Genomic DNA, 144,179 nt, shown 5'->3' with positions numbered 1-144,179 from the left:
CGACTGAGGTGAATCAATTAGCTATGCTAGCTAGTAGCTACCACAGCCAGATCAGCTCTAGCCTCCAGCTATCTGTCAGATAGCGATATGATGTGGCTATTATTACTATCTAACAGCAGTTGTTTGTATGGAAATATTTGTAGCCTTTGTTTTGTCCCGTTTCAACAGAAGTAAGTGTACTTGGCTAGCTTTCTCCAGTTGATGTACCGTTAGAGAGAGAGAGCTGGCCAAAAGTTGGCTAACGCTACCTATTCTTTTTGCCTCAATCACACTAGACCTGAATCAAACGATGAAACCATCAGCCAAACGATTGAAGATTGATATTCTGACATTATTTCAATGCAATGTGAGTTTTTATTATTCAGTATGGCAATGTAACGTTATTGATCTGTCAGTTTATCTAGCTAATTTCCTACTTTTCACACTGACAGTAATAAACAGCTCTAATGTTACAGGCTTCACTGTCATGGTGCACAGCAGAGATCTGCGCCAGACCAATTTCTTCATCCAGCTCCTGCCCCGCACCTGCAGCTTTTCATACTGCACTCACATTTTTTTTGTGATCCAATTGACATTTTAGTCATTTAGCAGATGCTCTTATCCAGAGCGACTTACAATTAGTGAGTGCATACATTGTTCATACTGGCCCCCCGCACCTGCTGGCTTTCTGTCCAACTCCCACGTGCTACTGCAAGAACTGGTCCCAAACCCAACCGCTGTACCGCAGCTCACTTACCAGCCATGGTCCCAGCAATTTAGCGCCCTATAGGAAATATGAAATGCGCAAAAATAACTTAATAGTTTCAATTACCAGAGATTCTCACATGGCCCTTACATTAGGCTCTCTGTATAACTGGGCTATATCAGCCAATATGCTAGATGTAGTTTGAAGAGAGCAGAGTAGGAGAGACTTGCACTTTCTGTTGAGCTATTCTTATAGCCTACCTTTTAGGAGTGGGAAGATTTTCAGACCAAGAAATATGGGTGATCAATATTTAGGCCTATTTCTAGGCAATGTAGTAAACTATTTAGGAAGTACATTTCCTTGGAAAGATAACTGCCCCGTGCTTCTCCGTCCATGCATAGGCTATAGCCTACTCTATTTAATTGAGACATTTACATTTATATCATTTAGCAGACGTTCTTATCTAGAGCGACTTACAAATTGGTGCATTCAACTTATGATAGCCAGTGGGACAACCACTTATTTTTTTATTTTTTTATTTTTGGGGGAGGGAGGGGTAGAAGGATTACTTTTATACTATTCCAGGTATTCCTTAAAGAGGTAGGGTTTCAAGTGTCTCCGGAAGGTGGTCAGTGACTCCACTGTCCTGGCGTAGTGGGGGAGCTTGTTCCACCATTGGGGTGCCAGAGCAGCGAATAGCTTTGACTGGGCTGAGCGGGAACTGTGCTTCCGTAGAGGTAGGGGGTGCTAGCAGGCCAGAGGTGGATGAACGTAGTGCCCTCGTTTGGGAGTAGGATCAGAGCCTGAAGATAAGGAGGTGCCGTTCCCCTCACAGCTCCGTAGGCAAGCACCATGGTCTTGTAGTAGATGTGAGCCTCAACTGGAAGCCAGTGAAGTGTGCAGAGGAGCGGGGTGACATGAGAGAACTTGGGAAGGTTGAACACCAGACGGGCTGCAGCGTTCTGGATAAGTTGTAGGGGTTTAATGGCACAGGCAGGGAGCCCAGCCAACAGCGAGTTGCAGTAATCAAGTGCCTGGATTAGGACCTGTGCCGCTTTCTGTGTGAGGTAGGGTCGTACTCTGCGAATGTTGTAGAGCATGAACCTGGAGGATCGGGTCACCGCTTTGATGTTAGCGGAGAATGACAGAGTGTTGTCCAGGGTCACGCTAAGGTTCTTTGCACTCTGGGAGGAGGACACAATGGAGTTGTCAACCGTGATGGCGAGATCATGGAGCTGGCAGTCCTTCCCCGGGAGGAAGAGCAGCTCCGTCTTGCCGAGGCTCAGCTTGAGGTGGGTGATTCGACATCCACACTGACCCTGCCAGACATGCAGAGATGCAATTCGCCACCTGGTTATCAGAAGGGGGAAAGGAGAAAATTAATTGTATGTCGTCTGCGTAGCAATGATAGGAGAGACCATGTGAGGATATGACAGAGCCAAGTGACTTGTTGTATAGAGAGAATAGGAGAGGGCCTAGAACTGAGCCCTGGGGGACACCAGTGGTGAGAGCACGTGGTGAGGAGACAGATTCTCGCCACGCCACCTGGTAGGAGCGACCTGTCAGGTAGGACGCAATCTAAGAGTGAGCAACGCTGGAGATGCCCAACTCGGAGAGGGTGGAGAGGAGGATCTGATGGTTCACTGTATCAAAGGCAGCAGATAGGTCTAGAAGGATGAGAGCAGAGGAGAGAGAGTTAGCTTTAGCAGTGCGGAGAGCCTCCGTGACACAGAGAAGAGCAGTCTCAGTTGAATGACCAGTCTTGAAACCTGACTGGTTTGGATCAAGAAGGTCATTCTGAGAGAGATAGCAGGAGAGTTGGCTAGAGACGGCACGCTCAAGAGTTTTGGAGAGAAAAGAAAGAAAGGATACTGGTCGGTAGTTGTTGACATCGGAGGGATCGAGTGTAGGTTTTTTGAGGAGGGGTGCAACTTTCGCTCTCTTGAAGACGGAAGGGACATGGCCAGCGGTCAAGGATGAGTTGATGAGCGAGGTGAGGTAAGAGAGAAGGTCTCCGGAAATGGTCTGGAGAAGAGAGGAGGGGATAGGGTCAAGCGGGCAGGTTGTTGGGCGGCCGGCCGTCACAAGTCGCAAGAATTCATCTGGAGAGAGAGGGGAGAAAGAAGTCAAAGCATAGGGTAGGGCAGTGTGAGCAGGACCAGCGGTGTCATTTGACTTAATAAATGAGGATCGAATGTCGTCAACCTTCTTTTCAAAATGGTTGACGAAGTCATCCACAGAGAGGGAGGAGGGAGGGGGAGGAGGAGGAGGATTCAGCAGAGACCACACACACACCGGATCTCACAGGTTTGGCTACTGAACTGGAAGCAGCAAGAATGATGACAGCAACCCTTGCTACGTTTTGCATAGGCCTATAGGATATAGCCTACCTTTTAGGAAGACAATTTGCAGGCAGAGACAAATAAATGGGTAATCATTACTTATTGAAAATGAAAAGGCGCCTTTTCCTTTTCAATGATGATAAAAATTTTGGATTGCACTTCGACTCATGTTGGTTGAGCACCCTCCATTTCTTTCCATTATCAATATTTATTTACAGACACTGTAGTAAACTACAGTCTAATCATATTTAAGTTAATTTCATATTTAAGTTAACTGCCACGTGATTCTCCGCCCCTGTAGGCAGCCTACTGTATTTCAATGAGACCACACATACTAGGCGTACTTGTACTCTCATGCCCAACTAGGATAGGTAGGCTACTGAAGTCGAAGCAGCGAATTCTGCGTGTGAATAATGCGTAATATGTGCTTTTAATACAATAAGATAACGCATACAAAGCAAAAATAGGATCGTTTCCAAATAATCTGTGGGACAACAAAATTATTTTCATCCCAAATTTGTTTTTCTGACCGCCTGCAGCATGAAAAATTCTGACCGCTCCGCAATGATCTCTGTCAGGACCTGCAGGCATCCCACGGGAATGCAGCCCTCTAGTGCACAGTCAGTACCCAACACTGCTTATCATATTTTAGCAGGATCAGATGGTGACAGGAGTCCCAGCAGGGTCAGACAGCCAGGGAAGACCAGTCTACGGAGCTCAGGTGAAAGTTGCAGTATATTAACAATAACAGTGAATGATACAAAGTTCCATCTTGAATTGATGGGTAGACCTATAGTAGCTACAGGACAGCAGCTTAAGCTTAAAGCTACAGTCTGGGATCTGGGAATAACGGTCATTTCAATTAATGATTATTATTCTTGTATAATATAATGTATAAATGTACCTCAAGGTAATTCTTTGTCATGCTTTATCTAAGGAGGATCAGATGGTGACAGGGGTCTCAGCAAGGTCAGGCAGCCAGAGAAGACCGGTCTGTGACAGAGCTGAGGTGAATTTTTGCAGATACTTTATTCTCTCTGTGCAGCACACACTGGACAAGCCAGATCCTATTTTAAGGCTGTCTGACAAACCTCCAAAGTTAATTTCCAAACTGTATCAAGGGTTGATAGAGGCTTTTCCCGATGACACAAAACATGTAAAACAAAAATGTGAAGAAGACCTGGTAGAAGCTATTGATGATGTTGAATGGATACCGTGAAACTGAATTACATGCACTCAGAAATGTCATTCCTCTGCTTGAGATGTAAAACACAAAAGGGGACATATTTGCATGTGTTATGGTCTTGTGAAAGCTGTCTGAATTCTGGCAAAGAGTATGTTCTTTTATCTCAGCATGTCTACAGATTCTCCCTTCTCCCTGTTTTTGTTTGCTTGGAAATGTTGATACTGGAGACTGTTATCTGAAGAAACTGTATAGTGGCTAAGAAATGCATTGGCGTTAATTGGAGGGTTTGTTATCCTCCCACAATGTCAAGTTGTGTATCAGTAGATTTTATTTATTACAAGATTAAGGGTATACTGGGCAACATTCATAAGGTCTGGATGCCTTATATGGAATACAGTATGACTAAAGGAGTCTGTATTGAAAACATGGCCATGTCAGGGGAGATACCTATTTAGGCAATCCCTAGCTGCTGGGCTGCTCAGTCTTGGCCCTGGGGGTCTGCCGTCCTGTGGGTTGTCACTCTGGCCTTGGCCTGACACACCCAAAACCAATAAATAAATGTTTCACTAAGATCCTGAAGCTGAGTGGGGTGTGTTGGATTGGGGCGCTGCAGGGTGGTGGACCCCTAAGGGACAGGACGGGTCGACCCAGCTATATTGTGTGCAAGTAAAAAGAGCTCTTCAGTACTATTAGGCCTAAAATATTAATTATATGGAGGATTTGCTGTTTTTGTGTGTTCATGTATATTTGAGGTGTATGTGTTTTTTGTGTATTTTTTATCCTTTCCTTTGGGAATTACAAAAATTGAAGGTGGGAACTGGGAATGAAATTGTGTTGGGAGAGAGTTGAGTTATTGTCTAGACTGGTGGGAGTCGGGTGTACAGGCAGGCTCAGGCTGGCTGAATTTGATATAGAGGATGTCTTAATAAAGACAATCAAAAGTCATTGTATTTTTTCAAGAGTTGTTCATTTGTTAGGCTATTGGTTAAAGGTGCAACACAATATTTAGTATTGAATTACCTTTGATCTAGTTTGGTCTTATTAATCACTTAAACATATTTATTAAGGATCTCTTACCTAGCTTGATGACTGTGGGCATTTTTGCTTACTTTTTGTTCTAAATGGAAACGGCAAATATGAATTGTGTAAAAATTCAAAAAATGAGCTTTAGATACCCCAAGAAATTCTGGGGGAGGACCACCAGATCCCCTGCCAGGTTATGTGTCCCCCACTTCTAAAACCGAAGTGGCGCCCCTGAGAAAATACATTGTGAAATGATTGCACATTTTATCTAGTGGATTGCAATCTTAACATGGTGTGAGAGAACTGTTGTCCATGAGGCAAGCTATGCTCATACAATTGAGGAATCCACTGGGTCTGGTGTTATCAAAGACTGTGCATGGATCTTCAACCAATTTATTTAAGTCACTGATCTGGCTCTGATTGGGATATGTCCAGGTTATTAACAAAGTAATCAAGCTCAAGGTGACGTATGAGAAAGCAGGTATTTTAATGAAATCTGTCGCTTTGAAGCCACATTGTGTAACTTAATGGGGCAGTGCCATCAAAAACATGATTTTCCTGTGTTTTATATATATTTCCACAATATGTGGTTGGACTAACTATGTGGTTGGACTGAAATTGTGAAAATTATAATAAGGCTCTTTTAGTGTGTAAGATCTGTTTGAAAAGACCACATGAAATTTCAGCTTGTTTGGCTGGGTGTTTAAAAAATATGTTTTGTGATGTCAGCAGGAGGTATAAGTTGATAGCAAAGAGAATTTGCCCTCCTTTCTGCCAATAACAGCTAGTTTTCAGGTTACACAACCTCAAATTAGGTTGCTAAGAAGCTATCTTTGTTTAGTTTTTTACCATTTTAATTGAAAACAATGACAGTAAGGTACTTATTGTTACCCAGAAATGATTTGATATTGAGATAAAAACAGCTGCATTGGACATGTAACTGAAGTAAAGCTTAATCTAGCTTTTCCCTGTGGAATACAAATGGGATGAGCCCACATAGCGTGAAATAAACCAGATACATCTGACTATAGCAGAACAGACAGAACCAGAGCCTTCAATTGGAGAGTAAAGGAAAGCACAAAGTCAAATCCAAGCTTAAAGCCAGTGGTTTGGCAGGGTCTGAATTGCTGTGTATCATTTAGTAATTTTCCTTTCTAAACTGCCAAAACATTTGCTGCAGAAGCCCTAGATACAGTAGTTATCTTACTTGTACAGTATGCTGCCAGGGGGGAATTTAACACTGGGAGAAACTGATGTGCTTTCATGCACCTGACATGTTTAAGTACCTTGACAGCAGAGTATAAGATAAAAACAGTGACGAGCTGATTGGAGACCAATGGTGGACAGCTGTCATCTCACAGGCACATCTTGACATTAAATTGGACTACAGTATCTTCTGTCAGCAGGGCCTCGAGTCAAGAGTGCTGGGAGCGTCACTTATGCAACAACAGAGGAGGGTTAGTGAAATGGTCTTTTACACAAGATACATCTATGCTCCAATCTCAAAAGTTCACCTTATCAAAAGTGACTTCCCTCTCTCAATGGGGTGATGAAGTTATGTTGCTCTGTCTAAAGAAATGAAATACATTGTGTAAACTTCACTTTCCAAGGTTGGCCACATAGGTCAATTTGAAATGGAAGGGTATTTGACAGGTTATTCTGCCGAATGCGTTCAGAAGACGACAGGAACACACAGTACCCACCTATGCTTTTGCCAAAATGTTGGAGGTCAAAGTTGTCCTAACACTCTTGCTTTAAGGAACCTGTAGCAGCTATATTAAAATGTTTGTGCTTCGGTCTATGTCTGCATCAAAGATCAAATTATGTTGCCCTCAGCTTCTTGATTTAAGTCAGGGATGGGCAACTCCAGTCCTCGTGGGCCTGATTATTGTCACACTTTTGCCCCAGCCCCAGCTAACACACCTGACTCCAATAATCAACTAATCATGATCTTCAGTTTAGAATGCAAATAGTTTAATCAGCTGTGTTTGCTAGGGATGGGGGAAAAGTGTGACACCACTCCGGCTCCCGAGGACAGGAGTTGCCCATCCCTGATTTAAGTGGATGCTGACTCACAAGACGTGTCTTTCTACCCAAGGCCTGTTCACCTGTTCTTTGCAATCCCCTGCTTTGCCAATGATAAGAGCATCATAGGGAAAGGACAGACAATGTTTTTAAAGGAACAACACCGTACAGTAGCCAATTGTGTAAGTACTGTATATGAATGAATAGTGACACACTGCAGCCAAAATAGGACATTCAATATTCAGTTATTGTTAATGGTGCGGTAGTGTATCTCTACAGTAGTGTAAAACAAACCCAAAAGTCCATCATGTGAATATCTAAAAAGTGTATGGCACCCCGCATGCTCTGGGTACTAGACCAAAATAAATAAATAAATCTTAGGAATGCATATTTTAAAAATGATGAGTCTTCAGGATGTCATTTAATCGAAGTTCAACAACTTCCAAGCTAATAACTCTCAAAAAGTTCCCACCCTTGGTAAAACTGCCTTACTGTGTGAACTATACTGAACACAAATATAAACGCAACATGTAAAGTATTGGTTTCATGAGCTGAAATAAAAGATCCCAGAAATATTCCATACACACAAAAAACATATCTCTCAAATTTTGTGCACAAATTTCTTTACTTCCCTGTTAGTGAGAATTTCTCCTTTGCCAAGATAATCCATCCACCTGACAGGTGTGGCATATCAAGAAGCTGATTAAACAGCATGATCATTACACAGGTCCACCTTGTGCTGGGGACAATAAAGGCCACTGTAAAAGGCAAATCTGCTGTTTTGTCACACAACACAATGCCACAGATGTCTCAAGTGTTGAGGGAGCGTGCAATTGGCATGCTGACTGCAGGAATGTCCACCAGAGCTGTTGCCAGAGAATGTAATGTTCATTTCTCTACCATAAGCCGCCTCCAACAACTTTTTAGAGAGTTTGGCAGTACGTCCTAACAAACGCAGCCCAGAACCTCCATATCCGGCTTCTTTACCTGCGGGATCATCTGAGATCAGCCACCTGGACAGCTGATGAAACTGTGGGTTTGCACAACCGAAGAATTTCTGCACAAACTTTCGGAAACCGTCTCAGGGAAGATCATCTGCGTGCTCGTCATCCTCACCAGGGTCTTGACCTGATTGCAGTTCAGCGTCGTAACCGACTTCAGTGGGTAAATGCTCACCTTCGAGTCTGACATTTTTACGTGGAAATTACACACTTTTGAAGCATTTTGAAACCTTGAATACACCACAAGTTAGCAACAACAGGGTGATCAAATGATGATCCAAATCTGTATAGAGATTAATTTATTATAAAAAACAGACCTAAGGGGGTCTGGTTGGTAAAGCCAACCTAATGCCATGCCCTGAATCAGCCTTGTAGGTTCACTTTTTATGTTTCACTCTAAAAAACTATTGATGTTTTCAATTTGTTCCATGGTGAATGTTTGTGAGGATTTGTCTAGTGTTGGCATGCCTGATGCCATACTTTTGAATATCCTTGTTTTGATGTATTGTTCTATCTGTTCTTGATTCAGTAAGGAAAATAACATCAGTAAGGGAAGTAATCCCAGCCATAAGAACAGTTGAATTGAATGCTATAGTGTCTGTATTTCAAATTATCTTCGAGGGGTTATACACTTGGGTTACATAATTGATGCAACATGTCAGCATGTGGGAGTCTGAGGTGGTGAATGTCATCTAAAGTATTTAACTTTCATTCTATTGCTGTCTTCAAACCAATGTCCCACTGAGACAAATCTGCCCTCCAGCTGGTGTCAGGAATAATATATATATATCCTTCACCGAGAGAGACGAAGAACAAGAGCCTATTCAATGCTCATACATACCAAATGGAACTCTAATATAATAATAATATATGCCATTTATCAGATGCTGTTAACCAAAGCAACTTACAGTCATGTGTGCAAACATTTTATTTATGGGTGGTCCCGGTAATCGAACGCACTATCCTGGCATTGCAAGCGCCAAAGCCATGCTCTACCAACTGAGGTACAGAGGACCACTACAGAGGAACTTTCAAAGCATACCTCTTATACAATGCTCAAAATGTGTTGTTTTTACAATAATGTACTGTTCTGATACTTCTAGATGGAGAGAAATCCCAAAGCCTGTAGCACTACCCATCATCCCATTGTAGAGATTCTTAGAATGAAAAACAACTCTCACCATGTTGCGAATGTCCCTTGGATTTATGTACTGACACATTGTTTTCACATTTCTTCAAGTTTCTGCCAGCTTCTGTGAGCTATAACAACAATAAAAAATAAAAGCCATCAAAATGCCCAGAGATGATAAGCCATTACTTATCAGAGGCCCAGGAGGGGGATCTTGTGACATTGTCATTATATGCTGTGACAAACCTGCACAGGTTGACGTTTATTGGGATGAATCTTGTCCTGGAGGCAGAGCTGAGCGATTTCCACATTTTACATTTACATTTTAGTCATTTAGCAGACGCTCTTATCCAGAGCGACTTACAGTTAGTGCATACATTATTTTTTTATCGAACCCACAACCCTGGCGTTGCAAACGCCATGCTCTACCAACTGAGCTACATCCCCTGCCGGCCATTCCCTCCCCTACCCTGGATGACGCTGGACCAATTGTGCGCGCCACCCCATGGGTCTCCCGGTCGCGGCCGGCTACGACAGAGCCTGGATACGAACCAGGATCTCTAGTGGCACAGCTAGCACTGCGATGCAGTGCCTTAGACCACTGCGCCACTCGGGCCAGCTGCAAAGTCAAAATTTAAAGCAAATGTTTGCTTTTTGGTCTTATTTTAAGGTTAGAGTTAGGCATAAGGTTAGCAATGTGGTTAAGGTTGAGGTTAGGGTTAGGTTTAAAATAAGATTTTATGACATTGTGGCTGTGCCAGCTCGTGACACCCTGCAGAGCTGTCTCCAGTACATGAGTCATCCCAATAAATGCCAACATGCAGGTCTGTAGGTCTCTCCATGACAGAGACGGATTACTTAGTCAGTCTGATCATAGCAAATGAAGCACAACTAAATCATGAGATGGTTGTAAACAATGCCCCACTTTTGAACACAGTGACAGCTCAGTTCACAACAGTTCACGCTGACACTACACATCCAAGTATATCTGACCAAATTACGAAAGACAAGCATTGTAATTTTGAATTCCGTAAAGTAAGTGTGGAAGAGGGGAAAAAAGTATTATTGTCGATCAACAATGACAAGCCACTGGGGTCTGACAACTTGGATGGAAAGTTACTGTGGATAATAGCGGACGATATTGCCACTCCTATTTGCCATATCTTCAATGTAAGCCTACTAGAGTGTGCCCTCAGGCCTGGAGGGAAGCAAAAGTTATTCCCCTACCTAAGAATAGTAAAGCCCCCTTAACTGACTCAAATAGCCGACCAATCAGCCTAACAACCCTTAGTAAACTTTTTGGGGAAAATGGTGTTTGACCAGATAAAATGCTATTTTACAGTAAACAAATTGTCAACAGACTTTCAGCACACTTATAGGGAAGGACATTCAACAAGCACAGCACTTACACAAATGACTGATGATTGGCTGAGAGAAATTTATGATAAAAAAATTGTGGGGGCTATTTTGTTAGACTTCAGTGTGGCTTTTGACTTTATTGATCATAGTCTGTTGCTGGAAAAACATATGTGTTATGGCTTTACACCCCCTGCTATATTGTGGATAAATAGTTACCTGTCTAACAGAACACAGAGGGTGTTCTTTAATGGAAGCCTCTCCAACAAAAATTCCCCAGGGCAGCTGTCTAGAACCCTTACTTTTTTCAATCTTTACTAACGACATGCCACTGGCTTTGAGTAAAGCCAGTGTGTCTATGTATGCGGATGGCTCAACACTATACAGGTCAGCTACCACAGCGACTGAAATGAAAGCAACACTTAACAAAGAGCTGCAGTTAGTTTCAGAATAGGTGGCAAAGAATAAGTTAGTCCTAAATATTTCAAAAACTAAAAGCATTGTATTTGAGACAAATCATTCACTAAACCCTAAACCTCAACTAAATATTGTAATGAATAATGTGGAAATTGAGCAATTTGAGGAGACTAAATTGCTTGGAGTAACCCTGGATTGTAAACTGTCAAAGTGTCTCCGACCACTACTTTGTTTCCTTTTCTCTCTCGCTCTCCTCCCACACTACTCACTCTGCCCCTACACAGATGGTAATGCGCCGCCGCAACCTTCGCTCTCTCTCTCCCACTACTCTCTCCTCTTCCATCCTATCATCTCTTCCCTCTGCTCAATCCTTCTCCCTCCAATCTCCTGATTCTGCCTCCTCAACCCTCCTCTCCTCCCTTTCTGCATCCTTTGACTCTCTGTGTCCCCTATCCTCCCGGCCGGCTCGGTCCTCCCCTCCAGCTCCGTGGCTTGATGACTCATTGCGAGCTCACAGAACAGAGCTCCGGGCAGCGGAGCGGAAATGGAAGAAAACTAAACTCCCTGCCGACCTGGCATCTTTTCACTCCCTCCTCTCTACATTTTCTTCATCTGTTTCCGCTGCTAAGGCCACTTTCTACCACTCTAAATTCCAAGCATCTGCCTCTAACCCTAGGAAGCTCTTTGCCACATTTTCCTCCCTCCTGAATCCTCCCCCCCCTGCCCCCCCCCTCCTCTCTCTCTGTGGATGACTTCGTCAACCACTTTGAAAAGAAGGTTGACGACATTCGATCCTCGTTTGTTAAGTCTAATGACACTGCTGGTCCTACTCACACTGCCCTACCCTATGCTTTGACTTCTTTCTCCCCTCTCTCTCCAGATAAAATCCTGCGACTTGTGACTGCAGGCCGCCCAACAACCTGCCCGCTTGACCCCATCCCCTCCTCTCTTCTCCAGACCATCTCCGGTGACCTTCTCCCCTACCTCACCTCGCTGATCAACTCATCCTTGACCGCTGGCCATGTCCCTTCCGTCTTCAAGAGAGCGAGAGTTGCTCCCCTTCTCAAGAAACCAACACTCGATCCCACTGATGTCAACAACTACAGACCAGTATCCCTTCTTTCTTTTCTTTCCAAAACTATTGAGCGTGCCGTCTTTAGCCAACTCTCTTGCTATCTCTCTCAGAATGACCTTCTTGATCCAAACCAGTCAGGTTTCAGGACTGGTCATTCAACTGAGACTGCTCTTCTATGTGTCACAGAGGCTCTCCGCACTGCTAAAGCTAACTCTCTCTCCTCTGCTCTTGTCCTTCTAGACCTGTCTGCTGCCTTTGATACTGTGAACCATCAGATCCTCCTCTCCACCCTCTCCGAGCTGGGCATCTCCGGCGCGGCTCACTCCTGGATTGCGTCCTACCTGACCGGTCGCTCCTACCAAGTGGCGTGGCGAGAAGCTGTCTCCGCACCACGTGCTCTCACCACCGGTGTCCCCCAGGGCTCAGTTCTAGGCCCTCTCCTTTTCTCCCTATACACCAAGTCACTTGGCTCTGTCATATCCTCACATGGCCTCTCCTATCATTGCTACGCTGACGATACACAACTAATCTTCTCCTTTCCCCCTTCTGATAACCAGGTGGCGAATCGCATCTCTGCATGTCTGGCAGACATATCAGTATGGATGACGGATCACCACCTCAAGCTGAACCCTGGCAAGACGGAGCTGCTCTTCCTCCCGGGGAAGGACTGCCCGTTCCATGATCTCGCCATCACGGTTGACAACTCCGCTGTGTCCTCCTCCCAGAGTGCGAAGAGCCTAGGCGTGACCCTGGACAACACCCTGTCGTTCTCCGCCAACATCAAGGCGGTGACCCGCTCCTGCAGGTTCATGCTCTACAACATTCGGAGAGTACGACCCTGCCTTACACAGGAAGCGGCACAGGTCCTAATCCAGGCACTTGTCATCTCCCGTCTGGACTACTGCAACTCGCTGTTGGCTGGCCTCCCTGCCTGTGCCATTAAACCCCTACAACTCATCCAGAATGCCGCAGCCCGTCTGGTGTTCAACCTTCCCAAGTTCTCTCACGTCACCCCCCTCCTCCGCACACTCCACTGGCTTCCAGTTGAAGCTCGCATCCGCTACAAGACCATGGTGCTTGCCTATGGAGCAGTGAGGGGAACGGCACCTCTGTACCTTCGGGCTCTGATCAGTCCCTACACCCAAACGAGGGCATTGCGTTCATCCACCTCTGGCCTGCTGGCTCCCCTTCCTCTGCGGAAGCATAGTTCCCGCTCAGCCCAGTCAAAACTGTTCGCTGCTCTGGCACCCCAATGGTGGAACAAGCTCCCTCACGACGCCAGGACAGCGGAGTCACTCACCACCTTCCGGAGGCATTTGAAACCCCACCTCTTTAAGGAATACCTGGGATAGGATAAAGTAATCCTTCTACCCCCCCCCCCCCCCCCCCCCCCCCAAAATTGTAAAGTGGTTATCCCACTGGCTATAGGGTGAACGCACCAATTGGTGAGTCGCTCTGGATAAGAGCGTCTGCTAAATGACGTAAATGTGCCCTTGAGCAAGGCACCTAACCCTAATTGCTCCTGTAAGTCGCTCTGGATAAGAGCGTCTGCTAAATGACTAAAATGTAAATGTAAATGTAATATTGATACAACAGTAGCTAGGATGGGGAGAAGTCTGTCTATAATAAAGCGTTGCTCTGCATTCTTAACAGCACTATGAACAAGGCAGATCCTACAGCCCCTAGTTTTGTCGCACCTGGACTACTGTTCAGTCGTGTGGTCAGGTGCCACAAAGAGGGACTTAGGAAAATTGCAATTGGCTCAGAACAGGGCAGCACGGCTGGCCCTTGGATGTACACATAGAGCTAACATTAATAATATGCATGTCAATCTCTCCTGGCTCAAAGTGGAGGAGAGATTGACTTCATCACTCCCTGTATTTGTGAGAGGTATTGACATGTTGACACCCATGCATACCCCACAAGAAATGCCACCAGAGGTCTCTTCACAGTCCCCAAGTCCAGAACAGATTATGGGAGGCGCACAGTACTACATAGAGCCATGTCTACATGGAACTCTATTCCACATCAAGTAACTCATGCCAGCAGTAAAATGTGATTTAAAAAACAGATAGAAATAAACCTTATGGAACAGTGGGGACTGTGAAGCAACACAAACATAGACACATGCATACAAACATATGATAACATATGCACTATACACACATGTACACATTAATTTTGTGATATAGATATGTGGTAGTAGAGTAAAGGCCTGAGGGCACATACTTAATATGTTGTGAAATCTGTATGTATGTATTGTAATGTTTTTAAAATGTATGCCTTAATTTTGCTGGACCCTAGCATCTAATGGGGATCCATAATAAATACAAATACAAATACAAATACCCATACCAAAAACCTAGACCTGAATTTATATGCAGGGAAATGTAGGGAGATGTTGCACACTAAGGCCTAGATTCAATCAGATCAAGCGTTAACCGGCGATAGGCGACACCTGCATAGCTGATGTTTTGGCGGTGTCAGAGGTGTAACTGTGTTGGAGCTGTGTGTGGATCTGATATAATCTAGCCCTTAAAGTATTAAACAAAAGTTCCAATAATGTAGTCTTAAAGTTATTTTACTTCAATAAGTAAACTCTGACTATACAAATACAAAGCAAATACTAAATTAATCAGTTACGACAAGTTGTTAGACTGTTTTTACTTGAGTGAATACCGTATTACTACACAGGTATAAGAGAAACTTGAGGTGTTACCTAACACCAGGTCTTACCTAATTCACTGACATACCACACACCCCCGCAAGGGGTAAAATAATTTAAATAATTTCCCCTACAAAGCCTTTCTTTTATATATTCTTCAACAAAAAGCAAAGCCTTGAAAGCAAGCCAATACTGATTACAGTATATGGCAGGAAACTTCATTTGATTGGGTACTGTGTGTGCACTGTCAAAGCTCAAAAGCCATTACGTCTGTCATGTTCAGTTGTCTGTATAGCTGCTGTGTGGAAATACAGTGTTGAGATATTAGGTTGGCACGGTGAGCGCTTTGAGCACAATGTATGAAAAGTTATCATTATCATCCTAGATTACCCTAATAAAATCCTACAGTGCCTTCAGAAAGTATTCACACCCCTTGACTTTTTCCACATGTTGTTGTGTTATAGCCTGAACTTAAAATGGATTCATTTGAGTTTTTTTTGTCACTGGCCTACACACAATACCCCCATTATTCTTGAAAATTTTACAAATTAATACAAAATGAAAAGCTGAAATGTCCAAAACATGCATCCTGTTTGCAACAAGGCACTAAAGTAATACTGCAAAAAATGTGGCAAAGAAATTAACTTTCTGTCCTGAATACAAAGTCTTATTTTTGGGGCAAATTCAATACAACGCATTACTGAGTACCACTCTTCATATTTTCAAGCATGGTGGTGGCTGCATCATGTTATGGGTATGCTTGTCGTCTGCAAAGGAGTTTTTCAGCATAAAAATTAATGGAATAGAGATAAGCACAGGTAAAATCCTAGAGGAAAACCTGGTTCAGTCTTCTTTCCAACAGACACTGGGAGACAAATTCACATTTCAGCAGGACAATGACCTAAAACACAAGGCCAAACATACGCTGGAGTTGCTTACAAAGACAACATTGATTGTTCCTGAGTGGCCTAGTTACAGTTTTGACTTAAATCGGTGTCACGCTCGTTGAGAGATGGGTCAGACCAAGGTGCAGCGTGGTATGCAAACATGTTTATTAAACTTCATAAACATAAACAAAACAAGAGACAACGTAACGTGAAGTCCTCAGGCTATACACATACAAGCCTAACACGGAACAAGATCCCACAAACATAGTAGGCAACTGGGCAACCTAAGTATGATCCCCTATCAGAGACAACGAGCGACAGCTGCCTCTGATTGGGAGCCATACCCGGCCAAGCATAGAAATCTCAATCCTAGATCGTGAACATAGAAATAATAACATAGAACTTCCACACCCTGACTCAACTAACAAGAGTTCTATACGTCAGGGCGTGACAGTACCCCCCCCCCCAAAGGTGCGGACTCCGACCGCACAAACCTGACATAACAGGGTAGGGTCCGGGTGGGCACTCCGCCTCGGAGGCGGATCCGGCTCCGGGCGTGACGACCTCTTCCTCTCAGCCTCCCCGTTGCGCCCCTGGTCTGGTCTGGACCTCGGCACGATGCTTCCCCTCTCCTTCCTCCCACGATGCACCAAGCCCTGTCTGGACCCTGGTGTGGGAGACCCCGAACCTGGAGAGGGGCTGACGTCTGGACCTGGATCGGCAATCCTCCCGCGATGCACCAAGCCCAGTCTGGACCCTGGTGTGGGAGGCCCCGACCCTGGAGAGGGGCGGACTTCTGGGTCTGGAGTGGAGCCGCTGACCGGAGCTGAACAGGTCCCCGGAGGAGCGGACTACTCTGGCTCCGGAGTGGATCCGCTGACCGGAGCTGGACTGGGCACTGGTGGAGCGGACTGCTCTGGCTCTGGAGTGGAGCCGCTGACCGGAGCTGGACTGGGCACCGGTGGAGCGGACTGCTCTGGCTCCGGAGTGGAGCTGCTGACCGGAGCTGGACTGGGCACCGGTGGAGCGGACTGCTCTGACTCTGGAGTGGAGCAGCTGACCAGTGCTGGCCCAGGCACCGGTGGAACGGGCACGGGCCATGCCAGGCTGGGAACACGCACCACTGGCTTGGTGCGAGGAGCACGCACGGGCCGGGCCGGACTGGGAACACGCACCACTGGTCTGGTGCGAGGAGCAGGAACGGGCCGGGCCGGACTGGAGACACGCACCACAGGTCTGGTGCGAGGTGCAGGAACGGGCCGGGCCGGACTGGGGACACGCACCACTGGCTTGGTGCGGGGAGCAGGTACGGGGCGTACCGGGCAGGCGACACGCACCACTGGTTTAGTGCGAGGAGCAGGGACGGGCCGTACTGGACTGGGGACACGCACCACTGGCTTGGTGCGGGGAGCAGGTACAGGGCGTACTGGGCAGGCGACACGCACCACTGGTTTAGTGCGATGAGCAGGGACGGGCCGTACTGGACTGGGAACACGCACCACTGGCTTGGTGCGGGGAGCAGGTATGGGGCGTACCGGACTGTGGAGGCGCACTGGAGGTCTGGAGCGTAGAGCTGGCACAACCCGTCCTGGCTCGATGCCCACTTCCGCACAGTACGTGTGTGGCGTGAGCACCGGACGCACTGGGCTGTTCACGCGCACTGGCGATACAGTACGTAGAACCGGCGCAGGATATGCTGGACCGAGGAGGCGTACTGGAGACCAGGAGCGTTGAGCCGGCACAACCCGTCCTGGCTGGATGCCCATTTTTGCACGGCACGTGCGTGGCGCTAGCACAGGACGCACTGGACTGTGCCGGCGCACTGGCGCCAGTGCGTAGCTCCGCATAACACAGAGCCTGCACGGTCACAAGCTACCTAGCGTGAGTACAGGGAGTTGGCTCTGCTCTGAACCCTGGCTCCACCAACCACCCCGTGTGCCCCCCCCAAAAAAATTATTTGGGCTGCTTCTCGGGCTTTCTTCGTGACCGCGTCCACTTTGGTCGCCGTTTCTCCTCTCCTGCCTGGGCTTCCGCCTTCGCCCAAGGTCCTCTATCGGCTACTCTCTCCTTCTCCACCCTCATCCCTTTCAGGGCCTCCATCTGCTTGGCCAGATCCTCTCTTATCTCCCCCCAAGTCCATGATCTCTGCTCCACTACCTGTGTCCAGGGTGTCTGCTGCTCCTGGGCACGCTGCTTGGTCCGTGTTTGGTGGGATCTTCTGTCACGCTCGTTGAGAGATGGGTCAGACCAAGGTGCAGCGTGGTATGCGAACATGTTTATTAAACTTCATAAACAAAACAAGAAACACCGTAACGTGAAGTCCTCAGGCTATACACATACAAGACTAATACGGAACAAGATCCCACAAACATAGTAGGCAACTGGGCTACCTAAGTATGATCCCCAATCAGAGACAACGAGTGACAGCTGCCTCTGATTGGGAACCATACCTGGCCAAGCATAGAAATCTCAATCCTAGATCGTGAACATAGAAATAATAACATAGAACTTCCACACCCTGACTCAACTAACAAGAGTTCTATATGTCAGGGCGTGACAATCGGCTTGACAATCTATGGCAATATTTGAAAATGGCTGTCTAGCAATGATCAACAACCAACTTGACAGAGCTTGAAGAATTTAAAAAAATAACTAGAAAAGTACATTTCCTGAAGAAAATGTGGTTTGCTTGCTAGCTTGTTTTAAAGTATTTATTGTGAAAATTGTGATGTTGTTTTAGTGCTTGTAGCTGAAATGGTTAAAGTGTGGTAGCATTTAAAATGTATATCACTGTGCTCTTATATCTGGCATTAAATCCGTGAAGTTTTATGCTAATGGTATAGTTTCTATAGGTTTTAAAGGATTTGAAGTTAGGACAGCCTGAACATATCTCTAGCTTGAACAGTTCAAGAGTTGCTGTTGGTGGCTTATATTATGCAAAATGATGCAAAATGATGCTAATGTTTATAAACTCAGCAAAAAAAGAAACATCCTCTCACTGTCAACTACGTTTATTTTCAGCAAACATAACATGTCAATATTTGTATAAACATAACAAGATTCAACAACTGAGACATAAACTGAACAAGTTCCACAGACATGTGACTAACAGAAATTGAATAATGTGTCACTGAACAAAGGGAGGGGGGGGGGGTCAAAATCAAAAGTAACAATCAGTATCTGGTGTGGCCACCAGCTGCATTAAGTACTGCAGTGCATCTCCTCCTCATGGACTGCACCAGATTTGTCAGTTCTTGCTGTGAGATGTTACCACACTCTTCCACCAAGGCACCTGCAAGTTCACAGACATTTCTGGAGGGATCCGGGCCCTTCGCTGGCCATGGCAGAACACTGACATTCCTGTCTTGCAGGAAATCACGCACAGAATGAGCAGTATGGCTGGTGGCATTGTCATGCTGGAGGGTCATGTCAGGATGGGCCTGCAGGAAGGGTACCACATGAGGGAGGAGGATGTCTTCCCTGTAACGCACAGTGTTGAGATTGCCTGCAATGACAGCAAGCTCATTCCGATGATGCTGTGACACACCGCCCCAGACCATGACGGACCCTCCACCTCCAAATTGATCCCGCTACAGAGTACAGGCCTCGTTGTAATGCTCTTTCCTTTGACGATAAACGTGAATCCGACCATCACCCCTGGTGAGACAAAACCGCGACTCGTCAGTGAAGAGCACTTTTTGCCAGTCCTGTCTGGTCCAGCGATGGTGGGTTTGTGCCCATAGGCTACGTTTTTGTCGGTGATGTCTGGTGAGGACCTGCCTTACAACAGGCCTACAAGCCCTCAGTCCAGCCTCTCTCAGCCTATTGTGGACAGTCTGAGCACTGATGGAGGGATTGTGCGTTCCTGGTGTAACTCGGGCAGTTGTTGTTGCCATCCTGTACCTGTCCCGCAGGTGTGATGTTCGGATGTACCGATCATGTGCAGGTGTTGTTACACGTGGTCTGCCACTGCGAGGACGATCAGCTGTCCGTCCTGTCTCCCTGTAGCGCTGTCTTAGGCATCTCACAGTACGGACATTGCAATTTATTGCCCTGGCCACATATGCAGTCCTCATGCCTCCTTGCAGCATTCCTAAGCCACGTTCACGCAGATGAGCAGGGACCCTGGGCATCTTTCTTTTGGTGTTTTTCAGAGACAGTTAGAAAGGCCTCTTTAGTGTCCTAAGTTTTCATAACTGTGACCTTAATTGCCTACCGTCTATAAGCTGTTAGTGTCTTAATGACCATTCCACAGCTGCATGTTCATTAATTGTTTATGGTTCATTGAACAAGCATGGGAAACAGTGTTTAACCCTTTACAATGAAGATCTGTGAAGTTATTTGGATTTTTAAGAATTATCTTTGAAAGACAGGGTCCTGAAAAAGGGACATTTCTTATTTTGCTGAGTTTAGTTATACTTGATAAAAGTTTTAAAGAATTTGAAGTTAGGATAGCCTGAGTATGTAACAATTGGTTTGGTGTCTCTAGCTTGAACGGTTCAAGAGGTATATTATGCTAATTTATATAGTTATAGTCTATAAAAGTTTTTAAGAATTTGAAGATAGGATAGCCTGAACATGAGAAAGTTGGTTTGGTGTCTCTAGCTTGAACGGTTAAATAATTACTGTTGGTGAGTTGTATTTTGCAAATGTATGCACATTTGTCAATGGTGATTCTAACATTTATTGACTCAGGGGTGTGAATACTTATGTAAATGAGATATTTCTGTATTTCATTTTCAATAAAACATTTTAAAATTTAAATAACATGTTTTCACTTTGTCATTATGTGGTATTGTGTGTAGATGGGTGAGAGAGAAAAAATATATTTAATCAATTTTGAATTCAGGCTGTAACACAAAAAAATTGGAATAAGTCAAGGGGTATGCATACTTTCTGAAGGCACTGTATATACTGTATAAAGACAACCAATCTCCTCCATTCACTCCCATACCTCTCACCTGTTACTGTAGCCTATGTTTCAATCTCTAAAGATTGCACTCTCATATTCGGAAGGCTTTCCTATCAAAACTAATGGCCATACAGAACCCATCTTACACAGGGCTTGACAATCTCCTGGCATATGATAAACGTAGCATCCCACAGACTGATAGTTTCCTGGATCACCGCTGTGTGCTGCATCCATTCGGGTCATTATTACACGTTCAGGTTTAAGCTTGGCAGGAGCAGTCAATATTACTTGTGGCTCTAGGCCTTATAATTAAGGGCTCTATTCAATCTGTATCGCTGAAGTGTTACAGATTGTGCAATATAAATGTAAAGGTAATTTCCGATTGAGCCGACATATGCAGCGTTTACCGTGAACGCAGTCTCCGCAGTCTCCGCAAACACGGGAACATTGCCTTTATATTTAAATTGTGCTTTGGCGCTGAACTTCCACACACAGAAAATAAAATATGTATGCTGCCACAACAATACTTCAAAATACAGAGGATCAACAACATTGCATTCACTCCACATTACTGGCCTGTATAACAGTGAAAAGAAGAAAGCCTGCGTAAACAAATCCACTCCAAATCATCTATTATGTTTGCAACAAGGCCGTTAAGTAATACTGTAAGGCAACACGGCAAAGAAATAACGTTTTTGGCCTAAATTAAAAACTACAGGCTTGGGTCAAATCCAACAAAACACAACAGAGTGAAACCCTTCGTATTTTCAAGTATTGTGGTGGCAGCATCATGTTATAGCATGCTTGTCACCAGCAGGGACTGTGGAGTTTGTCAGGATCAAAATAAATATGAAAGGAGCAAAGCCCAGGTAAAACGTTAGAGAAAAATTGTAATGTCAAAGACACACGAGCATGGCTTTCCAAGAGGTGTTGAGGGTTCCTGAGTGGTCCAGTCTCAGTCCTGACAAAAATTTGCTTGAGAATCAGTGACAAGGGTCGCATATTGCTGTCCATCAATTAATCCCAACCAAATTTACTGAGCTTGAGATTTTTTTACAAAAATAATAGATAAATGTTGCCGTAAGAGTCATGCAAGTTGGTAGAATCTGTCACGATCGTCAGGAACAGATGAGGACCAAGGCGCAGCGTTGCAGGCAAACATACTCTTTATTGAGCGAAACACGATCAAAACAACAAAGACGGTAACGTGACAGTTCACGGTCAAACACAACCAACTTGAAACAAGAACCCACAAAAACCAAAGGAAAAACCGACAGTTTAAATATGGCTCCCAATCAGAGACAACCAGCAAACAGCTGACACTCGTTGCCTCTGATTGGGAGTCACTCAGGCCAACATAGAAATAGAGAACATAGATCTACACACCCTGGCTCAACATAACAGTGTCCCCAGAGCCAGGGCGTGACAGTACCCCCCCCTAAAGGCGCGGACTCCGACCGCGCCAACTAAATACCACAGGGGAGGGACCGGGTGGGCACTCCGCCTTGGCGGCGGATCCGGCTCTGGGCCCGATCCCCACTCCCTCTCCAACCCCCCAAAGTACCCCTGGTCCGGTCTGGCCCCGCTGGCCGGAGCCGGACTGACGACACGCACCCCTGGCTTGGTGCGTGGAGCAGGAACGGACCGGACCGGGCTGACGATGCGCACCCCTGGCTTGGTGCGTGGAGTAGCAACTGGCCGGACCGGGCTGACGATACACACCCCTGGCTTGGTGCGTGGTGTAGCAACTGGCCGGACCGGGCTGACGATACACACCCCTGGCTTGGTGCGTGGAGCAGGAATGGACCGGACCGGGCTGACGATACGCACCCCTTGCTTGGTGCGTGGAGTAGCAACTGGCCGGACCGGGCTGACGATACGCACCCCTGGCTTGGTGCGTGGAGCAGGAATGGACCGGACCGGGCTGACGATGCGCACCCCTGGCTTAGTGCGTGGAGGAGGAACGGGCCGAGCCGGGCTGACGATACGCACCCCTGGCTTGGTGCGGGGAACAGGCACGGGCCGTGCTGGACTGACGACGCACACCACTGGCTTGGTGTGGAGAGCAGGAGCGGGCCGGACAGGGCTGACGAAACGCACCACAGACTTGGTGCGGGGAGCAGGAATGGGCCGGACTGGGCTGGCGACGCGCACCACAGACTTGGTGCGGAGAGCAGGAACGGGCCGGACAGGGCTGACGAAACGCACCACAGACTTGGTGCGGGGAGCAGGAACGGGCCGAGCCGGGCTGACGAGACGCACCACAGACTTGGTGCGGGGAGCAGGAATGGGCCGGACTGGGCTGACGAAGCGTACCACAGGCTCGATGCGGAGAGCAGGAACAGGCCGGACCGGGCTGGCGACGCGCACCACAGGCTCGATGCGAGGAACAGGAACAGACCGGACCGCACTGGGGACACACACCACTGGCCCTACGCAGAGATCAGGAACGGGCCCGACCGGACTGGTAACACACCCCAGTACCTCTCGCCGTGCCTCCACACTTTCCCTCTCCTCTGTGACCAGTGGCCCCCTTAACCTGGCGGCCTCCTCTGCGCACCCGCTGGATCGCTCCATCGCGGCCTCCTGCTGCCCCGTCGTCCACGACGTGAGCCCCCCCCTAAAAATTTTCTGGGGGTCTCTCCTCCCCGTGGACCAGGCCTCCCTAGTTCTCACCAGACTCTCACCCCACTGCAACAAAGTCCAACCTCTCTGCTCTTCACTTGGCTTGGCCCAGTCGAGACTCCTACTCCACTGATCCCAGGTCCATCCTCTCTCCTCCTCACGCTGCTTGGTCCTGTCTTGGTGGGTTCTTCTGTCACGATCGTCGGTGAGAGATGAGGACCAAGGCGCAGCGTTGCAGGCAAACATACTCTTTATTGAGCGAAACACGATCAAAACAACAAAGACGGTAACGTGACAGTTCACGGTCAAACACAACCAACTTGAAACAAGAACCCACAAAAACCAAAGGAAAAACCGACAGTTTAAATATGGCTCCCAATCAGAGACAACCAGCAAACAGCTGACACTCGTTGCCTCTGATTGGGAGTCACTCAGGCCAACATAGAAATAGAGAACATAGATCTACACACCCTGGCTCAACATAACAGTGTCCCCAGAGCCAGGGCGTGACAGAATCTTATTCAGAATTATGCACAGCTGTAATGACTGCCAAAGGTGCCAAGTATTAAGACATATGCAATCAAGACATCTTTGTTTTTTTAGGTTAAATTAATTAGGAATTGTTTTTAAAAATGTTTCTTTCAATTTGAAAATGTGGCGTAGGTTGTGTGGATCGGTAGGAAAAAAACTGCTATTTATTGGCACTTGTTCCACATCAAGCAATGAAATAATAGAAAGTATGATATCTTCAACAACAAAAACATTTGATTAAAGAATAGACATTAAGATGGTAAAGTCTCAATAATAGCATAATTTCTCTCCTGCCTAATGTCATAAATTAATATATAGTGCTCTAAGCCCTTGAAAATGGCACCAAACATGTCAACTCTAGTCTTCCCAAATCCACCATATTTAAAGTAATGTTCATTCAACTGTAAATTACTGTTTTTGCTTAATAAGCTTACAGTATATTTAAATTGGTAGCCTTGCACAGCCTTAGTGTACAGTAGTAGAAGTACAAACATTTCTACAGTGCCTTCAGAAGGTATTGACACCCCTAGTCTTTTCCCACATTTTGTTGTGTTATAGCCTACATTTTCTGTCACTAGCCTACACACAATACCCCATAATGTCAAAGTGGAATTATGTTTTTCGGAATTTTCACAAATTAATAAGAAATTTAAAGCTGGAATGTCTTGAGTCAATAAGTATTCAACCCCTTTGTTATGGCAAGCCTAAATGAGTTCAGGAGTAAAAAAATGCTTAACAAGTCACATAATAAGTTGCATAGACTCACTATGTGTGCAATAATAGTGGTTAACATGATTTTTGAATGACTACCTCATCCCTGTACCCCACACATACAATTATCTGTAAGGTCCCTTAGTCGAACACAGATTCAACCACAAAGACCAGGGAGGTTTTCCAATGCTTCGCAAAGAAGGGCACCTATTGGTAGATGAGTAAAAAAAAAAGACATTGAATATCCCTTTGAGCATGGTGAAGTTATTAATAACACTTTGGATGGGGTATCAATACACCCAGTCACTACAAAGATACAGGCGTCCTTCCTAACTCAGTTGCCGGAGAGGAAGGAAACAGCTCAGGGATTTCACCATGAGGCCAATGGTAACTTTAAAACAGTTACAGAGTTTAATGGCTGTGATAGGAGAAAACTGAGGATGGATCAACAACATTGTAGTTACTCCACAATACTACCCTAACTGACAGAGTGAAAAGAAGAAAGCCTGTACAGAATAAAAATATTCCAAAACATGCATCCTGTTTGCAACAAGGCACTGAAGTAATAATGCAAAAAATGTGGCAAAGCAATTCACTTTTTATCCTGAATACAAAGTGTTATGTTTGGGGCTAATCCAATACAACGTATTACTGAGTACCACTCTCCATATTTTCAAACATAGTGATGGTTGCGTCATGTAATGGGTCTCATATAAATGAGATATTTAGCAAACATTTCTAAAAACATGTTTTTGTCATTATGGGGTATTGGGTGTAGATGGGTGAGAGAAAAAAATATATTTAATCCATTTTGAATTCAGGTAACAAAACAAAATGTTAAATAGGTCAAGGAGTAGGGGCCTCCCGAGTAGCATAGCGGTCTAAGGCACTGCATCGCAGCGCTAGAGGCATCACTACAGATCAGTGTTCGATCCCGGGCTGTGTCGCAGCCGGCCGCGACCAGGAGACCCATGAGGCGGCGCAAAATTAGCCCAGCGTCGTCCGGGTAGAGGAGGGTTTGGCCAGCTGGGATGTCATTGTCGCATCGCGCTCTAGCGACTCCTTGTGGCGGGCCGGGCGCATGCACGCTGACTTCGGTCACCAGCTGTACAGTGTTTCCTCCAACACATTGGTGCGGCTGGTTTCCGTGTTAAGCGAGCAGTGTGTCAAGAAGCAGTGCGGCTTGGCGGGGTCGTGTTTCGGAGGACGCATGGCTCTCGACCTTCGCCTCTCCCGAGTCCGTATGGGAGTTGCAGCGATGGGACAAGACTGTAACTACCAATTGGGGAGAAAAAGGGGTAAAAAGTACCAAAACAAAATAAAAATAAATAATTCAAGGGGTATGAATACTTTCTGAAGGCACTGTATATAAAAGTAAATAAAGGACTTATCATATTGCAGCATATGAGTTGTTCCAGTCATTACAGTATATATTACAGTAAGCCTGATCAAGATCTCATGGATCTCCTGACATCGAACTCAGCATCATAGAAATGATCCAGTTGCATTGAATGACTGTAGGCAGTATTTGTTGCTTATATTCCTTCAAGGGAAAGGAATTAATTTAGTTGCAAAGAACGTGGAATTCAATGAATGCAATGCATGAAGGTTGAATAACTGAAATGTTATCACTAAAAGGAGGATGTTTGATTAAACTATTAAAAATACCTTTAAAGAGTCTTTCCGTTCATGACCTTGCACTTCATGGGGGCTCCTCAGAGGAGGAAGGGGAGGAACATCCTCCTCAGTGAATTTCATTTTTTAAAATAGTGAAACATTAAAAAAGTTATCCTTTTTGGAAAATACTATACAAAATGTATTCACGTCACAAAATAATTTATTAAAACACACTGTTTTGCAATGAAGGTCTACAGTAGCGTCAACAGCACTCTGTAGGGTGCACCATGGTGTAGCCGGAGGACATCTAGCTTCCGTCCTCCTCTGGGTACATTGACTTCAATACAAAACCTAGGAGGCTCATGGTTCTCACCCCCTTCCATAGACTTACACAGTATTTATGACAACTTCCGGAGGACATCCTCCAACCTATCAGAGCTCTTGCAGCATGAACTGACATGTTGTCCACCCAATTAAAGGATCAGAGAATTAATCTAGTACTGAAAGCAGAAGCTACAGCTAGCTAGCACTGCAGTGCATACAATGTGTTGAGTAGTTGACTCAACGGGAGAGAAAGACAATAGTTGAACAGTTTTGAACAAATTAATTTCTTCAAAATGAAGGAGGAGCAAGAGAGAGAGAGAGAGAGATTTTGTCATTTCTTTTCACTATCACTTTCACTTACTTAGCTAGCAAATTAACTAGCTAGTTTAGCCTACTCAAACACCCAGCTAGCTCAAACAGTGGGATGCCATGTTAGCTAGCTGGCTAGGACTATCCAACACTGGAACTCTTCCAAATCAAGGTAAGCTTTTGGTTTTACTAATTTATTCCCACCGGGCTCGCCGGTGTAACTGCTAAACTCCTTACTGGGTGTACACTGTACTGCATGATTGTAGTGGGTTTACTCACGCGTTAGTTCTATTAGCTATGTTGACTATGACGTTACATTAGCTAATATGGTGACAACGACGTAGGCTGTGTGTAGCAGTTATGATATGAAGGTTTGGCCTGGAAAGATTTTTTCGCTTGGTCACAGACAGCTGATGTGTTGTGCTCTGAAGTCCAAAAGCAAAGGGAAAATGTGAGAGGAGGAGAGCGCATAGGAATACAACAAACTGTTTATATGTGGCTATGAAAGTGAACTGTTTGAGTGTGATCAGGGGTGTATTCATTCCGCTGATTCTGTTGGATAAAGTTTCTTAAACGGAAGCAAGCGGAACGAAAAGGGGATAAACATACCTGAATTTCTCCAATAGAAACTCTCGTTTGCAACTGTTGGAATAATGATTACACCCTAGATCAGCTAGATGCAGGCAAGAGTGTGCAAGGCGATATCGAATGTGTCACTGTCTGTCCATGTGTCACTGTCTGTCACCTCAAATCCTTCTCTCGACCTGTGTGCACCTACGTTGTAAACTTTCATACATAGGCTAGGTTGTAGCTACCTCATGATGGATATAGGGAAAATTTGAGTATCATGTAGTAGCCTAAACCTATCGATGTTACATTGAACTGAGTGAATGGAATATGAATGACAGTCATCCAATATGCTGTAATAGAAATAAAGCCATGCTCATAAAAAAAAAATTGTCCTCCCTCATCTTAAACAGCATCGACCGCCACTGACATGGAGGCACTGTACATATTAAGAGTTTCATTCCAAAACACTATATATATCTATTTTCAGAAATGTTGGTATATTAGCTATTATTGTTTAAAGAACTTGAGAATGAGATTGGTGTGTTTTTTCGCTATCTAATCATGGCATGGGGTTGTTCAATTATAGACATGTATTTGATTGAAATCTATCACTTGATGGTTTAATTTCAGAGACACATAATCACGTTTTTTTGAAAAACGCTATATATCCGCCTCACTGTCTGTCACACCCTGGCGCTGGGACTCTATATGTTGAGCCAGGGTGTGTTCATTCTATGTGTTACAGCCCGGCCCGGCCTGTTCCTGCCCCTCGCACCAGGCCTACGGTGCGCATCGCCAGCCCGGCCCGGCCTGTTCCTGCCACTCGCACCAAGCCTACGGTGTGCGTCGCCAGCCCGGCCCGGCCTGTTCCTGCCACTCGCACCAAGCCTACGGTGCGCGTCGCCAGCTCGGCCCGGCCTGTTCCTGCCCCTCGCACCAAGCCTACGGTGTGCGTCGCCAGCCCGGCCCGGCCTGTTCCTGCCCCTCGCACCAAGCCTACGGTGTGCGTCGCCAGCCCGGCCCGGCCTGTTCCTGCCCCTCGCACCAGGCCTACGGTGCGCATCGCCAGCCCGGCCCGGCCTGTTCCTGCCACTCGCACCAAGCCTACGGTGTGCGTCGCCAGCCCGGCCCGGCCTGTTCCTGCCACTCGCACCAAGCCTACGGTGCGCGTCGCCAGCCCGGCCCGGCCTGTTCCTGCCACTCGCACCAAGCCAGGGGTGCGAGTCGTCAGCCTGGTCCAGCCTGTTCCTGCTACTCGCACCAAGCCAGGGGTGCGAGTCGTCAGCCTGGTCCAGCCCGTTCCTGCTACTCGCACCAAGCCAGGGGTGCGAGTCGTCAGTCCGGTGAGGCCCGTTCCGGCTCCACGCACCAAGCCAGGGGTGCGCATCGTCAGCCCGGTCCGGCCCGTTGCTGCTCCACGCGCCAAGCCAGGGGTGCGCATCGTCAGCCCGGTCCGGTCCGTTCCTGCCTCACGCACCAAGCCAGGGGTGCGCGTCGTCAGTCCGGCACAACCCGTGCCTGGGTCACCGGTGCCTAATCAGGTACCGGTCAACTGCTCCACAACGGAGCTGAAGCTAACCGCTCCTGCTACGTCCAGTTCAGCTCCAGCCAGCAGGGCCAGACCGGACCAGGGGCGCTATGGGGGGCTTATTGGAGGGTGGTGGGCAAGCCCGGAGCCAGAACCGCCGCCGAGGAGGAATGCCCACCCAGCCCTCCCCTGTTTTGCTCTGGTTGAGGCGCGGTCGCAGTCCGCGCCTTTAGGGGGGGGTACTGTCACACCCTGGCGCTGGGACTCTATATGTTGAGCCAGGGTGTGTTCATTCTATGTGGTATATTTCTATGTTGGGGGTTCTAGTTGTTCTGTTTCTATGTTGGCCTGAGTGACTCCCAATCAGAGGCAACGAGTGTCAGCTGTGGCTGGTTGTCTCTGATTGGGAGCCATATTTAAACTGTCTGTTTTTCCCTTTGTGTTTGTGGGTTCTTGTTCCGTGTTGGTCTATGTTACCTAGGACGTTACGAGTCGTTTGTTGTTTTTGTTTACTGTCCGTGTTTATCGCTAATGATAAATAAACATGTTCGTTCATCACGCTGCGCCTTGGTCCTCCTCTCTTAACGACGATCGTGACACTGTCAGAGAAATAAGTAGTAATGCAAGGTTTTACACAGTCAAATAAAACAACTTTTTTTTTTTAAACTGTACAAATTATACATTTGTGACATCAATATATATTAAAAAATCAATACAGTAATATGAGATCTGTATGTAAAACATTTATATTTGACATTTTAGTCGGCAGATGCTCTAAACCAGAGCGACTAGTGCATTGATCTTAAGATAGCGAGGTGAGACAATCAACTATCACAGTCAAATATACAGTATACCAACATTCCTTTCCAGCTAAACAATGGATATATGGTGTTTTGCAAAAAAAAATAACATTATACACATCTTAAATCTATTAATAAAAAATCTGTGAACAGTAATATTTTACACACACACGAAGGTAGCCATAAGAAATAATTTATAATGAAAAAACACAAATGTGAAAAATTGGTGGATATAGCATTTTGGAAATGAATCTTCAAATACAGTACCAGTCCAAAGTTTGGACACACCTACTCATTCAAGGGTTTTCTTTATTTTTACTATGTTCTACATTGTAGAATAATAGTGAAGACATCACAAATATGAAATAGTCCTAACAAGCTAATGTTCATTCATTGAGAGAGAGGGAGAGAGAGAGTGATAAGAGACACACAAAGGTTTGAAGAGGAAGAGAGCCCTTTCTGTGTGTGTGTGTGTGTGTGTGTGTGTGGGTGGGTGTGGGTGGGTGTGTGTGTGTTTTACATTTGGGTCTCCGTGAGAATTTACTTTATTTTGGACCCACATAAATAAGACGGATAAAGCAATGAAACATGTTTTTTTCCCCTCAGGGTAAGATGGTGAAGGGAATGGGCATGCAGGTGTAGCAGACATTTTAACATTTACGTCATGTAGCAGACGCTCTTATCCAGGGGGGGTGGGGGAGGGGAGAGGGGGTAGAATGATTACTTTTATACTATTCCAGGTATTCCTTAAAGAGGTAGGGCAGAGCAGTGAATAGCTTTGACTGGGCTGAGCGGGAACTGTGCTTCCGAAGAGGTAGGGGGGCTAGCAGGCCAGAGGTGGATGAACGTAGTGCCCTCGTTTGGGTGTAGGGTCTGATCAGAGCCTGAAGGTAAGGAGGTGCCGTTCCCTCACAGCTCCGTAGGCAAGCACCATGGTCTTGTAGTAGATGCGAGCCTCAACTGGAAGCCAGTGGAGTGTGCGGAAGAGCGGGGTGACATGGCTGCAGCGTTCTGGATAAGTTGTAGGGGTTTAATGGCACAGGCAGGGAGCCCAGCCAACAGCGAGTTGCAGTAATCCAGACGGGAGATGTCAAGTGCCTGGATTAGGTCCTGTGCCGCTTTCTGTGTAAGGTAGGGTCGTACTCGGAGAATGACAGGGTGTTGTCCAGGGTCACGCTAAGGTTCTTTGCACTCTGGGAGGAGGACACAATGGAGTGGTCAACCGTGATGGCGAGATCATGGAACGGGCAGTCCTTCCCCAGGAGGAAGAGCAGCTCCGTCTTGTCGAGGTTCAGCTTGAGGTGGGTGAACCAACATCCACACTGATATGTCTGCCAGACATGCAGAGATGTGATTCGCCACCTGGTTATCAGAAAGGGGAAAGGAGAAAATGAATTGTGTGTCGTCTGCGTAGCAATGATAGGAGAGACCATGTGAGGATATGACAGAGCCAAGTGACTTGGTGTATAAAGAGAATAGGAGAGGGCCTAGAACTGAGCCCTGGGGGACACCAGTGGTGAGAGCATGTGGTGCGGAGACAGATTCTCGCCACGCCACCTGGTAGGAGCGACCTGGCAGGTAGGACGCAATCCAAGAGTGAGCAGCGCCGGAGATGCCCAACTCGGAGAGGGTGGAGAGGAGGATCTGATGGTTCACAGTATCAAAGGCAGCAGATAGGTCTAGAAGGATAAGAGCAGAGGAGAGAGAGTTAGCTTTAGCAGTGCGGAGAGCCTCCGTGACACAGAGAAGAGCAGTCTCAGTTGAATGACCAGTCTTGAAACCTGACTGGTTTGGATCAAGAAAGTCATTCTGAGAGAGATAGCAGGAGAGTTGGCTAGAGACGGCATGCTGAAGAGTTTTGGAGAAAAAAGAAAGAAGGGATACTGGTCTGTAGTTGTTGACATCGCAGGGATCGAGTGTAGGTTTTTTGAGGAGGGGTGCAACTCTCGCTCTCTTGAAGACGGAAGGGACATGGCCAGCGGTCAAGGATGAGTTGATGAGCGAAGTGAGGTAAGAGAGAAGGTCTCCGGAAATGGTCTGGAGAAGAAAGGAGGGGATAGGGTCAAGCGGGCAGGTTGTTGGGCGGCCGGCCGTCACAAGTCGCAAGATTTCATCTGGAGAGAGAGGGGAGAAAGAAGTCAAAGCATAGGGTAGGGCAGTGTGAGCAGGACCAGTGGTGTCATTTGACTTAATAAATGAGGATCGAATGTCGTCAACCTTCTTTTCAAAATGGTTGACGAAGTCATCCACAGAGAGGGAGGAGGGAGGGGGAGGAGGAGGAGGATTCAGCAGGGAGGAGAAGGTGGCAACGAGCTTCCTAGGGTTACAGGCAGAGGCTTGAATTTAGAGTGGTAGAAAGTGGCTTTAGCAGCAGAAACAGAGGAAGAGAATATAGAGAGGAGGGAGTGAAAAGATGACAGGTCCGCAGGGAGTCTAGTTTTCCTCCATTTCCGCTCGGCTGCCCGGAGCCCTGTTCTGTGAGCTCGCAATGAGTCGTCAAGCCACAGAGCAGGAGGGGAGGATAGGGGACATAGAGAGTCAAAAGATGCAGAAAGGGAGGAGAGGAGGGTTGAGGAGGCAGAATCAGGAGATCGGAGGGAGAAGGATCTAGCAGAGGGAAGAGATGATAGGATGGAAGAGGAGAGAGTAGCGGGAGAGAGAGAGCGAAGGTTGCGACGGCACATTACCATCTGAGTAGGGGCAGAGTGAGTAGTGTTGGAGGAGAGCAAGAGAGAAAAGGATACAAAGTAGTGGTCGGAGACTTGGAGGGGAGTTGCAGTGAGATTAGTAGAAGAACAGCATCTAGTAAAGATTAGGTCAAGCGTATTGCCTGCCTTGTGAGTAGGGGGTGGGGGGGGGGGGGGGGGGGGGGTGAGAGGGTGAGGTCAAAAAAGGAAAGGAGTGGAAAGACGGAGGCAGAGAGAAATTAGTCAAAGGCAGATGTAGGGAGGTTAAAGTCACCCAGAACTGTGAGGGGTGAGCCATCCTCAGGAAAGGAACTTATCAAGGCGTCAGGCTCATTGATGTACTCTCCAAGGGAAGCTGGAGGGCGATAAATGATAAGGATGTTAAGCTTGAATGGGCTAGTGACTGTGACAGCATGGAATTCAAATGAGGAGATAAACAGATGGGTCAGGGGGAAAATAGAGAATGTCCACTTGGGAGAGATGAGGATTCCTGTGCCACCACCGCGCTGACCAGATGCTCTCGGGGTATGCGAGAACACATGATCAGACGAGGAAAGAGCAGTAGGAGTAGCAGTATTTTCTGTGGTAATCCATGTTTCCGTCAGTGCCAAGAAGTCGAGGGACTGGAGGGTAGCATAGGCTGAGATTAACTCTGCCTTGTTGGCCGCATAACGGCAGTTCCAGAGGCTGCCGGAAACCTGGAACTCCACGTGGGTCGTGCGCGCAGGGACCACCAGATTAGAGTTGCAGCAGCCACGTGGTGTGAAGCGTTTGTATGGCCTGTGCAGAGAGGAGAGAACAGGGATAGACAGACACATAGCTGATAGGCTATAGAAAAGACTACAATAATGCAAAGGAGATCGGAATGAAATTGATGAAACATCTGGGAAAGCGAGAGAGCGGGGCCTCCCTCACTTATGTTTCACTGAAACACTCAAATATAACTCCCAACTTCCACTTTAGACATTATAATTGTTGTAAACCACAGCGGTTCAATGTTTTCTAGGAATAGACTCTAACTTAGTTTATTCAGCTAGCTAACTTGGTACAGTATTCTTCAGTGAAAACCACCCAGGGCACCGTATCCTATGACGCCATAGCTAACTAGCATGCTAGCTTCCAATAACACGGTTTAGCACCAATACACGGTTACAACAAACTACCAATAGTGTGTTAACATGCTAAACAGATCATTCGTGTCCGTGTCTAACGTTGTGTAAAGTTTTGGGGTTCGTTTTGACAGTTTGAGTGAGTATGTCGTCAACTTATTCAGCCAGTTAGTTAGCTAGCTAGAATAGTTAGCATATTAGCCAGCCATTGCTCTCTGTCAACGAACCAACCCCTCCTCCCACGGTATGAAACACACAGAGAGAGCCAAGCTAACGTTAACTAGTCACCCATGTCTTGAATTCATTTTGAACGACTCTGGTTACCAGTATGTAGAAATAAAATAAAAATAAATGTAGGTTATAACTTACCCTTAGTAGCTACTGTTAGCTAGTTAAGTGTAAAGCTAGCTACTGAATCGATTTAGCCAGTTCGCATCTGTCCAAACGGAGAGAAAGCGTCTCCAAACATTACAGCTAGGTCGTTTCAGCTATTGTTTAGTTAGCTATCCAGGTAGCAACAAGCTAGCTACATTTCGAATACAGTAGCTACTAACTACCTAACGTTAACGCTTCAGATAATGAGGTTAGAAAAACAGCTGAATGGTAGGTAGCTAGCTGGCATAATTACAGGTACTCTTAAGCGTGAAATAACATTGGAAACAACTATCCACAGTTGCTAATAGTTACCAGTAGCTTCCCGCTAGCTAGCTAGCTTTATTGGTCCAGGTAGTGGGTTAGCTAGCCTCGTGCTTCACCGGGCTCAGCCGAATACATGAGTTGGGCATGGTTGCTCATTGTCACGTGATGAGGTAGCCCTGCCTGCAAACTTCAAAATTGGTGTCTGCCCTCAGACCAAGAAGACATTTTATTTTGGTCTTATGGTCTAAGAAATTGGTTGCTCCTGTCGGAGACCAGGTTTGTATCCCATGTGTTACACAGGCTCATGCATCTGGTGGCCAGCGCTGGATCCAAGGTGGTTGTCACCATGGAGCACTCAGCTAAGGTAGAATAAGGCTGTAACGTAACAAAATGTGGAAAGAGTCAAGGGGTCTGAATACTTTCCGAATGCACTGTTTATGGAGACTGTTTAGTGCCAAAAATAAGGGGTTGAATACATGTAACTAAAAATCCTAATCTTTCTTATATCTGTCAGATATAGGACAGACACTTCAGAACAAACTTCCTTTCGATTTTTTGGGGGGCAAATTCAAGGAGCATCCTAAGAGGCTGAAAATGTTCATCTGTACAAATATTTTACAGGACACCTGGAGATTACCATTCCAAACTACAAAAGACTACTCCTTATCTTCTCAAAATAAGAAAAGATATTCGAGAATGTATTTTAAAAATGCACTCAACAATAGACTGGGTTCAAAAATCCATGATATAGTGATATCAGATCATTCTCCTGTATCATGCTTAATTACACCAAGACAAAATACACTTAGCAACAGAACATGGAGAATGAACAGAGTGCATCGTCAAGACCCGAAATGTAATAAATACGTAAACGAAAAAATAAAGACCTTTACCATTACAAATGTAGACATAGAGGACAGAGAAAAGCCAACCACTTACATAATTTGGGATGCTTTTAAGGTGTACATTAGGGGAATTATAATTTCGTACTCTGTAAAAATTAAAATTAAAGAACAATAAATAACTATCTTAGAAAAACCCATAAAAATCATTACAAGGTAAAGAAGAAAATTAAATTTCAGAACTTAAGCAGGAATATGATCTTTTACTTTTGAAGAGAACCAACAACTACAGGTTAAACGCAAGTAAAGAATACTATTTCATTGCAAATAAACCTGGTAAAGACCTCACAGCACTCACAAAACCTATTCACGCCAAACCCTGCCAAGAAGTTTCCTTTTGTTTGAAAGTTTGTTTCTTAAATAATTTGTTGTTGCAATGAATTCGTTACAGACATTTTTTTTCATCATATTTTAAATAACTTGTAGAAAATACACTTTATGACACTGTCATGAAGTATTATGACCATCCTGTGTCAGTTTACTTGAACTAAGAAAATACACTTTATGACACTGTCAAGAAGCATTATGACCATCATAATCATATAAGCCAGATAGGCCTATCACGTACATGCCTTTATATCAGTCATCACTCAAAAAGAGGGTGTCTTGTCCTGCTCCTGAAATCTGCTCCTGCATTCATCCCAGTCATCAGCAAAAGCATGGGGGTAGGTGCATGTCTGATATCAATGTGTGTGCAATTTCAATGATAATTTAATATGGTCAATAAAAAAAAAAATATATATATATATAACATAAACATACTGTTGACATGTAGGCTATGGTGTAATGGAATGTTTTGCCTTGTGTGGTAGGTTTTGTGGGTTTTGACTCTCTTGTGTAGGTGTCAAAACCAGCCATAAAATAACTACAGTGGTAGGTTTTGTGGGTTTTTACACTTTTATGTAGGTGTCATAACCAACCATAAAATAGTGCAATATCTGTCACAACAGGTCTAACAACAGTACCAGTCAAAAGTATGGACACACCTACTCATTCAAGGGTTTTCATTTATTTGTACTATTTTCTACATTGTAGAATAATAATGTAGACATCAAAACTATGAAATAACACCGCCATGTAGTAACTAAAAAAGTGTTAAACAAATCAAAATATATTTTATATTTGTGATTCTTCAAAGTAGCCATCATCTGCCTTGATGACAGCTTTCCACACTCTTGGCATTCTCTCAACCAGCTTCATGAGGTAGTCACCTGGAATGCATTTCAATTAACAGGTGTGCATTGTTAAAAGTAAATTTGTGGAATTTCTTTCCTTCTTAATGTGTTTGAGCCAATCAGTTGTGATGTGACAAGGTAGGGTTGGTATACAGAAGATAGCCATATTATGGCAAAAACAGCTCAAATAAGCAAAGAGAAATGACAGTCCATCATTACTTTAAGACATGAAGGTCAGTCAATCCGTAACATTTCAAGAACTTTGAAAGTTTCTTCAAGTGCAGTCCCAAAAACTATCAAGCGCTATGATTTTACTGGTTCTCATGAGGACTGCAACAGGAAAGGAAGACCCAGAGTTACCTCTGCTGCAGAGGATAAGTTCATTAGAGTTACCAGCCTCAGAAATCGGCAATTAACTGCACCTCAGATTGCAGCCCAATTAAATGCTTCACAGAGGTCAAGTAACAGACACATCTCAACATCAACTGTTCAGAGCAGACTGCGTGAATCAGGCCTTCTTGGTCGAATTGCTGCAAAGAAACCACTACTAAAGGACACCAATAAGAAGAAGAGACTTGATTGGGCCAAGAAACATGAGCAACGGACATTAGACCAGTGGAAATCTGTCCTTTGGTCTGATGAGTCCAAATTTGAGATTTTTGGTTCCAACCTGTCTTTGTGAGATGCAGAGTAGGTGAATGGATGATCTCTGCATGTGTGGTTCCCACCGTCAAGCATGGAGGAGGAGGTGTGATGGTGTGGGGGTGCTTTGCTGGTGACACTGTCTGTGATTTATTTAGAATTCAAGGCACACTTAACCAGCATGGCTACCACAGCATTCTGCAGCGATACGCCATCCCATCTGGCTTAGTGGGACTATCATTTGTTTTTCAACAGGACAATTACCCAACACACCTCTAGGCTGTGTAACGGCTATTTGACCAAGAAGGAGAGTGATGGATTGCTGCATCAGATAACCTGGCCTCCACAATCACCCGACCTCAACCCAATTGAGATGGTTTGGGATGTGTTGGACCGCAGAGTGAAGGAAAAGCAGCCAACAAGTGTTCAGCATATGTGGGAACTCCTTCAAGACTGTTGGAAAAGCATTCCAGGTGACTACCTCATGAAGCTGGTTGAGAGAATGCCAAGAATGTGCAAAGCTGTCATCAAGGCAAAGGGTGGCTACTTTGAAGAATCTCATATATAACATATATTTTGATTTGTTTAACACTTTTTTGGTTACTACATGATTACATATATGTTATTTCATAGTTTTGAAGTCTTCACTATTATTCTACAATGTAGAAAACAGTAAAAAATAAAGAAAAACCTTGAATGAGTAGGTGTGTCCAAACTTTTGACTGGTACTGTATATGTGTCATGACAGTGTTATGACCATATTATAACAGGTTATGACAAGTTATTTCAGCTGTTATGACATGGTTATGACCGTGTCATACCGTGTTATGATGCTGAATGTCAAGTAAAGTGTTACCAAAATAGACACATACAAACAAATACAATAACATATTTCAGTATAACACAAAACGCTAAAAATAAGATGTAGATTTATCAGCAATGGTGTTTAATGCCAAAAAGGCTTTCGACAGTCTTGAATGGCATTTTCTATTCAAAACTTTGGAAGCCTTCAACTTTCCAGCTGAAAGAATACATTTAATTAAAATATTATATAAATATCCTAAAGCAAAAATATACAGAAATAATACATTGTCTGATGAAATTGCTTTAGAAAGGGGCACGAGACAGGGATATCCTCTCTCCCCCCCTCCGGTTTGCACTGGCAGTTGAACCACTTGCAGAAATAATTAAACAGGACCCAAACATAACGGGTATCAGTATTGGTAAACATCAATATAAACTAAACTTATTTGCCGACAATCTCTTGATATAGGTGACTAATATTGAAAACTTGTAAAAAAAAAAATCTGAATACTGTAAAATCTCAGGATTTAAAATTAACATTAAACAACTGAAATGATGGCAATAGGAAAAAGAAAATATTATCTCATGATCTGCAGCAATCGTTTAAGTGGACCACACAAAATATATACTGTAATACTTAGGATGCTTAATAAGTGACAACAAACAACAAATATATAAAGATAACTTTATCTCATTACTCAAGAACATGAAAACAGATCTAATTAAATGGAACAGGTAGAATAAGCCTCTTTAGAATGGCATGGCTCCCAAAGTTTTTATATTTATTTCCGGTAATACCAATTACCCCACCGAAGATATTCTTTAAAAAAGTATACTTGGCCTTAACAGACTTTATATGGGCAAATAAAACTCACATAATAAACAGGAAAGTTTCACATGTTCCTAAGTCTGAGGGGGGTTTTAACCTTCCAGACTTGAAATTGTATCAACTTGCCACCCAAGACTTTTACTTGCGACATATTGTTAAATGCACTAAAGAGGAACAATAGGTACAGTGGGAAAAAAAAGTATTTAGTCAGCCACCAATTGTGCAAGTTCTCCCACTTAAAAAGATGAGAGAGGCCTGTAATTTTCATCATAGGTACACGTCAACTATGACAGACAAATTGAGATTTTTTTTCTCCAGAAAGCCACATTGTAGGATTTTTAATGAATTTATTTGCAAATTATGGTGGAAAATAAGTATTTGGTCACCTACAAACAAGCAAGATTTCTGGCTCTCACAGACCTGTAACTTCTTCTTTAAGAGGCTCCTCTGTCCTCCACTCGTTACCTGTATTAATGGCACCTGTTTGAACTTGTTATCAGTATAAAAGACACGTGTCCACAACCTCAAACAGTCACACTCCAAACTCCACTATGGCCAAGACCAAAGAGCTGTCAAAGGACACCAGAAACAAAATTGTAGACCTGCACCAGGCTGGGAAGACTGAATTTGCAATAGGTAAGCAGCTTGGTTTGAAGAAATAAACTGTGGGAGCAATTATTAGGAAATGGAAGACATACAAGACCACTGATAATCTCCCTCGATCTGGGGCTCCACGCAAGATCTCACCCCGTGGGGTCAAAATGATCACAAGAACGGTGAACACAAATCCCAGAACCACACGGGGGGACCTAGTGAATGACCTGCAGAGAGCTGGGACCAAAGTAACAAAGCCTACCATCAGTAACACACTACGCCGCCAGGGACTCAAATCCTGCAGTGCCAGACGTGTCCCCCTGCTTAAGCCAGTACATGTCCAGGCCCGTCTGAAGTTTGCTAGAGTGCATTTGGATGATCCAGAAGAGGATTGGGAGAATGTCATATGGTCAGATGAAACCAAAATAGAACTTTTTGGTAAAAACTCAACTCGTCGTGTTTGGAGGACAAAGAATGCTGAGTTGCATCCAAAGAACACCATACCTACTGTGAAGCATGGGGGTGGAAACATCATGCTTTGGGGCTGTTTTTCTGCAAAGGGACCAGGACGACTGATCCGTGTAAAGGAAAGAATGAATGGGGCCATGTATCGTGAGATTTTGAGTGAAAACATCCTTCCATCAGCAAGGGCATTGAAGATGAAACGTGGCTGGGTCTTTCAGCATGACAATGATCTCAAACACACCGCCCGGCAACGAAGGAGTGGCTTCGTAAAAAGCATTTCATGGTCCTGGAGTGGCCTAACCAGTCTCCAGATCTCAACCCCATAGAAAATCTTTGGAGGGAGTTGAAAGTCTGTGTTGCCCAGCGACAGCCCCAAAACATCACTGCTCTAGAGGAGATCTGCATGGAGGAATGGGCCAAAATACCAGCAACAGTGTGTGAAAACCTTGTGAAGACTTACAGAAAACGTTTGACCTGTGTCATTGCCAACAAAGGGTATATAACAAAGTATTGAGAAACTTTTGTTATTGACCAAATACTTATTTTCCACCATAATTTGCAAATAAATTCATTAAAAATCCTACAATGTGATTTTCTGGATATTTTTTCTCATTTTGTCTGTCATAGTTGACGTGTACCTATGATGAAAATTACAGGCCTCTCTCATCTTTTTAAGTGGGAGAACTTGCACAATTGGTGGCTGACTAAATACTTTTTTTCCCCACTGTACATAATGAAGATGAACATATTCATCCCCAGAATCTTTTCACGTATCTGTTTACAAAGGATGGAGCTAAGAACATTAACAACTTCATAGTTAAGAACACTGTAACAATATGGAAGAAAATGAAACAGATTCTACAATTACCAATTTCACTCCCTAAAAACACACCCCTATGGAGGTATCCTTGGATAGCTTTTCAGAATTCACTGATAAATTGGTCCACATGGAAAACTAAAGGCATAGAAACCGTAAATGACTCGGTAATAGAAAATAACATTATTTCCATGACAGAATTAAAAAGCCACTTGGACTGACCAATGTAGACATTTTCAAATACATGCAACTTAAACGTTTTATATCACAACATTTCGATCTGAAATCTTTTGGACATCAGAGCAATGTTGAGGGAATTCTATATGAGTCTGAAAAGGATACTCATATGATAGGTAAGACATACAAAACCTTGCAGAAAGCCTATCCAACTGACAATCTCTTAGAAAAAAATATAAACTATTGGAATCAAGGCTTAAAAATAACTGATATAAAATGGAGGGCGTGTTGGAACATAACTAACGAAATTACAGTTAACAGAATTGTACGCTTAATCCAGCACACTAATGCATTATACAAGAGAAAAATGCACACATTTTACATCACAACAGCAGAGTCATGTCTTAAGTGTAAAACTAACAGTGACTCAATGATTCATGCCTTCGGGGAGTGCTATAATATCACAAAGTTATGGGTGGAGTTAGGTTGGCTGTCAGAAGTTTTACAATATAAATGTACTTTTAATCCGTCTACCTGCATATTTCAAGACATGGCATATGAAGGTGCGGTGAGATACCCAGTGGGTTGAACTGTACTTTTTTTCATCAATCATTTTGAATAAAAAAAATGCTTAAAAACTGGAAATCAAATGAATCTCCATCATTAAGACAGTGGATGAATCAAATACACTATTATCTAAGCGACAGGCAGAATAGTGTAGTTTTAAGCTATATGGCGTGAAGTACTGCAAGCACTGGAGATGTCCAGTGAATGAGAAATGAGAAATTGTGAGGGGCAGGATTGGTGAGGTTACAGTGGGAACACGTGGGTCTGAGCAAGTGTGAGGTCATTAATGTTTGTTGAAATGTGTGTATGTAAATGTTGAGTTGTTTGTTTTTGTCTATGCATGTTTTTGTATTGTCATAAAAGTCAAATAAAATGTTATTTAAAAAAAGAGAAGCTCAAAAGCACAGAGAGAATGATTTGTGAGGTGTATACTTTTTATATATACACTGAGTGTACAAAACTGCTCTTTCCATGACATAGACTGACCAGGTGAATCCAGGTGAACGCTATGATCCCTTATTGATGTCACTTGTTAAATCCACTTCAATCAGTGTAGATGAAGGGGAGGAGACAGGTTAAAGAAGGATTTTTAAGCCTTGAGACAATTGAGACATGGATTGTGTATGTGTGCCATTCAGAGGGTGAATAGGCAAGACAAAATATTTAAGTGCCTTTGAACGGGGTATGGTAGTAGGTGCCAGGCGCACCGGTTTGAGTGTGTCAAGAACTACAATGCTGCTGGGTTTTTCACGCTCAACCGTTTCCTGTGTGTATCAAGAATGGTCCACCACCCAAAGGACATCCAGCCACCTTAACACAACTGTGGGAAGCATTGGAGTCAACATGGGCCAGCATCCCTGTGGAACGCTTTCCACACTTTGTAGAGTCCATGCCCTGATGAATTGAGGCTGTTCTGAGGGCAAAAGGGGGTGCAACTCAATATTAGGAAGGTGTTCCTAATGTTGTGTACACTCAGTGTATATCTGAAGCTCAGGTGTCACAGGCTAACTTTAGTGTTTTGTGTCATCAAAGAAGACATTGTACATGTTTGTGTAAAACCAACCAAGATAATGGTTTGCAACAATAACTGAATAAAGTAATATACAAAGTAGAACATCTTTGTATTTTTAGCTTTGCATACCGATGTAACATTCCTTTGTCATACCAGCCATTTTACTAGACACCTACTATAGACTTAATGTATTGTGGGACAGTAAGAGCACTTTCCCCTATCCACAAGCTGTTCAATTCACCATGATTTAGTTATTTTTCTGTAATTATTGTTTGAAATATGGGATAATATGAAAGCAAGTACCCAATAATAAAATTGAGTGAATACAAAAAAGATGATGAAGACAAACGTGTCTGTTAATGAGAGGGTTGATCTTCAGCTTGAAATATTAACAGAGCAGGCCTATAGTACCAGTTGGTTTTGAGTATGATGTCTCTTGTTCCAGCCACAAACAGCCATAACCAAACTTTTGGAGAAACTTCGCAATTCCTGTGACAGTGATAATACACTGACTTAGTCTCCTGAGCATCATTATGGCATACCAGCTGAGCCTAGCCTCAAAAATAGCTTTGTTGGTGCTGTCCTGGGTCCTGCAGCTACTAGTAACAAGCGAATGTGAAAGCTTTTGATCTGAGGGTATGTGAAGGTCATTGAGCTGTCATTGAGCTCAAATCAAATTGTATTTGTCACATGCTTCGTAAACAACAGGTGTAGACCAAAAGTGAAATGCTTGTTAAAAAATAAACAAGAAAGTCTGAAAGTAAGGATGATACTGTAGATGTAATTTGAGTAGTGGAAATCTATGACTGGGATTGCATACACAACCATAACTTCAGCTGTCCTAATGGCCTTTATGTACAATATCCAAGATTTAGGAAATTGTAGTTAGCAATCAAGAATGTTCTAACAGTTTTCATTACATAGTAAAATGTAATTATTGGCTAGTTGGATTGTGGCTCTATCCCATTCATATCTATACCAATGTAGAGCCTTTTAAATTGTGATATTTCCCTTCATTTGCACAATATAATGATGACTAACATTTCACTTGAATTTCAATATTTCCCTCTGGTCCTGCAATTGATCATCACAATGTTCATATTAAGGCAGGAGTAAATGGTTCCAAAAACCGTTGACGAAATTGGTGGAGAAATTAGTAGAGTAGAATTAGGTGAAGAATGAAAATGCCAGACAGACTTCCTTTGGGAGGCATCTGCATTTGCACCCGGTTTGGGGTTAATTCCATTTCAATTCCCGTAAATTCAGAAGGTAAACCAAATACCAATACCAATTCCAAATGTTCCTAATTTAATAGCATTGAAAATAATTGGAATGGGAATTTCAGTGTACTTCCTAAATAGACTGTTATTAAAATGGCTTTGACCCCAACCCTGACTTGCACAGCAAGATGAAACAGTCGTGACTCATATAAGCTTTTTTAAACTAACATACCAACATATTGTGCCTCATAATCAGAAAAGGTGTAGCATCACCAGAATTGTATCCTCATCTCTCTTGCAATTTCTGGCAATGAAACCATGGCCAACTGCCCTCTCTTGAAATGACAGAGAGCCACTATGGCTTTCCCCGGCCATGATGAATATCTTCATGCAGACTGATTAATATATCATTATTACACATCCACACAGAAACCTGTACAGATGGTCCATTAAAGAAGAACATATTATGGCTCAAATTAACTGCTTTAAGATGAAACATGAATTTCAAGTGGATATCATGGATTTACAGTATGAGCTGTAGACTTCACAGATTAGAAAGATATACAAATATTTTCATATTCAAATCAGTATTTACTGTCTGCCTGTTATTTGCAATATATTTCACAATATTAATATACTTCACAATAATATCAATTGATGGCTTATATTAAGGCTAAATGCACAAATTGTTTAGATTTTTAGTGGGGGGATATGTATTTATTGGTGTGCCAGTTAAAGGGTTCAATTATAGACTTATTACTGTAGATTTATTTCATTGATAGAATCCTCACATTTAAATTGACTCTCATGGTCTTGGAATGTAATGCAATAGAACGTATGTACATTTATTTTTTACTTCTTTTTATGCACTGTTTACTTTCATGAGGTAATCTGGGAAAATGGTGAAAAAGCCAAAATGCGCCTGAAAGTCTTATATAATCACTTTCGGGTTGCAATTCCACTGCAATCTATTCCCTATGTTGTTTTGAATTAGAACCATCTGTATTTCTGACAGCAGCAATAACTATAAATTAACATCACACTATCCCCTTAAAGGGCAACTCCACCACTTTTCAACCTCGTTTTCATTATCGCCAGCATAATACCAGTCTCAACACATGTGAAAATGGCCCATTTCTACGTTTTGTAGAGAAAAAATATATACATTAAAAAGTTATATCCGATGACATCGTCAAAGGTTAAAACATTTTAAAAACAATAAATCAAATCAAATCAAATGTTATTTGCCACATGTGCCGAAAACAACAGGTGTAGACATTACAGTGAAATGCTTACTTACAAGCCCTTAACAACAATGCATAAAAAATAAATACAATAGAAAAAGTGTTAAGTAAAAAATAAAAATAGTCCAGGTAGCCATGATTAGCTGTTCAGAAGTCTTATGGCTTGGGGGTAGAAGCTGTTGAGAAGCCTTTTGGACCTAGACTTGGCGCTCCGGTAGCGCTTGCCGTGCGGTAGCAGAGAGAACAGTCTATGACTAGGGTGGCTGGAGTCTTTGACAATTTTGAGGGCCTTCCTCTGACACCGCCTGGTATAGAGGTCCTGGATGGCATGAAGCTTGGCCCCAGTGATGTACTGGGCCGTACGCATTACCCTCTGTAGTGCCATACCAGGCGGTGATGCAACCAGTCAGGATGCTCTTGATGGTGCAGCTGTATAACGTTTTGAGGATCTGAGGACCCATGCCAAATATTTTAAGTCTCCTGTGGGGGAATAGGCTTTGTCGTGCCCTCTTCACGACTGTCTTGGTGTGTTTGGACCATGATAGTTCGTTGGTGATGTGGACACTTGAAGCTCTCAACCTGTTCCACTACAGCCCCGTCGATGAGAATGGGGGCGTGCTCAGTCCGCTTTTTTTTCCCTGTAGTCCACAATCATCTCCTTTGTCTTCATTACGTTGAGGGATACTATAAGAGTCGCGGTGATGTGGGGAGCAGGAAAATACCCTCTTAATCCTACCCTGTAATGTCACAGAGAAGCATTTTTGCAAATAAAAATTTATTTATAAAGCTCTTTTTACATCAGCAGATGTTACAAAGTGCTTATACAGAAACCCAGCCTAAAACAACAAACAGCAAGCAATGCAGATGTAGAGGCACGGTGCTACAAAAAACTCCCTAGAAAGGCAGGAACTTAGGAAGAAACCTAGAGAGGAACAAGGCTCTGAGGGGTGGCCCGTCCTCTTCTGGCTGTGCTGGGTGGAGATTATAAGAGTACAAGGCCATTAAGGCCAGATTGTTCTTCAAGATGTTCAAACGTTCATAGATGACCAGCAGTGTCAAATAATAATCACAGTAGTTATAGAGGGTGCAACAGGTCAGCACCTAAGGAGTAAATGTCAGTTTGCCTTTCATAGCCGAGCATTCAGGGGTCGAGACAGCAGGTGCGGTAGAGAGAGGGAGAGAGAAAGAGAGAGAGAGAGAGAGGGAGAGTCGAAAACAGCAGGTCCGGGACAAGGTAGCACGACCGGTAAACAGGTCAGGGTTCCATAGCCGCAGGCAGAACAGTTTAAACTGGAGCAGCTGCACAACCAGGTGGACTGGAGATAGCCAGGAGTCATCAGGCCAGGTAGTCCTGAGGCATGGTCCTAGGGCTCAGGTCCTCCAGGAGAGGAGGGAGAGAGAATTAGAGGGAGCATACTTAAATTCACACAGGACATCAGATAAGACAGGAGAATTACACCAGATATAACAGACTGACCCTAGCCCCTCGGCACACACTATTGCAGCATAGATACCGGAGGCTGAGACGGGGGGTGTCGGGTGACACTGTGGCCCCGTCCGACGATACCCCCGGACAGGGCCAACCAGACAAGATATAACCCACTTTGCCAAAGCACAGCCCCCACACCACTAGAGGGATATCAACAGACCACCAACTTCCTGTCCGCAAAACCGGACAGGAAGATCACATCACTGAGTTAACCCACTCAAGTGATGCACCCCTCCTAGGGACGGCGTGGAAGAGCACTAGTAAGCCAGTGACTCAGCACCCGTAATCGGGTCAGAGGCAGAGAATCCCATTGGAGAGAGGGGAGCCGGCCAGGCAGAGACAGCAAGGGCGGTTCGTCGCGGTTCGTCGCGGTTCGTCGCTCCAGGTTTTTTAGGACCTTTCTTCTGACCTTTTTAACCACAAATCACAGAAACACGCTGTTTTCATATATGTAGACAGTAGACACTGGTTTGGTGCTGGAGAGGATGAAAATTAGGTTGAAAAGTGGCAGAATAGCCCTTTAAGAGCAACAGACTGGCTTTCTAATGTGGTTTTATCATTGAGTTTTCCTCAGTAAAACCCTGTTTGTAGCCTACACCAGCTGAAGACACAGGCAAACAATAATAATAATTTGTCAACATTTGACAAGAAGAAGATCTCATCTCTGCACAAACTCCTGGTCATTGCGAGTTACGAGTGCCCTTTATACAAAAATGTGTTAAACATATAGTCAACAAGGGGCAATATTGTAACTATTTTCTTACCAATGCCAATGCCATCACTAGGATTTCAGTACAGCTAAAATTTTGATGAGCTGTCTGAGCTGAACTGAAATTCTAGTGAAGAAATTGGCATTGGTAAGAAAATAGTTACAATATTGCCCCCTGTTGATTTAATATTGTAATTACATACACTACTGCACTTTCTAAGCACTCTGAATAACTAACTGTTCACTCAAATAAGAATTTGTTCTTAACTCATCTGCCTAGTTAAATAAAAAATATGGATGAAAGAACCACCCACATGTTTTTATAATTCAATGTTGAATGACCTCCAAGTTCTCTTAGGCGAGTTTTTGAGAAATCAATAGACAGCAAACCAAAATACTGAAAAATTGTTGAGCAATTAATATTGAAGGGAAGGGGAATCTGATATATGGTTTCTAATTTACAAGCTCTAGATAAGTCAGTGAGCACTGGAGATGAGGCTAACTGCATCACATTATAATAGAAATATTCCTTACTCAACCACTAGTGTTGGGGTTGAACAGGGATGTGGAAATTAAACTAGGGTTGTGTTTGAGGCTAGGTTTAGCATTGAACTGGGATCTGGACATTAAGCTATGGTAAAGGTGTAGCGTCAGTATGCATGTGTGCGCATGTTATGTGTGTGTGGGCGTATGTATAGAGTGTGTGAAAGTGTGTGTAAGTGTGTGTTGGGGTGTCAGAAGTACGTGTGAGTATAATGGAGATAATGGCGCCGGAGGAGATGTCTGCCGTTTTACGGGCTCCTAACCAATTGTGCTATTGTGTGTGTTTTATCGCGTTATTTGTAACTTATTTTGTACATAATGTTTCTGCCACCGTCTCTTATGACCAAAAATAGCTTCTGGATATCAGGACAGCGATTACTCACCTTGTACTGGACGAAGATTTTTTCTTTAACGAGTCGGGCGCAAAGGGTTTTCTTCAGACACCAGACAATGCCCAAATCCCCGTCATTCGCAGGAGAAAGAGACAGAGATATTGGGGACGTAGGTCGGGGTGCCTTGTAAGGATCCGGCGGCGAGTGGGTAATCTACCATCAGTCCTATTAGCCAACATACAATCATTGGATAACAAAATAGACAAGCTAAGATCATGAATATCCTACCAATGGGATATTAAAAACTGTAATATCTTATGTTTCACCGAGTCGTGGCTGAACGACGACATGGATAACATACAGGGTTTACGCTGCACTAGAACAGCTGCCTCTGGTAAGACAAGGGGTGGCGGTCTGTGTATATTTGTAAACAACAGCTGGTGCAAGAAATCTAATAATAAGGAAGTCACCAGGTTTTGCTCGCCTGAGGTAGAGTATCTCATGATAAGCTGTAGACCACACTAATTACGATGAGAGTTTTCATCTATATTTTTCGTATCTATCTATTTACCACCACAAACCGATGCTGGCACTAAGACCGCACTCAATAATTGTATAAGGCCATAAGCAAAAAGGAAAACGCTCATCCAGAAGCGGCGCTCCTAGTGGCCGGGGACTTTAATGCAGGGAAACTTAAATCTGTTTTACCTAATTTCTACCAGCATGTTAAATGTGACCACCTTTACTCCACACACAGAGACGCGTACAAAGTTCTCCCTCGCCCTCCATTTGGCAAAGCCGTAATTCTATCCTCCTGATTCCTGCTTACAAGCAAAAACTAAAGCAGGAAGCACTAGTGACTTGGTCAATAAAGAAGTGGTCAGATGACGCAGATGCTAAGCTACAGGACTGTTTTGCTAGCACAGACTGGAATATGTTCCGGGATTCTTCCGATGACATTGAGTAGCACACCACATCAGTCACTGGCTTCATCAATAAGTGCATCGATGACGTCGTCCCCACAGTGACCGTACGTACATACCCCAACCAGAAGCCATGGATCCACACTGAGCTAAAGGGTAGAGCTGCCGCTTTCAAGGAGAGGGATTCTAACCCGGACGCTTATAAGAAATCCCGCTATGACCTCCGACGAACCATCAAACAGTTAAAGCGTAAATACAGGACTAAGATTGAATCGTACTACATCGGCTCCGACGCTCGTCGGATGTGGCAGGGCCTGCAAATCATTACAGACTATAAAGGGAAGGGAAGCACAGCCGCGAGCTGCCCAGTGACACGAGCCTACCAGACGAGCTAAATTATTCTATGCTCGCTTCGAGGCAAGCAACACTGAAGCATGCATGAGAGCATCAGCTGTTCCGGACGACTGTGTGATCACACTCTCCGTAGCCGATGTGAATAAGACCTTTAAACAGGTCAATATTCACAAGGCCACATGGCCAGATGGATTACCAGGACGTGTACTCCGAGCATGCACTGACCAACTGGCAAGTGTCTTCACTGACATTTTAAACCTGTCCCTAACTGAGTCTGTAATACCAACATGTTTCAAGCAGACCACCATTGTCCCTGTGCCCAAGAACACTAAGGTAACCTGCCTAAATGACTACAGACCCGTAGCACTCATGTCTGTAGCCATGAAGTGCTTTGAAGGCTGGTCATGGCTCACATCAACACCATTATCCCAGAAATGCTTGACCCACTCCAATTTGCATACCGCTCCAACAGATCCACAGATGATGCAATCTCTATTGCACTCCACACTGCCCTTTCCCACCTGGACAAAAGGAACACCTATGTGAGAATGCTATTCATTGACAACAGCTCAGCGTTCAACATCATAGTGCCCTCAAAGCTCATCACTAATCTAAGGACCCTGGGACTAAACACCTCCCTCTGCAACTGGATCCTGGACTTCCTGAGGGCCCCCACCACCTAGGTGGTAAGGGTAGGTAACAACACATCTGCCACGCTGATCCTCAACACGGGGGCCCCTCAGGGGTGCGTGCTCAGTCCCCTCCTGTACTGTTCACCCATGACTGCATGGCCAGGCACGACTCCAACACCATCATTAAGTTTGCCAACGACACAACAGTTGTAGGCCTGATCACCGACAACGATGAGACAGCCTATAGGGAGGAGGTCAGAGACCTGGCCGTGTGGTGCCACGATAACAACCTCTCCCTCAACGTGATCAAGACAAAGGAGATGATATTGTGGACTACAGGAAAAGAAGGGCCGAACAGACCCCCATTAACATCGACAGGGCTGTAGTGGAGCAGGTTGAGAGCTTCAAGTTCCTTGGTGTCCACATCACCAACAAACTATTATGGTCCAAACACACCAAGACAGTCGTGAAGAGGGCACGACAAAGCCTATTCCCCCTCAGGAGACTGAAAACATTTGGCATGGGTCCTCAGATCCTCAAAAAGTTATAAAGTTCTACAGCAGTCCAAAAGGCTTCTTAACAGCTTCTACCCCCAAGCCATAAGACTCATGAACAGCTAATCAAATGGCTACCCAAACTATTTGCATTGCCCACCCACCCCCACCCCCAACCCCACCCCCTCTTTTACGCTGCCGCTACTCTCTGTTTATTATCTATGCATAGTCACTTTAACTCTACCTACATGTACATATTACTTCAATTACCTCGACTAAGCTGTGCTACCGCACATTGACTCTGTACCGGTACCCCCTGTATATAGTCTCGCTACTGTTATTTTACTGCTGTTCTTTAATTATTTGTTCTTTATTTTTTATTTTTTACTTATCAATTTTTTACTTAACACTTATTTTTCTTAAAACTGCATTGTTGGTTAAGGGCTTGTAAGTAAGCATTTCACTGTAAGGTACCTGTTGTATTCGGCGCATGTGACAAATAACATTTGATTTGATTTGATTTGGTAGAGTCCAGTGTGTGTGCATAGAGTCAGTGGAAGAGATTTATTGCAAAAAAGGGTCAATGCAGGTAGTCCGGGTGGCCATTTGATTAGCGATTTATCAGTCTTGTTTAGCAGTCTCATAGCTTGGGGGTAGAAGCTGCCTGTGTGTGCCGTTTCTGTGACTTCTGTTGCACAGACAGCTTCTCCCACTCTCGTTTGCGTCAGAATTGATTGAGGAAAGTTTCTTAATGCTATCAAAACAATAGATACTCTTGCGGGCAAAACTCCCCAAAGGCATCATGAAAAGTAGCTGAATTTGTCGCTAGCCTCTTTTACAATAAAAGTTGCTGGAGGGGTCTGAAATCTCGATAACTATAGGGACAAAGTCACTAAATTGTCAACACTGATTGTATTCTTGTCTCCTGCTGGTCATTATCCTTCCTTTTACCGGGACAGTTGTATCTAATTTTAACCCGGTACCTCTTTCGGAGACCACTTCCAGTTGGTGGCATTCTTTTTCACTAACCCTAGCAGTAACACTAACCCTAAACCTTGCTTCATGTCCACATACCATATCCCGGTTCAACCCTAACCCTATCCTCAATCACAACCCTAACCCCTAGCTTCATGTCCACACTCCGGATGAATGAATTCTACAAGGTGTCGAAAGCGTTCCACAGAGATGCTGGCCCATGTTGACTCCAATGCTTCCCACAGCTGTGTCAAGTTGACTGGATGTCCTTTGGGTGGTGGACCATTCTTGATACACACGGGAAACTGTTGAGCGTGAAAAACCCTTCAGATTTGCAGTTCTTGACCAAACCGGTGCGCCTGGCACCTTCTACCACATTTTTCTTGCCCAGTCACGCTCTGAATGGCACACATGTCTCAACTGTCTCAAGGCTTAACAATCCTTCTTTAACCTGTCTCCTTCATCTACACTGATTGAAGTGGATTTAACAAGTGACATCAATAAGGGATCATAGCTTTCTCCTGGATTCACCTGGTCAGGTGTTCTTATTGTTTTGTATACTCAGTGTATATCCCTGGAATTGATATATTATAAATTACTCTCAAAAGATTTTGGTTTATTTCATAGAGCTAGATATACATCTCTAGATTAATATAACCTGTTTTAGCATGGACATTGCTATTGAAGGCTTCCACAATTTTAAAGTAGTCAACTGGGTGGGGATTTCTATGGGTTAGGACTTGAGAGTGATCGGCCAATGATCAGAGTATTGTGAAATTGGGTTGCCTATGTGTTGTAAATGGATTTAAGCTATCAACACCATCTAGTTGGCACAATAGATGATGGCGCTGCCCATGCTGTCACAGAATGGCACAGATACAAATATTAAATCTCCATCCATCTCTATGGTTTATTTATGGTATTGGGATGCCCTCTAGGGTATGTTTATTTACTCACCTTTTATAATTAAAACATTTATACATGTAAATATTAACTACCAGAGTACACACAGTACTCCTACACACACCAATTCAGTCAAGATCCTCACTTAGATCCTGATGGTAAAGGCCAGTTTCACTACCTGTCTGCATGCCTGCCTACCTGCCTTTCTAATTGACTTATCACTGAAGACCCCAGGAGTAGTGTACATGAATTATAGGGTTAGGTCAGTGTACATGAATTGTAGGGTTAGGGTCAATTATGTATTATATAGCTCATTGGTTAGGGTCAGTGTACATGAATTCCAGACAGAGATGTCTCCATCTGCTGGACGCTGGCTTCATTACAACTCCAATAAGGCTGACGGACAGTCTGTTCTTTTGGCATGGTTTGCCTCTTATTTCCACTTGCATTCAATGAATTCCCACATTTTGAGTATAAGATAGGAAACATAAGTAGGACTGAGGCCAGGATTCAATCAGATTGAGCAGTCACCCCTGTTAGCCGACAAACGCATAGCGTTTAATTGCTTTTGTTTAGGCGGTGTCGGAGGTGCAACTGCATTAGAGCTGTCAAATCCACAAGCGGCCCCTGGCGATATCTATCGCATTAGTAGAAAGCCCATGCAGCTGTAACAAGTTTGAACACTGGCATGTGTGATGTAATCTACAGCTTGAGTACAGAGAAAAAGAAAAGTATGAAATGTATGCACTCACTACTGTAAGTCGCTCTGGATAAGAGCGTCAGCTAAATGACTAGAATGTAAATGTAAAATGATTAGGCTGATAAAAAATCCTTATTATGTAATTCTTTCTGTGTGTAATTATTTCTTTAAAGCCTACACTTTCTCTATCTGAACTTCTAATGCGGCTGGGATAAAAGGACGGGTGTGGTTTTGAGACAATGACCGCAAGAGCAGCCGGTCACAGATTTGACAGCTCTAACACAGTTACACCTCCTAAACAAAAGCAATGAAAAGCTTGTTGGCTAACGCGGTTTACCGCTGATCTTAATCCAGGCCTCTATCAGGTAGGGAACCTGTGTAGTGAATTATTATCTGTGTAGTGTATAAAAGGAGACAGACAATAGAGAGGCAGACAGAAATTAACAGCCCATTACAAGCGGTAAATTTTATTATGGGATAACAGCACATAAAGCACATCTAAAATCGATGTGTCCAATGCACTTTTAATAAAGGTAATATTAAAGGTACAGTTTCTAAGTACAATATAACAACATTCATATTAGAATGGAAAGTATTTAAAAGACAACATTACATTTCTTATTTTTCTTTACAGCTGTATTTACAAAATGAATCAAAATACTTATTTCCATATTTAAGAATCAGACAAGAAGGAGCAAGACTAGTTTTGTGAATAGACTACCTGCTAAAGAGAGTTCAAAAGAGCTGGATCAAAGGTACATGATCATCTGTCCCCATTGTAAGATCAGTAGCAAACATGTGACTTAGACATTTGTGACAACCACACACTGGTTTTGTCTTTTTTCCCCCGACAGTTCATACTGCTTTCGCATGAAGCAATATCCCACCCACACTCCACCCTTCATATTAAGTTACCCCAACCCCTTGAGCTCACATTAAACACAGAACATTAAAGAAATTCAGATGTGTTGTATGCATATTTTGCATACACATATGAATAGTTGAAATACAATGCATTAGTCAATTTTCTGTTCTCAATAAAGAAATCAAAATGTTATGATCCTAAAACAAAGTGAAAAACATCAATGTGGATTGTCCATTATTTTGTAAAATCCGGAACCTGGTTCAGCAGGTCATCTTTTATGCAATATTGTCAGCCAGAATGTACATCATCGATTTGACCATTTTACATTACATCCTTCCCAGTTACGCTACTCAGATAAGAGGGAGAAACGTATTTCTATTAACTGTAATATCTATCATGGTGCCTTAAATAAACAAGGAAATTATCTAGTACTTATAATGACAGAATATAAAAAATGTTGAAACACATGAGTGACAGAGTTCACCTACTTGTGCAAATACATTGTCAGTTGAGTTTGTTTGGAAAACAAAACAAATTGTACCATTTATGCATCCTGTAACACTGAGAGGCACAGTGTAGTACATTGTTTATTATTGCAAGCATATACTGGCTGATATTTGCTACAGAGTGAAAAGAAAAAGGTTTAAAAAAAACTTGTAACCTCTAATGGTGATATTTTTCCAGTACATTTTTAATAATAACACTTAACTGTGGTGCCAAAGGTCTAAGCTGGTCTCAAGAAACCACTGTTTCAGGGCAGTCTAACTTTGAAATAAAGAAGCCATAAAATGGCAATGTTAAATGGACAATAGCACAGTACTTTTAAGTAAAGTACTACACAGCTAAAAGAGGTAAATACTCAGCATTTGCAAGTATGACCAGCTACAGCCTCAGCAAGTGGTTTTTACAATCAGAAAAAATAAAAACACAATACTGCTGTTTCAGCCTGAAGAGTTTTTTTTTCTTCAGAAATCAGAAAAGCAACCTTAAATTACCTGTTAATTAGCAGATACTGGATTTGCTAATAATTTTAAAGTGAGAAGGAAATAAGAGCCTTATCCCAGGACTAGCACACTGATACAGGTACTGGCTGGGTATTGAAGTAAATTTACCACTATCATAATCATAATCATAATCATTATCATGATTATTTATTGAGTCCTAATATCAAATAATGCACCAATACTCAATGAAATTAATGGACTAATAGGATTGCCTAGTCTAGGAATCAGGACTTTGCCCACAAGCACCACACATTAGGATAACACAAAATAAATGTTGGCACACCCTACCACTATCAAACTAATCCTAAAGGAGAGAAGCATACTAAAATCAGAGATATTGTACAGCATGGTGTATTTGATAAACAGATACATATTTGCACTGAGTAGGCCTTAGTAGGAGTATTTTCTTCTTACCAATACAGACAGAAGTTACAAAGTTACCTTTATACATGTGATCAATAATAACATTAAATATTGTGGATTAAAAGCCGAGGATGAGGGAGAAAGAGAGAGAAATTAATATATACAGGCCAGGCCATATGTGGTTGTTACCCTCCACCTGGGAACAGAACCAGTCAAATATACAGACGAAACAATAACAACCAGAACAAAAGAACACAAATTAAAACCAAAAGTGATAAATTAGAGGTGTATTTACATGCAGATGTCCAAAGCCTAAGCACAAAATAACAAATAATACACCACATATATTATTGCTTGACATTCGTTTATGGCTAGAAGTTTTTTTTCTAAAACATTTTTGTTCGTTTTTTTTACTATATTCTAAAATGTATTGTTATCTTAAAACTGTATCAGATGTGCTTTGGAAAATGAGAGTATTGTTAAAATGCAATGAAATTGACTGATAGATCTGGGTAACACTTTAAAACTTCAAAAGACAGCACAGTTGTAACCATGACATTACACCTATCATTACAATCTATATTCTATGGCAAATAAATAGGAGTCCCATGCCTCAGGCAGTCAAAGCATCTCAACATAACATGTATGACAAGCAGGAGGGTGAGTTGTTTGTCTCTTTTCATAACAATTATTCTGCACTGAACACATACGACTGAGTGTTTAGTCATTTGCTCCAGTGCGCTTTGAAGGACTATAAATTGTATAGAGGCATTATGTCATGCTTATAACACTTGAGCACTTTACGGGATGGATCAATCTCAGTGTTACCGAAACCTTTCAAATCCAGGGAACGCTAAGCCTTAACAGACTCCTCATCCACATAACCCTGTTCCTCTTAGTTTATTAAAGCCTTGTCTGGGGTTTGTCTTATGCACACAGTGAGTAAACACTTACACACACACACTATTGCTTGTTTACACGAGTGCCACAGAGAGCAGAGACAGAAGGACCATAAGGTGTTATTTACATTGATTGACTAGCAGACAGTGATCCTTTGCTAAACATGTCTCAAATGAAAGCATGCAGGATGACTTATCCCCCACACCATGTGGGTGCAGAGATGTTTGTTGAAACTGTCACAGACAAAGGATCCAATGCCTCTGATTTATCCCCACTGTCTAATCAATACAGCTAACAAACTGTAGTCGGAACCAAGACAAGAAGGACATAACACAGTGAATAGAAAGTGGTAAGAAATGACTGCTTTTTGTTTTGGGTTGATGCTGCAATTGCTTGACAAAGAGACCATTAATTTAGGACTTGTTTGAGCGATATAGAGACAGGGAATGACATCTGTGTTTCAGGAAATGGGATTCCACTCCAGTGGCTACCCGGCAGAAACCCGTAATAGTTACACAAAGCTACCACATAGTTCTTGGCTGAGAATATGCTGCTTCTGCTCTGTCTGTCTGTCTGTGTCTTTTTCTGTCTGTCTGTTAACTCCCTGAGCATCCATATCTCTCTCACTGGGCGACAGGCCAGGCCCGCTGTCACCTGGATTGTCAATCACTGGTTGAGACAGACTGGGTTTCACTGGTTAGTAGTCTGAGGCTACTGGTGATCACATAGGCCAATATATATCAGAATAACATTGGACTATTACACAGATGATTACTTAGGTACAGCATTAATACAGCCTAAAGAATAAATATTTAATATTGCGTAAGTATATTTTGTTTATCTAACAAAGAGGGTAATCATAATCATAGTTGGTGACATTGACCCTGGTGACACCACTTTAGTCCAAATGTAGTATGTTATTATTGGAATTGTATGTAATATAAATAAACTGCATATCAAATAAAACATATTCTGTATGGCCAATGGGAAAACTGACTGTAAACATGAGAAAATAAAGTTTGTGTTTATTATGAGCTTGACTTCTAGGGCATAGTTAGAATTTCTGGTAATTAGCCAACAACTCCTTAAGTACCGTACATCAGCAAAGGGAAATACTACTCAGCAATGAATTTCACGTTCTTCTTAACCACTTATTATCGAACATCCCTGAACAACACATTAACTATACCTAATGAGGACCAACAACACAACAGAAACAATTTCAAACAGAAAGCGTAAAATAACTCTTCCCTGAGGGGTGACAGCACAATCCTTTTTGTCTTGTACAAATTGCACGGCAGAGGAATCATCGTGTGCAAACAGAAAAACAAACCAAACCACTATGGTAAGGGTTGTGTCTAAACTGTAACCATGCTGTGTTGGGTAATCTAAAGGGATATTAGGATTATAATGGGAATTCTATACAAGCCACCAATGAGTTGTTTGGAATGTCAGAACAATCCATTCTATATTATGGACAGGTAGACGGCAAAGCAGGAGCAAAAACTACTGTATGGCACATCCAGGGGGTTTTCTACCACTTCTCTATCACACTGACAAGAAAGACACACTAGAAAAAAAACAGAACCACAACAACGAAGCATTCTGACAATAGCACTTGTTCTACCATTGTAGCCTATGACTAGGAGAGAAACATGACAAACAACAGCTTCTCTAATTATTGCGGGAATATAGTAAGTGCTACCTGACTTCTCTTTCTCTCCCCCTCTCTTTCATGAGTTTCATTCACTATACATGTTACAAAAATAGAAGCTTTACTACCAGACAAGGCTTTGAATATTACACTTCCTTCTTCCCCTTTCCTTTTCTGTCCCATGACAAATGGCATAGCTGGGCTGAGGCCTTTGGGAAGAGACAGTCACAATCACTCCTACACCCTGATAACACAAACATGCTTACGTGTGAGGCTAACAAGATGGATCAACAGCTGGTCAGAGAGGGCTGTGTGTGGACCGCTCTCTAATAGGCATTCTATTTCTGAAGACCTCCATCACCTGGCCTGCTGTGTCGCTACTCTCCACTAGAAGGAGACATTGGACTGAGCACAAACACGCAAACATCTTGAGTTCCAGGTTCATTGTGCATGTGTGCTTTTGTTTGAGAGTGTATGCATGTGTGCCAGAGGTGTTACGCTAATAGGTGATGAAGTGAATGTGACCTGCCTGCCTCTCCAGACCATACCATGCTAGCCATCTCACAGGCAAACCCAACCTAACGAAACTAACCCAACGAAACTAACCCAACCCAAACAAACCAACCCCCACCCAGACCAGCAGTGTCTGCAGCTCTAAGGACTAGCCTCTGTGACCATGGTTCAACTTGTTTTTCTTGTGCACATGCAACACATCACTAGGTAATATACAAGTCTTAAATTAAAGAAAGGTGCAAATAAAAGTGCCTTATCAATTCAACAATTAAGAATAGTCTGAATACTAATGTTATTTAAAATAGAATCTATAAACATTACTTTTTTTTTGTATAGTAGGTACTTCTGACCGTATACCCTGTAGTATATAATAAAACAGGTGGGATGGACTCTTATCGGTGTAGCAGTGCCCTATGTTTCTCCAGGGCACCTGTCCACACAAGGTTTAATAGCAGATGGCCTTCCATGATTTCACTAAGCAACCATGATGGATGGAGTCTTTGACAGCTAAAATCATTGCATTTTGACTAGAATTACCAGAATTCTACTTTTCTTTTTAGACGATTGTCCATAGAGAGGTGCCGTTTACATTGCCACGCAGAAGGAGCCTCTCTCAAAGTCACTGCGAGTTTTCATTCTAAGCACTGCATTCCAAACATACAACTGAACACAGGAGAACAGGGGCTGAACTTGACCAGGACATGAACATTAGCAGCAATTAATTTCCATTTGGAGATTCTAACATAATCTTTACTAAGGATTAATGGATGATACACATGCCCAGACAGCTATCTTCGTTAGGGTATATGATACAGTATAGATTTAATAACAAATAAATATTGACATGGATCTGTTTTCCAATGCAATAAGACATGGGACATTGGAGCTCCAGAGGACAGGTAGAGAGACAGATTGTTGGTTGCTGAGGAGATTTTTAAATTAGGCATGTGCACAACCAAATTCAATATAATTTTCTCAATACAGTAAATTCTGTTTTGTAGAAACAAGTCAAAACAATGAGTGCTAATCAGTGTGAGACATCATGGGACCATGCTGGAATGATGTGCATGAGAGGGTCAAGTTCATCCAGAGAGAAAGCAGTCTCCAACTTCTCTTCATGTCCCTTGGGCTTAGAGTCCCACCTGGGTTCCAAACAGAGACAACTAATCCCAATGAAATAAACGCACAGAATCAAACACCCCCAACCCTCCCCTCAAGAAAAAAAATAAAGAAAGGTGTGCAGCATGCCGGCCGTCCTGGTTTGTGCAGGGCACCGTTAAAGTGTCTTAGATTCATGCTCCCCATGACATTCCCCACGGTGGCCACACTGGCACCTGGCAAGGCTGCTGGTTACCCGTCAACGGGCATGGACTGCTCAAAGTCCGATCCGAAGAGCTCCTTATATAAGGGGGGGAAGTGGGCACGCACAATGTCTGGGTATATTGCTTTGAAAGCTGTCAGCTTCTCTGTATGCCTGCTGCACAGCGCTCGCAGTGTTGACACCTTGCATATCAACTGTGGGGAGAAAAGAAAAGAGACATGCTGTTATTTAGATTCACAGTAAGGCAAGGACATGGAGATACGCTAAAAAAACATCTCTCACAAACTGACCGGTAAATATTGATACAGGCACACACCAGGGGAAATCTTGACGCCTCAGCTTATGGCGCTTGTACACCTTTCTTACATACAGTTTCTGCGTACAGTGAGGGAAAAAAGTATTTGATCCCCTGCTGATTTTGTACATTTGCCCACTGACAAAGACATGATCAGTCTATAATTTTAATGGTAGGTTTATTTGAACAGTGAGAGACAGAATAACAACAAAAATATCCAGAAAAACGCATGTCAAAAATGTTATACATTGATTTGCATTTTTATGAGGGAAATAAGTATTTGACCCCCTCTCAATCAGAAAGATTTCTGGCTCCCAGGTGTCTTTTATACAGGTAACGAGCTGAGATTAGGAGCACACTCTTAAAGGGAGTGCTCCTAATCTCAGCTTGTTACCTGTATAAAATACACCTGTCCACAGAAGCAATCAATCAATCAGATTCCAAACTCTCCACCATGGCCAAGACCAAAGAGCTCTCCAAGGATGTCAGGGACAAGATTGTAGACCTACACAAGGCTGGAATGGGCACCAAGCAGCTTGGTGAGAAGGTGACAACAGTTGGTGCGATTATTCGCAAATGGAAGAAACACAAAAGACCTGTCAATCTCCCTCGGCCTGGGGCTCCATGCAAGATCTCACCTCGTGGAGTTGCAATGATCATGAGAACGGTGAGGAATCAGCCCATAACTACATGGGAGGATCTTGTCAATGATCTCAAGGCAGCTGGGACTATAGTCACCAAGAAAACAATTGGTAACACACTACGCCGTGAAGGACTGAAATCCTGCAGTGCCCGCAAGGTCCCCCTGCTCAAGAAAGAAGTTTGCCATTGAACATCTGAATGATTCAGAGGACAACTGGGTGAAAGTGTTGTGGTCAGATGAGACCAAAATCGAGCTCTTTGGCATCAACTCAACTCGCCGTGTTTGGAGGAGGAGGAGGAATGCTGCCTATGACCCCAAGAACACCATCCCCACCGTCAAACATGGAGGTGGAAACATTATGCTTTGGGGGTGTTTTTCTGCTAAGGGGACAGGACCACTTCACAGCATCAAAGGGACGATGGACGGGGCCATGTACCGTCAAATCTTGGGTGAGAACCTCCTTCCCTCAGCCAGGGCATTGAAAATGGGTCGTGGATGGGTATTCCAGCATGACAATGACCCAAAACACACAGCCAAGGCAACAAAGGAGTGGCTCAAGAAGAAGCACATTAAGGTCCTGGAGTGGCCTAGCCAGTCTCCAGACCTTAATCCCATAGAAAATCTGTGGAGGGAGCTGAAGGTTCGAGTTGCCAAACGTCAGCCTCAAAACCTTAATGACTTGGAGAAGATCTGCAAAGAGGAGTGGGACAAAATCCCTCCTGAGATGTGTGCAAACCTGGTGGCCAACTACAAGAAATGTCTGACCTCTGTGATTGCCAACAAGGGTTTTGCCACCAAGTACTAAGTCATGTTTTGCAGAGGGGTCAAATACTTATTTCCCTCATTAAAATGCAAATCAATTTATAACATTTTTGACATGTGTTTTTCTGGATTTTTTTGTTGTTATTCTGTCTCACTGTTCAAATAAACCTACCATTAAAATTATAGACTGATCATGTCTTTGTCAGTGGGCAAACGTACAAAATCAGCAGGGGATCAAATACTTTTTTTCCCTCACTGTATCTCTGCTCCAAAATATTCACTTAGTTTAGCTTGTGTATGATGCCAACTCTGAAATCTACTACTTGATCTAATATAATGTTTGTTCAATAGTGGATAACTGCATTACTGTACACAATCCTTTTCAGAGTTCAGGAGAGGTTTGGATGCTCCAGTTGAGTTCCGGTCTATATACTGTCCCTCCATGAGATTACAGAAAGATGCAGTGGATGAGAGTGGGTGTGTAGACAGACAGTAGGTGTGAGGTGTACCTTGGTAAGTATGCCGTCCTCTCTGTGGTTCTTCTGCAGGACATGCTGCAGCGCCAGCTGGATCTTCTGCTGGAGTTTCTCCACCTTCACCTTCTCCTGGAGCCAGGACCGGTCTACACAGAGAAGAAACACATCCATTATCATCACTGCAAGGTTTTCTGAATCTACTGTGGAGAAAGGTGTAATACTCAGTAACACAGTAATACTGATGACTGATCTCTGTGTCTAATTGAGGAACATGCTGAATGGATGGTTTTCAATGGAAGTATTTTTAGAGTCGTTTCAGGGCATGAGGTACATAAGAGACCCTGCAGTGTGTATATGCATGTCGTCCCCCCCCCACCGCTTTACTGCCAGTGACACCTACCTGCAGACATCAACACGAATGCGGAGAACAGGGCAATCTCATCCTCAGACAGGTGCATAGAACACAGGTTCTTCCCAAACTCGAAGACGGAGCTGATCAAGTCGTCACAGCCTGCCAGAGCAAAGGACACAGACACAGAGAGAGGCTTGGGGATGAGGATGAGGCAGACCAAAGAGCAAGTCACACTCTTCATCTGTATTGGGAGAGAGGCACACAGGCAGAGAGGTGCAGTGCACTGACAGCACAGGGGAGCGTCTGAGGCGGAACAGGCGATGCTTTTACTGACTTTTCCCTCGCAGACTAGCCACATTCTGGCAGTTGGGTAGCATTACGCAACCCAGAATGAGGTCACTAATGAGTCTTTTAGTTAGATCAATTATTGAGGATTGTGGGAGACAGGCTGATGCCAGCGCAGCTCTGGAGCCCCATCACTCTGCCTCCCCCGTCCCCTGCTCGGGGCCCCGAGGCTCTTCTCTCTCTGGAGCACTGTCTGACTGACTGGCTGGCTGAGGACACTGAGAGGCTTGATAGGGAGGCCACACTCATGACACTGAATAGCACAGCATTGTTACTCTTCAATCTTGCACACACGCACGATTGTGCGCGCGCACACACACACACACCTGTTAGGCTTTCATACTACACTTTCACACTGCCACAAGGACACATTAATATCCTCCAAAGGCATTTGGATGCACAGGAGAATACACTGTGGAGTGTCTTAGTAATGTCATGGCATTCAAAAGCAAATGCTATTTGCTTACACCTGACATATTCTATGGCGCTTTTAATGATGGTTTTGATATAACTCTCCCAAAAGGCACTCAATCTGGCTTGATTTATTCCATTTTAGCAGGAGCCATATGGAGCAGCAGTGACTCAGTAACAACTATATTCTTCCATATGTATCCAATGGGGAGAGGAGAGATCCAGGTGAAGCAAGGATGAGTTCTCAGTGTTAGCTTCCTGGACCTCAGCACTTTGTGGAGGGACATAAAGAGATACGCTAGGTTTGACTGTTATATATAGCAATGCAAGCTTGCGGAAACACACACACGCTCATGCTTGCGCACACACACTTGTGCACACAAATTCACCGCACACACGTGCACAGGATTGAACACTTGGAGCACTTACCTAATGACTTAAACACATCGGGCCCAGCATACTTTCCATCGAAATAGACTGTGTTGTTTTGAGAGTCGAAGGCACGGCACATTCTCACAAACACAACCTCCAAAGAGCCTGCAGAGACAGAAATAACATCATGCTAAATCTGGGTTCTTCTCTTCTACAGATCCAGTTAGAGACGCCAGTCAGGCATCACTATAGGCCCAACACATCATATGCACTATTTTGTGTTTTTTCCTCTGTCATTTGTGTGTTATACCTCCTATTCCGTTTAAACAGAAGCCCATCACATGGAACAAGTAATAGCATTCCATTTATACACATTTGTCTTTACCCTAATAAGAAAGGATGGTGAAACATAATGCTGTATACTGCTGCGCTGTGTGGGACTGGATCAGAGGATAAAAGAGATGTACCGTATTTTCCGCACTATAAGGCGCACTTAAAAGCCTTTAATTTTCTCAAAAAACGACAGTGCGCCTTATAATCCGGAGCGCCTTATATATGGATCAATTGGTTAATTGGTTGATCCATACTGGTTGTACACAGCGCTCAAGGCGCTCTGTCAAAATGTTTCAGTATGAAAAACCAATAAAAACAATTTAATAATAATGAAATGTTTCAGTACGACTGGTAAACTACAAAGCCGCACCGCTTGCAGCATTACGGCTACCGTAGTCAGTAAACACCGGTACTGTGCTTACTCACAGTCCCACACCACTTGTGTGTGTATAAAGACCCCAAAATGGCACCTTTCAAGAGACACGCTTACGACGCAGAGTTCAAGCTCAAGGCTGTCGGTCACGCAGTAGAATATGGGAATAGAGCAGCAGCGAGAGAATTCAACATTAATGAATCAATGGTACGGAAGTGGAGGAAGCAAGAAGATGACCTGCGCCAAGTAAAGAAGACTAAACAGAGTTTCCGAGGGAACAAAGCGAGATGGCCACAGTTAGAGGACAAACTCGAACAGTGGGTTGTTGAACAGAGAGCAGCAAGTAGAAGCGTCTCTACAGTCACTATTCGAATGAAGGCAACAGCGCTAGCACGGGACATGATCATCGATGAATTTCGAGGCGGTCCTTCTTGGTGCTTTCGTTTTATGAAAAGACGTAATCTCTCCATCCGCACACGAACTACCGTATCGCAGCAACTGCCAAAAGATTACCAAGAAAAGCTGGTCACTTTCCGCGCATACTGCAAAAAGAAGATCACTGAAAAGAAGATCCGGCCAGAGCACATCACCAACATGGACGAGGTTCCACTCACCTTTGATATTCCCGTGAACCGCACTGTGGAGAAAACGGGGACCAGTACGGTGTCTGTACGCACCACAGGGAATGAGAAGTCATCCTTCACTGTAGTTCTCGCCTGCCAGGCTAATGGCCAGAAACTTCCACCCATGGTTATTTTCAAGAGGAAGACCTTGCCAAAAGAAAACTTTCAAGCGGGCGTCGTCATCAAAGCTAGCCCGAAGGGATGGATGGATGAGGAAAAGATGAGTGAGTGGCTGAGAGAAATTTACGTCAAGAGACCGGGTGGCTTTTTCCACACAGCTCCGTCCCTATTGATCTATGACTCAATGCGCGCCCATATCACCGATGCTGTCAAAAAACAAGTGAAGCAAACTAATTCGGAGCTTGCCGTCATTCCGGGTGGATTAACTAAAGAACTCCAGCCGCTAGATATTGGTGTCAACAGGGCATTCAAAGCTAGACTGCGAGCTGCGTGGGAGCAGTGGATGACAGAAGGCGAACACACGTTCACCAAGACGGGGAGACAGCGCCGGGCGACTTACGCCACTATCTGCCAATGGATCGTGGATGCTTGGGCTGATATATCAGTCTCAACTGTGGTCAAAGCTTTCACGAAGGCAGGAATAATCTCTGAACTGCCAGGCAACAGCAGCGACACTGACTCGGATAATGACGAGAGGGAGCCGGGCAGGTTGGATGCCGTAGTCGCCCAACTGTTCAATTCGGACACTGAAGAAGAAGAATTCGAGGGATTCGTGGACGGGGAATGAACTGAAAAAGTGAGCTTTACGTGTTATACGTAACTGAATAATGTTGAGTTATGCACTAACGTTTGATTTAGTGGTATCAGACTGTTTCTTTTACTACGTGTTTACTGAATCAGGGAAAAGTTCCCCTCCACGTTTGGGAGAAGAGTGAGCAAGGCTGGGAGATATTGTTAATATGCACATTAACGTTTGAACAACGTTACCATGGGAGTGAACGGAGTTGTCAGAACGCTTAATAAAGTTTGACTTTATCTGACTGTTTTGTTGACATTCCCTTTAGCACAGCTCCATCTAGTGGATGCATAACGCAACCCCAGTCAAACGTTTGACTGCAGTATCTTCTATTCTATGCGCCTTATAATCCGGTGCGCCCTATATATGAAAACAGTTCTAAAATAGGTCATTCATTGAAGGTGTGCCTTATAATCCGGTGCACCTTATAGTGCGGAAAATACGGTAATAGAAGCCGTTATTGTGCTTTATGATATGGCACTGGTTTAAAATGTCACGGTAGACAAGGGATCTCTGTCACCATTTCCGGAAAACGTTTGACCTGTGTCATTGCCAACAAAGGGTATATAACAAAGTATTGAGAAACTTTTGTTATTGACCAAATCCTTATTTTCCACCATAATTTGCAAATAAATTCATTAAAAATCCTACAATGTGATTTTCTGGATTTTTTTTCTCATTTTGTCTGTCATAGTTGACGTGTACCTATGATGAAAATTACAGGCCTCTCTCATCTTTTTAAGTGGGAGAACTTGCACAATTGGTGGCTGACTAAATACTTTTTCCCCCACTGTAAAACACCAGCAAATCAGCTCCAAGTGATTTTAATTCTGGAAATCAGTTCCAAAGTATTCCCACGTATAATAGAGAGATATACAGTACAGTGGGGAAAAAAAGTATTTCATTTTTGCTGAATCTAGTTGATTATCCCTGCTCTAACCCCCCCCCCCCCCCCCCCCCCCCCCCCCCCCCCCCCCCCTTGCAGGAGTCACCCTTCTTCCATATGTTTGGGGAGTCTCCCACATGGCTTTTGGCGAACACCACTCTTCCGTAAAGCCCAGCTCTGTCGAGTGTACGGCTTAAAGTGGTCCTATGGACAGATACTCCAATCTCCGCTGTGGAGCTTTGCAGCTCCTTCAGGGTTATCTTTGGTCTCTTTGTTGCCTCTCTGATTAATGCACTCCTTGCCTGGTCCGTGAGTTTTGGTGGGCGGCCCTCTCTTGGCAGGTTTGTTGTTGTGCCATATTCGTTACATTTTTTAATAATGGATTTAATGGTGCTCCGTGGGATGTTCAAAGTTTCAAATATTTTTTTATAACCCAACCCTGATCTGTACTTCTCCACAAGTTTGTCCCTGACCTGTTTGGAGAGCTCCTTGGTCTTCATGGTGCCGCTTGCTTGGTGGTGCCCCTTGCTTAGTGGTGTTGCAGACTCTGGGGCCTTTCAGAGTAGGTGTATATATACTGAGATCATGTGACAGATCATGTGACACTTAAATAAAGTCCACCTGTGTGCAATCTAACTAATTATGTGACTTCTGAAGGTAATTGGTTGCACCAGATCTTATTTAGGGGCTTCATAGCAAAGGGGGTGAATACATATGCACGCACCACTTTTCCGTTATTAACTTTTTTGAATTTTTTGAAACTAGTTATTTTTTTCATTTCACTTCACCAATTTGGACTATTTTGTATATGTCCATTACATGAAATCCAAATAAAAATCAATTTAAATTACAGGTCGTAATGCAACAAAATAGGAAAAACGCCAAGGGGGATGAATACTTTTGCAAGGCACTGTAAGCCTGTGTACGGTTATACAGCAGAGGGACAGTAACAGAGGGACAGAGGGAGGAGGTAGGCAGGGCTCTGTGAAACACAGTCAGTCTGTGAGGGAGGCTTTGTGTAGTCAGGTCAGCTACGCCCTTGTGACAACGCCTGAGGGGGAGAGGGGAGTTTGAGGGGTGTGTGGGGGAGAGACGGCGGTGAGCCGTGTTGACGGGCTGTCATACCTGCTTTCAGCAGCACTATCTGATCGTTCTGACACAGCTCCATGAAGCCGTCGATGCGTTTGGCAAACTCCACCACGTACTGGATGGCCTCTGTGATTTTGATAGCACACAGCTGCCACATGACCTCCCGGGGCTAGAGAGAAGGAAAGATAAAAGGGTTATCTGATGTAGAAAAGGATGGGATTAGCTCTGTTGTGTCTGTAGAACAGTAAGGCAGGTAGAGCAGCTCTAGTGTGAGTACTGCTTTGTAGTCGTGATAGTGGTGATGCTGGTGGAAGTGTAGTATACTGGACAGTACCTTGGTCTGGTAGCTCTCCATCTCCTCCTGCAGGAAGGCCTGCCAGGTCATCTGCTGCAGCTCCTCTCTCAGGTACTGACACGTCTCCATGTGAGACTTGGAGATGTTCTGGGCCAGGTGCTCTGCAACACAACCACACAGCACAGCACAGCACATCAGAACAGTGTCAGAACTGAACGCTGCTCAAGGGGAATGGGAGGAGCTCACATATGAACTATGCCACATGAAAATATGATTTATTTACTGCGCTTTCAACGAGGAGGTGGAGAACATGGCCTTTTTTTGACTGGTAAGAGGCTTGTTGACATGTCCTTTTACTGCCTCCAGGAAGCTCCCAGCTGAAGGTTCAGCCAAACCCAATCTAGTTATGCACTGGGAGGAGGGGCGGTCGGCCGCACAATATTACTTGAAACAAAGGTCACATTTGCTCAGAGAGAAATATTGAGTATAAGAATTTAAATGGTTTTGAAAACACATCTGTTAAAAGGAGTTCCAAGGCACAGGGGAGCCAAAAAAAATGATTTCCCCAGACGCGTGCCCTGCTGGATCCTGATTGGCCCTAATTAATGGAAACTAATTACAAAAAAGAGGCTCTTTTAATGAGTGTTGGAGATGAGTCTCCAACCACCTGCTATTTTAAGCAACCTTTGTGTCATTTGCCCCACGGTTGAGTTGTTCTCCCTCCTTCTCCCCACTCTCCTCTCCCATCTCCCCCCTGCTCCTCACCTAGCTCAGCCATGGACACGGTGGGGGATGTCTCTCCGTTGGTAAAGGAGCAGTAGGGGAAGAAGCCTGAACCGGGGGCAAAGTCGCAGATGGGCTCGGGCTTGATGCCGTTGATGTCCAGGCCGGACTGGTCAGGGGAGGGCTGGATGTCCAGGTAGAAGCTGCTGACTGCTGAGTCGGGCTTGCTGCCGTCAGGGGTGTGGCCATCCATGTATCCACTGAGGTCGTCGTGGAGCTCTGTGAGGCCATTGGCCGAGAGGCCGTAGGTGGGTGTGAGCGGCTCAGCCTCGCCGGGCTGCTGCTGGTGGTCACGCTGCGCCTGCTGCAGCCGGTGTTTCTGCACCTCCGCATACAGGCTGTCCCGCTGCTTCTTCGACATGCGCCCAAACTTCACCGCTGTGGGGAGAGAGGGAGAGAGCAGACACTCCTTTACTACTGACACATTGACATATCACTCACCTGTGACTCCAGTTTAGCCTGTATATAACAGGTAAGGAGATTTGTGATTTCAGGAAGTATTAGTGGAGCAGTCAGCATTACGAAACCTTCAACACTAACATCTTTATTGCATGAGAACTCCCCCGGGAGAGCAACCTACAGTAAACCAGAATGACTCACAGCTTACAGGCCACTCAGACACGAGACAGTGTGTTTAATGGAGCCCTGCACACTAAACAGAGCTGGTCCTGAGAGTGAGCCGCCTCAGCTCAGAGTTCTGGGGTCTGGCGGCCCGTGTGTGTGTGGACAGAGTGGAAGCAAACGGAGCAGAGGGGAGCGCGGGCAGATGGACTCTGGTGTGCTGAGTGAATGCAGGAGTCACCTTGGCCTGTCCTGATTGTGTGTGCATAGTGTGTGTGTGCATGGTGTGTGTGTGCATGGTGTGTGTGTGCTTGCGTGTGTGAGCAGCAGAAAGGCTCTAAAGGCCTGGCCTGATTACAGGCTCCTCTGATCCCTCCAGCCTAGCACAACCCAATCCAGCCAAGCCCAGCCCAGCCCAGCCACATGCCCTGCAGGAGGTCCCTCCTCCCCCATAGACACTCACCTGTGAGCTTCCATTACTGCGCCTCAGCTGCACCAGTCCAGCACTAATGACACCTCCTAACGACCCTCTGTTCATCAACCCTACTTTCTGTCACACCTGCCAACCTACCGCACAGCCACGCCAGTTACTGGTGGAAATTACTCAGACAATGACGTCTGTCTAGACCACACTTCTCTACTCTAGCCACTCTGGCGTTTATGATATAACAATCTGTCGCATCTATCTTTCATAAACAAATATCATAATCCAGTTGTTCTATCTGCCCATAATGCCCTATTCACTTTCATGTTTTGTCCTGTCTTGAGAGTGTGTCCGTCCCCTCCCCTCTTGTTGACGGTGGTACGTACCGTCCCTTGACATGCCCACTGCCAGACATTTCTGCAGCCGGCAGTGCTGGCAGCGGTTGCGGCTGGTGCGGTCGATCAGGCAGTTCTTCTGACGGGGGCATGAGTAGGCCGCATTGCTCTGCTGACTCCTCCTGAAGAAGCCCTAAGACAGGAGAGAGAGAGGGAGTGGAGACAACCATGCTTACAATTTGAACCATAGTGGTCCTGCTGTATCCAATGACTGATAGGCTTTTATTTCTCTAAACGTTGTGTTTCACTGGGTACTTATTGAGAGTGATGAAGCCTACAGTATTCATCACTATGGAGGGTATTGTTGCTGAAATAATGTAGAATACTGAACTGCCATTGCGTTGCAGGCTATTGTGTTCTAGTGTCAGTTGTATAAAGAGGTATGTTGTTTTATTGAAGGGGTGGTGTGTTTTAACAATGTTTACTGCAGGGGGTAGTGTGTTTGGGTATTACTGTAATTGTAGACAGCATTTTTCTATAGTCTGGGTTATTAGTGTTGATTAAAAACAGGGCTCCAACACGTACAGTGCTAAAAGATGGCACACACACACCGATTGGATTCCTCATCCTTTGACTTAATGAATTGATTCCAGCACATCATCAACATGCCCCACTCCACTTCTCCATACACATATGTCTTAATTATCTGCTCATTGGCTGTTTAATTACAAGAAAACAGCTGACAGCTGCCAAGTTGCTTCATAATGGCAGCCATTACATGAGCCGGGCTAGAACTGCTGGTGACAAGCAGCGCTCTTTAATAATGCTGTGATTTATGGTCCAAACTGTTGTACTCGCACATATCATTAAATGCCTCTCTGCCTGGAGTAATTAGCAATCATTAAAGATACATTTCAGCAGTTTATTCTTCCGCGTTTTGTTTCTCCCAGGCAGCTAGCTCGTCTGGGGGAGAGAGAGACACTCTGAGGAGCAGCTGAAAGAGCCTCTGTCTCTCTGTAACACAGGAGGAAACCAGTAAAGGTGCTGCTGCCTGTCGAAGGAATACTAATGACTCGCCTAGTGACAAGCACAGGAACAAGAATACACTAGAAGCACAAAATAAATTCCCTTCACTGTGAATGGCTGGTGTATTTGAAACAGTACAAAATCTAGCTTCGATAAAAGCGGCATACTGTAGCAAACAGCCAACAATCCTCTAAAATTCAAAGCACTTCTTTTGATGATTTTATTTCAAGAAAAAGCAAGCTGCAGCAGAAGCAGAATCATTGAAGCAACATGTCCCTGGGATGGAGAGGCAGTACAAGGCAGAGGAGTCACTTTGTCCTGCTAAAAGTGGAGCTCCTTGATGTCCTCTGTGTGGCTTGACCACTTTAATGATGATGCTCTCTGTGTGTTTACATTTTATAGTCTCTCGAAAGATCATTTCAAAAGTTAGACAACATGTTCAAAGGTATCTATTTGTAAGTTCAACTTTTTCTGCTTCCTGTCTCCCCGCCCCGCCCCATCCCACCCCAACACCCACATGTTAGTTCTCTGGGTGCTTACCTTACAGCCTTCACATGTTATCACACCGTAATGGATGCCTGATGATTTGTCTCCACAGATCTTGCAGGGAATTATTTCGATTTGAGCTGGAGAGAAGAAAATAAAAAATTAACATTTTGCTGTCACAGTAAAACACCCTCAGTATGTTTAGCATGTTGGTACATGAAAGAGCACTGCGTTTCAAAAACATATCATCCAGTGGCTTTGAATCCTCACTTCCACACAACATTAAATGAATATTTACTGAGTCGTGCATGAAGGAGGCCATTTTGAATCTTCACTGTGCCACCAGCCAACCACTGTAAACACAGTGTTGATTTACATTGCAGGCACAAATTACATAAGGAAAAGTCACAGCTACCCACAATCACCATTCCACTACACAGTGGTAATCCTAGCCCTACTGAATGACACAGACTACAATTCACCCACATCACTGGACTTATTCCCCAGTGGAAAAAATTACTTAATGTTGCATCTTTAACTTCAAAACCCTCCATACCCCAGCAGTAACCCCAGTATGGCCACAAAGAATGATAACCTTCCTATTGGGCTGGTGAGTAGCTATATGAGGCCCAGAGAGGTGGGAGTGGATGAAGGCTGTCACTTGAGACAGTAGTAAAGTGCATTAGAGTTCAGTGAGGTCGATAGTGTTCCGCTGCTGACAGGCCAGTGTGTGATTTAGCGGGCATAGAGAACACAGGCATGGGGGGACAGGTCTCATCCATCCCGGCCTCCTGCACAGGAGCAGAGCAGCAGGCCACAGGGCAGCGGAACACAGAGAGGCATCTCAGACACAGAACCCCCAGCCTGTCCTACAGCTCTCATGCTTTATCACTGCAGCCTCTGACACAATGTCTCTCTCTGCCTCTACACTAGATCTCTATCTATAACCCAGCTCTCCTCCACATTGCCAGCATCTCAGACTGCCATCGCTACAGCACGCCGTAGCACCGGACAAATCATACTATCTGATCTACACTGAGGAAAGATTACAGTGGGTTCTTTCCCTGCTCTATAGTGGCTCCCTCCAACTGCACATCTAGTATAGCCAATCAGAGCAAAGAGCACTATCAAACAGCCTACTCTTACTAGTGCTGAAAATGTATACATTTTACTCATGACCCATCTAAAACCATCTACATGTAGTACATGCACTACAGTATGACAAGGTATTACATCAGTCTCTCCCCTAGCTTTATATCCCAGGCCTAGTCCTCTTCTAGAGCGGGGTCTGTCTTCCAGGCCAGAGTAGATAGAAGCTCTGTATTACTTTAGTACACCTTCACATCCAATCCCTTCAAATTAATTTAATCATATCAAATGCGTCTTCCATCCAGAGGACTCGGAGCCCATTTAATCAGCTGCCTGTGAGCGTCTGTTGTGTCATGTGGATAATGTCGGTGTCCCTGAAGCGTGCCCAGGGGAGGGCCGCTGATCCTCCAACCCTTTCCAACCCTTTACAACTATACACACACTGTCCCTCAATTCAGGAATCTCTGTTAGCTGGCTCTGTTAGCACTGCAGAAGTCAACAAGACCTCACATCTAGATGCAGAATTAGCCTACATTTCAGTCAAATGAACAAAGAGAGCATTGGCACACGCACCAGTCAGTTATCAGATGACTGGGTGTCCTGCTGTACAATAGGGGCTAATGCCCCTAGTCTGCCTAGACTACAGGGAAAACAAACCAGGAGCCAGGTTTTGACACGATCGCTGAGAGGGTTACTTTATAAATAATCATTATGAATTCCTGCATTGTGTCGAGACGGTTGTCGTTTTGGTTATCTCTGTTTGAACACTGGCATTATGGGCAGTGCACTCCATTGTTTGTGTTTGTGCTCTCCCTGCATGAGCATTAGCGGTGCAGTGTGTTGCGACTCCTTTAACATTTTCAGCCTCATTACCAACATAATTTGTTCTGACATGCACTCACAACAAGTGAAGCGTGCTGTAATTAAGGCTGGCTGGGGTTGTGGTGGAGAAACAGGGCTGTATTGGCGGGCCCTGGCCACTGGGTGGCAGTGCAGGGCTGTCACTATGACTGTGTCTGTAGCTGCCTTCTCTCCTCTGAGCTCAGCTTCCAGCTCCCAACTTCCAGCCCTCTCTCTTTCCCACAAGCTCCAGGCTCTGAGCTCCAGGCTTAGATTGCTGCCCAGCGTAGCTGCGAGATGCCTTCATCTCCCCTGAAGAGGCTGGCTGGATGCTCGCTCAGGCCTGACAGAGGCTGTGCCACATCAGGTGAAGGCAGAGGGAGTGGAAATGGCAGGGCTGGGCACACACTGATGAGGATGGCTCAGAAAGCCCTATCTGCAGCAGCGAAGCCTGGAATGCACACAGCCTCACCAGATAACACTACTACACAAGCCTCTGAATGCTCGGTGCACTCAACAGTAAAAAGGGTTTGTCTCCAGTCTAGCTATGGTAGGCTTTGTGGTTTGCTATGTAAAAAAATAACCCAATCTAATGGTAATTTTCACAGTGAAATAAGCTGCTTTCTGGTATAGATTCATGAGAAATAAATACAGAATAATGACAGCATGGAGATCAAATAAGCCAATAAGTCACCTTAGCCATGAGTTCACGTCAATATTTGTAGCAAGCTGCCATCTTGAATGGTATTTGTAGCAGCTCCCAGTCAGGCTAAAATTTGGATAGTGTGAGTGGTTTAAAATTAATTCACACAGGGGGCGATGGTCAAACAGAAAGGCCTTGTGCCTAAGTACTTCAGATCTGGAAGTCAATAGCTATTGACACAAGCCGTGGTGTTAACTGCCACTGTGAGGCAGCTAGCTGCTGGCTCTGTGTCTGGGCTTGACCAGCGCTGCTCACTGCTGATGATCCCATTCATAGCGCTTGCCTGCCTGTCTCCCTGACTCTCTGCCTGCCGTGCTCCCTCCCTGCCTGCCTGCCCGCCTGCCAGGCAGCCCTGCCCGCTCTGTTTAGGACATCAAAGCCAGGCACAGTGAGACGGGCAGCCATGCTAAAGCCCATCTCAGCAGCCTCCCATTCCGCATAGCGCTGTGAGATTGCCTCCACACACAGGCCACATCAAAGAGAGGGGGGACCTGCTGAGGCACACAGATAATGTACTGTGAATCATACGGTAGCATTCACAAAATACCCATCTACAGAAAGAATGGAAAAGGTAATGACTAAGATCCTCTGTGGAGGATCAACCTCTGGTGTGGGTGGCTTTCGGCTTTCACAATGGATAGTGCATGGTGAGAGGACTGTGTAGTAACCAGCCTCATGTAGTAGTGAAGCCTAGGTCTGTCATACTGCACAACTTGTTAGAGAGGCTCTGTCTGTGTCCGTCGCTGTGCAGTTCAAGGACACTGATTCACATCACGTAAAGGCCCTTTGGAGACTGAGGATGATGTGTCACTCAGAGCACATGTACAATGGAAGAGGCCAAGCCCCATCTGTGTCCCCCTCTGTCCTTCACTGTGTACCAAACCACCCTGAGATCAAACCCCACACCAAGATAACACTGCACTTATTAATGCCAGGAAATGAACAGAAAACCGTTTACAAAATGAAAACAAAGGTTTTGCCTTACGCATGCTAACTGCTCACCGGGACCCTGTCATAGCGTACTGCGTTCTGTAGCTAGCGCTTTAGCGCTGACATAAGCACCACAAAGACAGTTGTTGTCAGAGTGAGCATTTTCCCCTGAGCCTCTCAAATATGCTATAGTTTCATTTGTACCTGGAGAGCATCGTTGAGGAGGGAGGAAAAGTGTGGTGTTGACAAAATATATTGAAGGTATATCAATTATGTAAAAAGGTTTATCATTTAATGGTGAATAGCTGATGTGAATTCTTCATGTTACACTGCTACTCATTGGAGACAGGTTGTTATCTACAGTTTAGTAGCGCAGGTGCTCCACATCATCTGAAGCAAAAAACAACCATAAGCAGCTTTTTATTTTCTAATGGTAAGCCTTTTCAGAATGGAATTCTTCATACCCATATGATCCCAGATCTTACTCAAGCAAGGTTTTTTTTTAAATTTGTGCTATAAAAATGAAATAGCTTTGGAATATGTGCATGGCAGTGCAAATACTGACATAAACAAATCACTACAGAGGCTCTCCAAGTTATTCCCACTGCAAACTCAGATTTTCCTGGACAACTGGACTACTGACATAACCTTTAGAGGATTAGGATGATCCCTTACATTACAGACACAAACTGAGGCTGAAAGCTTAACCCATTACTGGGTTGTGGCTGTGGCACAGCTTCTAGATCATTCCTCATGGACGACTACGCCTACTACAAGGGTGTTACATGTAGATTTTAAAATATATACCATATCTCTGAGTGATGGAAGACCTCATAGAGTAAGGTGTAATGTCTTCATCTGTGGTCCTCTGTAGCTCAGCTGGTAGAGCATGGCGCTTGTAACGCCAGGGTAGTGGGTTCGATCCCCGGGACCACCCATACACAAAAAATGTATGCACGCATGACTGTAAGTCGCTTTGGATAAAAGCGTCTGCTAAATGGCATATTATATTATTATCTGCCTCTTCATTGGACACAACATCTGTGGTGTGCATTCTAACATTATTAGATGGATCATTATTTTTAAGTGTATATTTGTGGTAAGAGGCAGAAAATGTAAGACTGCAGTTGTAGTGGTGGGCATGTTTTAAGGATATGGATGTGGTTCTGCATCCCTTTACTGAGAGACAGCAGGGAGACTCTGCTTTGTGTGTGTGTGTAAGGGGGGGGGGGGGTTGCTGTCTGTGTGTTGACAGCTGTCAGTGACCAAATGATGCAAACCAGTGGGCTCATGTTGGAGATTATGTAAGTGATTGGACAGCAATGCTGCGCCAATGTACAGGGCAGCATTATGGGCAGATTAGCAATGGTTCTCCAATCCAACAAACAAGGACAAAACAGTTTAATCAAATTTTCTGTAAAACATTTCACAACACAACAACAACTAGGCAAATGTTAAAAAATAACACTTGACTCCACACTGGGCTACAATACAGAAATATGTTAGTAGAATCTCTAACTAGATACAGTTTACACAGGCAAAATACCATTGGTACAACGGGTCAGTGGACAAGCTGGCAAGTGCAGAGTAAGCCACATTTTTATATCGTAGTTTCCCCACATTTTGACTGCTAGATTAATTTCCCCCTTTGGCAAAGGAGATCAGCTGTAGTTTGATAAAGATAGAGTGTATGCTAAATTGAAACCATGATAGTCAGACAGACAGCCAAACAGGAGCTAGAATCAGATCCTTCCTCCTTTCATCTCCCAAGGCACTGCTGTCATGTTGTAGTCTAACAGAACAAGCACTTTTTTATTCTCAATTGCACAGCAGAAGAAAAGTTATTTGAATGTCGGTGGCAAAGGACAGCAGTGGTACAGAGCACAGACAGAATAGTATAAATCTGTTATTTGTTTGGGGACTGGAGCCTGTGTCACGAACGTTGAGAGACGGGTCAGACCAAGGTGCAACGTGCGATGTGAACATGTTTATTAACACTCAAATAAACACAAGAACAAAACAACAATCCAACGTAACGTGAAGTCCAAGGCTATACACAATACAAGGCCAACACAGGAACAAGATCCCACAACATAGTAGGCAACTGGGCTACCTAACTATGAACCCCAATCAGAGACAACGAGCGACAGCTGTCTCTGATTGGGAATCACACCCGGCCAAACATAGAAACACAACACCTAGATCACAAACATAGAATGCATCACATAGATTTCCACACCCTGACTCAACATACAAGAGTTCCATACGTCAGGGCGTGACAGTACCCCCCCCCCAAAGGTGCGGACTCCGACCGCACAAACCTGACATAACAGGGTAGGGTCCGGGTGGGCATTCCACCTCGGAGGCGGATCCGGCTCCGGGCGTGACGACCTCTTCCTCCCCGTTGCGCCCCTGGTCTGGTCTGGACCTCGGCGCGATGCTTCCCCTCTCCTTCCTCCCACGATGCACCAAGCCCTGTCTGGACCCTGGTGTGGGAGACCCCGAACCTGGAGAGGGGCTGACGTCTGGGTCTGGACTGGAGCCGCTGACCGGAGCTGAACTGGACCCTGGTGGAGCGGACTACTCTAGCTCCGGAGTGGAACCGCTGACCGGAGCTGGACTTCAAACCGGTGGAGCGGACCACTCTGGCTCCAGCGTGGAGCCGCTGACCGGAGCTGGACTAAACCCCAGTGGAGCGGACTACTCTGGCTCCGGAGTGGAGCCGCTGACCGGAGCTGGACTGGAAACCGGTGGAGCGGACTCATCTGGCTCCGGAATGGATCTGCTGACCGGAGCTGGACTGGAAACCGGTGGAGCGGACTGCTCTGGCTCCGGAATGGATCCGCTGACCGGGGCTGGACTGGACCCCGGTGGAGCGGACTGCTCTGGCTCCGGAGCGACACGCACCACTGGTTTGGTGCGAGGAGCAGGGACGGGCCGTACTGGACTCGGAACACGCACCACTGGCTTGGTGCGTGGAGCAGGTACGGGGCGTACCGGGCTGGCGACACGCACCACTGGTTTGGTGTGAGGAGCAGGTACGGGCCGTACCGGACTGGATACACGCACCACTGACTTGGTGCGAGTAGCAGGCACGAGGCGTACCGGACTTGGAACCGGCGCTGGAGGTCTACGACTGTACCAGTCCTTTACTCTCCGCGCCCATTCCTCCTCCAGTGAGGACTCCTCCTTGAGCCCCCACGAGTGCAGTGGTCGGGGCTCTTCTCTATCGATCCCCGACCACCATTTTAGCCCCCCCAAAACATTTATTGGGGCTGTCTCGCGGGCTTCCTCCTCGGCTGACGCCTTCTGTGTTCCTCTCCTGCCTGGGCCTCCTCCTTCGCCCAGGGTCCTTTCCCTGCCAAAATCTCCTCCCATGTCCAAAAACTCTTCCCCACCTGTGTCCAGGGTGTCTGCTGCTCCTGGGCACGCTGCTTGGTCCGTTTTTGGTGGGATCTTCTGTCACAAACGTTGAGAGACGGGTCAGACCAAGGTGCAACATGCGATGTGAACATGTTTATTAATACTCAAATAAACACAAGAACAAAACAACAAACCATCGTAACGTGAAGTCCAAGGCTATACACAATACAAGGCCAACACAGGAACAAGATCCCACAACATAGTAGGCAACTGGGCTACCTAAGTATGATCCCCAATCAGAGACAACGAGCGACAGCTGTCTCTGATTGGGAATCACACCCGGCCAAACATAGAAACACAACACCTAGATCACAAACATAGAATGCATCACATAGATTTCCACACCCTGACTCAACATACAAGAGTTCCATACGTCAGGGCGTGACAGTCTGTTGGCTAATTACCATGAGTCTGTCCTCATGACATTACTACACCAGTGCAGCTCAGAGATATCAGATTCAGATATTCACCTGCAGAGGAAAAGCCAGTACCATAATTTTAAAGCGCCTCCGTCCGTTCAACACACAAACCAGCCAACAATATTTAGACCATGAGGACTGGAACAGAGAAAAGCATAATTGATACATTATTGATGTCTCTATGCTGCCTCCTGCTAATTCCTCTCTATCAACTATGATCACCATCACTCGAGATATTCTAGTTTCAGTGGAACAGCTCTGAGCTACCCTATAATTCCTGTATAGCACTGCAAACTGAAATGACTTTGCTAAAACCCAGGTCTGGACGATAGCCCTGGGCTGCTTTTGGGATGAACTCATGCGTGTGTTTGTGTGTGAGGCCATTAATATTTCAACACTGCCCAACTCGGGATGCCTGTACAACACAGCAGCACTTCTCTGCCTCTGTTTTTACCTGACTACCTTATTGAAATGCATTCTGACACCCTCAATGCGGGGGAGCAGGAGAGGGAAAGAGTATTCCCAAACCGCAGCACGAGACATCTTTCTCCATGTCTTTTCCTCCGCCAGAGGAACAGTAATTTGGGCTTTAATTTATGTGTTGTTATGGCAAAGATTGACGAGCTTCCTGACTGGGAGTCTGTGTGTTGCACTCTGGGGGAAACAACAAAAGCCTTGGTTTACAGAGCAGACGAGTGCCGTGAAGGGGAGCATGTGTGGCGGCGCTCTCCTCCCGTCCCCGGCACGGCCGCCCTCCTCCACCTGAGCTTGCTCTCTCTCTCTCCCCTCCCCCTTCCTCTGATCAGTGACAGGTGAAGCTGTGCCCTGGTACAGGGGACTCCAGTGCCACGGGGCACCCCCCTCTCTCTCTGTCACTGTGCGTCTGGGTCCCAGTCCCAGAGGAGGACAGGAACAGGAGGGAGAGAGAGGCACACTGCATGCTCTGCTCTGATGCCACAACACAGTCAATCTGGAGACTGCCGCACACACTTCTGTATTCATTCTGATTCTGCCTGCTCTGCCCCTGATCCAAGTTAGTCATAGTAAGCCGTGAGAGATGGGAGGCAAACAATTTGCAACAGTTAAATGGAATGAAATGGAATTATATTAATCTTCATTTAAAAAAGCAAATGTTTATGTGCTTTTAGAACACACTGTGTGTACTTAGTCATCTCTCATATTACACTGAATGTAGAGTGTTGTTGTTTATTTTGTTGGCAGATACATACTGAAACATGGCACTGGACTGGAGTGGAACTCAAAATCACTGAGGCTGAAATCACAGAGGACCAGCAGATTGACTGCTTCAGAAGCCATCCGTTCGAAAAGCTGTTTAAATTCAGAGCTATGGAGGGGGGACGTCTTCTCTCCTGCTCTGGCTTTAAAAGTTTCGCTGGCCACTTGAGCTGAGCAGGCTGTGATTAAAGGCTTGATTGAGGCTTGTCGTCAGCACAGTGCCTTAGTTAAGCACCTCTCTACCTCCATATCCCTGGAGGCCAGGTCAACATACTAGCATTGGAATTCACAGAGACATATAATCAAATCAAATCAAATTTTATTGGCCACATGCGCCGAATACAACAGGTGCAGACATTACAGTGAAATGCTTACTTACAGCCCTTAACCAACAGTGCATTTATTTTTAACAAAAAAGTTAAAATAAAACAACAACAAAAAAAGTGTTGAGAAAAAAAAGAGCAGAAGTAAAATAAAATAACAGTAGGGAGGCTATATATACAGGGGGGTACCGGTGCAGAGTCAATGTGCGGGGGCACCGGCTAGTTGAAGTAGTTGAAGTAATATGTACATGTGGGTAGAGTTAAAGTGACTATGCATAAATAATTAACAGAGTAGCAGCAGCGTAAAAGGATGGGGTGGGGGGGCAGTGCAAATAGTCCGGGTAGCCATGATTAGCTGTTCAGGAGTCTTATGGTTTGGGGGTAGAAGCTGTTGAGAAGTCTTTTGGACCTAGACTTGGCACTCCGGTACCGCTTGCCGTGCGGTAGCAGAGAGAACAGTCTATGACTAGGGTGGCTGGAGTCTTTGACAATTTTGAGGGCCTTCCTCTGACACCGCCTGGTATAGAGGTCCTGGATGGCAGGAAGCTTGGCCCCAGTGATGTACTGGGCCGTACGCACTACCCTCTGTAGTGCCTTGCGGTCAGAGGCTGAGCAGTTGCCATACCAGGCGGTGATGCAACCAGTCAGGATGCTCTCGATGGTGCAGCTGTAGAATTTTTTGAGGATCTGAGGACCCATGCCAAATCTTTTCAGTCTCCTGAGGGGGAATAGGCTTTGTCATATAAGGAATGAAAGCTTCAATACATCCAGTGCAATTATACAGAGAAGCTTTTACATAACAACAAAGAAGCTTCTTCCATTGCACAGGGGAATTCACCATTGTGATGCCGTACCACTTCCTTTCTCTTGTAATTGCTGCATTAATATGCATTTCTGTAAGAAGCTTGATTGCTGCTGGGCTTCACTGAATATGATCCTTACTATAAGACTATATTCTTCACAGAGAGACGTAAAGTTATGTATGACAACATGCAGCAGACTGACATCCAGACAACGTCCTGTTGGTGTTGTGTGTGTGCAAATAATGTGGTACATTTGGATGTTCCATCTATGTGGAACGTGTGTGGTACTGAACCTACATGTGGGGTACTGAATGTGTGTGTGGGACATGTGCGCAGTGTGTGTGTGTGTGTGTGTGTGTGTGTGTGTGTGTGTGTGTGTGTGTGTGCATGCGTGGAGGAGACGTGTATAAATCCTGTCTGCTGGGACATGCCCATGGCAGACGGTGTGTGAGAGGCTACTGTCCCTCTGTGGGGGTGGAGGGGAGGGAGGCTGGAGATCCTGGCTCAAGCTGATGCCCAGGGTCAGTGGGTCAGGGTCACAGAGCCAGAACACACATGGAGAGCAGGCAGGGAGAATACTTCGGCTGACAGTAATTGTCCCTCTGTGCTCTCCTTAGGAAAACCTGTTTCCACACACTGACTGAATTCCACAGACTGGCTCCAAACAGCAATCATCGGCTTGAGGGAAGCTCCACATGAGCCAGAAGTAATGGAAGGGATACCGTGTTGTAGCCAGGGGTATAGGGCTAACGTAGCTAAACACTTGGTCCATACCATCTACACTGAATATAATAGTCATTCCCAAGCATATGAACAGGGATGCCTTCTGACCCTCAGCTAAACATCATGGTGGCCTTGTGTGTCAAGACATGAATCAAACAGCAGCCACTGAGTATGTCACAGTCCTTCCTAACTATAATATCAGATTACACAACATGTCCTGGGGATTGTACTGTGCAGCACAGTGTGATGTACCTCAAGGCTAGCTATCATTCTGTTGCTGGATGGATGTTTATGGAGGCAGCAGAAAATAATTAATTATAAGAAGACCAGTTTTAAAGATAATAGAATTCATACATCATGACAGAAAACACTGTTGAAATTCAATTGGAATGATACAGATAAAATAGATGTGCTGCTAAAGAAGTGGTTGCTTTGAGAGACTTCCTTTTAGAGAATGTTGTCATAGTGCTTTCACAATGGATGTTATTATATTTATGTCCTAGCCTCCATTACACAACAGTTAATGCTTGTAGTAGACTGACGAGTGACAGTACACCACCTTTGCCACTCTGTTTGAAGGTCCTGTGTTCTCATCAGCACGGAAAGAGAAGGCAAGGACAGGCAAGATGAATTACAGCAACGGCCAGGCGATACTTCCAGGGATGTGTGATTGAGACAAATGGGCTTGTTACATTAGCAGGGATACTGAATCCTGTCCCCCACAGATCCAGGGGAGATAGAGCTGAAACTAGAGGCACCCAACCTTTCCAGAGATCAGCGGTGTCATGGAACCTCAGAAAGAGAGCTTTTTCAAACACTGGATCCAGTCACTGTCTCACTACCTTTTCACATGGCAGTTTTGTCTTCCACCATGCAAGCCCTATTCAGACACCTTGACTTGGTTCTCTCCTGCAGGTGCAGAGAGTGAAATGGAGTGTGTGTGAGAGCGAGAGCCTTTACTGATCCATTAACGAAACCCTTCGCTTTTAGTGTCTTACACTGTGAACATTTCCATCACGCATCATTTATCTTTAATGACACTAAATGTGCAAAATGATTTGACTCCAAACACTTGATTGCCATAATGTTAAATATTTACTTCTGATGAAATTTGCAAGGCACTTTAAAAATCTATTTATTTATTCAATTTTGCTGCTGGCAGTATCAATCTGGCTGATTAAAGCCAAATGAATTACTATGAATGTGAATGGAGTCCTTATCATTGTGGAAACCACATTTATAATGCTGTAAAACTACCATTTATTCTCAGGTAGATACTGTATCATATTGGAAGCATTACCATTAAATAATGTCACTTTTTTTAAATACACATGTATTCCTGGGTATGCAGAAGTACATTAATGAATGTCTATTTATTTTTCCCCATTCCCTGTAGAGGAACTGCACCACAACAGTAGTTATATGCTCTTTCCCAGTTGAGCCAGGCTGTATGGAGCACATTCCTAGATAACAGGGGAGTATGAGAAGTTGTCTGCTGCCACACAGAGTTCACAGACTGCTTACAGCGTGTGAGGCACAGTCCCGCTGCACCACTGTTTTCATAGCCCTATAAACACTGGTCTGGTTTTGTTTAACATGGCAGGATTAAGCAGCCATGCAAAAAGCATGCTTCTCTCCTTGCACGCTTTGTTTGCAGAAGGGGGCAGAGCAGAGCATTCGCTGCCTAGCTGCCTGCTACCTTGAGTTGAACCTGCTTCAGTGACTGTCAGTGAATGTACCATGGAGCTTAATCCCAGGCAAATAAAGAAGCACCAAGATTAATGATTGTATAAACACATCCCAAAAGCCCTAGAATAATAATCAGCTCTTCAGCCCATTCTGTTCCGATGCAAAGTCAGCACACTGGGCACAGACGTCATTTCAACATCTATTCCACATTGGTTCAACGTAATTTCATTGAAATGATGTGGAAACAATGTTGATTGAACCAGTGTGTGCCGAGAGGGAGCTGACAGCCAGTAAATCCCTCCCTCTCCACCGCACCACCTCGCATCGCCTCAACCAGGAAGTCGCCATGCTTTGTTGATTCATCAACACCAGGAAGCAGTCAATACTTTCCACTGGAGAAGCAGGATACGCCGTGCAGGGTACACCGGGAGAGAACTACTGAGCCAGAGCTGGAGACAGACAGGGACTTCCACAGTATTACAGTGGCTCTCCTCCCCCTCCTAACAGCGCCTGCCAAGGCCACAGCTGGCCCTCAGAGCAAGGCCCACAGCAGACGCCTGTCACAGCCACTAATGAAGACAGGATGGTTTGTCATAAAGCTTCCTTTTTAACACAATCCTGATGAGTCTGTCAACCTTTTTTTCATTACAAGTTCTCAGAAGACAGGAACCCTTCAAGACCCATGCAAAAACAGTTTACTTGACGTCAGTAAAGACAAAAAAAATCTTAGCGCTGGTATGTACAGCAATAAATCACAGGTCCAAACCAAACAAGGCTATTAAAATGCCATTAGGAGCATGCTCCCGTCCCCATGGCCGAGTGTCCCTGTCATCTCTATGGAGTGTGCAGCTTCACAGTTGGTTCCCCGCAGACAACCCTGTCTCTGATAAGGCCCCGTACAGTATAAAGGGGAGCAGGGAAGTACGGACTCAGGTCTGATACAGGCAGAGAGAGGGATGGAGAGAGAGGGGCGGATAAGAAACCGGGGTCCAGGCCAGGGTAGGGGAGCGTGGGACGTGGAGCTGCGGTGGGAGGGCTCCCTCTCCAGGAGGCTTCTCCACAGCATGAGCACAGAAACAGCCCCCCTGCCTAATGAGGGGTGAAGTGGAGCCCCCTGTGGGACCCCCCCCAGGCACATTCATTAAGACATGAAAAAGCCTTTCCCGAGGCAGAGCAGGCACCCGCCTCGTCCCGGACATGTTTAATTTAGGGCCATGTGAAGAGAGGCCAGAATGGCCAGTTCCGATCTACCAGGCCAAGGGAGGGGCTGTTGAGCCTGAGGAGGAGAGAGTACTTTACTGCAGTGGCTCCAAAACTGTGGGTCGGGACCCACTTGTGGGTCGCGGGATTACATTTTCTGTGCATATACACTACCGGTCAAAAGTTTTAGAACACCTACTCATTTAAGGATTTTCTTTATTTTTACTATTTTCTACATTGTAGAATAATAGTGAAGACATCAAAACTATGAAATAACACATATGGAACCATGTAGTAACCAAAAAAGTGTTAAACAAATCAAAATATATATTTTATATTTGAGATTCTTCAAATAGCCACCCTTTGCCTTGATGACAGCTTTAGTGGGACTATCATTTGTTTTTCAACAGGACATTGACCCAACACACCTCCAGGCTGTGTAAGGGCTATTTTACCAAGAAGGAGAGTGATGGAGTGCTGCATCAGATGACCTGGCCTCAACAATCCCCCAACCTCAACCAAATTGAGATGGTTTGGGATGAGTTGGACCGCAGAGTGAAGGAAAAGCAGCCAACAAATGCTCAGCATATGTGGGAACTCCTTCAAGACTTTTGGAAAAGCATTCCAAGTGAAGCTGGTTTAGAGAATGCCAAGAGTATGCAAAGCTGTCAGCAAGGCAAAGGGCGGATACTTTGAAGAATCTCAAATATAAAATATATTTTGATTTGTTTAACACTTTTTTGGTTACTACATGATTCCATATGTGTTATTTCATAGTTTTGATGTCTTCACTATTATTCTACAATGTAGAAAATAGTAAAAATAAAGACAAATATTTTTTGACCGGTAGTGTATATATATATATATATATTGTTGATTGTAAGTTCTCAAAGATTATAGGCTATTATAAAACAAATATATAGGTGCATTATGTTTTCTACATACTTTCTATTTGGTTTTAGTCATTTAAGTTTACCCTGAAAACATTGTTCCTTTTCCATCCCAAAAATGTGTGTATATATATATATATAGGCTATTATAAAAAGATATATAGGTGTATTATGTTTTCGACATACTTTCTATTTGGTTTTAGTCATTTAAGTTTACAGTGAAAATGTTTTTCCATCACACGTTTTCAGTGTAAACTTAAATGACTAAAACCAAATAGAAAGTATGTAGAAAACATAATGCACCCATTTATTTTGTTATAATATTTAAGCATAAGATCACAGCATTAGTCAAAATGAGTAGAATTGCAGGAAATCAGCTTAAAACTGCAACATTTCTCTAAGCTCCATGGCAAAATGTATACAATTGCAGAAAAATGTGCTTTAAAAGTGCAACATTTTATTTCAGCTCCATGGCAAAATGTGTAGAATTGCAGAAAATTTGCTTTAAAACTGCAACATTTTCTCTCCAATGCCAAGATTATATTTTTTACTTATTCTTTGGTCTGTGTATTATTTTTCACCGCTCAACTCAATTGGTGGGTCACGAAGCAAAAAAGTTTAGGAACCCCTGTTCCTTTGTACATTCTCCTATTGAGAGTTAAAAGCGGAAAGAGGTTGTAAGGGTTAACAGCATGCCAAGCCTATAATGGTCAGATAACTAAATGAAACATGAAGTCAAGTACATAAAACAATAGAAAATAAAATAATCCATAGTAGGTCTGAGGTAACAGCAACTAAGAGGGTGTTTTTAAGTTCAGTTTAATTCATTGCATTTTGTTGCATGCAGCTGTTATCACCTCTCATGCTCAAGGCAAAAATTATAGATTCATTTAGCTAGTGGTGGTTAGTGGAATGGAACTAGGGATTATGATAATGCAGCTTCACAGTCTGCTGGTAGAATAGTAACAAGCATTTGTTACACTACAGAAACTCGCAAATACAATCAAGGTATATCATTCTAAGATATCATATAAAAAATTATATATCTGTAAAATCTCATTGCTTTTGTTAACGAAATAGAGAAGGCACAGCTCCAGTCCATTCACACAAGGAGAAGAGGGCATTACAGGGTATCACTCCATGCAAAATAAAATACATCCCTTCTTATCGAGTATCCTTGTTCCTTATGAATCATCTTATTTATTAAGACTGTCTCCTTGCCTTGTTAGATATGTAGAACCAATCTCCCATAATTAGCAACTGCTAACCTTTGGGATGCTAATCCCCCATGAATTCTGGATTTGTACATCAAAGCAACACTCTCCCATATAGCTGGTGCTTGAAATTACAGTCGATTTCAAACCTGCAATTATTTGTATAGCGTGGATGCAAACAGCCTCCTCTTTTATGTCTCCCAGAATCCCGTGGGTTTGCAGTAAAAAATCCTTAATCCACTCCAGTGGAATCCAAATATAGAGTTAACACTGGATTCCAAAATTCATATGCGCAGCCAAGTGCCTGCTGTGCACGTAAAGTGGAAAAAGCTTCCTCTTTTGCATCGTAAAGATTTGATTTCTTTGGTGGCTTAGATGCATCACATAAAAAGCAGGCATTTGCTATGGGGGATAAAATCATTGCCAGTTGTCAGCTGTCCTTTTCCCAGGCATTCATTGAAAGTTATTAAACAATCAATGTATGCCCCTATGTCTAATGTAATGGCTTGTCCAGGGCTGTGTTAATCGCGTGCATGCTCTGATATTTAGATGCTGCAGCAATTTGAGCCCTTTCTCATTCAAGGTCAGGCTAAATCCATTGTGCTGGGAAGGTGGAGATTATATAAAGAGGGAAAACATCAGAGAGAGCTTCCCACACACACACACACACACACACACAGGAAGCGGGAGAAGGCATATTTGAGAATTCACAGGGAAGGTGCTTCCAGCGTAAATCTTCGCTAATGAGAGATATGAGTAACATGTGTCAAAGATGTGCACCAGAAGAGAGAGGTGGGCTTTCATTCTGTCAATCTAACACATTTCTCCTTCTATCACATCAATGTCATATGTTGATATATAGGTGTCATAGACTACATCATAACAAGTGGATTGGTTAAGGGCCATACTCAGTCAAATTTATTTAAGTATACAGTGAAATCCAGACATGTTTATCCGTTACATTATTAAATGTTCTGACATCCTCTGGGGCTTAAAGAGATTATCCGGTACTTTTGTATACTTTTTAGCCAGTAGTTCTGAAAGAAGCACGCACGAGCCAAAAGTGGTCCCCGGAAATTGCGTACTACGTCACATATGTGCAGATATGTGCACCACGTAATTGCTCTCTCTCTCTCGCTCTGCTGTGTGTGCATCATGTGCCTCTTGCTAGCTGTCACTCAAATGGTGAGGAGCTGAATCTCATTGGTTGAACTCGAATTGCTAAGGGGCTGGCCCACATGGGGGAAAATGTAGGGGAAATGGCACAGCACAGCTTCCAGAAAAACAGTCTCTTTCAAATGAGGGATTTCGTGGCTAATTGAGGTAGAACAATAATTCTGCTCATAGATTATGCATGTATGAACTACACATTGACACATCCAGCCCAAAGCAGGTTTAGAAAATACTTAGTAGTCGCCAAAGTTCTGAAGCATGTCTTTAAGGTATTTACACGCATTATCAAAACAAGGATATGCATCACAAAGGTGAAACAGGAATCAAAAGAATGGAAATACACTGAACCAAAATATAAACGCAACATGTAAAGTGTTGGTCCCATGTTTCATGAGCTGAAATAAAAGAGACCAGAAATTTTCCATACGCACAAAAAGCTTATTTCTCTAAAATGTTATGCACACATTTTTTTACATCCCTGTTAGTGAGCATTTATCATTTGCAAAGATAATCCATCCACCTGACAGGTGTGGCATATCAAGAAGCTAATTGAACAGCTTGATCATTACACAGGTGCACCTTGTGTTGGAGACAATAAAAGGCCACTCTAAAATGTGCAGTTTTATCACACAACACAATGCCACAGATGTCTCAAGTTTTGAGGGAGCGTGCAATTGGCATGTTGACTGCAGGAATGCCCACCAGAGCTATTGCCAGAGAATGGAATGTTCATTTCTCTACCATAAGCCGCCTCCAATGTCGTTTTAGAGAATTTGGCAGTACGTCCAACCGGCCTCACAACCGCAGACCACGTGTAACCACGCCAGCCCAGGACCTCCACATCCGGCTTCTTCACCTGCGGGATCGTCTGAGACCAGCCACCCGGAGAGCTGATAAAACTGTGGGTTTGCACAAGCGAAGAATTCTGCACAAACTGTCAGAAACCGTCTCAGGGAAGCTAATATGCGTGCTCGTCGTCCTCACCAAGGTTTTGACCTGACTGCAGTGGGAAAATGTTCAACTTTGATGGCCACTGGCAAGCTGGAGAAATGAGCTCTTCACGGATTAATCCCGGTTTCAACTGTACCGGGCAGACGGCAGACAGCTTGTATGGCATCGTGTGGGAGAGCGGTTTGCTGATGTCAACGTTGTGCACAGAGTGCCCCATGGCGGCGGTGGGGTTATGATATGGGCAGGCATAAGCTACGGACAATGAACACAATTGCATTTTATCGATGGAAATTTGAATTCACTGAGATACCATGACGAGATCCTGAGGCCTATTGTCGTGCCATTCATCCGCCGCCATCACCTCATGTTTCAGCATGATAATGCATGGCCCCATGTCGCATGGACCTGTACACAATTCCTGGAAGCTGAAATTGTCCCAGTTCATACATGGCCTGGGATGCTCTGGATCGATGTGTACAACAGCGTGTTCCAGTTCCTGCCAATATCCAGCAACTTCGCACAGCCATTGAAGAGGAGTGGGACAACATTCCACAGGCCACAATCAACAGCCTGATCAACTCTATGCAAAGGAGATGTGTCACGCTGTATGAGGCAAATGGTGGTCACACCAGATACTGACTGGTTTTCTGATCCACGCCCCTACTTTCTTTTTAAGGTATCTGTGACCAACAGATGCATATCTGTATTCCCAGTCATGTGAAATCCATAGATTAGGGCCTAATGAATTTATTTCAATTGACAGATTTCCTTATATGAACTGTACCTCAGTAAAATCTTTGAAATTGTTGCAATTAACAATTAACAATTATGTTGTTAGGTATTTAGAGGCAATCCTACACCTCCACTGAAACATAAGCTACTCATGGAAATCTCTTTACTTCCCTTACTGTAAAAGGGATCCCACAGTTACACTTAGATTACCATGCTAAATGGTAACTGACACCATGGCCCAGAACACCTGACATAAAATACATGCATAAGTGGGCAAGATGCATTTCAATGTCATGGAAAACCTGAGTGTGGCAGGTGGAATCAAGATTCATATAGCTGTCTACCCTGTGTGTGTCAGACTAGACATAGCCTACCGGGCGGTTGAATCTTCCAAAGTCTTCTCCACAAATGTGCAATGATGTCAGATTTATAGTGAGATAAAAAAGTTACATATGAAACACTCTGAGGATTGGCTTTGAGCGATAGCAATAACCTTGCATGTAGCGAAACAATGATTTATGCACCTTGGCTTGGGAGAGCAGAGCACAGTAATGTAAATGTGTATGGTGACTGGGCTGCTGCTACCTGACTGTAAGATTGATGGAGCAGACTCAGAGAAAATACTAAATTGCTTCATCTGTTTACTATTCCATCTGGAGTTTATGAAAAAGACAGACAAACAGAGGCTGATATATTGCCCTCGTGTCACGGTATGGCAGGAGCATTCACACACAGATTCATCTCTCACTTTAGAAGCCAAATGATACGTCTAATTTGCTGCGAGCATAGTTATTTTTAACTTCTCCAGCTGTCAGATAATGGAGCTTGACTGTCAGCGCTGGTGTGTGTTAAAAGGTTGCAAACTCTTTTCAATTTACTGTTCCCTTTGAGCGAATTACAAAACGCACATTCCATTAGTTTGGCTGATTGACGTTCCTTTTCCCTTATCAAAACCAAATGGAGATTAAAAAGAGAGTTGACTGGATGGAAATGGAGACTTCCAAACAGCTATCTGAATTTGGCTTTGACATGCCTTGCCAATAATTACAATGCCTTGAAAAGTTCTCAGAAATCACTTAGAAGAACAGGCTGTTTCTCTGCTTATTAATTGGATAGAATAATGTCTTCTCCAGACTAGTTCTGAATAATCAAGCATTCTAATATGTTATGAAGGCATTGGGTCCTTGCTATTTAATGCATTGTGGTGTTCACAGGTTTTTATGGAAAAATTAGCTATTAGGGCTGTCCCCGACCCAAAAACTCTACAGTTGCTCTTAAATTGACCTTCTTGACCAATGTCAAGACCTGACAGCTTTGAACATACAAATTACAAATCTTAATTGTAATAGCTAATAGGGCTGACCCCAATTAGTCGACTGGCCGATTGTTTGGTCGATAGGCTGTTGGTTGACCAAGCTTTTTTTGTAGCTCTCTCCCGCCAATTTGCTCATATTTATTGTTTCATAACTTAATTGTGTGAATTGTTTGCCTTGATTGTTAGTGTCTATCAATTCCCCATTACATATTCCTCCAGTCAAAAGTTTAGACACACCTACTCATTCAAGGGTTTTTCTTTATTTGTAAAAATTTTTACATTAAAGAATAATAGTGAAGACATCAAAACTATGAAATAACACATATGGAATCATGTAGTAACCAAAAAAAGTGTTAAACAAATCAAAATTTATTTTATATTTGAGATTCTTCAAAGTAGCCACCCTTTGCCTTGATGACAGCTTTGCACACTCTTGGCATTCTCTCAACCAGCTTCATGAGGTAGTCACCTGGAACGCATTTCAATTAACAGGTGTGCCTTCTTAAGGGGGGGGGGGGGGGGTTCTTGCCATAATAAAAAGACCAAGTCCATATTATGGCAAGAACAGCTCAAATAAACAAAGAGAAATGACAGTCCATAATTCCTACTAAAGGACACCAATAAGAAGAAGAGATCTGCTTGGACCAAGAAACACGAGCAATGGACATTAGACTTGTGGAAATCTGTCCTTTGGTCTGGAGTCCAAATTGGAGATTTTTGGTTCCAACCGCCGTGTCTTTGTGAGACGCGGTGTGGGTGAACGGATGATCTCTGCATGTGTAGTTCCCACCGTAAAGCATGGAGGAGGAGTTGTTATGGTGTGGGGGTGTTTTGCTGGTGACACTGTTTGTGATTTATTTAGAATTCAAGGCACACTAAGGGCTGTGTAAGGCTATTTTACCAAGAAGGAGAGTTATGGAGTGCTGCATCAGATGACCTGGCCTCCACAATCCCCTGACCTTAATCCAATTGAGATGGTTTGGGATGAGTCGGACGGCAGAGTGAAGGAAAAGCAGCCAACAAGTGCACAGCATAAGTGGGAACTCCTTTAAGACTGTTGGAAAAGCATTCCAGGTGAAGCTGGTTGAGAGAATGCCAAGAGTGTGCCAAGCTGTCATCAAGGCAAAGGGTGGCTACTTTGAAGAATCTCAAATATAAATATATTTTGATTTGTTTAACACTTTCTTGGTTACTACATGATTCCATATGTGTTATGTCATAGTTTTGATGTCTTCACTATTATTCTTCATTGTAAAATATTGTAAAGATTAAGAAAAACCCTTGAATGAGTAGGTGTGTCCAAACTTTTGACTGGTACTGTATATCACCAGTAGTAGCCTACATTTACCGTTAATTCCTATAATTTCTAATCTACAATGTTTGTTTGGTTATGGTATGTTCTGTTAACGGATTCAATATATTATTATTCCAGTCTTTTACCATTCTCATTGTCAGAGTTGACATGTTGTTTGCAGAGCACACAACCTATGCTACACTTGTGAGAAACACGTTTTGGTTTATTTCATTCCATTTACGAGTTTTGTCAATTTAGTCATTGTCTTTTGTTTGGGGGGCTACAATGTTGAGTAAGGATGCACACCTGATTACGCATAGAAGTAGGCCTATAGGCTACCTGGCCTGCGCGCAAATATAGGCATATAAATAAGTCCATTTCTCCTTTTCGATAACCAGGTCTACCTGATGAGCACTTATCCCTTGCGCAAAATAGCCTACAGCTGTGTCTGTGCCAGCTCACAGGCACGGGAAACTCTGAGGGCCCAGAATATTTTATACAATGTTGCAAGTTTGCTAGTGCTAGCTTCGGGCTGGACCCAAGTTGATAGTTGATACAATGTTTCATGTTAGTTGCAGACAGGCCATGCATAGCCAATGTGATTCATAGGATATTTATTTTCATCAGGATATTCTCTACCTGCAGGCTGCAATGTTTTTATTTGTTGGCTTTATGTAGGCTATTTTAACATAGTTGGCAATGGCAATAGAATTTACTTTTTAGGTTAGTATCATTTTCATTTCGATAGAATTTTGATTAACCACATGACAATGATTTTGAGATACGAAGACGTTATTATAAATTAAATGAAGCTGTTCCACGAAAATGTGCATATGAAAACCATAACTGGCATACAGATCGGTAGAAATGTTAAGATAAATTGGCATTTCACATGAGAAAGGTTGCCGACTCCTCGTGTAGCCTATTAATGGCAACTTCAGGAGAGTAATGTCAGAATCTGGGAAAGCCGGCAAGAGCGGGAGGAGAATGGTCGGGTCAGGTTAAGGTTTCTCTCTTCTGGTTATCTTGATCTCTGGCTCCCTCTTGAGTCATTTGTGTCGTATTTCATCAACCAGCATCAGACAAGTATATAGTTGATTTTATTAAAACACATAGGGTGTGTCTATGTATGGAAAAATACACGTTTAACATTTTCGACCAATCGATTGGCTGAAAGAACAGACGACTTTCGGTTGACCAATATTTTTTTGGGTCGGGGACAGCCCTAATAGCTAATTTTACGCAAAGAGAACAGGACAACAAAAATATGTCCCTTAAGGCCCTGCAAGTCTTTTAAATAGCAACATAGGCTATCAAACACTGACTCTTTCAAAAGGACAGTTATATAACATCCAGTCAAACTGTCGTTAATCAATCCATCCAGTGGCATTGTGAAGTTGTGGCAGCTAGGGCCAGGGGTCTAATTGATGTAATCTAGATGGGCACTAATGGATCCTGTAGCCTCAGTTCATCAGATAACAGTGTAAATCACAGGCCTCTGAGTGTGTGTGGAGGTAAGGCTACACTCACAGCCAGTGCCCAACTGACGGCTACATTTACATGGCACGGAATTGATTAAGTCGTGGTAAGACATTGGCTTATTATGTCCTTACGACCATAACAAGAGAACATAACAAGGGGGGTGGGGGGGTCTAGCCTCCTCTCCACACAGCACATCAAACAGCTATACACTGAGCTCCCATAAAATAATTTCCCACTGTCCTAATAACCATGTGACCTGACCTATATTGTTTTCCCACTAAAGAGAACTGCAGCAGGTTATATAAATGCAGCAAGCGACAGGCACATAAGGGAACTGGGTCTGTTCACTAGGCCAGGCCTGGAATAGCAGCCTGCCTGCCTGGGCTGCCTGGTCTCTGGAAATAAGCCTAGCATGTCGATGTCCTGACACACCATGACAGGGATTAGGCCTAAATTGGCCATTCGGGTAAAACAAGATAAATACCAGACTCAGCCACGACACTGGGATTTCCACCCCTCAGCTAAGGTGATCATATCTGGGCTCAGGTTCACCTTTGCACAATGATGTCCTAACCTGTATGTCTAACAGCGAACTACGGTGGTTAGCAAACAGATGACTTTCAGTGGATGTTCCTTCAGAGGCTAAAGCAGGCCAGGAAAAATAATTCCTGGAGCTGTAGTTCACCATGACAACAGGACTCCAAAACATTGTAACGTCATATGGCAAACCATACTCGTATCGTATACACTACATATAATGCTTCTGAATTTCACAAGTCTCGTCTTGCTGCAGCTGCGCCAAAGTCAAGTCATATACTGTGTGTGCATTACTTCATTGTTTGGAATCAGATGCTATGACCTCACATTAAAAGCATACATTATGCCAATGATTGTGCACTTTTTAATTCTGAGAGAGAATAAGAATCATGTGTTTGTGTTCATGAGGCATTGATTGTGTAAATGCAAGACATAAGTATGCCAAGACGATTTCATAACAATAGACCATTATTCTTGTTAAATCATATTTGGATGTTTGCTGCAGCCAACTAGCTGGAATAGCCTTAGAAACTGTATGAAATAGTCTTACTTGTAAACTCAATGAAATAGCCTTACTTTTTTCTCTAGCCAAGAGATCACTATACAGTATTTACTGAGACAATGGCATTGTATTTCTCTACCTGTTCGTTAAGATTTCCACACATTACAGCACATTGCCAATTGGCCAGCTCTGCCCTGCATTGTTAATAAGCCTACGTATTGGCAGGATCTCTTTTCTCACCTCATGTGGCAGCAAGTCAACATACTCAGGTGCCAATGGCTTATTACAATTTAAGGGTTAAATGAGTACGGACTAATGGCGGTGGGGCCTTATTCGGGATCCAATCCTCAGGGGAAACACAATCCATCTCTACAACTTTCTACATGCTCCCTTGGCCTCAGTGAGACCAGGCTTCTGGCTTAGTGCTGCTCAACATGTAACACTAGACCCTTTATAATTCTAAGCAAACCACATACAGTGATGAAGAGCAAGCAAGTTTATTTATCTTTCACTCTCTCTCTCTGAAGAACACACCATATCAATTACAGTCAGAGGCTGTACTGGTGGCATGGCTGGCATCCCGTCGTAAAATAACACATGGCTCGGGGAGTTTTCTAAAAAGCCGTTGCAATCCTTCTTCTTGCTAGTTAAATTACAGAGAAGGTCGCGGCGGGGGACTCCTGCACTGCTCCAAGTCGACGGCAGCAATTCTCCTGCCGTGTTTGTCAACATGGCTGCCTTGTGTAATTGGCATAATTGTCAGGTTAGAGCCGGGAACAAATGGGGCGTCCTCTTGGCGAGGGCGGGGCAGTGTCATTAAAGGGCCATGTTTGTGGAGGCGCTTCCGGGGACATATATACGAGCATGTTGGAAAGACAGCTCGCCTGATAAAATGGCTGCCTCTTATCTCTGCTATGCATATGAAAGGCTTATGCCTTCTCCATGACAGATTCTATGCCTCGTCACCGTGGGATTTGCCCAGATACATGAGAACAGAAGCAGTGAGAAAAAAACTATGTAGCGCATACATAGCCCCATCTTACCACTGTCAACATCCACATTGATGTGTGTGTGTGTGTGTGTGTGTGTGTGTATGAGTGTGTGTGTGAGTGTGTACGGAGGCTACTCTTAAAATACAGAGAGAGAGAGTTTTAACGAAATTCCCTCTAAAAACCTTTGTAGTTATATTCAGTGTATAACAAAAGATGTATTCTTTTTATCCTTTACTTTGCAGTGATTTAGACAGAATTGTCAGCACGGAGAACTTGGCAAACCAAGAACGAGCCTCAATTATCTCCATAATCTGTGGTGAATACTAGATATGATAATTATATAGTAAGTATAATTACCATGATGAGGTGTGCCATTCTGAAAGCTAATCACTTGTATCTTCACTGCTGGGTAGCATAGCATGCTTATTAATCTGTCAACACTCATAACGATGTTTGTTTGTTTTCTCCAATTGCTCTTTTACTCCCAAAATATACAAGATGGCTCTTTTGAGGTACAGCTGTATAATTTGTTGGTGCAGCAAAGGCATTTATCTATACATTTATTTTCAATTTGAGGTAAGCTGCAGTCATGAAAGCTAAATCACTAGCAGGGAGAAGATTATTATAATTACTTAGCAGCTGTCGCACATGAGGCATGAGCAGTGTGAGTACAAGATGTGTCAGAATATAGTTCAAGTAGCAAGGCAAACTTTATTTTGTTCAACTGTTCAATCTCCACACACTGAGGCCCAGGTATGGGTGTCTCAAACCAGTCTAGCCAACACAGCACTTCCTAGACATAAACAGGTATCTATAGGCTGCTGGGTATATAGAGAGCTCTTCTGAGGTCCTGAAAGACCAGCAAAGCTTTCCTCACAAATTGTTTGAATAATGAAAAAATACTTCCATAATTTAAGGAAGCCTTTACTTTGTGTCCCTCTGAGGCTTGAGGCTTCAACCAAAATATTGATCTTGGGATATACAGTGTACAGTACCAGATTGTGTAACACGACCTACAGTAAATGAGGCTTTCTTTCAATGGAACATGAACCAACTGACAGATAGAGAATGAGCATAAAGCCAGACTAATGTTGGCCAGTCCCTGATCATAAGGTCAGGTTTAGGCTACTAGCAGAATTAATGGGTGAAGGAAAGTAGTGAACGTCCAGAACTGGACTGTACTCCTCTTCAAAATGAAGACTATAACAAGGATTTTTCTAGGGCTGGGAATTGCCAGGGACCTCACGATACAATACTTTAACGATACTTACGTGCCGATTTGATATGTATTGCAATTCTCACGACTGTATATTTATTGCGATTTGATGTTCCAAACATATTGCTCACTATATGTCTGCTGCAGAAAGACAAGAGAGCATGAGAAAATGAGTTTTGATCAGTCATGGAAATAAAAGTGCTGAAAACATGTTGGCTCACTATTTAAAAAGAAGATTGGATGAAAAATCCCAGCGTTTTGGCGCAGGTACAGTCAACTAGCACTAGCTAATGCTACCTAGCAAGAACAAATCGATACTTGAGTCAAAGCATCGATATAATATCGTCTGAAATAATATTGTGATACGTAACTGTAAGGACTTTTTCCCCCATCACTAGATTTTTCCATCAAAGCTGTGTCTGAATTAGACCATAATGACAGCATGTCTGTGTCTGGGGCCATTTTCTTTAGTGCCCCAATTCCCCTGACAGCTCCGGGTTTATGGCTGCAGTGCCATCAGAGTGCTGAACGGGCCCTGGGACGCTCCTTCATTAGGGATTAAAGTGACCGACACCGTGTCCCCAATCATTACTGCTCCCCACAGAACGACATGGGGGAGACACTGGTAGGGCTTAGGCATGTACATCAATCACAGGCTCACATTAACCAAGCTCTCTGCTTAACAAACAGGTCCTTTCAACTTTCAATCTTCATTTGAAAGTAGCCATTTAAAGGAATTTTCAGCTTGGCTTCGATCGGCTTTCATCACAAGTGGCCTACAATGACTCAGTGAACCCAATTACAGAGTCAAGTCAAGTCGCAGGTGCTTCTCTCAACGTGGTGGAACAACTGAGGAGTGCTTCTCACCGGCTCCAGTCTGAGAGAACAGCCGTGATCTGAGCCTGAGCTATAAGCTCTCTCCCAATTCATGTTCTCCAACCAGTTTAGTCAGGGTGGTGAGTTTAGTAAAATATATACCATGCGTGACATTACCCTCTAGGAGCTGCATTTCTCAAATAAAGAAACTATTCTCACTCCGGCAGCTGCTGGCGTTTACCGACAGGAGTGCATTTAGTTGCCAGGAAATGAGGCTGTGCCGCTCCAAATCAAGATCAGATACATCTCCAGACCTTATCTCTGCTATCACACATTGTTTCTGCTCTTATCCACTGAGTTTCAGACCAGTGGAGCCACTGTCTCCTTGTGACCAGGCAGCAGATCCATTCTCTGATTCAGTGCCAGTTAAATGGCTTGTGATGGGTTGTAATAAACTGCAGAATAGGATGTTGGAACCGGTGGACCTTTGACCACAATACCCCCCATTTTCTAAAAAAAGTGACGACCCTCCCACACAGACTGTACTGTATGGAGCATTCCCATACAACACCACAGCATCTCTCCCACGCATATAGTATATTTTGCCAACCTGCCAAGAGCAGGGATAGCTCTCCCAAGGAGACCCATTGGTGAGGTTGCATTCACAAAACCTGACAGTTCTTCCACATCTACACACAAGCAACAAAGTGCAATGCAATGCATAATGCTGCTAAAAAATCCTGCCAGCTACATTAAGCTCTCATTCCACTTCCCATCAAAATCCCTCCTTTAACGCAGGAACAAAGTAGCTAGGCTCTAAGGAAACATTAAAGACAGACAGCTGTCAGTCACTGCTATTCTGACCACATATTCCCTATGTCAGAACCTGCAGGAAGGGAAAATGTGCAATATTCTGATAATAATATTCTGTGCACAGTAATGCAACTCAGGACACTTCCCTACTGGCCAGAAGGAGGGGAAATGAGAACAGGTAATTATCGAATGGCCTGAAGGCGAGAAATGATAGAAATTGCAGCGAGCGGGGATATTTAGCCCTGCTAATGAAGGCCCATGTTTAGGGAGCACCCAGGCAGAAGGGAGGAGGGGGAGGAGGAAAGGGAGCCTCACTGTGTCCAGACAGGAGGTAGGTCCTGATAAGACCCTGTTACAGAATGCGGTGGTCAGTCCCAGACCCAGCCTGCCTGTCTGTTTGTTTGTTTAGACTGGAGCTCACTGTCCCTTATACTGTATATGCCTTTATACCCATTCACACACTCAGCATTGCCTGAACACAGTGGAGGCTGCTGTGGGGAGGACAGCTCACAATAATGGCTGGAATGGAGTAAATGGAATGGCATTAAACACATGGAAACCATGTGTTTGATGTATTTGATACCATTCCACTAATTCCGCTCCAGTCATTGCCATGAGCCCGTTCTCCCCAATTAAGGTGCCACTAACCTCCTGTGCTGGAGTAATGGAGATTGGTTAACATTGGCTGTGAGGAGTGAAAGGAGGGGAAATGTATCTACAGTATAAGTCAATAATCAACATAATATTAGCTATACAAGTTAAATACATAATTATTATTAATATTCAGTAAATCTGATTAAAGTAAATTTCTCCATTGACTGTTGAACAGAGAGGTGGTTATCAAACTGATTTTGCTAAACATTTTAATGGATCTTATGGAAGTGAATACCATGTTCAGTCAAATTCATTGTCTTGTAGTCCACTTGCCACTTACAATGTTCAGTTTGAGTAATAGCATTGAGAAGTTGCTGTTAACATGCCTGTGAATGTTTTGGAGAGGCAGTCTGCCCGCCTGCCGGCCCGGTCCACTTAACCCCACTGAGAGGTCTCTATGGTCGCCCGTCTCTACAGCAGTACTTAAGCAGTGAAACATTTAAAGAGATTGCTTATTTTGTATATGCAGCACTTCCCCCTGACAAATATGAAATGTTAAACATGTCATTAGGATTCACACACATTCCCTTGCCAGACTTGCTCGCAGACATCAGAATTGCTACATTTGGTGATTAGCCCAAGAAGCAGAGCTGCTTGGTCTGTGAGGGAATTAATGGAAACAGGAGTCTGATTTGTCCAGATAACCTTGAACCCCCAAAGCCCAGCTTCCTGTGGATGTGTGCAGTTCAATCAGGCTCTTTTTATCATGTTAATCTGAGCCTCTCTCTGTCCGTCCATCCGTCCGCTGCAGCCTGCGTAATAGCCTAGCTACCTCTTACCTGCCTTTATTATGACCTACTATAACAGCCAATCAGAATCACAACCTGACTGCCACACATTGTCAGTAAGCCATTCACTTTTCCTGTAATGTAAAAGGAACCAATATAACAGAATGGTTTCAGAGAAAACAAAGTGCAACATACTTTTTCAGTACATCTCCTCTTCTAAATAATTCGCTCCAGCTGGAGATAAGGGATTGTGGACACATCGTCAGACAAGCTAAGGAATACAGCTCTTGACATGGCAGAGATGTGAAATTCCAAATTGGCCAGGGTAAGCAGTTCAGATTTGATAGTGATTTGACTGGACTGACTGGTCAGTCCTACAGTATAGGGCTGGTCATGGCTGATACATGTATATTCACAGACACAGGTGTCCTCTCAGCAGATAGCAAAACATTATATAGCAGTGGTGGCCCCCCCATTAGGGCATTAGGGGCGGCGCCCAACTTGTGATTGGTCCAAAAAATATTCAAACGTTTAAAAAATTGTTCGCTAAAAAACCCAATGTATACAAATAGTCCTAACGTTCTAGATGTAAAGGTTTCATTAATAGCAGTATGTTTCCAGTAATGCTACAGTATTGATGATGAGTAGAAGCTGAATGTGAGGCTGAGTTGTGTGTGTTCTGTTATAGGTCCATCATGAGAGCTGGCCTCCTGCTATTAAAATCATCCGATTGGAGATCTATCATTGGATGGGAGGGATGGAGCGACAGGAGTGGAGCGCTCACTGTTTCCTGTCACAGCCTCAGCTGTGCACAGACACTCTCCTCGCACACCGCCATCTTTCACCCAGCCTCACGCTTGCCCACCCACCGCGCCCGGCCAGCTCACGCCGCTGACAACACATCTATCTGCTCCCAATAGGACCCACCACCTCTGAGCAAGGGCTTCTTGCCTCTGAGGCCTGTTCAAAAGAGACACAAAAACCTAGCGGCTTCTCTCACATAGTGTACTGTAAGCACACACCACTGAGCAGGAACACACACGCACAACGTTCACTTTTCACATAATGCTTCATTTAAAATCAGGCTTTGATGATTTCTCTAGTAACACCTTGTCATGGCGCGCGGCTAGGCTTGAGGGAGGGTGATAATTGCATCCCTGTAGAATGGCTGGTTGACTGGGAGGATATGCTGAGCAGTAGGGATTTACCACACAGCACAGGTCCACTGCTTCCCTTTCTGCAAAACACTCACAATACCCAGGATGGGTATACACAAGGATGTAGTGTGTGTGTGTGTGTGTTCATTCTAGAATGTCTGTGTCTCTGTGTGTCTCTGTGTGTGTGTGTGTGTTCCATGCATAAGCACATAATTTAACAGGCTAATGAGTGAGCAGTATGTGTGACCACAGCTAAATGTGTTTCATGATGTTTTTCCCAACTGAAAATACCACCTCCAATATTTTAGCCTCTGGGCCTGATTTCACTCCAACCTGAAGATGCTGCATTTGTCTTCAAAAGGGAAGGGAGCGATGGATGGATGCAGCGGAACAGATTGATATGTTGGATGCTTGCTGGAATTATTAATGGCATGCTATGATCCCAAATGACCTTCAGGAAATATTCTTCTATCACAAGAGTACACAGTGAGCCCTCCACATCCATATTGTAGTTAGACAACAAACATGGGTTAAAGGAGAAACACTCAGCTGGCATTACTGTAACACTCAGCTGGCATTGCGCTCTTCCGTTTCGCTCAAAGGCGCTGCAGATATCCAATCACGTTAAACACAATCATATGTTCCAGGAATAGACTTGAGATTCATGCAGCGAACACACTAATTCCATTAAACCCAATTTGTTTCCTCTACAAAGGGAGCAATACACTGAAATTAATCTGCAGAAAGCCTTTCCTGTAGTTAAAAAGGGATATGCTTTTGTGACAGGAAAACTATTTTATGAGCATACATCTATAACATCCATAACATTTCTGTTGCAATGGCTAACATTCAGTGTACAATAAAACCTAACTCTCCCTGGATTGCCTTGAAGTGATACTGAAGTATTAATATAGACATACTGCATTTTCAGAGTTTCTCCAAAAGAGACAGTGAATAGATCATCCAAAACTGTATTTTACTCCATAATCTACAAATCATCTTAAACAATTTTCTACAAGTATGATACGGCACTGAACAGCAATACTACCAGGTAATTGTAACTGCAGTGCTGTAACTAACTGTATAAGTGAATGTTTTCCTTTACATGAGCACAATGGGGTTTGTTCAGTTCTTAGATTATATAGCAGATGGTTTTGAGGAAAGTGCAGCTTGTGTTTTTTTGGGGAACAATTTCATTTGTCCAGAAATATTTGACTATAAAACTTCTGCAGCCCTACTGTAGGTTGCTTGAGAATGTAATAGTGGTGGTAAAGCTTTGATAAAATACTGCATGTCTTTACAAAGCTACATCTGAGAGAGAAAATTATCAAACATATCTTCCCACAGTCTCACTCTCTTCAAGAGTATAAGTGAATCAATTATTTCAATGATTTCTTTCCATCCTACCCAGATGCTAATGAGATAAATAATATGAACAGAGACAATAGCCCAGTGTCTTTACTTAAGATTGCTCAAGCTTGGGAAAAAACAAATCCCTCATGTATAAATTATAATAATCCCAGAACCAGAGAATCAAGAAACAACATTTTCCACCTTTAGATCAAAGTAAAGCACCATCTAATCAATGCCCATAAAATGTGTCAAAGATCAAAACAGAGTTCTGATCCCTGCATTGCTCATTGAGCTGGTATCATATCCCAAAGACAGTACTTTGACACAGATCATCAGTCTGATCATTGTCTATGGTCTATTTCAGGGCCTTAGCCATGGTATACTGGCCATATACCACAAACCCCATAGGTACGTTACTGCTATTATAAACTAGTTAGCAAGGTAATTAGAAAAGTAAATATACAATTTCTTGTCATACCCGTGGTATACAGTCTGACAGACCACAGCTTTCAGACCACAAAAATAATTGTTTTAATTACGTTGATAACCAGTTTATGATAGCAAAAAGGCACCTCGGGGGTTTGTGGTATATGGCCAATGTACCATGGCTAAGGGCTTTATCCAATCCGCACTGCGTCGTGTCTAAGAACAGCCCTTAGCCATGGTATATTGGCAATATACCACACCCCTCGTGCCTTATTGCTTAAAAAAATAATATATATTTGTTCAGCACGTGACTCACCACTCAGATTATATTTTGAACCAGCAAGCCCAACAATTTGAGCACCCCTGGTCTATGTGATAGCATTCAGGTTAACCGCTAAAACAATGCATGTTGCTTTAACGGTAAGTAATGGTAGCAATTAAGAGGCCACCAAGGTTTCCAAAATATGCATTGGAATTTCATGTGATTGGATATTGCAAAAAAAAATCTAGCCGGCAGTTAAGCAAGAAAGCAAATAATCTCACACATGCAAACACAGCTCACAAATGAATTCATTTCTTCCTCTCAGACACAAACCACATGCCCCCTACCACGCGAGCAGCAGAAGCCAAGTGAACACATCCCTCTCTCGATGTCTCTCACGCACTCAATGACAAAAACACACAGGCCTCCCCCTACCCCCTCTGTTTGTGTCTTGGAGGCCGTCTGTGGTTAGGGCTCACACACAGAACATGTTGTGTCTCTCTCATCACAAAGGAAGCCGAGCACAGACGATAGGCATTTGTTCCGTGAGCACTGATGGTGTCTCATCTGCTCCTCTATTAACTTTAGTGTGGAGCACAGATATAGTCATCGCAACATAAGCTCTAAATTAGCTTTCAAGTGTGCAGGAATGTATGAATACATGAGTGCAGGAAGGTTCTCTAACGTGTGTGTGAGTGTGTGTGTTTCCTAGTGATCATCCAATATATTGCTCTGCTGAACAATACAATAGAATATACAGTGGGGGAAAAAAGTATTTAGTCAGCCACCAATTGTGCAAGTTCTCCCACTTAAAAAGATGAGAGAGGCCTGTAATTTTCATCATAGGTACACGTCAACTATGACAGACAAATTGAGAAAAAAAAATCCAGAAAATCACATTGTAGGATTTTTAATGAATTTATTTGCAAATTATGGTGGAAAATAAGTATTTGGTCACCTACAAACAAGCAAGATTTCTGGCTCTCACAGACCTGTAACTTCTTCTTTAAGAGGCTCCTCTGTCCTCCACTCGTTACCTGTATTAATGGCACCTGTTTGAACTTGTTATCAGTATAAAAGACACCTGTCCACATCCTCAAACAGTCACACTCCAAACTCCACTATGGCCAAGACCAAAGAGCTGTCAAAGGACACCAGAAACAAAATTGTAGACCTGCACCAGGCTGGGAAGACTGAATCTGCAATAGGTAAGCAGCTTGGTTTGAAGAAATCAACTGTGGGAGCAATTATTAGGAAATGGAAGACATACAAGACCACTGATAATCTCCCTCGATCTGGGGCTCCACGCAAGATCTCACCCCATGGGGTCAAAATTATCACAAGAACGGTGAGCAAAAATCCCAGAACCACACGGGGGGACCTAGTGAATGACCTGCAGAGAGCTGGGACCAAAGTAACAAAGCCTACCATCAGTAACACACTACGCCGCCAGGGACTCAAATCCTGCAGTGCCAGACGTGTCCCCCTGCTTAAGCCAGTACATGTCCAGGCCTGTCTGAAGTTTGCTAGAGTGCATTTGGATGATCCAGAAGAGGATTGGGAGAATGTCATATGGTCAGATGAAACCAAAATATAACTTTTTGGTAAAAACTCAACTCGTCGTGTTTGGAGGACAAAGAATGCTTGGTTGCAGCCAAAGAACACCATACCTACTGTGAAGCATGGGGGTGGAAACATCATGCTTTGGGGCTGTTTTTCTGCAAAGGGACCAGGATGACTGATCCGTGTAAAGGAAAGAATGAATGGGGCCATGTATCGTGAGATTTTGAGTGAAAACCTCCTTCCATCAGCAAGGGCATTGAAGATGAAACGTGGCTGGGTCTTTCAGCATGACAATGATCCCAAACACACCGCCCGGGCAACGAAGGAGTGGCTTCGTAAGAAGCATTTCAAGGTCCTGGAGTGGTCTAGCCAGTCTCCAGATCTCAACCCCATAGAAAATCTTTGGAGGGAGTTGAAAGTCCGTGTTGCCCAGCGACAGCCCCAAAACATCACTGCTCTAGAGGAGATCTGCATGGAGGAATGGGCCAAAATACCAGCAACAGTGTGTGAAAACCTTGTGAAGACTTACAGAAAACGTTTGACCTGTGTCATTGCCAACAAAGGGTATAAAACAAACTATTGAGAAACTTTTGTTATTGACCAAATACTTATTTTCCACCATAATTTGCAAATAAATTCATAAAAAATCCTACAATGTGATTTTCTGGATTTTTTTTCTCATTTTGTCTGTCATAGTTGACGTGTACCTATGATGAAAATTACAGGCCTCTCTCATCTTTTTAAGTGGGAGAACTTGCACAATTGGTGGCTGACTAAATACTTTTTTTCCCCACTGTACAAAACATATATTATATTGTATGTCTAGTGGATGACAGATGACGTAGTAAAATTGTGTGTAATGTACTTAACAGCGGGAAGTGATTAGAGTGCAGCAGTGGCCTGCACAGCTTTGATAATAATTGAGAACACTGTTTGGGCAAATTCCTCCTCAGTCCCCCTAAAGTCACACATGAAAGGCATTAACTAATACAGCCATCAGCGCAGGGGAAACAGAACCGAACCATGCAGCGCTCCACTCCCCTCCAACTATTGACAAAAACAAAACTTGAAGAAGGCAGCTGCTGATTTGTAACTTCGCGACAAACCCCTTCAAGCAAATAAAGCAGTCATGCCAGCTTTTCTGAAAGAAAGAAATCCATTAGTTTCACTGCTGCCAAGGTCAATTAAACAGCTGGAAAATTGTGCCTAATATAGAGTTAAAATAAAATTCTCTCCAAAAACAAGTTCTCTTGAGCAATTTATTTCAATTTATCTGATGCTTCTGTTCCCTGTATTGGTGTCTGGGAGCTCGGAAAATGAACGAAGAGCTTTTGTTCACATCAGGGATGAAGTTCATTTTGCTGCCCAAATTGGTCTCCTCCTATAAGAGGGTGATCATAAGCACATCCTGGGACTTTGAGCGAGGGGCTGTGCTGACGCTGCTGATGTTCGAGAGGGTGGGCCGGGCTGGGCTGCAGCAGCCGGGGACCCAGGCAGACAAGGACCTGCGCTCAGCACAGGGAGCGCTCTCATCAAATCAAATCACATTTTATTTGTCACATGCGCTGAATACAACAGGTGTAGACCTTACAGTGAAATGCTTACAAGCCCTTAACCAACAATGCAGTTTTAAGAAAAATAAGTTTTAAGTAAAAAATAGATAATTACAAAATAATTAAAGAGCAGCAGTAAAATAACAGTAGCGAGGCTATATACAGGGGGTACCGGTACAGAGTAAATGTGTGGGGGCACAGGTTAATCGAGGTAATTGAGGTAATAAAACTCAGCAAAAAAAGAAACGTCATTTCACTGTCAACTGCGTTTATTTTCAGCAAACTTAACATGTGTAAATATTTGTATGAACATAACAAGATTCAACAACTGAGACATAAACAAGTTCCACAGACATGTGACTAACAGAAACTGAATAATGTGTCCCTGAACAAAGGGGGGGGGGTCAAAATCAAAAGTAGTCAGTATCTGGTGTGGCCACCAGCTGCATTAAGTACTGCAGTGCATCTCCTCCTCATGGACTGCACCAGATTTGCCAGCTCTTGCTGTGAGATGTTACCCCACTCTTCCACCAAGCACCTGCAAGCCCTAGCCCTCACCCTCCGATCCAACAGGTCCCAGACGTGCTCAATGGGATTGAGATCCGGGCTCTTCACTGGCCATGGCAGAACACTGACATTCCTGTCTTGCAGGAAATCACACATAGAACGAGCAGTATGGCTGGTGGCATTGTCATGCTGGAGGGTCATGTCAGGATGAGCCTGCAGGAAGGGTACCACATGAGGGAGGAGGATGTCTTCCCTGTAACGCATAGCGTTGAGATTGCCTGCAATGACAACAAGCTCAGTCCGATAATGCTGTGACACACCGCCCCAGACCATGACGGACCCTCCACCTCCAAATCGATCCCGCTCCAGAGTACAGGCCTCGTTGTAACGCTCATTCCTTCGATGATAAACGCGAATCCGACCATCACCCCTGGTGAGACAAAACCGCGACTCGTCAGTGAAGAGGACTTTTTGCCAGTCCTGTCTGGTCCAGCGACGGTAGGTTTGTGCCCATAGGTGACGTTGTTGCCGGTGATGTCTGGTGAGGACCTGCCTTACAACAGGCCTACAAGCCTTCAGTCCAGCCTCGCTCAGCCTACTGCGGACAGTCTGAGCACTGATGGAGGGATTGTGTAATGCAAATAGTCCGGGTAGCCGTTTGATTAGCTGTTCAGGAGTCTTATGGCTTGGGGGTAGAAGCTCTTAAGAAGCCTTTTGGACCTAGACTTGGCGCTCCGGTAGTCGCTTGCCGTGCGGTAGCAGAGAGAACTGTCTATGACTAGGGCGGCTGGAGTCTTTGACCATTTTGACCATCCTCTGACACCACCTGGTATAGAGGTCCTGGATGGCAGGAAGCTTGGCCCCAGTGATGTACTGGGCCATACGCACTACCCTCTGTAGTGCCTTGCGGTCGGAGGCTGAGCAGTTGCCATACCAGGCAGTAATGCAACCAGTCAGGATGCTCTCGATGGTGCAGCTGTATAACTTTTTGAGGATCTGAGGACCCATGCCAAATCTTTTCCGTCTCCTGAGGCGGAATAGGCTTTGTCGTGCCCTCTTCACAACTGTCTTGGTGTGTTTGGACCATGATAGTTTGTTGGTGATGTGTACACCAAGGAACTTGAAGCTCTCAACCTACTCTACTACAGCCCCGTCGATGAGAATGGGGGCGTGCTCAGTCCTCTTTTTCCTGTAGTCCACAGTCATCTCCAGGAACAAGGAGAGCCCAGGGGAACAAATACAACTGCACCCCCCTAAAAAACGATTTCAAACAACAACAACAAAACAACAACCCAAAAAGCCTCTTGAGCCAGTGCTGGGTGATTGCCAGCTGCACTCCAGATTACCAGGCTCTGCGAGAGCCTTTTTGCAATCTCTCTGAGATGTAGCATCTCCAGCTCCTTACATTAATCAGTTCAGTTGGAGAGGAATGGATTGCGACATGCAAACCGCTCAGCACGACAGGAATGAACTCATAATCAGCAATCAGATCTTCTATGTTGCCGGTGGGGGGGGGGGGGGGGGGGGGTCAACTCAGAAAGGTCAAGGGCCTCTCCACTGCCAGCCAACCACAACCCACCCTCTCTCTCTCCTTCCCTCCCTCCCACACATTGGACCTGTCTGAATACCCATACTAGCGTACTACATACTTAAACTGCATAGTAGGTACTCATCGTCGCATACTATTTATGACATAATGTTTAGTAAAAAGTATGCAGTATGCCATGGCCGTAACGTACTACTTTGCTACAGCTTTGCATATATAAACCGGAAAAGGATCGTCTGTAGCCCCACCCAGTGACCCTTCACTAACACCAGAGTTTTATTGTTTTGGGCCAACGTTAGCTATTTAGCTAAAGTAAAGGCACGACAGGCTGCAAAAAACGATTAAATAGTCATGACAATTTTAAGGACAACAAAAACCTACTTATATTTCAACACTGCAGGAGACTCTTTGCTCATCTTCTTTGCCATCATAAATTGTTTTTTTGTTTACTTTCAGAGAACTATCAAATCTCAAAGCACTCCTTTTATCCGGTTCGAATGCACTGTGGGTGTGAAATTCCCTAAAAGTTTACAATTCATTCATACTACATGAGAAGCCGAAATGAGTATGACATCCGGGCATTTAAAGCACCATTTTTTTTTTTTTAATGGCACATACTATAAAACGGCTTACTATTTAGGATGCTAGTATGGGTATTCGGACACAACCACTGTCTCTGTGCGATTCCTTCTGTGTTGGCCACACTGCTCCACTCACTGTATAGTAGAGTAACTCAAGGCAAAAACACTGGAATGTTTGTTTGATGTCATTTTAAGTTAACCAAAAAAATCTGTGAGGTCAAAATATCTATTTACATCACACTGGTTTGAATATAATGGGCTAATTTACAAATAGAAAAAAAAGGAGCCAATAAATTATTGGCTTGGATAAAGAGGTATTTTTTCAATAGCATTATGCTCCTGAATATGCTATGTCCTGTGTTTTCAAACTAAGTTCATTACACTGCATAGCATATTTTAAATCCTTTCATCTTGTACTGAAGCAGCATTTACTTTATTTCTAACAAATATATGTGCATAAAAATCTAATATAAGTGGTCTGTTACAACAAGGCTGTTTTCCATTGTTATTTATGATGATCATAAGATGCATCTCACACAGCTTAGTTTGGAGAAGTCGTTCATAAAGCCCGTAACCTTGAGAGATACTATCACTCTGAGGCCCGCATGGGGCTCTATGAGGCATTCCTCCATTATCTGCTCCATTCTGCTGTGTAGTGGCAACACATGACCAGAGTCAGGACAGAGGCTCTCAGATGGGGAGGGCCCACAGGTCACAGTTTCATCCTGTTTCTTTCCATTACCTGCATGTGATGTGAAGTACCCCGCTGGGACAGCACCCCCTAGTGCTGCGGAGTACTACTCCACCTGAGTGGTTGTGTTTCTCTACAGGCTGAAGGACATGCAGGTGCCTGATCAGAGCTAAATGATGCCATTCCACAAGTAGCCCCCCTGAAGGCCTCTGCAGGGACATCTAATCAAACTGCTCACTCAGTTCCCTCCCTTTTGTAATCACGTTGTGTCACGGTATGCCTGTTGCGACGATCTTTGTTCAATTGTTTTTTTCCTGCCTGTTCCCTGATTTCATCAACATTCTAGTCACTACTCATTTATCATCCCTCATTCCCTCCCTGGATCCATGTATGAGCTATAGCAGTTCTCCATGGAGAGGAGATGCATGCCCCAGCATGTCCCACCTCTAACCTCTGGCATGAGGTACCCCTGCTCCCCTTATCAGGGTAATCTACTATAGCTAGCTGTAACATGCACGTAACACAACGTAACATAACTGTGCTGAGTAGAACAGGGTGGTGTCAGCTCCAGTCAGAAGGGCCTTACTTATGCCACTCTTAGGTCAATTACAGCAGAGAACCACTCTACTTTCATCAGCCAACCCTTGACAGGTAAGGGTGAAAGCCCACAAACAACTGCTTCTCTTCTAGCCTGCCACTTCACACTTACCTAGCGCACAGATTTGATTACAGCTGAGAACTCAGCAGCTTGGCTTGTCAGAGAAAAGCAGTTCAACAGTGGGGTGAGGGGAGGGGATGACACCGACCTGCTGGAGCTGGGGATAAGATACAGTGCCTTCAAAAAGTATTGAGACCCCTTGACTTATTGCACATTTAGTTGTGTTACAGCCTGAATTCAAAATGGATTAAATATGTACACCCTTTTGCTATGACACTCCAAATTGAGCTCAGGTGCATCCACTTTTCTTTGATCATCCTTGAGATGTCACTACAACTTCATTGGAGACCATCTTTGGCCAATTCAATTGTTTGGACATGATTTCGAAAGAAACACACCTACAGTATAAAAGCTCCCACAGTTGACAGTGTATGTCAGAGCAGAAACTATATCATGAAGCCCAAGGAATTGTCCGGAATAGAATTGTGACGAGGCATATATCTGGGGAAGGGTATAAAACAATTTCTAGTGTTGAACGTTTCCAAGAGCACAGTGGTCTCCATCAATGGGAATTGGAAAAAATATGGAACTACCCAGACTCTGCCTAGAGCTGGCCGTCCAACCAAACTGAGCAACCGGGAAAGAAGGACCTTGGTCAGGGAGGTGACAAAGAACCCAATGACCACTCTGACAGAACTGCAGAGTTCCTTGGCTGAGATGGGAGAACAGTCTCTACAGCATTTCACCAATTTGGGCTTTATGGGAGAGTGGCCAGACGGAAGCCACACCTGAGAAAAAGGCAAGACAGCACGCCTGGAGTTTGCAAAAAGGCACGTGAAAGACTCTGAGAGCATAAGGCAAAAGATTATGTGGTCTGATGAGAGAAAAATTGAACTCTTTGGCCAGAATGCAAAGAGCTATGTCTGGAGAAAACCAGGCACAGCTCATCACCCGTCTAACACCACCCCTGGTCCTGTGTGGCTCAGTTGGTAGAGCATTGCGCTTGCAACGCCAGGGTTGTAGGTTCGCTTCCCACAGGGGACAAGTATGAAAAATGTATCCACTCTCTACTGTAAGTCGCTCTGGATAAGAGTGTCTGCAAAATGACTCAAATGTAAATGTAAAACTTGAAGCATGGTGGTGGCAGCATCATGCTATGGGGATGCTGTTCAGGGACTGGGAGACTGGTAAGGCTAGAGGGATCAATGAATGGAGCCAATTACAGGCAAAATCCTTGATGAGAACCTGCTTCAGAGTGCAAATGACCTTAGACTGGGGTGAAGATTTACTTTCTAACAGGACAATGACCCCCAGGCATACAGCCAAAGCAGCGCTGGAATGGCTTCAGAACAAGAATGTGAAAGTCCTTGAGTGGCCCAGACTTGAATCCCATTGAAAATCTGTGGAAAGACTTGAAGATTGCTGTTCACCAAAATATGCAAGGAAGAATGGGAGAAAATCCCCAAATCCAGATGTGCAAAGCTGATACAGACATACCCAAGACGACTCAAAGCTGTATTCACCGCCAAAGGTGCTTCTACAAAGTATTGACTCTGGGGTGTGAATCCGTATGTAAATTTGATATTTCATATTGAATAAATTTGCAAAAATTTCTAAAAACATATTTTCACTTTGTAATTATGGGGTATTGTGTGTAGATGGGTGAGAAACAAATCTATTTAATCAATTTTGAATTCAGTCTGTAAGACAACAAAATGTGGAATAAGTCATGAAAACTTTCTGAAGGAACTGTATCTGTCATTGAGGAAGAGAGACTAGAGAGGTTTGTCTCTGGCCTTCTTTAATGGGCTTTATTTACTGCAGCATTAGAGAGGAGCACAAAGGTAGCTAGCAGGGGAAACAGCAAGGCTGAACAGAGCAGGAGGCTCTGGGGAGAGATGTATTAACTCTATCTCTCTCGAGTGCCTCACCTATACATCTGTATCCCCCCATCTCTCCGTCTCCCTCCCCCCTCTCTCTCAAAGCAGCCCCGGTGCCAACACCTCTCTCCTTATGTGTCTTTATTTCTCAGTATTTGAGTCAGACAAAACGCAAAATCAATAATGCTTTTTCTCCCCCATTTCCTCTTTGATGCAACTTCAAAAGGCCAGTGGACAGCCCTCTAGAGACCTGTGGAGAAAAAAGGCAATGCTACAAGACACGCACAGAATAAAAGTACTCCGAAAATCTTTCCCCTCTTCAATCTGTTAAATCGCTTTTAACTTCTAGGACCCGGCAGGATGAGCTTGGGAGGACACTGCAGGTGCAGGAGAGTGCAAGCAAAGACGCACAGAGAAACACACCATGGATATAATATCAGATCGATAACATACAGTATAGAACATAAAATGACATTGTGTTGAAATGATATCCATTGTGAAAATGTATGCATATCATGGAAATGGTGTGATTCACATCCAGACAACAGGTCAATGGATACTGAGTCTACAGATTAATACTGATGCTGCATACAGAGCTGTCTCTATCCAAAGGCCCTTTGAAGACTGACAGCAACAGTGTAGAGTATGCTGGTCTATGAAAACCTAATCTAATTGGTTAGAAGAAACAGGTCTGACCTCCCAGAGTTCCTGTTCCTGCTCCCGCCCCCCTCTCTCTCTCTCTCTCTCTCTCTCTCTCTCTCTGAAAATGACCCCTTACGTTAGAGCTATCTGCTCAGCAGGGAACTGTAAAATCAGAAATGGGGTAATACTGTACTTCATGAGCCACTGTGTTTGTATGAGACCACACCGTGATTAAAAATAAGGCAGGAGAGTGTGATCTGATATAACCTCAAATCAGTGAGTGAGTTAATCTGTCTGGAGTGTGAGGTGTGACTAGCAACCAGTTGCATTGCCAAACTGTCAGGTATCCTCAAGTGCTAGAGTGGAGGCCTGGGCATATCATGGCACAGTATAGCCGTAGCCACAGCCATAGCATACGGCAGGGTACAGGGTACAGGGTACAGGGTACAGGGTACAGGGAAGGAGCATCAGTGCTGGGTTCTGCCCTGTGTTAGGCTCAATCTCCTTCCTGCAGTCTCCTCTATCACTCCAGACTGCACGTCCCTGTCCTCGGAGCCTCTGTGGAGCTAAATCAAAAATCCATGCTCTCAATGGGCAATCAATATCTCATTAACCAGTCCATCCACATGCGGCCAGGCAGCCAGGACGTGCGTCGGTCAGTCGGTCGGTCTCACAGACAGCGGCACAGTCGGTCGGTCGGTCAGTCGGTCGCATTCCAGACAGCGGCACACCTCACTCTTTAATAACCTGTGGAAATGCCACTCCACGTCCTTACCCAAGGCATTGTGCAGGGAGAGATCTGAGCATTCATGGCTCCTAAACACACCACATCTCTGTGTAAGAGACGGCTGTTAGCTTACTCTCTACTCTTACATTGCCATTAGTAATAATGGATGGTTGGATGGGCTCTGAGAATACGAAATCGAACTCAAAATATTTTCATAAACACATAGGCGATTTAATATATGAAGATTAAAACAGATGAGGAAAATTATACTATAAAAGGAGATTATACTATAAAAGGAGATTATGTTTTGAGAAAATTCTTATTTAGATTAGAAGAAAAAAATTATAGGATTAGATTTTTAAATTATGATCAGTGTGACTCTTGTTCTTCCTAACCTGAGCTGGGATGTGGGAACCCTGCAGCATGCGGGCGCTAGTCAAGAGCACTTCACCCGCTTGCTGATAGGAAGAGACAAAGAGCACCAAAGCTACAGCAAATATTTACTGGCTTGTTAATATAGCTGTACGTTGTCTCCATCCCCTGAACATTGTTTACAGTCTAGTAGACACTCGTGGTAAATCACATTTTGATGCACTGTCTGTATGCAAAACAGAAGCTTCGTATTCATATCTTGATGAAGGGTTAATTATAATGTAGATGAAACACACTATTTTTTTCTGTCTTTTGGTACATCAAAGGTCTTTAATTATGTAATTAATATTTTGAATTTTCATCTTAATTGTGCTGAGTAGGCTGGCTAATTTGCATGGGGTAATGAGAGGGATGTTTCCATTACAGGTAATTAGGTACTTGCGAGGCAGTGGTGTGGCTGTGCGACTGTGAAGAGAAAGACAGAGAGAGAAAGACAGAGAGAGAGAGAGACAGAGACAGAGACAGAGAGAGAGAGAGAGAGAGAGAGAGACAGAGACAGAGACAGAGAGAGAGAGAGAGAGAGAGAGAGAGAGAAAGACAGAGACAGAGAGAGAGAGAGAGAGAGAGAGAGAGAGAGAGAGAGAGAGAGAGAGAGAGAGAGAGAGAGAGAGACCACGACCATAGCTCTGTTGAAAGGTAGTGACATATAAAACACAATCTGTTGTAAAAATACATATCAATACACAACTCCTCTGGGTGATTAAATGCCAGCACAACTCCTAATAGTGTGCTCTAAAATATGGAGTATCGCTATATTGTGAAATAACATTTTACACATGAATTTATTCCACATTAAAACTATTAATATGAATATCACAAAAGTACCCTTTTCGGTTTTGTTCATTTTTAGACATATTGTTTTAAACAATATACTCTACAAGTACATCACATTTGCAGAGTGGGCTCTCTACTTCTTTTAAAGTTATGATCAGTTTTATGAGCACCACCAACACAGTTAATGGGAAAACGGATTCAAAGGGAACTCCCTCTGCTGTTGATCTGCTGAATGTGCAATCTTACAGGAGGGCTGTGATTGGTTAATGATCTATGTATAAAATTTATAATTTGTATAATTTCTTCCAAAGTAGCAGAGAGCCCACTCTGGAAATGTGATGTGTTTGAAGAGTATATTTTTCCAAACAATGTATGTGAAAAATTGTATTTCAGAATATAGACATACTCCACAGTATAAGGAGTATAATGGCACCAAGATGTTGTCTGTACCATACTGTTCACAGATCATATGGTCTTACAGGAGACATGTACTGTATAGGTCTAAAAAGGGCCTAAAATGACTACTTTCATCATGATAAAAAATATATATATATATATATTTAAAGAATGTTAAACATCCTTCCTCCAAATTAGGTTTTTAATGTGAGAATTGCCAGAACAATTGGTGATACCCAAAATATTTTCGGGCCATGCTGGCATGGAATCGCCCCTCTGTCTTTGCCATCATACAAGTATCTATTTGGAAAAGCTTCAAATCCTCAAAAAATCTATTCCAGCTCATTTATGTATTGTGATGAGATGAATTTAACTGAATAATGACACTATTGATTTATGGATTCATTGCAGACCTGCCCTTATACAGTAATAAATACATCTTGATTCAATGCAGACCTGCCCTTATACAGTAATAAATACATCTTCATTCAATGCAGACCTGCACTTATACAGTAATAAATACATCTTGAAAAATAACGGAAATTGCATCTGGAATAGAAACGGGAAAGACATGTTTGATTTTGGACAGTCACCAATAAATAAATATATATTTCTACATTTTCCATATTCAAAATAAAAGTCTATATAAAAGGGCATTGGGTTAGAGAGCTGATCTTTCAAATCTGCCTCAGTGTCACAAAATGTCACTCTCCCACAATTTCACACAATTCTCACACATCACTGTCAACTATGTAATCTCACTCTATCACAGGACTTTCACACATTGTGATCAAGTGCGCATTCAAAGTGCGTGTTCAAAACTTCACACAACTCTCCCTCTCGGTACAGAGGTGGTCAAGATAATATTCTCAAAATTCTCAAGTCTCAGTTTATTACATGTCTATAAATATTAAATAAGAATGCAGTGAAAAATGCAAAAATGTTTCCACACAATATATGTATTAGACATGCAGTAAGTGGTGAGGATGTAGCATCTAACACACAATGACAGCTGCCTGAGCTTCACAGTGACTATTTTCTGTGTGTGTGTGTGTGTGTGTGTGTGTGTGTGTGTGTGTGTGTGTGTGTGTGTGTGTGTGTGTGTGTGTGTGTGTGTGTGTGTGTAAGAGCACATAATGCTTGGGTATGCATATGTGTATATGCAAGAATGAGTGTGTATTTGTGTGTGTGTGTGTGTGAATGGATGTGAATGCATTGTTCGTGGCCCAAAGGGGTTGGTGATGGTCTGTGTGTGTGTGTGTGTGTGCATGTGTACTTGTGCATGCGTGTGTGTGACTGTATGATGGTGGGGGTGGGAGAACTGGGATTAAGCATGCAAGATCACGACACTGAGACTGGGAGGAGGACCCAGCCTTGCTCCCATGGCCATGCTTGTATACCCAACTACCAAAAAATAGGTCAGTGGAACACAAGACACAGACACACACCAGTATCAACTCAAAGAATCCTAGTCTACCAGTCGCGACCAGCCAGTGCCTTGTTGCCCCGTCTGCAAGCCACGTTCAACACTGCCAGTCTGCCATGCAACACTCCCCTCCGAACAGAGAGACACGTCCTCTGGACATGAACAACATAATTAATAGCCAGGAGAAATAACTGCTAAAGGGACCCCTGAACCCCCCCTGAACCCCCTCATCTTCCCCCCTTGATACCCCAGGACCCCCCGTCCCGTCCGTCCGTCCTCTCCCCTCGTCCACCCCCCTACGTCTACCCCCCAAAACTTGGAATTGTCGCAATAGCTCGAGGGTTGTATTTCTCATCAGAAAGAGATCAGTGCTATAGTATGACCACACTGGCTCTAATTTATTAAACAGACACCAGCACAGAGAAAGCAGATATAACAGATACCATGAGAGTAACAAGTCCCATTACACACATCTTATCATCTGTTTTCGACAAATAACTTCCCTCCATAATAAAAATAATAGAACCAGAGAAAGCAGATATAACAGATACCATGAGAGTAACAGTCCCATTACACACATCTTATCATCTGTTTTCGAATTTCTAACTTGATTTCCTCCCAGAATAGAAAAAATAAATAGCACAAAAAAAAGAAACATTTCGACAGCTCTCTCTCTCTCTCTCTCTCTCTCTCTCTCTCTCTCTCTCTCTCTCTCTCTCTCTCTCTCTCTCTCTCTCTCTCTCTCTCTCTCTCTCTCTCTCTCTCTCTCTCTCTCTCTCTCTCTCTCTCTCTCTCTCTCTCTCTCTCTCTCTCTCTCTCTCTCTCTCTCTCTCTCTCTCTCTCTCTCTCTCTGAAATGGAGAGTTGGCAGGCAGTGAATAGAGAGAAGCTTCACTTCCCTACTTGTTACTCTGGCTGCCTATTGCACCGTGGAAACAGCATGCATGCATTCTGCTCTTACCTTTCATAGCTGAAATCACAAAATACATCATTAAGCTCCGAGTCCATAAGAGAGCACTATCACCAGCGCAAAGCCCTCCACTGCTGTCTCAGCAGCAGCTGGCCAGCACAGCTCTGTCTCTCAGCCTCCGAGCATGACCACATGAGAATCCATGTGACTGTGACATCAGCACTCATGTCCGCCTGTTCCCCGCCCCCTGCCTTTGATTGGCACAGAAGGCAGCCAGTGGGGGCGCTGAGAGCTCAGGCACTGATTGCAGTGCTGAGGCTTGTCTGAGGGCTCGCTAGACACAGCACACTTTCACTATCTTGTCTTGCTGATCGTTTAGTGCCAGGATAAAGTCATAACAGTAGCTCTGCCAGAAACAAAAATTCCATTCCCTTTTCCTCTGCTTTCATAGTGTGAAGAAAATAGGAAAACTAAGGCATGAGAAGGAAAAAGTTAAAGAGAGACTGGACTAGAGAGAAAAGGGAAGATAAATAAAATAAGTAGATGAATACATTCAATGAGAGAATGAGGGAAGGAGATAATATAGAAAACAGAGAGCAAAGGGGAGAGAATATAGAGAGAGGCTGTCTAATTCCCTGTGGCTCAGTGATAGTAGAAGTCCTCTCTTCCTCTTCTCTAGATATTATTACTCATTCTGCCTCCAGATGTCTGCCTCCAGAGCAGCGGTGGGGCCTTACAGAGCCCAGACAGACGAGTAGAGGTTCAGCCCCATCCCCTGACCTCTCCACAGGACTCACACACCTCTCACCTCCTCTCCCCCTCTCCCATGGCTCACACGCAAGCTCTGGCAGGTGAGAAAGGGGAGATAGTGACGAAAGGGTTTGGCTGATCCCCTCTACCCCACAGTGACTGGCGGATGAGTTTCTCTCTATTGTTTTCTCTCGCCCTCTCTCTCTCTATCGTTTTCTCTGTCATTTTCTCCCGCCCTCTCTCTCGCTCTCTCTCTCTCTCTCTCGCTCATATGATAATCTGTTCAGACGCCTTACCAGCTGGCACTATCTGATACAATATTCTGGTCATAGTGCAATCCGGCTCTGGCCAATAACCGGGTTCATTTTGAATTTCCATATCATCCCTTCTCAAGAAACATTCAAAATATTTCATTGCATTATTTAGACATCTTTCATGCTAATAGATTGGACTGGCAGTTTTACCAAATTCCTTTGCAATTTTTGACATGCCCAGTTATTATCAAACATTGATTTGGCAAACATCCCTCTAATGTTCCATATTCCACCATGTGTACATGTCTACAGCCAACTTGTCCTATTGGGACTGCTGCAGGAAGGGTATGAACCTCCTGCCCATGACGCCATAAATCTAGCAAATGAACGTGTTTTATTACGACCTCTACATGATAATATAAATAATATGCCATTTAGCAGACACTTTTATCCAAAGCGACTTACAGTCATGTGTGCATACATTTTTACGTATGGGTGGTCCCGGGGATCGATCCCACTACCCTGGCGTTACAAGCGCCATGCTCTACCAATTGAGCTACAGAGGACCACATCCATTAGAAACACTGTAAACACATTGGCTCATGTTATGTCAACACGGGTCTGTCACTGCGCACAATCTAATGAACAAAATATCTTTCAGCTGCAGATATCATCAAATGAAGCGTATCGTGGTTACAAATGAGTGAAAGTGATGCGGTGGTAAACACATTTAATTCCCCCGTCATACTGAAACCTAGTGTTTGCCTCTCAGGCTGGATTTCATACACAACACCCTGTGTTGCTCTCTAGATGAGTCAGTCTGCTGGCCCACGCAGAGCCAGGGTAAAACTGTCACTTTTACCACAGACAACACTGTGGTGTGGTTGCCTTGGCCGTGTGCTACTAGTTGCTACAGTATCAGTCAGTCTAAAACCAGGGGCCATCTCCCTGCTGTTGTTGCGAGGTCATTGTTTATAAAACAGCAGGCTTTGGCCCCTGGGCGGCCAGGCCCCACTGTGACCTCACACACACACACTCTCTCCTGGCTGCACTCTGCTCTGCACTTTCTTCCCAAACTTTCAGATGACTGCAGATAACTACAGTTTAGTCTAAAGACTGCTTATCTCTGATGAAAGGAACATCTACACTACACTACACTGTCTGTGTGTGTGTGTGAAAGAGAGAGTGGGAAGGATAGAGTTGAGTTTGTTTGTGTGCATTGTGTCTGTGGTGGGTGTATGTTTACTGTACGTGAATCTGTATGAGTTTTGTAAAACCTTGGTTGAGGACAATGTGTGAAAGCACCCACCGGCCATCATTGACACAGTAAGGACCAGACAAGCTAAATGCCTTCTATGCTCGCTTCAAGGCAAGCAACACTTAACCATGCATGAGAGCACCAGCTGTTCCAGATGACTGTGTGATCACTCTCTCCGTAGCCGATGTGAGTAAGACCTGTAAACAGGTTAACATTCACAAGATTGATTACCAGGACGCGTACTCAGAGCATGCACTGACCAGCTGGACCCACTCCAATTCGCATACTGCCCCAAAAGATCCACAGATGACGCAATCTCTATTGCACGCCACACTACCCTCTCCCACCTGGACAAGAGGAACACCTATGTGAGAATGCTGTTCATTGACTTCAGCTCAGCATTCAACACCATAGTGCCCTCCAAGCTCATCACTAAGCTAAGGACCCTGGGACTGAACACCTCCCTCTCCAATTGGATCCTGGACTTCCTGATGGGCCGCCCCCAGGTGGTGAGGGTAGGCAAAAACACATTAGCCTTTGCTGACCTTCCACACGGGGACCCCTCAGGGGTGCATGCTTAGTCCTCTCATGTACTCCCTGTTCGACTCCAACACCATCATTAAGTTTACTGACAACACAACGGTGGTAGGCCTGATCACCGACGACGATGAGACAACCTTTAAATCGTTATCAATAAAATAATTGAGTGCGTCTGTAACTTTCTCACTCATCCTTATTCACGATTCATTCAGGATTATCTGTAATCATGGTAGCATCCACATTAATGTAGAAGGGTTTAGAAACATATTCTATTCTTATTTACAATAAAAGTGACTCCAAAATGACACAATACATCATTTACCATTCATTTCTATTGGGCACAAAATTATCTGAAACCAAAACAAACAGAAAATGCATCCAACACATTTTTAGAGTCACAAGCTTGATGTAGTCATTGCGTGCTGTGAATTTGGGATCAAATACTTTTATTACTTTAATACACATACGTATAAGTGAATTTGTCCCAATACTTTTGCTCCCCTAAAATGTACAGAAAGTGTTGTAATTTCTAAACGGTTCACCCGATATGGATGCAAATACCCTCAAATTAAAGCTGCACTTTAACCTCATAGTCATTGTTTGATTTCAAATTCAAACTTTTCACTGTTAGTCTACACCATTTGTTTACGAAGCATGTAACACATAATATTTGATTGGATTTGACTGACAAAGCATATAAGCCACAATGCATCCTGAGAGTGTCACATTGTATAGAAAAATGATAGTTTGTGATTGTGTCACGCCCTGGCTCTGGGGACTCTTAAATGTTGAGCCAGGGTGTGGACTTGTTATGTTTAGTTTTCTATGGGTTTTGTTCTAGATCGTTTATTTCTATGTTGGCCAGGGTGGTTCCCAATCAGAGAGAGCTGTAGCTCGTTGTCTCTGATTGGGGACCATACTTAGGCAGCCTGTGTTAACTAGTTTATTGTGGGATCTTGTTCCGTATGGTTTGTTGTATTACCTAGGACTTCACGTATCGTTTTGTTGTTTTTTGTTCGTGTTGTGTACACTTAATAAAAGTATGTACGCCTATCGCGCTGCGCCTTGGTCCGCTTCTCATAACGATCGTGACAGAAGATCCCACCATCAGAGGACCAAGCAGCGTGCCAAACAGGAGAAGTTGGCGATGTCCCAGGTGGGCGAATGGTGGTCTTGGGAGGACATATTCGCGGGCAGAGGGTCATGGGCAAAAGTAAAGGCCCAGGCAAGAGAGGAGAAACGGTGCCAACCGTGCCGACGACGGACACGCGAGAGGCAACCCCAAGTAATTTTTTTGGGGGGGCACACGGCGTGGACGACGGGGCTGCTGGAGGCAGCTAAAGGGCGCATCGGCGGACTATGAGAGGAGGCCACCAGGTTTGGGGGGCTGGAAGGGTGGTTGGTGGAGCCTAGAGGTAGAGCAGAGCCAACTCCCCGTACTCAGGCTAGGGAGCGTGAGACTGGGCAGGCTCCGTGTTATGCGGAGCCACGTACTGTGCCGCGAGTGTTCCGGCACAGTCCTGTACGTCCTGTGCTAGCACCACGCACGTGTCGTGCTAAGGTGGGCATGCAGCCAGGACGGAGTGTGCCGGCTCAACGCTCGTGGCCTCCAGTACCCCTCCTCGGTCCCGGATATCCTGCGCCAGTGCCACGTGCTGTAGTGCCAGTACGAGTGCACAGCCCTGTACGTCCTGTGCTGATGCCTCACACAGATTGTGTGGAAATAGGCATTCAGCCAGGACGGGTTGTGTCAGCTCTCCGCTCCAGACCTCCAGTCCGTCTCCACAGTCCAGCCCGGCCTGTTCCTGTCCCTCGCACCAAGCCTGTGGTGCGCGTCGCCAGCCCGGTCCGGCCTGTTCCTGTCCCTCGCACCAAACCAGTGGTGCGCGTCGCCAGCCCGGTCCGGCCCGTTCCTGCTCCCCGCACCAAGCCTGTGGTGCGCGTTGCCAGCCTGGTCCGGCCTGTTCCTGCTCCCCGCACCAAGCCAGTGGTGCGCGTTGCCAGCCCGGTCCGGCCTGATCCTGCTCCCCGCACCAAGCCAGTGGTGCACGTCGTCAGCCCGGTCCGGCCCGTTCCTGCTCCCCGCACCAAGCCAGTGGTGCGCGTCGTCAGTCCGGCACGGTCCGTGCCTGTTCCACCGGTGCCTGGTCCGGCACCGGTCAGGTGCTCCACTCCGGAGCCAGAGCAATCCGCTCCACCGGTGTCCAGTCCAGCTCCGGCCAGCGGGGCCAGACCAGACCAGGGGCGCTACGGGGGGGGGGGGGGGGGGGGGGTAGAGGGAGAGTGGTGGTCACGCCCGGAGCCGAATCCGCCTCCGAGGCGGAATGCCCACCCGGCCCCTCCCCTGTTGTGTTTGGTTGGCGCGGTCGCAGTCCGCGCCTTTGGGGGGGGGGGGGGTACTGTCATGCCCTGGCTCTGGGGACTCTTAAATGTTGAGCCAGGGTGTGGACTTGTTATGTTTAGTTTTCTATGGGTTTTGTTCTAGATCGTTTATTTCTATGTTGGCCAGGGTGGTTCCCAATCAGAGACAGCTGTAGCTCGTTGTCTCTGATTGGGGACCATACTTAGGCAGCCTGTGTTCACTAGTTTATTGTGGGATCTTGTTCCGTATGGTTTGTTGTATTACCTAGGACTTCACGTATCGTTTTGTTGTTTTTTGTTTGTGTTGTGTACACTTAATAAAAGTATGTACGCCTATCACGCTGCGCCTTGGTCCGCTTCTCATAACGATCGTGACAGATTGTATACTGTAATAATCTGTCTCAATACAGGTTTTCCTCTGGATAAAGCTTCTGTATCCTAGGCACAGTGAGAAGAGTAGACATACTGGACCAGCTGACTTACAGCTACAAGTCAGGAAATACCTGGTGTTTCTGAGGACAGCTGCTGCCAGAAAGGCCACTTCCTCTGTATGCAAAATGATGGAAAGCTCCCCTGACTACAGTCCATTCACAATGACAGTATGCCAATACTGAGGTGTTGCTGAACTCATTACCACATTGACTAAATCACAAAACAACTGAGTGTTAATGTCTTTATATGAATGTGGTGATGTAATAATGTAAGATCAATTCTATGTATGTAATCCATGAACTGTGCAATGTTACACTGCTGTCATTGGTTTACACTGTCTTTTGTGTGTTATACCACCTCTTCACATTATGACATTGAATATCCTCCACGGTTATAGTCAATAAATATCCCAGGTGATGTAACTCTTTGATCTCTATTCAGTTCCATCTGGAGATGGACTAGTACCCATAATATCTTGCATATGTGTTTACTGAACTTATCCCAAATCAGAGAGGTAAGAATTAGCAATGACTCCCTGATGTGTGTGCAGAGCCAGTGTCAGTGTGTCCACAGAGAACCAGCTCTAGCTGCAGTTCAGAGCAGTCAAGAGCTGAGCTGGGCTGAGCCGGGCTGCAGTGTGTCCATACTCACTGCCTCTCTGCATAAACACAGGCTCAGTCAAGTGTCTCGCGCTCCTCTCTGATTAATTCTAGCAAATGTATTTATTGTAAACAAGCCCTGTGGGATGGAATTCAATTGAGAGGAGACTTGGAGCCTCCACTGGTGCCCTGGAGGAGAGGACAAGAGCTGATAATGGCCTCATTAGCAGTCTGTCAGTAGCCATTCCACGCCTTCCCTCACTGCCTGGCTGGGCTGGCTGACGTGGGACGCAGCTGATCCATGTTAACTCCTACAGTACCACGCCACTACCCCAGCGCTCCACTAAGTGCTCACCACCCTCTGTCTCCCAGGATTACGACACATATCAGAGATACAGATACTATGACAAATGGTGAATAATCCGTACAGCGACATGGAAGATGTGGAGGGGTATGTGTGTGTATTGCCAGCCCCCAGCTGAAGTAGAATTAACAAGATCCAACACACACCCAATGAAAACAATACAGATCAATTTCATATCAATTCCAAGCAGTGGAGGGCATAATATGAAACCATAACAGCACCGACCCATACGAGACAATCATAAACCAATTTAGAGCCATTTCAGGCAATTTCCTGCGGCTTCCACTTGTGGGGAAGACTTCAATAAATCACACAGACAACAAAGGGAATATCTATTTCAGGGAAAATAGGAGACTATTGGGGTTCTTTCAGTGGGGTGGGAGCAGAGCATTTAAAGAGGGGTTTGGAGAGTTTAGAAACATACATGTATGCTGCCATGCCTGTGGATGAGGGTGACGGTATAATGTGTACCTAGAGGAAATACTGTGGAAACATTATTGGTCATGGATTTTCCATTGAGCATGGTGTGCGGTGTGGTGTGGATTGAGGCAGGCAGCTGTAGAGGATAGTGGTGGTGTTGGTGAGCTGCTGACTGACTGACACACAGTGACAGTGTGATCAGTGGCCTCTCCATTAGTGACTGTACACTGCTCTCCATATTTGGAGCCCCAGGCCAGCATCAGCCTCAGCCTGGCTCACAAACCCACACATATTTATAGAGCAGTAAGGCCACACAGACGAAAAACAAAAGCCTCAGTAAAATTACATATAAGAGCTGGTCCACCATTACTACAACTACAGGGGGAGGTGCATTAGGTTACATCTATGCCACAGCCATTACTGACATAATAACTGTATACACAAAGTCACTACAGTCTATTTACTATAATGTGGGTGAATAAAACAGGACTACAACCTCTGCTACTAGGTCCACTAAGAGAGTCGGCTAAACGACTAAAATGTAAATGTAAAATTTACAATCACCATAATTTATAAAGTATAGCTACAAAATGATATTTTGTCTCCATGCTCATCCAATCTCTGAGAGCAATCATACATTCCAATATTTACAAGTCAATTATATTAATTTGATTTAGATTTTATAACACAAAGCTCTTATATGTTAAATAAGGATGAGAAGAGAAGAGTTACGACATCTACCACAGAAGAGGGTTCAGTAGACTTGAAAAGATGTGCGTCATGATGGAAATAAACTATGGAAATGTCAAAAGATCAAGATAACATTTTTTAATGTTGTGCAGAGAAGTACATGTCTGCTCTAAATTAAATGAGGACCCTTCCAGGTATTAAAGAATATGGAGACATTTGGCAGTAAACAATTTGATAAGCAGTAAACTCCTCTAATTGAAAACATCAGATGCCCCCCAGCAGCTAGTTTGTAGTGGTTTGACGTTGTTGTTAAATTTAATAGAACTGGGATGCCAGGATGATTCCTTTGTCTTTGGACATTCCTTATTTTGTAATATGAGAAAGAGACATACTATGTTTACAAGATGCAGAATAGGATCTGCTCCTCATTTGATCATGATGGGTCAAAACAATAACTCCTTCTCACTGTGGAAGGTATTTGATTACGGATTACAAGGAGGTTGCTATTAGAATAGAAAAATGGAATGTATCAGTAAATCAATGAAACAGAATTGTGCTCACTTCATATGCACAGTATATTCATAAAGATCATGACAAAGGAAAGTAAGCTGCCTTTGAGCTGTAGAAGCATATTCAATAGCACTGACAATTGTTTTAAAAATACACATGTCCAACAAATCTGAATACACATCAAATTTGTACAATCATGCATCCCGAGTCCCTTTTGCACAGAGCTGCCTGTGGGGATAGAGGGGGAAGCCATATTAGGCTTGAGAGAGAGGCAGCATGGGAGAAGGAGAGATTATAGGAGGCATTGCAGCCGTGCAAGAGGCTTAGCCTGGCTAGGCGGGGAGGCGGAACCCTGTGAATTCTAATGAACTGGCAAGACTCCCCAAAACCAGCCTCTCCATCTCGAGCAGGACAGAGAGGGGAAGGTGATTAGACACTCTGCACCCCTCTGCACCCCCTCCATGACAAACCAAATAGAGCAGGTCCTTTTCCCTGTGATAATTATGTCCATAACCAGGCATGAGGGATTGGTAATGGACCTGCTTATTCTTCATGTGCTGCAGAGGCGCCGGCTAAGGCTGTCGTGGGGAAAAGCATGATTATGTTTTTGTTTTTTTGGAGGGGTGACTCTTGTAAGAGTAGCGGAGGCTGTTGAAAAGGCCAGCAGGGGAACTTGGCCTTTGCGGGGGAAGTTAACGAATGAACTTCATTATTGAGGCGCATACCAGGGAGACCCCCTGGAGTGTGTGATGTATTACCTAGTGTCAAACCTACACACTCCCCCAACATCTCCAATATAGAGCAACATCAACTCTGGGGGAGGTAGGCATGTAAACTAAAATAGTTAACCTTCTGACTTGAGGGGAAGAATGAAAAAAGTGCAACAAACAAGGATGTTCACAGACAGGGTTTCTATATATTTCTGTTTTAAACAGAAATTCAATGAGCTCCTTAGTGAAACAAAATGTGTATCCCTGCTTGTAAATTAGAAAGTGCACTAATGATTTTCTGTCTTAATTCACCAAGCCCTTCTCTCTGGATACACAACATGAATAATGAGGGAAGCCTGCTCCTGTGACTGCTCTGTACAAAACACCTCTGAAGAAAACTGTTTTAGCCTTAAAATAACAGTATTTCATGTTCTGTTTATTAAAATGAACTCTGCTCAAGCATGAAAGTAACTTTTCCAAAGTTCACAGCACTCTATAAAACCAGCGACCCACCAGAGGGACTAACTTTTTCCTTAAGAAGGAGGGAGATCTTCAGGCTATGGATGCACACAGCACTTAGCCTCCCCCCTTCTGTTGGGCCTTGCTGGAGTTTCTCCATGGAGGATGGAATGAGCTAGCAGTAGCACTTTTAGCCGGCGCGCTCTGAACACTTTTACTCTTGACTTATGAGGATGCCATGGGTGCGGTGGATTGATTCATCACAGGGTGTGCTCCTCCTGCACCCTCACACATTAGTAATGTGGTCCTCAGAGGAGGAGGCCTGTCACTATTCTGTACCTGGACCCCACGAACAAGGTAGGTCAACAGGAGGCGTCAGCGCCTGGCCCACTTTTAGTCTTTCACAGCACCTTTAAGTTTCCACGGGCTCCGCCAGCCCAGAGCACGGAGAGACAGACATGCTGAGCTAGGCCTGGGCTGGGTAGCATGGTCACAGTGAGGAGCTGTACTGTATGAGTATCTGATACTGTACACACAGGACAAACCACAGACATCAGGCTTGATATGAGCAATAAGTTATTTGTAAGTTATGAAAACATCCATGAAATAAAAAATTTGTGATTTAACTTCTATCTTAATATGTATCATATAATAATTGAAAGTAGGTCCAGGTCCAACATAACAAAAAAGGAATGAGTGTGCCTCAAAGAAGACATAAGTGAGATATTCTAAGAGAACTCTCCAGATTTTGCCCTCCAAACCAACACAAGCCTGAGGGAATTTCATCAGAAGGCTGGGAAGTCTTCTGTAATACCAGCGTAACAAAATGTTATGAGCGCCAAGCACATGATCATCTGTTCTTCTTTCATATAATATAGAGGCACTTTAAGTCAGTATAAGCTTTTGACCTGAATACTGCAGGTAATGCTAGTTTAAACACCTACCTCCGTATTCATATTTGTCATTTTACTAGTGAAGATTAGGTAAAAAAGGCTATTTGAAACCAAAACACAGGATTAAGGGATAATGCTGCTCTGTGTCTTCTGAGTCGACCTTGATTCTGTAATCAAGCACTTTACTGTAACATAATGTTTCTATCACTCTTATAGTCAATACACTTTCTGTTCAGCTGCTCACTTAGACGTGATGGCAAACACTTGATGGTACAATTCTGACTGAGGGAGAAAACTACAACGACCAGATAAAATCTGTTTATGGTATACATTTGGAATTCAAGTACATATAAAAGCAAAAGAAAGACAAAGAGGGGCAATGTCTTACCCTCATTTTTTAAATTTAGATTTTGTTTTATTATTATTTTAATGTCAATATTTTATGGTGTTACATAAGCTGTAAAAAGAAAACAAAGTGAAAGCAGGAACCTCAAACAAAGACAGGCAGCGTTGTCTTTAGTTTCTAGGCGAAGAATCACCAGTGAATTGATTTGAATTACGCAGACTCTGACTTTAATGACCGCGGGGTGAGAAATGAAGTTGATCTTTAAAGTGAACCAACCTGCAGTCAGCCACGACATCATTAAGGAGACTTCCACTTAATCAGAGAGAGGACACAAATTTAGCAGGAAGCTAACTATGCAGGAGGAGCCCTCGACCCATTATAAAGCATCATAACATGACATATGAACAGGTGGGTTATACTGCATGCATCTCTCAGCCACCCTTACTTTACTGACTCCCTCTCTCTCACAGTTTTAATTTTTTTCACCCCTCTGCCGCAGACACAGTAGAATAAGAACCTTCCTTTGATGTCTGGGATCCTATAATGCTGAGGCCTTGAAATCCACATGCCTGTTATCTGTGGAATCTTAATGATCATGGATAACATCACTGCATACAAGCACCCAAAAACATTAATAGCACCAGAATAGCACCAGATCTCTAATGAAAGTAATCCAATACAATGTTCACATGTGATCAACACAAACTAGAATGTATAGATCACCAAGAGCTTCACTGTGTTTTTTTCTTGTCAATAGACGTATTGCCTTTCTGTATCTCCGTGTCTTAACTGAATACAAGTGTGCTCTATATTTCAGCTTGCTATTGCATTATGTTCTAGTGTATTTCATTTTAAATAGCAGCAGTTCGATCCTTAAAATAAAAACAGATAATATTGCCTCTTCAATCCACATGACTTCTATGCAGCGTGATTTTTTGTCTTATTCTGCTAACAATCACAATAAACACAACTATGACAATGAACATCTTAGTCTGCATAGTTTATTCAACAATTTTACATCTGAATAATTCAGGAATTTAATTATATATGTTAGTTATGGGCCACATTATTCAAACCTGATATCATTGCATCAGTATTTTCATAGCTACCTCTTCTCTATCTCTTCTCCAGAAGTTAATGATGGCACAAGGACATTTAATTATGGCACCCATCTTAAAGCTTTCCCGTCAGCATCACTCAGGATCATATCCGGAGGAGCTCTATGACCTCCTCTTCTGTCACCCTCCATGAATCAAAGCTTTCATTACATGCTGACACTCTTGTCCTGTATTGGCTGGACGACGTGCACCCTGGGAAAGTGATGAGGCAGATAACCTGCTCTCATGCAAGGCCGGCCTCTGTGGCATGGTCATTGCGTGACTGTCTGCCCTACCCTGCCCTGCCAGCCATGCCAGCCAGCCTACCCCACCTCGCCATGCCATCTCAGCAACCCCTCAGCCCCTCACCTGGGATGGCAGGCAGCCTGCTGAAGAGAAATCGCCCACAGCAAATGGGGACAGTTATTTTAGCTGGCTCGTCCGAGCAGTGTGTCCTTGTCACATGTCACTTACTCTTGTTTTCTGGTCTGATATGACTTCAAGACAGGGCCTTTCAGGTTGGGGTGAGACACAAAGAGACAGGGTGAGGAAGTGCTGACAAAGCCTCTCTTCTCTTCTCCTCGCGCTGGCTCAGGCACTCACAAAGACACGGCACCGGAGAGGAACTAGATTAACGCCCCACAAAGACAGCACCCCAGCCCTACAAAGACAGCACCCCAGCCCTACAAAGACAGCACCCCAGCCCTACAAAGACAGCACCCCAGCCCTACAAAGACAGCACCCCAGCCCTACAAAGACAGCACCCCAGCCCTACAAAGACAGCACCCCAGCCCTACAAAGACAGCACCCCAGCCCTACAAAGACAGCACCCCAGCCCTACAAAGACAGCACCCCAGCCCTACAAAGACAGTCCTCCAGCCCCACAAACCGCTGTGGGACCCCCCCACCAGTCCACCACAGCTCCCCATGTCTCTCTTCCTTTCACACACACAGTGGTCCCAGAAGGTGATAAAGAACCCACTCCATTCTGAGAAACTTATGCAAAGAAAGTGCATTTTACAAAGGCCATTTGAAATTTTCCAAAATAGCAGACATAATGCTTTTACTGAAAAATGAGGACCTGTCATATTGTGTGGGAGAAAAAAAAAACTACAGTGGAGAGGAAAAATTGAGAAAAATAATGCTGGCCTGGTTAACGACAAATAGATAGCTCTATTGATTTCCTTTTCGAGCGGCTGTCCATCCCTCACTGTGGTGATTATACTGACCTATTTCACCCAAACAATTATGTCTATTGTGGATTAAACCAAACTGTCCAAAAATAAAATATTATTTTCACGGAACAAACAAATAGACTATGGTGAAATATAATATATTGTAAAGAAGAAGAAGAAGAAAAGATGGTGTGTCAATTTGAGAGAAAAAAATCAAGTTTGAGGTCTATGCTGGGAATTGAATAAGTGTTCAGCAGCAGAACAGGCTTCTCTTGGTTCGGGCACTCGACCGACACCCAGCAGTATTGGTACCAATTGAAATAAATCATAACATAATATTTCATTCTCAAATCTATTTTATAACATACAAATTATTCAGTAAATGCTTGCATATGCATCTTCAAACAAAAAAATATTTGAAGAATTGTAAGAATGTTTGCATTTGCGCTTAATTGTTTATTTCAAACAAAGTACAATATAAATCTATGAAGTCATGTCATCGTTTTTTGAGTGTGAGTACTGCTATATGTGATGTAGCAGTGTATGAGTGTTGTGTCTGCCACTAGTGACTAGTAGTATCTCACTGTGTAGCTGTGGGACTCTGCCTGCCTGATCTTCATTATCAGCCCCAGCTAAACAATGTACGTATGTACTGGATGCACTTCCCACATGCAACTAACAAATCCCTGCAGAGCTGAATCAAGGCAACAATATGATGAAATACCTTCAAACAAACACTGAGCGGGGAACATTGAGCTATGCAGAGAAGACTCACTCTGCCTCAGGCTATTCCACAGGAGTATGTCTGTTGCCAAGCAAAATTAGATAGCAACTGGGACATATTATTCTTCCAAATTGGCAGTGTACAGCATGATTAAGGACCATACATCTCATGTTCGATTAACCACAAATATTTATGCTCAGAGTAGCAATAAATAACCCCTCTCAGCAGAGGAATAATGGGATCTGATGTGTAATAATAACAAGTACAGCAGATGTTTAACATGGGGAGGTATCCATCACCTAGTCATGTCAAACACACCAGGAGTGGTGCATAAATAGGTTCTAGAAGGTTCTACATATATGTACTGTTAAAACACACCATTTGAATACAATAGACATACCATTTCAAAGGCATTAGCTACATGCACAAAAAAATAAAAAATATAACAGCATATGGATATACATTTTTTAACATAAAAGCTCCATATTGTGATCGATTTAATGATAACACACTATTTTCCAGACAGTTTTCAGGTCTATTGTGTGTGCTGTGATGTCTAAATCATGTGGTTGAGTTGAACAGAGCAGGTAAATAAATGAAGATGCAGGGATGAGGCCATGTTTCTCAATAAGTGGGGGCTGCCTGTCGTGACAATGGAGATAAATACACCCTAAAGCACACTCAGTGTATTTATGAGTCTGAGCTATATAGTGTGCAGTCTTCTCCTCTACTCTCCTCTTACATTTACATTTGACATTTTAGTCATTGCTCTTATCCAGAGCGACTTCTCCTCTCTCCTATGTGTCTCTTATATGTCTCCTCTCCTCCATCTCCTTTCTACATCTGTGATACTGCCTCCCTCTGGCCATTCGACACAAAAAATACTTAGGCCGTATCCAAATACCAGTACTTGCGTTCAAAATAGTAGGCATTTTGGGTATGCAAAAATAGAACATTTTATAGTATATGAAATTTCGAAATTGAGTGTGCTTTAAATGTCTGGATGTCATACTCATTTTGTTTTTTCATCTAGTAGAATTTGCTGCATGCTATTGAGGAAGAGAAGTGTTGTTTCAGACCCACGTGTGTTTGACAACAGTTGATAATCAGCTGATAATTAGATAAGGGGATGCTCTACCAAAATCAACGAATGGCGGGAAACAACACAATTGCGCATTAGATGACGCATTCTCAGTATGCGCTGTAATGGAAAACTGTTATTTATACAGTAATTTTGGGCATTATCAACAGTAAAATACTGTGAAACGTTTTACTGCAGCATACTGTAATTTATGGGGCATTGTGGGAAAATTATGTGGATGGGGAAAGAATTGCTGTACTTGGAACGGTACCAAAATTCAACAACACAGAATACAGAACCGTACAGTATTTTTGGAACCCCAAAAACCTTTTGACCACTAGTGGGTCAGGGTTGGGCTCATTTCGAATTGAAGGCAGTCAATCCAAGAAGTAAACCAAAATTACAATTCAATAAATGACTTCTCAATATACTGAAAAGTAGAAGCTATGTATTTCAAAAGTTTTTACATTTCTGAATTTTAAATTAAAATCACTTCCTGAATTGACTGCCTTCAATTCAAATTCAACCCTGTACTGGATGCATGGTATTGTTGTTTGTGGCTCATTAAAGGGAAATTTCACTGCTGCTCTTTTAAACTTTTTATTTGTCATAAAATCATCACTACATGCAAATACAAGCGTTTCTGCATGTCACCGGTAGAAACGGGCCATCTACATTTCCTGGATGTAAGCAAACCACAATATCCAGAATTCATAGCTATTTCAGGACGTAGCACCGCTCCGATGGATCCAGTTAATGTGGAAAAATATCAAAATGTCTGTGTTTGTAGCCAGCACTTTCAGCCAGAGGATTTAGAAACTGATCGGGTTGCCAGGTTGTCGAACGTTGAAAAGTTATGCTAATCCACAGATTTTCCCCTTCACTTCAAAGAGGAAGGCATTCGATCAGCCAACATCAGCGCAGCAGAAAATAAGTTGAGCTGAGATAACGTAGCTAATGTTACCAAGCTAAGTAGCTAGCTAACTAATATTAAAAAATTTAGGGGGTAACTACATTTGTTTATTTTACATTTTTACATTTTAGTCATTTTAGCAGACGCTCTTATCCAGAGCGACTTACAGTTAGTGAGTGCATACATTTTTCATACTGGCCCCCCGTGGGAAACGAACCCACAACCCTGGCGTTGCAAGCGCCATGCTCTACCAACTGAGCTACAGGTTTATCTAAACCAAAATCTATCTAGCTAGCTTTCATAATAAGCAGGCTAGACTTTCCAAAGCAAATCAATGTAATTAACCAGCTGCTATCTGACGATGTGATTTGTAACTTTGCAAGCTAACATTAGCTTCGTTAGGATACATTGTTAGCTACAGCCTAGCTACAGTCTACCGGACCGTATCTAACCATTAGCCAGCTAGCTAAATAACTACCGCTAACGTGACTTTGTGTTCTATTTTGAGTCAGATCCCATCAATATAAAGCTCAGCACCAGGAATTAGTGTAAGTCATCTTTGCTAAATCTTTCCATGACTCCAAGATGAGCAAATAAATATACTGGAGCTAGGCATAAACATGGTCCGTGTCGTTGTCATAGTTGTTGTGTTTACAAGTAAGCTACACCTTCTACTGTAGTTGTATCTGTATTATGGAGGCTTAGTTGATAGTTCATGCAAGGCTTGAAATCTAAATTGAAGAAAATGAGGTATTAGGTGTGGGTGACTGACTGGTGTCTGTTGGGGGTGGGTAATGTGTGTGAAGGTTAGTATACATGATCTATTGACATGAGGGGGGTGGCTGGATATAGTATCTTGTTTGAGTGCATATTGATGGGGACAAAGTAGTAAAAGGTTGGCTAATCACTGACTACTGTGTGTCCTACCGACTAATCCTGCTGCTGCTGATGATGACCTTTACACCAGCTTTAGTAGTACAGAACCTGTAGGCTTATTGGATGAAAGCGTTCAGACAGAAACAAGTTCAAGCACAACATCATCTGACTCGGAAACAAGCCAGGACAGCCCAAGGTATTTATGAAAGCACAATACCCTCTTGAGAAAACACATTTCAAGACAAAGTTTATTTGCTCTGGAGACCAAGGTGAGTTTACACAGCAGTATGCAGGAACAGCTATGGCGATGTATATACAAAAAATATATACTACTAACGCCTATAATAAATACTACGGTTCTACAAAAGGAATACTTGCATATGGTATTGGGGGGGAGTCGACTCCAACAGAATCAATTCCTCGACTCCGTGCCTGTCAACTCTCGGTGTCAACTCCCATTTCTGGGTGTCAAGCGTAGATTCGATAGATTCAGTATTTTTGCAACGGAGGAAGTTGCTGTAGTCTACTTCAAGAACACAAGCTCTCACATCTTTCACAGCAAAGAAAGAGGAGCGAGCTAGCGAGGAACCGAGAGAGATGGGAGGGTGAGCCAGGCAAAGGTAGGCATGTCGGCCACCAGGCAGACAGTCAAAACCGTGCATTGGTAATCAAAAGTTCACTCATGTCCACCAGATGCATCAAACTCTGCATTCCGGCGTTAGTCATTCTTTGTCAATGGAGCAGTCCGCATCGCTACGTTGGGGATACCGCACAAGGCTGCGGTTCGTTGTGTACCGCATGCGTTCAATATTTTCAACTTGTGCGTTGCTTTACCATGATGTGGTACAAACAGAAGTACACATACGTACTCCAACTAGCTAGCTTTTAGCTAGTTGAAAAGCAAAGTACATGTGCATCAAGTACGAAAAATGCAGGCTAAACATCCGGCAAAAGACAATGCATATGCATCTGGTGGACATTGGACGTAAAGTAGGGGCCATCAATGAGCATGCTGACCTATTCTACATGTAACAATGTCTTGTCTGCGATTGGGTAACCTGCCTCTACCATCCGTTTTATTGGCCAACATGCAATAACTGGAGAAAAAACAACTGGATGATCTCCGTTCTAGATTATCCTACCAATGGGACATTAAAAACTGTAATATCTTATGTTTCACCGAGTCGTGGCTTAACGACGACATGGATAATATAGAGCTGGCTGGGTTTTCCCTGCATCGGCAGGACAGAACTGCTACGTCTGGTAAGACGAGGGATGGGGGTGTGTGTCTATTTGTCAATAACAGCTGGTGCGCGATGTCTAATATTAAGGAAGTCTCAAGGTATTGCTCGCCAGAGGTAGAGTACCTCATGATAAGCTGTAGGCCACACTATCTACGAGAGAGTTTTCATCTATATTATTCGTAGCCGTCTATTTACCACCACAAACCGATGTTGGCACTAAGACCGCACTGAAGGAGCTGTATAAGGCCATAAGCAAACAAGAAAATGCTCATCCAGAAGTGGCGCTCCTAGTGGCCGGGGACTTTAATGCAGGCAAACTTAAATCAGTTTTACCTAATTTCTACCAGCATGTCACATGTGCAACCAGAGAAAAAAAAAAATCTAGACCACCTTTAATCCACACACAGAGATGCATACAATGCTCTCCTTCGCCCTCCATTTGGCAAATCTGACCATAATTCTATCATCCTGATTCCTGCTTACAGGCAAAAACTAAAGCAGGAAGTACCAGTGACTCGCTCAATACAGAAGTGGTCAGATGATGCGGATGCTACGCTACAGCACTGTTTTGCAAGCACAGACTGGAATATGTTCCGGGATTCATCCAATGGCATTGAGTAGTATATCACCTCAGTCACTGGCTTCATCAATAAGTGCATTGATGAAGCTCCCGAGTGGCGCAGTGGTCTAAGGCACTGCATCTCAGTGCTTGAGGCGTCACTACAGACCCCCTGGTTCGATTCCAGGCTGTATCACAACCGGCCGTGATTGGGAGTCCCATAGGGCGGTGCACAATTGGCCCAGTGTCGTCCGGGTTTGGCCGGTGTAGGCCGTCATTGTAAAAAAATAATTTGTTCTTAACTGACTTGCCTAGTTAAATAAAGGTAAAATAAAAAATAAATAAATTGACGATGTCCCCCCCACAGTGACCGTGCGTACATATCCCAACCAGATGCAATGGATTACAGGCAACATCCGCACCGAGCTAAAGGCTAGAGCTGCCGCTTTCAAGGAGCGGGACACTAATCCGGACGCTTATCACAGACGAATCATCAAACAGGCAACGCGTCAATACAGGACTAAGATTGAATCCTAGTACACCGTCTCTACGCTCGTCGGATGTGGCAGGGCTTGCAAAATATTATGGACTACAAAGGGAATCCCAGCCATGAACTGCCCAGTGACGTGATCCTACCAGACGAGCTAAATGCATTTTATGCTCACTTCGAGGCCGCGGGGCCAGACGGATTAGCAGGATGTGTACTCAGAGCATGCGCGGACCAACTGGCAAGTGTCTTCACTGACATTTTCAACCTCTCCCTGACCGAGTCTGTAATACCTACATGTTTCAAGCAGATCACCATAGTCCCTGTGCCCAAGAAAGCGAAGGTAACCTGCCTAAATGACTACCGCCCCGTAGCAGTAGCACTCACGTCGGTAGCCATGAAGTGCTTTGAAGGGCTGGTCATGACTCACATCAACAAAATCATCTCGGAAACCCTAGACCCACTCCAACTCGCATACCGCCCCAACAGATCCACAGATAACACAATCTCAATCGCACTCCACACTGCCCTTTCCCACCTGGACAAAAGGAACACCTATGTGAGAATGCTGTTCATTGACTACAGCTCAGCGTTCAACACCATAGCGCTCACAAAGCTCATCACTAAACTAAGGACCCTGGGACTAAACACCTCCCTCTGCTACTGGATCCTGGACTTCCTTACGGTCGGCCCTCAGGTGGTAAGGGTATGCAACAACACATCTGCCACACTGATCCTGAACACTGGGGCCCCTCAGGGGTGTATGCTTAGTCCCCTCCTGTACTCCCTGTTCACGACTTCAACACCATCATTAAGTTTGCTGACGACACAACAGTTGTAGGCCTGATCACTGACAACGATGAGACAGCCTATAGGGAGGAGGTCAAAGACCTGGCAGTGTGGTGCCAGGACAACAACCTCTCCCTTAATGTGAGCAGGACAAAGGAGCTGATCGTGGACTACAGGAAAAGGAGGGCCGAACAGGCAGCTATTAACATCGACAGGGCTGTAGTGGAGCGGGTCGAGAGTTTCAAGTTCCTTGATGTCCACATCACCAACAAACTATCATGGTCCAAACACACCAAGACAGACGTGAAGAGGGCACGACAACACCTATTCCCCCTCAGGAGACTGAAAAGATTTGGCATGGGTCCCCAGATCCTCAAAAAGTTATACAGCTGCACCATCAAGAGCATCCTGACTGGTTGCATCACCGCCTGATATGGCAACTGCTCGGCATCCGACCATAAGGCGCTAAAGAGGGTAGTGCGTACGCCCAGTACATCACTGTGGCCAAGCTTCCTGCCATCCAGGACCTACATATTAGGCAGTGTCAAAGGAAGGCCCAACAAATTGTAAAGACTCCAGTCACCCAAGTCATAGACTGTTCTCTCTGCTACCGCATGGCAAGCGGTACCGGAGCACCAAGTCTAGGTCCAAAAGGCTCCTTAACAGCTTCTACGCCCAAGCCATAAGACTGCTGAACAATTAATAAAATGGCCACCCGGACTATTTATATTGACACCCCCCCACTTTGTTTTTAAACTGCTGCTACTCGCTGTTTATTATCTATGCATAGTCACTTTACCCCTTTATGTACAAATTACCTCGACTAACCTGTACCCCCACACATTGACTCGGTACCGGTACCCCCTGGATATAGCCTCATTATTGTTATTTTATTGTGTTACTTTTGATTAAATTTTTTACTCATCAGAGTCAATTCAACTTGAAAAAATTAAGAATTACAGGGGGCAGTTTGGAAGAACTAATCCTGTGTGAATTGTCCTCTGGAATCCCGCACATGCTTGGATAATAATTACAAAAACAACGTCTCTAGTAATACCCATCCGAATAGGTTTATAACATGGCAAAGAATAGGCTTATCAGCGTAAGGTGCACTCAATCATCCCATGGGATCCGTCAAGGCTGCACAGGGCAGAAGTATCACTGAAATATTCTAGTTCCTACACATCACCTATTCAAACAAAATAGGTATTTTATAGGCTAAGTTGATGAGTAAATGGGCAGCACCATGCTCATGTCAGTCCTGTAGAACGCAAATGTAGTCTTCCTAGTAGGACTACAATAATGAGGTGGTGTGTACGTGTGTGCGTATTCGTTTCAGCATGTTTTGGGAGTCGAGCAAGAGTCGACTCCTTCGACTCCAACCACAGGAGTCGGAGTCGAGCAAGAGTGGGTCCTTTCAACTCCAACAACAGGAGTCGGAGTCGACTCCAAAAATTCTGGAGTTGTGCACCACTACCATGGTGTGTTTGGGTGGTGCAGTGACGTGTTCGCGGTCACTTTGATACAAGGGGAGATTGTTGTTATGGGACCTTTCACATCTCCTCTTGAGAGTAATCAACTTATTTGTATCCAAGCGGTATTGTCTGTGAGAGAAAGCCAAAAAAAACACTATTAGACATTCATGGGCAATCAATGTGTACTGTCTGTATTCCTACTGTAGCAGCATGGTGTAGAATATGAGACATCTCACAGACACACGTTAGCGAGCTAGCTAAAACAAACAGGTATAATTAAAGACTAATATGAGTCATAAAGCCAAAGTTATTCCTTTACTCTTTGTCATCATCATCAAAACATTTCTCCAGTTTTGCTCCTAATGAGATGCACTGAGGCTAGCTAGGATAGTTAGCTAGCTAGCTATAACTTAGACTAAAATACATTTTAGGTATAGAAAACAAAGCTAGCTTGCCAAACCTGGCTAGCTTGGCTTGTAGGGGGACTAACAAGCCCCGTTAAGGTTGAATCGATCAAGAAATTGAACTGTACTGAACAACACTGCCTTGTGTAAAAAGAGAGCTTATATTGCTAGCTAGCTACCGACAGCAAAACAACTCACTCGTTTGTCATTTGCCTTCCTGAGTCCTGGTCCTCCTGGTCTAGGCTGACGCTGCTGCATGCTGGTCTCGCAATAATGTTTCTCACTGTCTCAACTCCTCTTCAATGTATTCCGTCTCAAATAAATAGGCCTGTATGTTCTTTTGTAAAATAACATTTAAAAAATGTTTAGTCGTCCAGCTCTTCTTGGAAAGAGGAATCATCAGAAGCAGCCATTGTAGCTAATTATTTAGCAATCTCTGATAGCCAGTGCATGGTAACATAGCTCCCGTGAACATGTTAACTAGTACCGCCCCCGTTTTGAAAAGCCTGCTTTGATTGTGCAAACAAGGAAGTAGGGCTCCCGTCAGGCTGTAGTCTTTACAAAGCCAGGGAAAATGTGTCAACCTAGACATCCTGCAATGTCCTGGCAAATACGAACATCATTGAGACAAGTTCAATGGCTCTATTGAACAAGGACAACCATATCTACTTGCTGCTAGCATGAAGGTGCAATCGGCAAAACACAAAGGCAACAACAATAATTGCTACAAAACATGACTCCATTAATTTTTTGATCAGACAGCAGGCTCAATACTGCTATAGTGCATAATTATGTCTGAAACATGTAGGGGGACTGGAAAAACACCCCAAATAGTGTCTAGCGGTGAAGTTTCTCTTTAACATATTTTGAGGCGTACCTTGTAAGTGGCTATATTTGTTGCACCCATTAGTGAGAAGGCTGTTTATAGTGCCTCATCAATTTAAAATGTACAGGGGACAGATTGGAGTGGCAGCAAGTCTTAAACGATAATGGTTGAGTCTTTTTGTCATTACCTTTTGGTCTGTTTTGCCCTTTAGTCGCTGCCAGTTTGGAAGCCTTTGGCCTCTAGAAGTGCAAGCGATATAAAACACCAAATATTAATTGATATGCTGTAATGTGTAAACACATTACTTCGCAGCCAACCTGCTTGTCTCCCAGTGTCTGTTGGAAAGCAAACGGAACCAGGTTTTCCTCTAGGATTTTGCCTGTGCTTAGCTTTATTACATTTATTTTTATCCTAAAAAACTCCCTAGTCCTTGCCGATGACAAGCATACTCATAACATGATGCAGCCACCACCATGCTTGACAATATGAAGAGTGGTACTCAGTGATGTGTTGTGTTGGATTTCTGAAGGCACTGTAATTGTTTATTTTGAGTCTAAATACAGCTGCTAAACATCACCATTTAGGGCCCTTCTGCAGCCCACTCTGCCTTTCAGTAGGACCAAATAAACACAGCCTCTATAAAGCTGTCAGCGGAAATGTAAGGAAAACCATACTTGATTCCTTACTGAGAATTATAGCTTTGTGCTAAAAGTTATTTGGCCTGCTGGAGTTGGACCACCCGAAATGGTGGATGGAGGTAGAGGCTCCAGCCCAGGCCTGTACATTTACTCTCATTCTCTTTCACAGTCTGAATGCTGAGAGACCATGATGGTCAGCAGCACAATGAATGAAGTGTCCATTACCATCCAAAATGCCCAGACGTATAGGAGAGAGGAGAAGTCGCTCTGGATAAGAGCATCTGCTAAATGACAAAAAAAGGAAAGTGGACGAGAGGAGAGGAGCGTCTGCCAGGGAACAGCTGCCCCTGTAATTTATATTGATGAGGGGACTGGCTGGCGTGGCGGCCTGGCAGGGAGCTTCCAGGGGTTTGATCACTCAGGCAGGGAGAGAGGAGAGAGATAAGATAGAGGGATGGGCTCTGTCTCTGGGCTCTCTAGGCTGAATGGATGGGGAAGGAGGTTTTTCCCTGAGTCTGCTCAGCTAAGACCACAGAGACACTCAACACTGGCCAGCCTGGCCCTGCAGGAGACGCAATGGGATAGCCCAGTCTGACTGACTGAAGTGATGGTAGTCAGGGTGTGGTTGTAGTTGGAGAGACTTATATAGTGCCGCAGTATAGCCAGCCTTAAACCACCATGTTGGATGGAGCTACTGTATATTCACCTCATTATGACTACTCTAGCCAGAATTACTATCGCTCCTCTCCTAATCCGCCAGATCTTCCATCACAGTGTCCGCAACCATTAACTGGCCTTTGAATAATTCCCTGTGCATACACATCCTTTTGACTCAGGACTATCGCCTCTTCCTGTCTTCACGGCATATCAATCAGTGACTTGTTAAAGCGCTTTACTTTGATTTCTTGACACGGATCAGATTTGAATATTTCTAATTGAAATGAAAGTGTGCAGTCCAGTCTCTGCCCAGGGCTTTAAACCCAGACTCCTAAATCATGCTCTTTGATTTGAGGCCCCTTCCGGTGTAGTGGTGCTTAGCTCTGGTCTAGTTAAGACAGCAGTGGGTTATTGGATAAATGGTCAAAGGACTCTGTTTTACCTTACATAGGAGAAGAGGTTGAATATCAAACACACACACTTCAAACAAACACTCATTCATCCCTCTGGCCGGGCAAATAGCTTAACACAAACATCTACATGACCGTAACGTTATTTTCAGAGACAGAGTTTACTTGACTGCTTCACTCAGGTAGGGCTGGCTAGAGGGCCGGCTAGTGCAGCCCGAGGACCACTTCCTCTGTTCAGCTCTGTGATGTTGATTTTTTTTAGTGCTTTCCAGGGAGTGATCTAACCCTGAGACAGTCGGTCCGCTTTTACAGAGAAGCCCTATGGTCTTCCCTCTACACAAGTTTCATCATGATGAACAGAGTGAAAGCATAACCTTCAGAGCTCGTCTCTCCCACTTATACACACACAGATGGAGACGTGCACACACACAAGCACACATTAACACACACACACACACACACACACAATAACCTGAGTTACAGTTTTTAGATACATTTATTTATACATTTATGTTATATCTACAGTCTTCACCTGTGTCACAATACTGAACAGATCTCTAGGAAACCATCATTCTTCAACATAAATATTGTGTGGCTTCAGGTTAGAGGCAGAGAATCTCTGAGATTGCTTACTGTTGGCATTTACATAGCATTCATAGCACCATGCTGTGTCACAAACCATACCGGTATCTCTGTATTTCTCTGAAAGCATCTCTCTTTCAGAAATGTACAGTGCTTGTAGTTAACCCAGCCTCTAAAGGTTTCAAACAAACCACATCCTTGTATTTTCTTAAGTTGCAAGCCTTGCAGAGAACAAAGAGGAGCTTCAGCAAACTGTCTGGCTGGGATATCAGAGCATGATTTCAGACTGTCATATGACTACATATCATTTCAATTTCCTCTCTGGCATTATTAAAATATCCTCTCCAGTTCTGCACACAGATAGGGAATAATGAAGAATTTCAATAATAAAGAAAAATTGACTTGGGAAAATGTCAAAGTGAGAGGTCATGTTGCTGTTGGAGGTCAATGTGTGATATGAGAATACTACAGTACATACAGTAGTAATAAAAAACCAAACAATCATTGAATCTTCTTTTCATCCTAAGTATAAGGTATACTGCAGTGTGTGATTTGAAAATAGATGGTTTTATAAAAACAGGTCGGTAGGTAATATGTTATGTTGTTGTATTCCATTATAGTTTTGCAATAATGTAGGCTAATGTCCATATTTCAATCATTTTGGTATTAATTTCAAACAACAAGTTGAATACATGTTATAAAATGGTTTGTACTCACAGGTATGTGTCTTCTTTGTTACTGAAATACCTGAACAAAAAAAAGAGAAACAGACTTGTTAGAACCACATTAAATCAGAAAATTGAGGACAGTCATACAATATCCCTGTGCCTATGTAACAGGGGTCAGTGTGCTGCTAACATCTTAGCTTCCTCCACTGTCCAACTGCCTCATACTGGGCTCCAACCAGTGATCCTCTGCTTCACCACACGTGACCGCCCTTCTTGACAACGTTCCAATGGTTTAAGCCACCCAAAAGGTACCTCTTGGATGGCTCCATGCGCGACATTTCAAGCTAGCTGTGGAGTGAGCTTACGGTACGTTCTTAACTCCGTTACACCTAACTTAACCCCTAGCACCACATGGCTGTTTTGCTATGTGACTGTGCTGCTGTGGCCCTGTGGTTCTCCTGTCTCTTGGCTAGGTCACAGAGATCACAGAGGTCCCATTCAGGTTCAGGGCAGTGGTGTGACTGGCCCACCTACATCCTCCTACTGAAAAAGCCATAGCAACAACCCTGGCAAGGTTGCTCAACCCCCACGGACAGCATCCAGATCATGAAAATTCATTAAAAAATAAACTATTCTAGTCTAGAATACAAATCTGCACAAACACTGTAATGCCCCCATGTGTGACCTCACAGGGCCTATAGTGTGTACATGAGGAAGTCTGTTCCCCAGAGCGGAAGACAGAGTGAAGTCACAGCGCCACCGTCCTGAGTCAGACCTGTGTTCTGAGGGTGAGGCAGAGAGGGAGCGGGACTGGCAGTCCTCAGCCTTCCCCCCTTCGGGTGTCAACTCATCTGATGAGTCTCCCTGGCTCCAGCTTTGTCTCCGGCTGCAGCCGCTCTCGTCTGCAGCATGGGTCTAATGCCCTGAGAGCCCGACGAGGGCCAGCGCACAGCCAACCATGGGCCCCAGCAGGCTCGGATGCTGATGCTTTGCAGGGCGAAAGAACACTAATAGATCCCACTTGTCATGCGGAAGCAATGGCTAATTTTTCTACAGCTTGCATCTGAAACTCAGGGGATGGAGGGCTGACATGATTCAATAATTCTCCGGGTACTGGCCGGAGATAACAATGTTTCAGACACGTTTGAGGGGAAACGAGTCAAAGAGCAACGAGGGGGAAAACAAATACTGTAAGCCCGTCAGCTCTCTGTACACAGACACACATCTGATATCAGGTCCATTGAGCAGAAAGAGTTAGGGGAAACAGTAACCTAGGGGCCATGTCTCTATGATCAGGCTACAGCATTGTTCCAATGATCACGGCCAAACTTATTGTCCAACTGAGACATTCCGCAAGGTTAAAAACAATCGGTAATCCTCCTTTAATTCCAGATCTCAAAACAGTATGTTTATATTATCCAAATAAAATACAGTTTAGCAATCTGCTACGGATGCATCTTTGCCAGAACAATAGGCTACCTGCCGATTTTATTTTATGCCTAATTTGGGTCGCTACAGGCTATATGTCTGAAGATGGCTGTAACATCGCACTGCCTTCAATACTTATGGGATGAAGATATAACATATTCTGATGAATTTATTACGATATTTGTGAAGAAGAAAAAGGCTAAAGACAGACCATGTTTTCCATCTGATCCTGCAACCTCCGCTGCATACAGGTAGGCCGTATGATCCTGCTTGATCTGGACTCCAGAGAAGTGACATGATATCCCTAGTTGATATTGGCTGCTAACCTGAATTACTATCAGCTCAAAATACAGGTGTAAAACAGAGTTTATTTTTGTATTTTGCATTTTGAAACTGCATCACCGTTTATGGCTGTATTGACAGAATACATTTGCGTAAAGACTGTGGGCACATGTTCGCATGTGCATGCATGCATTTGCGTGCACGGT

General features: G+C 44.1%; 1 protein-coding gene across 1 annotated transcript; it reads right to left on the bottom strand.

The window, feature by feature from the left end:
* Positions 1 to 58,239: 58,239 nt before the first annotated feature.
* On the bottom strand, positions 58,240 to 117,252 carry LOC311134695 (nuclear receptor ROR-alpha A). The gene is made up of 10 exons (XM_084168452.1): positions 117,124 to 117,252; positions 70,957 to 71,042; positions 69,442 to 69,583; positions 68,053 to 68,448; positions 67,327 to 67,448; positions 67,029 to 67,161; positions 62,989 to 63,096; positions 61,852 to 61,962; positions 61,485 to 61,597; positions 58,240 to 59,469 (listed from the first exon to the last, which is right to left on the bottom strand). Exons 1-10 carry the CDS (start codon positions 117,152 to 117,154, stop codon positions 59,305 to 59,307), a joined length of 1,407 nt encoding a protein of 468 aa, XP_084024578.1. The 5' UTR covers positions 117,155 to 117,252; the 3' UTR covers positions 58,240 to 59,304.
* Between the last annotated feature and the right edge of the window lie 26,927 nt (positions 117,253 to 144,179).

The sequence above is a fragment of the Coregonus lavaretus genome (genome assembly GCF_964263955.1).
Source record: "Coregonus lavaretus genome assembly, chromosome: 9".
Taxonomy (NCBI): Eukaryota; Metazoa; Chordata; class Actinopteri; order Salmoniformes; family Salmonidae; genus Coregonus; species Coregonus lavaretus.
The sequence above is the reverse complement of the archived record's forward strand: the minus strand, read 5'-3'. Positions and strand labels throughout refer to the sequence as shown.

Bases quoted from the DNA above. Each gene is read 5' to 3' on its own strand.
- LOC311134695 (XM_084168452.1), bottom strand. From the start codon at position 117,154: ATGATGTATTTTGTGATTTCAGCTATGAAAG. The intron at 63,097-67,028 runs GTATGACAGCCC...CTGTCTCTGCAG, and splicing joins GATAGTGCTGCTGAAAGCAG to GCTCTTTGGAGGTTGTGTTT. The intron at 61,963-62,988 runs GTAAGTGCTCCA...TTGCTCTGGCAG, and splicing joins CGATGTGTTTAAGTCATTAG to GCTGTGACGACTTGATCAGC.